The sequence below is a fragment of the Phascolarctos cinereus genome, unplaced genomic scaffold, assembly GCF_003287225.1.
Source record: "Phascolarctos cinereus isolate Bilbo 61053 unplaced genomic scaffold, phaCin_HiC Scaffold_3;HRSCAF=262, whole genome shotgun sequence".
NCBI lineage: Eukaryota > Metazoa > Chordata > Mammalia > Diprotodontia > Phascolarctidae > Phascolarctos > Phascolarctos cinereus.
The window spans coordinates 156,944,492-157,088,670 of record NW_027555736.1 but is presented as its reverse complement, the minus strand read 5'-3'; the positions used below and the strand labels follow the sequence as shown (position 1 = coordinate 157,088,670).

Below are 144,179 nucleotides of genomic sequence, written 5' to 3'. Positions count from 1 at the left end.
ATGGGCCTTCTAGCTTCAAAGTTTCTGGAGGTTATTGGACTCCTCATCTTCCTGTTTCCTAAAAAGCATCCTTGGATCAACTGCATCAGTGTCTATATCATTAAGAGGCAAGCTGGGGGAGAGAGGGATGGAGGGAATTGCCAGTTTTCTTGATCTATGTCTTGTCACTGGACTCTGATGACTCTGGAGGAGAGAGTGAGGTTAATGACTTTGCACAGCTCTGCCTCACTTAAACCCAATTAACTTGCAAGTCAAGATGTCACCCTCCTCATGTCATTAGTCCTCTTCCAGAATGAAGAATGAACAATAAGAGGCAAGGACATATTGGGCTCTTTGTTTCTAAAAGGAGCCCACGCCTAAGGGGAACTTCTTGGGCACCCCAAGAATTGGAGAAAAGGACGGCTAGTAACAAGGAGCTATGAGTTACCCCGATGCCACTTATAGTTTCTAAGTTTGATCCTCCTTTCCCCTGGACTTTGTATGCATTTCTGTGAGAGTGGGCCACAGATCTGTGTAGGATGTTTTGTGCTAATTGCTTATATTTTACCACCTTAGTAAATATCTCTTTCTAAAAGCTGAGTACCCAACTGATAATCTTGGAAGAAAATACATGGATGGGGACTTGAGCTGATGGCAGAGAAAATCAACTCCAACCCCTCAGGGAGAAATCTGAAGGAGAGATACAGCTATGGAAACTCTCAGAGTAGAAGTGAGTAGGGTTACAGAAATGTAACACTAAGAGGAGGAGTTGGGTTGAAGATGCCTCAGAGCTTAGAAGGGCTGTACTGCCAGAAATCCTTCATAAAAGGTCAACCCAATGTGCTAGGGACCTTGCTTTAGGTCTCTTGACATTGTGTGGATACCAATGCAGTATGTAGGCTGTCTCTTAATTATACTTCATTCTTGGCTGGGGCACACACATGAAGGCACACAAACATGTGAAACTCCTATGGCCAAGAACATGTATATGGGGCACATAACATGAGGAACACGTGTCTGTGGCATATAGAGAGGCAATTAACATATCTGATGCTCTGGGGCCAACAGTGTCTTTTGGTGAGATCAGTGGGCTTCTTCATCTTATCTTGCTTCCTTGTTGCTGCATGACATATAGTCTCTGTTGGAAGCAGTCTCAGATTGGCATATAGTTCCTGTAAGGCATTTGCCCCTTGCTGGTCTCACATGTCCACTGCTTCTGTTAGTCTGTGGTCACTGCTGGTCACTACCAGGTGGGGTTCTACTGGGCACAGGGTTAGGCTGTTAATTTTTCTTTGCTTCTAGCTTCTGGCTTTAACTGGAATCTTCTACCTGGATGTACTACCTCTTTCTCAGAGGAGGCTCTTTCGTCTTCTACCATAAAAAGGCCAGAGCCTTTCTGCTACAGCTCTATTATTAGTGAAGTGATCATGAGATGGGAAATCCATTGGGGCTTTCTCCCATAGAGGGTCTCTCCATGTTTTTGAGCCCTGACTAGCTGGAATGAGTGTTTCCTTTCCAGAAGGAGATTCCTCTCTACAGATGCTAAGCTCTTTGGAACACAGAGGCACCCCACTTAGCTAGTGCTCTCAGGCTTTTTTTAAAGTTGCATTTCCAAGTCATTAAGGGCTGAGTCTCTGTCTGAAATTTCATTCAAACTTAGGGCTCCTTGTTTAATTTCTGATGGTTAAATTATACCTAGTTAGTATTCATTCAGAGACTTCTCTTTTAGTAAACTACAAAGGACTCTTAAGGTTGGGGGACTAGGACCCTCTAATTTCTCATTTCTAAAATTCCTTCAGGTTTTTTTTTCCTTCCTGTTGGCCAATAAATGTAAATTTTACTCTCTGGGTTCCAGGGGACCAGTGGGTACATGATCTCCTAAGCAAGCCTAGGATGGGGTCAATTCCTGTTTGTCTTTTTTCTCCTTGTTTTAGGGACATTGGTGAGTTCTCTGGAAGCAGAGTCTAGGAAAATATCAGTTTAGATCCTAGTAGCCAACTCACAATTCCTTCAGCAGGTAAGCTACATTTGAAAGTGAACTTGGTAGGGTGAATGCTTTGTAGTAACTATTTTAAAGATTAGCCCAGTCTCCCTAGTAAGTGAGATGGTATGGTAGAGAATGTGGGGGGACTTTTTTTGCACTTTGGTTTTGGCTAAATGTTTTAACTAAATATCTCTTTGTAAAAGCTTAAAAAAACAAACACCTTTCCTTTGGTCTCCCGTGCAAATCAATGAGAATAGTAAAGGCACAAGAACAACACTATACTGAGGGGAGATCAGTATTTTTCCCCTGCCTAACTGCATTCCTGGCTTGCACATATATGTGGGATCAGAAAATCTTTCTAGATTTTGATCCCATTCTGTGGAGTCTATGTTTGTTTGCCAAGGATAAACCCATTAAGGGTAGAAAGACTTAACATAAATTGATAGACAGCTTTTGAATTTTTCCAGCCATATTGCCTCATGAAGACTTGTTTACTAAGACATGGAAGGGATGTGATTGGTTGAAATAGAAATCTCATTGTTGAAATCCTAGGTCTTTGAAGTAGTAGAATTTGCTAAGGTACTTTGAAAAGGTTTAATGTGGTGTAAGCACAGAATATCACTACAGTACTGAGTCCCAGCTGATCTGTGTATTTTACCCTGGAATCTTTCTGGCTCACTCAGAAGCTATTCTTTGCTTAGAGCTTTGTTTTGCTTCCTGGTGTCTGTTTTATTTTTATTTGAAATGGGAATATTGACATACAAAAAGAGAGAATCCTGTGGGAGAGGGAAGAGAATCAACACCTGGTATCAGAATTTAATGAGCCCATTTTATTTCACCATCACTGGGAGATGAATTAAATAGTGATAGATTCAGAATGGTATAAGTTTCATGAAAATAAAAATGTAGAATTTTCATCTTTCTCTGCTCTTCATGCTGGGGCTGGAATCCAATCTTTGAAAGGCAAGGAAACAGGATTGCACAACTACTGAACGTCATGTGCACTGTGGCTGCTAAGTTAGGTCGCTCTGTACCCTGGGTATTGATTGTTTGCAAACCTGTCTGTGGAAAGTCTCCAAGAACAGCATTAGTAAGGCACTTGTCCAAAGCTGACCCCTTGCCCAACTTCAAGTGCTAGAGGTGGCAGGTCATTCATTGGCTTTTTGCTCTCTTTCTGGCTTTGTTTATTTGTTCAGGGCACAGGGCTGAGTATCTTAGCTCTCCTGTGGGCCTTTCTACTTGAGAATCACTCATTCTAAACCATGTTTTAATAATGCTTTGGATTTGTTATAAGTTTATATGCCTGCAAATTCAAAGCATCGTTAAAACTACTTGGAATAGAGACAGCTGAGCACGAGAAGAGCTATTAACTGAGGAAGTTGAGCCATCGAGACTCTTAATTAAAGGTGGCAGGAGATGAAAAGGCAGGCAGTGAAAAGGGCTGACATAATGAGGAGGGATCAAAAGGAGACATAGACTCTGTCCTGGAGTCCCAGAGTGAAATTAATTCCAAAGTCAAGAATTAAGAGTAATGCACATCTTTCAAATGGCTCCTGACCCTTAGAAAAGATTCAGGCAAGTTTACTTCTTAGTTCTAAAGGGCAGCATTGTTTAATCAATCAATAGGTCATTAATAGTATTTATTTATTTATTTATTTAGCGAGTTTTGAATTTTTCTCCCCCTCCCTCCTGCCCCACCTCCCTCCCCCAAGATGGCGCACAATCTGATACAGGTTATACATATACATTCCTATTCAACATATTTTCACATTAGTGATATTGTAGGGAAGAACTGGAACTAATAGGAGGAACCACCAGAAAGAGGAAACAAAACACAACAGAAGAAAAAAAATAGCAAATAGTATGCTTTGATCTACATTCAAACTCCATAGTTCTTTCTTTGGATGTGGATAGCATTTTCTATCATGAGGCCTTTGGGCACGTCTTAGATTTTTATATTGCTGAGAAGGGTTAAGTTTATCAATATTAGTAATCGTACAATGTGGCTGTTATTGTGTACAATGTTCTCTTGGTACTTCTCACTTCACTCAGCATCAGACCATACAATTCTTTCCAGGTTTTTATGAAGTCTGCCTGTTCATCATTTCTTATAGCACAATAGTATTCCATTACATTCATATATCACATTCACAGTTATGATTACTATCTGTGTCTTTATCTCTATTCTTCCCCCCGCCCTGTTTATGCTTTTCTTTCTCCTTTCTCCTTTTCCCTCCTCACTAGTGTTTTGCTTTTGACCACTGCCTCCCTCAGTCCCATCTCCCTTCTATTAGCCCTTTCCCTTTTCTTCCCTTTTACTCTTACTACTTCTTCCCTCCCTTCTATCCTCCCTCCCTTTTCTTTCCCCTTTTCTCTCCTACTGCCTATAGGGCAAATTAGATTTCTATACCTGATTATGTTATTCCCTTCTTGAGCCAAACCTGAGAGTAAGGTTCAAACAATGCTCATCTCCCTGCTTCTTTCCCTCTGCTGTAATAGGTTTTTGTACCTTTTCTTGTTATGTAATTTACTCTTGTCTGTCCCCTCCTTTCCTTTTCTCTCAGTACATTTTCTTAGTTAGATCCATTTAACCCACTTGATTAGATTTTTTTTATCATTACATCAAAGTCAGTTTACACTCATCCCCTTTATGTATACCTTTAACATGGTGTAATAACAATACAGTTCTCAAGAGTTACAAATGTCATCTTCCCTTGTAGAGATGTAAACAGTTTGCCCTTATTAATTAACATGTTGTTTCTTTCTGTCCTGTTTACATTTTTATGTCTCTCTTAAGTATTATATTAGAAGATCAAATTTTCTGTTGAGCTCTGGTCTTTTTATCAGGAAGGTTTGGAAGTCCCCTATTTTCACTGGGTAGTTGATCCTTGGTTGTAATCCAAGCTCCTTTGCCTTATGGAATATCATATTCCATGCCCTATGGTCTTTTAATGTAGAAGCTGCAAGGTCCTGTGTAATCCTGACTGTGGTTCCATGATATTTAAATTGCTTCTTTCTGGCTACTTGCAGTATTTTCTCTGTGACCTGGTAATTTTGGAATTTGGGTATTAGATTCCTTGGAGTTTTCATCTCTTTCAAGTGAGCAGTGGATTCTTTCTGTGTCTATTTTACCCTCTGGTTCTAGGACCTCAGGGCAGTTTTCCTTTATGATTTCCTGAAAGATACTGTATTTATTAAGCAGCTACTGTGTGCCAAGGACTATGCTAGGAGCTGGGGATATAAGAACAAAGAATGAAATAATCTCTACTCCCAATGAGCTTACATTCAAATGATAGACACTAAGTACATGTAAAAGTAAATATATGTAAATGCATATATATATACATATGTGTATATATATATATACATACATATATACACATGTGCACACACATATATAAAACATAAATTGAATAAATACAAATAAATACAAGGGAATGTGGGAAGGAGGTTACTAGCAGTTGGAGGAGGGGTCAGGAAAGGCTTCATGCAGAAGATGGCATTTGATCTGTATCTTACAGACAGGGACTCCATCTCTGAGGCAGAGACAAGGAGAGAGTGCATTCCAGCCATGTGAGATGGTGAATGCAAAGGCAAAAAGAATGGAGATGGAATATTTTGTGTGAAGAAAAGAGAGAAGGCCACAAATAGCTGGATCACTGAGTTTAGAAGTGGGAATAATGTCCAATGAGTCTGAAAAGATAGGGTGAGGCCAGATGGTAAAAGGCATTAAAAGCTAAACAGAAAAATTTACATTTTTATCCTAAAGGTAGTAGGAAGCCATGGGAGTTGATTAATTAGGGGATTCACATGGTTAGATCTGGGCTTAAGGAAAATTACTTTGGGTAGGAGATACAAGAATGGTTAGAAAGACTTGAGCCAGGGAGATCAACTAAAGATATATTACAATGATATAAGCAAGAAGTGATGGGAACCAGAACTAAGGGGGTAGTTGTGTGAGTGAAGAGAAGAGAAAAGATTTGAGAGATGCTATGGAGGCTGAGATGCAAGATTTAGCCACAGATTGGCTTTGTAGGATGAAGGAGAGTGATGAGTCCAGGATGATGGCAAGGTTACAAATCTAGGAGACTAGATAGATGGTGGTGTCTTCAGCAGAAGCAAGGAAGTTTGGAAAAGAACAGGGTTTAGGGGAAAAGATAACTGAGTTCAGTTTTGAAGATGTGGAGTTGCAGATGTCTTGGGGACATCCGTTTTGCAATGTCCAGTAGACAATTTGTAATGCAGGACTGAAGCTTGGAGGAGAGACTGGGCCTAGATGTATAAAATTGGGAGACATCTGCATAGACATCCCATAGAGACCTCTGGGAGCTAGGGGGGCATGATATAGATGATGAGCCAGTAAAGGATACTGAGGAGTGGTCAGACAGGTGGAGGGAGAACCAGGATAGAGTTATGTCATTAAGACCAAGAGAGGACAGATTATCTAGAAAGAAAGGACGGTCAACAGTGTCACATGCAGCCAAGAGGTGGAGAAGGATAAGGACTGAGAAAAGAAGATCAGATTTGTCAATTAAGAGATCACTGGTGACTTTGGAGAGAGTGAATAGAGTGCTGTATTTGGGGTCAGCAAGACCTAAGGTCAAGTTTTTACTCAGAAACTTACTAGCTGTGTAATTTTGGGCAAGTCCTGTAACCTCCCTTTGAGTCAGTTTTCTCATCTGGAAAATGGGGAAAATCATATTTACTTCCTACGGTTGTTGTGAAGAGTAAATGAAATAATGTTGCAAACCTTAAAGTGCTATATAAATTTTAGTTATTATTGTTATGAATAGTGTGTGATGAGGTCAGAAGCCAAATTGCAGAGAATTAAGGAGCAGTCAAACGAGAGGAAATGGGGACAGTAAATGTAGGAAGCTTTTTTCAGAAAATTTAGCTGACAAAAAGAATATATATATATGTTTAGGAATAATAATTTGATGCAATGGTAGTGTCTAGAGAAGTTTTTTTTTTAAAGATGGGCATGTTTGAAGACAGTTGGAATGAACCGGTAGATAGGGGAGATTGGGATATTATTGTGCTATAAGAAATAATAAACAGGATGATTTCAGAAAAACCTAGAAAGACTTACATGAACTGATGCAAAGTGAAGTGAACTGAACCAGGAGTATGTCGTACATTGTAACAGCAAAATTGTATGATGAAGAATTGTGAATGACTTAGCTATTCTTAGCAATACATTGATCCAAGACAATCCCAAAAGACTAATAATGGAGCCTCCTACCCACCTTGAGAGAAAGAACTGATATTGTTTGAATATAGACTGAAGAATACTATTTTTCACTTTCTTTCATTCTTTATCTTTTATTTGAGTGTTCTTGTACAAAATGACTAATATGGAAATGTTTTACATGATTGCACATGTATAACATATCTGATTGCTTACTGTCTCCAGGGATAGGGAGGGGAGGGAGGGATAGAATTTGGAACTCAAAACTTAAAAAACCAACAACAACCAAATGTTAAAAATTGTTTTAATATGCAATTGGGAAAAACAAAATATATTAAGTAAATAGGGGAGATTGAAGATTCAAGAGAGAATAGGGATGATTGAGGAGACAATCTATTTGAGAAGAGAGGAAGGGATATGCTTAAGTGCAAATGTAGGGCGGCCAGATTTGGCAAAGAGAAGAGCCACCTCTTTGTTAGAGGCTGGAGAAAGGAGGAGAGAGTGGGAGAAGATGTCAAGGGACTTTGAGGTGAAGATCAAGTGGCCTCAGTCTTCTCAGTGAGGTAAGGGGTAAAGACCTTAGCTGAAAGAAAGTGAAGAGGGAAGGTGTAGAAGGCTCAAGGAGGGAATAAGTTTGGAAAAGCTTTTAGAGGTGAGATAAGGAATCAATTAAGGAGGAATAAAAAAAAAAACTGCCTTGCAGTGAGGGCCCAGTTAAAGTAGGTTAGCATGAATTTGTAATATTTCCAATCCTCACAGGTCATAATACCTCCTCCAACTACATTAAGTAGTTCCTGAGTAGGACAGGAAGAGGCAGATGTCAGAAGTAATTGAGGCCTAGGGTTTGGCAAGAGATAAGTATCATTAGGACAGAGGCATAAGGGATTTAAGAGCAGAGGACAATGTGGAGTTAAAAATGGCAAACTACTGGGTTGAAATTAGAGAGAGAGAAGAGTGAAATCAGGCTAGTGGTAACTGACCAAGATAGTACTAAGAGGGTGGGAAGTAGGTATGAGTAAAAATAACCCCAAACAATAGAAGTAATAAATAGCTATTGCTAGATAATAAGAGCTGGTTCCAAGAAAGGAGCCAGCAATAAAACCCATGTCCTCATATGTCTGCACATAAATGCAAAAAATATGACCAGCAGACAAAATAACTTTTAAAAATCGTAATTCAAGGAGGTAACTTGACCTTATAGCTATCACTGATACTTGGTGGGATGAGATGCATGAGATACATAAGTCTCTGGAAGAAAGCACCTTATTCAAAAAAAGTGAGATAGATTAAAGGTGTGGGGAGGGAAGGAAGATATCTTCTAGCTTTGTATATTAAGAAGATATGTTTATTGATTGATACTTACCTGAATATCTAGGGGCCAGTGGAGGGAAACAATGATGAAGAATATTTGGGTGAAGGTCAATGGTAGCTGAAACAAAAGGGATTTTGTCATCAGGGCAGAAGGAGGAAGTAGATGAGGCATTTGGTAAGGTATAATAAATAAATGATAGGGTGCTTCAATTATCCAGTTGTCTGCTCACCCATAAAAACAAATCAGCTAATAATTTTTTGACTTGACTTATTGATAATTTCATCCTTCAAAAGGTGGACGAACCAGCAAGACTAACTTATAAATCTGAGAGAGGAACTAGTTGCTTGGATGGAAATGATGGAAACCATGAGAGGATATGGGCATTCCACCTTAGAATTTGTGATGATGGAGAAGAAAGTCGAGCATAGTATGACACACACCCTACATTTCTGGAGATCAAATTTCAAAGGATTTTTCAAAAAGATATGTATAGGGGAAGGCTAGAGGGTTGGAGGACTGTCAAGTATGAAATTCTGAAGACACAAAGAAAAAGAATTCTGATGAAGAGAAAAAAAATAGGAGTTAGTTAAAGATACCAACATTGGTGCACAGGAAATTTATTAACTAACTTAGATTTTCAAAAGATAGGTACAGAAGACGGAAACAAGAATGACTATCATCTAATTCTATTCTGAGCTGAAGTCCGTGTCTCTGGCCTTAGCAACCACCAGCACATTGAACCCTGGATCATGAGAATAATAGGGATCAGGATTTATTCATAACTGTTCTGGCTCCCAGTAAAACTGAAGGCAAAGAGGATGCAGAAGATTACATGCTGAGCCTTCTAGCTGCTAGTGTAGATCTCAACTACCTCACTTCCTATTGATCTTCTCTCTCTAGCTCTGTCCCAGGGACAAAATCTGTTGGGTTTCTTCATAAAGAGGTATCTGCTGCCTACTATCAACAGCCTTTCAAGGATGAACAGTGTAAGGTGAGCCTGGTGAGTAAGCAGTTATGCAACGAATTAGGTCACCATTGCATCTCTCCTAACAATCTCTTTGAAAAGCCAAACAGGTGGGGGGGGTGGCTGGGTGGTGCAGTGGATAGAGCACCAGCCCTGAAGTCAGGAGGACCTGAGTTCAAATCCAGTCTCAGACCAAACACTTGACACTTACTAGCTGTGTGACCCTGTGCAAGTCACTTAACTCCAGTTGCCTAAAAATAAAAAAAAAAGAGAGAGGGATAATTACTTGTCCAAGGCCACATATCAACATGTTGTTGATGCCAGAATTTGAATCCCAGTTCTCTGATGCCGAATCCAGTAATCTTTCTATGATGTCTACTGAATGAACGGTGGATAGTAAAAACATCAGAATGCTAGTAATATCAACTAGTCAGAAATTGTTGGTATTTGAGAACATCACTTGCTAAATTATTTTCCGTTTAATTAACTTACAGTACTATAGATTGTTTCTCACTTTCAGACTTGTAACATAAGCAAAATCTTTTTTGTAGTCTCATGGTCTCTTTCCAGGAAGAGCTGCTAATTAGGCAGAAGTGCACCAAACAGTGATTTTATGATTGCTTCGCAGCACTAGCTCATTAGGATGGAGTTGATATGAGCTGGCATCTTTAGAATTAGAATATTCAGGATGGGAGCAAGGAATGAGCCTTGTCACCATTTCTAGGTTATCATAGGGTAAGTCCAACCTGCAAGCTTTGTCCATCAGTCCAAATACAAACCATTTATTCAGCCCTTTTTAGATTTGCTCTTGTTCTTAGGGAAATAAAAAATGACATAACGAGGGAGGTGGTGGACAGCTAATTATTTCTTTGGAATGACTGATTTACTAACTATAACAAGTGATTCTAATGAAATTGCTGAATCCCAAGTATGTATGAATTAGGTCATGCCTGTGGCCAGTGATGGATTCTAGGTAGAGTGTAATATAGATACAGTGAGTGCATTCAGGCCATAATTTTACTTTTATTAAAATGAATAGTCAGAGGGAGTGGCAGACTGAAGACCCTTAGGTCTAACTAGTGTACTGAAAATGTGATCAGACTTTGGATAAACACAGATAAGCTCAGGCCCAGGGCTGGCTATTCATAGACGTGGTTTAAAACAGGAATTCAACACAATTCTTTTAAGTTCAGCAAGGGTTTGGAAAGTGCCTACAATGTGCCATCCTCAAGGAATTTATATTCTCCTGGAAGAACACAGACAGCCTTTAGCCTAGGATCAAAGTCCAACCCCACCCACTCACTCCTCTTGCACTACAGTGTTTAAGTAGGGGCAGCTAGATGGCGCAGTGGATAAAGCTCCGGCCTTGGAGTCAGGAGGACCTGAGTTCAAATGTGACCTCAGACACTTGACACTTACTAGTTGTGTGACCCTGGGCAAGTCACCTAACCCAAATTCCCTCACAAAAAAAAAACAACAAACAAAAAAGATAAAGGTGTTTAAGTAATAGTCAAATACTTGGAGGTGGCTAGATATGGTGGTTAGAGTGTTGGACTTGAAGTTAGAAAGACTCTGAGTTTAAAGCTTGCCTCCAAAACTACTCTAGGCAACTCACTTAATGTTTCTCTGCCTCAGTTTCTTCATCTGTAAAATGGGGATGATAATAATACCATCTGGGCAGCTTGATGGCACAATGGATAGAGTGCTGGGCCTGAAGTCAAGAAAACTTATCTTCATAAGTTCAAATCCAGCCTCAGATACTTATTAGCTATGTGACCCTGGGCAAGTCTCCTAATCTTGTTTGCCTCAATTTCCTCATCTGTAAAATGAGCTGGAGAAGGAAATGGCAAAGCATTCCAGCAACTTCACCAAGAAACTCCAAATGGGGCCATGAAGAGTCAGTCATGATTGAAATGACTGAATAATAACAACAACTACAATAGCAAAATAGCATCTACCTGGCAAGGTTGTTACAAGGATCAAATGGAATGACACGTGTAAAGACTTTGCAAACATTCAAGTACTATAAAACTGGTAGTTATTATTATGATAATAGAGAAGCTATGGCACAGAGAAAACTTAAGACTGAAGACTGAAGAGACCTTGATAATTGGAGACCAATCAGAAATAAACCCTTTCTGCAATTATGGGGTCAGTAAGTGGGGAAACCATTTGATTTATATCAATCTGATTTATACACTGCATTTTAAGAATCACATTTATTGCCTAAAGTGATTCCATCTCTAATCCAAGGTACTTGGAAATACATTTATTTCTCAACCCTTTCTCTCTACAGACTATGAAAAAAGTTAATGAGTGCTACCAGCTAGTTATACAATCTTCAGCAAGTTTTCAGGAGGACTTAGATGTAAAAGAGGAAACTGATGATTGCTAAGGCCTCTGCCACTTCTAAAATTCCACGATGCTGCAATTATTTTAGGTAGCAACATCTACTGGGGAAAAGCTTTCCATACTTTTTGGGTACTGGTTGAATGCTTTTAGTCTTTTCTTTCCAATTCCAAGGATTTTTTGACTCCAAACTTTGAATTTTCCATAGCAGCCATTTCTTTAATGTCAACAATGCAATTGTGTTTTGTACTTGTTATGACACTTATATCTCTCTCCTCTTATACTCAAATTCCCATTCCTGCTGAATCTCAAACCTGTAGATTCTGAACCTGCCTCACCTGCCTTGATCTAGGACACTTGCTTAGCCTTCTCTACCTTATCTAACAGTCGTGGTTTTGACTTCTTTGCTTGCCTTGATGTGTAGTATCTTTTCTGCTTCCCCTCCTCCCATATCCAACTGGACTCCCACTTCACAGCTTCATAGAACTTAGAGATGGAAAGGATGTTGAAGATCATCGAATGCTAATCCAGTGGCCTAATTTTACCCAGGAGGAAGCTGAGACCCAAATAGAAGAAATGAATTGCCCAGCCTAACTCTCAGTTTGGAGCTCTTTTAATTATACAACACTGCCTTTCCTATTAAGGTCCATTCGATAACTTTTGGCATAACACTTCTTACCTCCCTACAGATACTTTTAAAAAAATTAATCTTTTAAAATTTTAAGCTATTTCTGTGAATCATCTAAGTTAGTAACTGAAATGATCCAATCAGGGAATTCTAGAAAAATACCAAGCCATGAAATCATCTCTTTCTCTCTGGCCTGCCCATTTGCATGTGTGATTTCTAGGCCTAAACCTTTTGGGTGATCAAAAGTCAATGAATATATAATTGGGCCACTGGATATAATTAGAAAATTTGACTTCTAGACCTGGAAAATTATAGCTTTCTCATTAGCATCATCAGAATCCATTGAATCAAACCGTTTTCCCTTTTTTACAGTTCTTTCATTATTATAGTTCAGCACTTAAATTTAAAAAAATTATAATGTGATAGGAAGACATATTTTTAGAAGGTAGCTTCCATCTAGAAAGTTATCTTGATATAAATTTCTATCTTTTATCCTATTTGAGTCATTCAACCATCCTCTATCCCTTTTGACAAAGAGTCCCAGTTCTGCCTTTGATTAGTTGAAAAGAAGGCAGTCTACTCTCCAAACCCTGGAGTCCCATTGGGAATATGGCCAAATCATAAATTGATGGATCTATGAAAAATAACCACCAAGAAAGCATTTGCAATATTTTAGTGGCAGCATAAACTTTATTATTTAAAATAGCTTCAGAAATAACAATAACATATTCTTGGGGGAAATTGTCAGTTACCCCCCAGATGTGCTCATTAACATTTTTAGTGATGTTCTCTAAAATTTCAGTCTGCTATGTTAGGACAGAATTGCTGCCACAACATGCTATATACAGACTTCAGAATATTCAAGTTCAGAATATAATTTTGGGGGCTTTGGGAAAGACTTAAATTCCGTTAGTACCTCTACATCTTGTACTTGACTATAAATAAGTGGTATCTTCCTTGAGCCTTGGTTTTCATCTGTAAAATTGGGGTCAGAAAACTTGTCTTATAATTACCTCACAGGGCTGTTGTGAGGAAACTGCTTTTGTAAATCTAAGTGCTATATAAATGTGAGCTATTATTATTATTAAACCTAAAGCAGGATTGGTATTATTACTGCTTGTTTTTGTGCAGCGTCAACATTATTAATAATAACCACAATGATGATATTAAATAGAGTGCATTTATTAATAATCATGCTTTTAGGCTGTATTTGTAATGGATAGAACTACAGATTACAGTGTTAGAAATAGAAGAGAAATAGTCAAGCTGACCTCTTCAGTCAGCTCTTTAATGTAACACTAAATGGAACCAATGAATACAGTTCACAGAAAGCAAACCTAAAGGATTTCAGTATTCCTAATTGTCTCGGTAATTAATTGATTCAGAAATAGTCAAAGCACGGAAGATGTAGAATTGTCCACTTTCCTAATGAAGGTACCACAAAGAGCTGAACAAGAATTATCTTTGAAGAATCAAGTGCCTAGTGAACCAGGAGAACAGTATATACAATGACTACCATAATGTGAATGAGAAAACAAAACTCTAAAAGGCCACTGAACTCACATTAAATGCAGTGTGGGCCCTCTGAGTCCTCGAGGATAGATGATGAAACACACTTTCCTCCTCTTGATAAACAGCTAAAGGACTATGGCTGTGCAGTGTTACTGGTACTGTCAGGTATCTTCCCTGTGGTGGCTGATATCTCCTAGTTGATTTTTCTTTGTTCCAAGGGATGGTTCTACTGTGGAAGGAAAGAGGTGGTTTATTGAGGAATTATTATAGAATAAACTGACTAAATGAATGAATGAACAAATGAATGAATGGGAGAGAAATAAGTAAATAAGGCAAGACCAAAAAAAAACCCCCCAAAACTAAAAAGAATCAAAGTTCAGGTCAGAGGTTGAATGATCATTTGTTGAGGATGTTGTAGACCAGTGGCGCCTATCTTTTTTTTTCTTCTTGAGCTCTTTTCAGCAACAGCAAAAAAGGTATTGTGAGCCTCCAGAGTAATTTAATATACTACTCACAATATGCTTTTAAATTTATTCGATGAGTGCTAACAGTAACTACAAACCTCTAATGCTTCAGACACATACAAGCTTATTGTCACAGAGGAAAAATAAAGTGTGTCCCTGAAGTCTACTGCGCTAAGACTTTTGGGATACTCTGTATATTTATAACATGAGTGGGTAGCTATTTATTGCATCAAGTGATACGTAAGGATTTTTAGCATGAAGCTCTTGGGCCATTATTGTACACCCCAAGGGGGTTCTTGAACCACTAAATGGAAACCACTGCTATAGAGAACATTTGTTTTCAAACACAGGATGGACTAGATGAGGTCCCTTCTGAGGTCCCTTTCAACTCAGATTCTGTGGTTCCTTGCTGACATAGGGTGACATGGCACAACAGATTCCCTCCTATTTGTGTTAGTTCTTCAGAGTACATGGAATATTTTAAAGCGCTGTTAGAATTATTAAAGCTGTTCAGACCCTCTTGCCTGTCTGTCCATCTACACAAAAAGAGTACCAGTCTATGCCTTCTTGTTCAAGTAGGGAGAATCAACTATGGACAGAGGGAACGGCTGCAAAATTGTACCTTTAGCTCACAGTGTTTGAACACACTTTCGGAGGCTCAGGATACACGTCAGGGAGCGGGTGCTGAGAATGAAGCTCAGGAAGGTGTTGCATTATGATGCTGGACCAAACGGTTGGTTTGTGGAAATGTGACCCTCTGTCTGTTGGCTTAGACTCTCTTCAGTCGGTGCCACTACCAGTTAGTTAGTAAAGGCTTTTCATAATGACTCAAGGCTGGTCCAGCTCTCCTTTGTGCCGCCCCAGGTGCCCTAGGAAATTTCGAGCCGGGGTTAAGACAGGTCCCCCCACCTTGAATCACAGAGCCTGGTAGAGTGTCTGAGAAGACAATCTGCCTCTCTCTATCTCAGAGTGGCAAAAGGATTCCCTAGCTTTTTAATGGCCCCAGAGGCATAGAAGGGAGCAGTCTGTAGTAAGCACAATAGCCGTTTTTAATGGGGGATAAACAAAATGGAAGAAAATATTCTGAAATGAGCAGCTCGTTATTTGTCACTAACAGATCATTGTTACTGGCAATAAAATGAACCTATGATGCCCATGAGCTTGGGCACTAAATTTCCTAATGCTATTGTCACATGCAATCACAGTGTAAACAGTCCCCCTCTGGGGCAAAATATTGCTGTGAATGGCATCCAGAAGACTGGCTTTGGGAAGCAAGCAGGGGAACTGAGGTGAAGGGAGGCAGGCTAGGGGTGGGGGGTGGGGAATCCTAGACTCCAATCTAAAGATCTGGAGACTTGTCCCTGACCTTCCTCCACAGCCTGCAGCCAGGCCCTGGCTTGTGATGAAATCCCGTCAGTGGAGTCAAGCTCAGTCTAAAAGTGCTTTTGATCAGATCATCCAGATGTAGATTTTTATTTTAGGATAGTTTTTAATGAGAACAGTTGATGTAGCTTACCTCAGATTTTCTTAGAACATTGAGATGACATGACTGGATCTTGCTCAATCAATCATCCATTATAATTATATAACATCAGACTTTGTTACTGACTTAATTTTTAACTTTTACATTTTCCCCCCCCCCACCTTTTTGGGTGGACAGAGCAAAGTTTAAATCAAGTCAACAAGCATTTATTAATCCTGATTCTGTGCCAGGAAAGCATTTGGGAAGGTAAATACAACAGGAAGTTAGTCCCTGATCTAAAGGGACTTGGCTTCCTAATGGGGAAGATAACATGCAAGTAACTATGTGCAAACAAGATATAAACAGGATAAACTGGAGATAATATCAGAGGGAAGGCTCTACCATTAAGAGAGACTGGGAAAGGCTTCTTGCACAATGTGAGATTTTAGTAGAGCCTTGAAGGAAGCTAGGAGATGGAGACAAGGAGGGAGAGAGTTCTAGGCATGGAAGACAGTTAGTGAACATACCCAGGATCAGACGATGGAGTGTTGTGTGAGAGAAAGAGCCAGGAGGCCAGTGTCACCAGCTTTCAGAGTATATGGATGGAAGGAAAGTGTAAGACTGGAAAGGTGGAGCCAGGAGGCCAGGTTATGAAGGGCTTTAAAAGCCGAACAGGATTTTATATTTGATTCTAGAGGTAATGAGGAGCTATTGGAATTTATTGAATGGGAAGAAGGGATGATGGCATGGTCAGACCTGTGCTTTAGGAAGATCAATTTGACAGTTAAATGAAGGTTGGACTGGAATGGCAAGAGATTTGAGACATGGAGATCAATCAAATGTTAATGGTCCAAGCTTGGGGTGACTTAGTAGTCCCCAAAGTAGAAAGATTAAAAAAAATACTGACTCTAATATATCTTATGTCTTCTTTCACCTTTCCAGATAAAGTCAGTATGAGAATTTTCATTCTTGAATGTCTTTTCCTTTGAATTCCATACGGATCAAATGATGTGCAGTTTGCCAGTACTTCACATGATTTTGATCCTTCCCTTTAAGCTTCAATATGTGTAGATTGATCTCTCAGAAATAACTAGGAGTGGAAGGAATAGGGGTCCTGGTGATGATGAACAGGGTTAGGGGTCAAAGAGCATGGGGGGATATTATGTAAGCCAAAGGAATATCAGAATTTGTGAAAATGGAAATGGAACCTTTGTGGGAGACAGCGAGATTAAGGTCATGATTATCTTCATGTGGAGCTGAAGAGGTGTGTAGGAGTACAGTCATGGAAATGGAGTAGACTGAAGAACTGGCATTGGTGCTCTTGTCAGAGACCAGGACTGAAGTGTCGTCAGCTCCCGGGGATGTTAATATCCAGAGCCCTAACAGTTCCAGGGCAGCTGCAAGCACCACCATACATGCCTAGGATAGGCAACATAAGAGGCAAACCAGATATAAAATGCCTTATAGCATTGGGATGGGGAGACACTGAATCTTAGGGCAAAAAAAATTTCCTCTATCCCAGGATACTTCATGGGGTAAAGGGAGATTCTACTAGGCTACTGCTAGGGGAGCTCTGCTCCCAGGGGAAGAAAATGGGTGGGTCAGTTGAGGGATTTTGGGGAGAGAATGATAAAACTTAATCTGGTAGTAGCTTCCTATTTTACTGAATTATTTACAAAGTACTTTACAACTTACAAAGTATTATTTTCCTTATGATAGTGTGTGTTCTTATTTCCATTTAACAGATGATGAAACTGAGTCTTAGGTTAAATGTTTTTCTGGTGTCATATGTAGTATAGTCCTATTAGTTTACTGCTGAATGGATCTGGAGAGAATCACAAAACTGTGTTGATTGAGGCCACTGCAAATTGATGTTACATAATATCAAGTGGGCCCTCACTGCTACAAGGTCATCCTACCTAATCATTTTGCTATCCTACTCTTCCCTTTCCAATTTGATTTTTTTTTTTAATTAAAGGAGCTATCCCTTGGCTCACTTCTTAAATAGCCCTAATCACAGAATGGGTGTTGCCTCAGTCAAAGTGAGAACCTGAAAAGACCTTAGCTTAAAAGGTCAAGGTCTCCCACTGCATCCTGGGCCATCTCCAGTTGTCCTGATCTATATCTGGCCATTGGACCCAGATAGCTCTGGAGGAGAAAGTGAGGCTGGTGACTTTGCACAGCCCTCCCTCACTGAAATCCAATTCATTTGCAATTTCCTGATGTCATGGTCCTCTTTGAGAATGAAGGACAAACCACAACCACACAGCCATCCTACTTACCCCAGCGGCTATTCCAATCCTTCTCATCTCTCCTCAAGTCTCTCATGGGTACCACCTCCACCTATGTCAACAAACATTTTATTGTTGTTGTTGTTCAGTCTTGTCCAACTCTTCGTGACCCCATTGGGGGTTTTCTGGACAAAGATACTGGAGTGGTTTGCCATTTCCTTCTCCAGCTCATTTTCCAGAAGAGGAAACTGAGGCAAACAGGGTAAAATGACTTGACCAGGGTCACACAGCTAGTAAGTGTCTGAGGCCACATTTGAACTCAATGAAAATAAGTCTTGCTTGACTCTAGGCCTGGCACTCTATCTACTGTACCGCCTAGCTGCCTGAGCACGTATTAAGCACTGATTATGTACCAGATACTGTGCTAAGTGCTGGGGATGCAATATAGGCAGAGAGACAGCCCTTGCTTTCAAGGAGCTTATATTCTAATGGGAGAAGACAGCACGTAAAGGGGAGCTGGGGAGGGTGGGGAGCTCTGATGGTGAAGTGCAGAGAGTCAGAGCATAGAAACCCAGAGCATGGAAACAAAACCCAACCCTCATTTGATTCTACCATTACCACTCAACTATCCTTCTATATCTCTTCTCCCCTTTGCAGCTAAATTCCCTAAGAAAGCTGTCTGCACATTGTATTGAGTAGATGTGAAGTATACGTGCTTGATTGTTCTCCCTCTGTCTCTCTTTGTCTCTCTCTCTCTCTCACCCTCTCTCACCTCCCACGCCAAATTTCATTCGGTGTATATGCTAATTTCATCATATTCACAGTACCTGAAATAAAATTAATTTGAAATCAAATATTGTAACATCTGTTAAAATTATTTGAACCAGGATAGAGTGGGGGGAAGGGAGGGGAGGTGGAAGGAGAAAGAGAGAGTGAGGGATGGATGGAGAGGGAGAGGGAGACTGAGAGAATGAGAATGAACTTTTTACAATCTGGCTTCTGAAACTTTTTTTGTCTCCTTTTCTGGATCTTCATCAAGGCACACATTTTAACTCTGGGTGTCCTCCAAACCTCTGACCCTGACCCTTTCTTCTTTTCACTCTAATTGCCAAATCCAATGGCCTTTTCTCAATCCTCATCCTTTTTTGACCTGTCTGCAATATTTGAAACTATTGATCACCTCCTCCTGGATGCTTTCTCCTCTGTGGGTTTTCCTGACACTGGTCTCTCCTGGTTCTTCTCCCTGTCTAACTACTCCTTTATTGTTTCCTTTGCTATATTTTTACCCAGTTTTATCTAGCTCAAGTTTCTCTCCTAAGGTATAATCATGCAACTCAAATGTTTCTTGGACATCTCAAACTGAATGTGAAATAGGCATCTCAAATACAACATGTCCAAAACAGAACTTATTATCTTCTTCTTCCCCCACCAAAAAAAACTCAAAAACAACAACAACAACAACAACAAAAACCCTGTCCCTTCTTCTAAACTTCTTTACTGAGAGTTCTACAACCCAGTTCCCAAGGCTTGCAGCCTCAATGTTACCATGACCTTCTTATTTTTATTCATCCCACAAATCCAATCCTGTTGACAAATCTTATAGTTTCTATCTCCAAAACAGCTTTCTTATAAGTCCCCCTTTTCCCACTCAAGTCAACCAGCTTTTATTGAGTGCTTATTATATGCCAGGCACTGTGTTAAGTGATGAGCATACCAAAAAAAAAGGCAAAAGCAGTGCCTGCTCACATTCTAATGGAGGAGACAACATGTAGACCATTATTTTAGCATAGAAGGTGGATAGATGATGAGTTGGAAGGGAAGGCATTAGCATTGAAGGGGACTGGGAAAGCCTTCTTATAAGAGGTAGGATTTTAGTTGAGACTTGAAAAAAGCCAAGGAAGCTGGAAGGAAGAGGTAAGGAGGGAGAGCATTCCAAGCCTAAGTGTTAGCCAATGAAAATACATGGAGTCTGGAGGTGGAGCGTCATGTGCAAGAAACAAAAGGAAGACCAGTGTCACCAAATTGTAGAGTATATGTTGTTTAGTCATTCAGTTGTGTCCCACACTTCGTGACCCTGTGGGCAGCATGCCAGTGCTGTCCATGGGGTTTTCTTGGCAAAGATACTGGAGTGGTTTGCCATTGCCTTCTCGAGTGTACTAAGGCAAATAGAGGTTGGTTAAGTGACTTGCCCAGGGTCATAAAGCTAGTAAGTGTCTGATATCTTTGAGTTTTTGAGTAATGCAAAATGGTACTACTGATCCACTCATACAGTCACCACCATACTCGAGGCCATCACCATTCCTCTCCTGGACTAAGCCATGAGCCTTCTAAATTGATCTCCCAGCACCAACTCTCTACACCAAATGCATCCTGCACTCAACTGCTAAATAGATTTTTTCTGAAGAGTAGGTCTGACCAAGTCATCCTCCCCAACCTCTCCATTACCTTCAGGATCAAATATTAAGTCCTCTGTTTGGCATTTAAAACTCTTCATAATTTAACCTCATCCTCCCTTTCCTATCATCTTACACTTTACTCCCTACCACATACCTTACACTCCAGCTACACCAGTGTGTTGCTGTGCCTTGCACATGGCATGGCATCTCCTGACTCTGTTTTTTTTATTAGCTGTTCTCCATTATGCCTGGAATAGGGAGCTAGGTGATACAATGGATAGAGTACAGGGCCTGGAATCAGGAAAACTCATCTTCCTGCATTCAAATCCAGCCTTAGACACATACTAGTTGTGTGACCCTGGGCAAGTGACTTAACCCTGTTTGCCTCAGTTTCCTCATCTGTAAAATGAATTGGAAAAGGAAACAGTGAACCCCCCCAGCATCTTTGCCAAAAGAACCCCAAAAGGGATCATGGACAGTAGGATATGACTGAAAAATGACTGAATATTCCTGGAATGCCCTCTTTCCTTAGGTTCAACTCTTAGCTTCCCTCCCCTCCTTATCTTTAAGAGTCAGCTCAAATCTCAACTTTCCCTCAACTTTCAGTCCTCCTTGGGCCTTCCATCTGAGATTACCTTCTGCCTGCTATGTATGTATCTTCAACACACCTGGTTATTTACACGTCTACCCCGTTCAAACGTGAGCTCCATTAGGACAGGAACTGTTTTTGCCTTTCTCTGTATCCCCAACACTTACTATAGTGCTTGGCACTTAAGTGTTTGATAAAAGCGCGTTGACTGACTAGATGACTAAAATGTAAGCATGAAAATATATTCCGAAGTTAGACATTAACAATTTGTGGAGTATATGCCATTTGGGGGGAAGGGTATGCATTTTTCTGTTAGTATAGGCAACAAACACACTGAATTGTATTTGGTTAGAATATTCTGATTTGTATACAAAGAGTCATTTGATTTTAGAACGTATGCTCTTGTTTTGCCTAAGTAAATACCATATAGATGCTATTCAGTACTTTGGAACTAAATGGGCAATTCCACAAAAAGTGAGAACTCAAGGTATCTGTCCTAGAAGGAAATGGCAAACCACCCCAGTATCTTTGCTAAGAAAACCCCAAATGGAGTTATGAAGTCAGACACGACTGGAACAAGTGAGCAGCAACAAAAAATGTCAGATTCTCTTTAAAGTCATTAGAAATTCAGAAAGCTCAAGAACTATCGACTTGGGTCCTAATCAGATAAAACCGCCTCATTTTTCTTTGGCACAAAAAATTACAGGTTTCTCTTTCTACGGGAAAAGTTAATTTATCAATGGAAAGTAAATGGCTTTTCAAAATCTAGTAATGCCATTAAAGGAAGGCTTATGAGAGACAAGTGGGTGGGTGTCAGGCACGACATGTTCAGGCGTTAAAGTTTTAGCAAAAAGAATTCATTTCCTTTTCAATCATGTGGTACAACTATAGCAGTTGTGGAGTGAATGCTAGTTTCCTTAGTGGATGTGGAATTAAACCTGACGAAATTGAAAAGCAAACACATTACACTGTAATTATCCATGTGGTTGTCATTTAAAGCCTTGTCATTTAAAGCTTCTCTGAAATAACCATTAGAATAGTAAATAAACCTCCACAAAACCAGTGCACTATTTTATGTGTGTGGATGCATTCGCTTTATTGTAGCTGGTGGGCACAAACAATTGGATGGAACTCCTGGAGGATGACACATTTCACAGTTAAATGTCTCCCACTCTTTGTTTCATCTGGTGTGTAGGAAAACCATTAGCAGCTTAATGTGGCCAGTTTAGGTCAATAAAAACTATGAATACAAAATTTAAAACTTAGCTTTTTAGAGTCCATGATGGCATCCAACAAAATTTAATGCCACGGCCATGTGCTAATCCTGTGGTTTCTATTTTTTTAAAGTCGAAGTCAGTGATCTTAATAGTGTAATAATACAGTACGGTTTTCTTCATTAAAAGAAATGTATGTAACAAATCCAAAATGAGATGCTTCAGTGAATAAAGTGCTTGACTTAGAGTTAGGAAGTCCTAGGTTCCAATTTTTACCTTGAAACTTACTACCTGTGTGACTGTGGGCAAGTCCTAATGTCTTTCAGCCTTAGTTTCTTTATCTGTAAAATGAAGGTTATCATATCTATGAAAATTAAGTAAGCTAATATATATGAAAATGATTTCCAAACATATGTGCTGTATAAAGGTAACATAGAGGTGGTAAGGTGTGATAAATGGAAAGCCAACCTCAAAACCAGAAAGACTTAGGTTAATATCTTACCCCTGTCACATACTAGCTATGTGACAGTCGGTAAGTCACTTACCCGCTCAATCTCTAGGCAATTCCCGAAGATTATAAATCACAGAGAAGGTGCTGACTTGCATTGGTACAGGGAGTTTCCCTTCACCCACAGAATTTCCTATACCAATGACATCACTGGCCTAGTCCCTATTCCCATTTAAAAGAGAGCTACCTATTCAATTCTTTTAAAAATAAATTTCTATATAATACATTAGAACTAACTCTGTTTCATCTTATGATCAATTCCCAGAGTATTTATGCGTTTCTTTTAGGTTCCTTTTTTGGAAAGAAACAGAAACAACTGGATTTGTATGTCAGAGAATGTGGATTCGAATTCTTATTCTTCCCATTAATAGTTGTGTGGCCTTGCAAAAGTCACCTGACCATTAGGCTTTGGTTTCCTCATCTGTGAAATTAAGGAGATTGGACTAAATAAAGTCTAAGGTCCTTCCCAATTTTAAATCTGCAGTCTTATGGTTCTTAATCTAAGTCAGTACTCAGAAAACAAATTAAGTTCCTTTTAGACAGAGGCAGGCATAACGGAAAATGAAGGAAAAAATTACCTAAGCAAGTGCTACATGAATCTAGGCTTAAGTAACTGACATTAGTTCAGCATCCTTTTTTTTGTAAAATATTCTTTTATGAAGTTAATTCAGAAGACACTTATAGCACTCAGAAGCAGTTAAGGAGAGGGTGGTACAGAAGAATTATTCTAAAAAATGAAAATATCATTCTTGTCAGTTAAGGGATTTCATTCCTTCCTATTAATTTTTATCTTTTCAATATATTGCTTAAAGGTTGGCAAATTCCTTTACGTATATAATCTCACCTGGGTCATCATGACTATCGTGTGAGGTAGGTGCCATTATTACTCCCATTTTACAGATGAGGAAACTGAGGCTGAGAGGTCAAGTAGCCTGAGGCAGGATTTGAACATAGGTCTTTCTTCTTGACTAAATAAATCCACTAAAGAACAGAAACAGCACTTTCCCTTTATGTGGCAAGCCATTTTTTACAATTCAATTCAATAGAAATTTATTAAGTGCTCTGTAAATAGGCATTTCGATGAGTACTGGCAATATAAAGACAGAAACAAAATAGGCCCTGCCCTCTAGAATAATATCAAGTGGAAAGAATATATTAAATATACTTAAACACTGAAATGGGATCTATGATCTTATCGTATGCCCTGGCCTCACTTCCCCAGGGTCAAGAAGGCTGCTTCTGCGCCTTGAGCTCTAGGGCACCCCGATAGGTTCCTTTTTTCTCTGATTGGCTTGAGCTTTTATGAGCTGTGTTCTCTCCACTGAGGTGGGAGTAGGGGAGGTAGGTGCAGCACAGTTTCATTTAGCTATTTAATACCAGGTAGCTTTTACAAAGGGATATTTACTTCACAGACATAGCATGTACAAATGTGCCAACATTTCCCCCAACATCTGGGGGGGCACAATCCTCCCCTGCTCCCATTCATTTTATATCCTACATAGCATCAGTCCCACCAAGGTCCCATCCAGAGGCCAAAGGGCATCACTGCTGGCTGGCTCCTGTACTCCCTTCAGACGATCATTCTTTGCTCCTTGCGGCCTTACTGCTGGTCTAGCTATAATGCCAAGCCTCCAGGATTCTTCTGGCTCCAACTCCCAGCCTTTGAAACCCTTGAGGTTGGATGAGCTACTGTTGTCACTTAGGAAGGAAAAGAGTGAGCCAAAAGGGACGTGAAAGCCAAAGGCCCAGGGCAGTTTATTATGGGGTCTCAGGAGGAGAAGCCCCCATTATCCCTTCCTCTTATAACATGGATCTAGAGTGAAGAAACCATCTCACTTGCAGCACAAAGATGGCCAGAGCTGACTCAGGCTCTTGGGAAGATGCTAGTGGTTCTGGCTTCACAGCCAAGGGTAAAAGACTTTTCCTAATTGTGTGGCAAGCCAACCAGAACCAGTTACAGAACATCCTCATGTGCTCTGCTCCTCATGATTCTCCTGGAAGCAGAGTGATAGGGTCTTAGCAAGCTGATGGGATGTGCACTTGTACCAGACTCCCAGTGCATCAACAATGCAGGTATTGCAACCAACAGTGCATGTTGCAAACTATCTACACCTGCCTATTTTATGTAATTCAGTGTCTTGTCCTCCCATAAATTCTCTACAAGGGGCCCACTCCACGATGGGGGCCTTGTTTGCTTGGTATCATAAGAATAGCAGTGCAGCGTGCGGGATGCCCATCTGTTAGCTCTCGCTCTCAACTCGTGGCCAGCCCATCTTCTTTCTTGGTCAGCCATTTCCCTGGTATCTTGCTAATTCCTAAGTTTGGATTTGTTGCAAGCTGGTCATGCCCATCATGCAGCTCTTCTTTGACTTTCTAGTGAGCCTCAGTTTCAGTTCTTTAAAGTATGTAAAGTGCTTTGCAAATCTTCAATCACTGAACACATGTCAAATATGAATATTATAATTGTTATTTACAGTCACATAACAAGGCAAAAAGAATATTGGTATTAAAAAAATTGAACTTCACTTCGGGCTAAGTCTTATCAATTCTCCTTTCACATCTCTTATATATGCTCCCTTCCCTCTTCTGACATTGCCACTGGCTCCCATTACTTCATACCTGGACTGTTGCAAAAGCCTTCTGGTTGGTCTTCCTGCTGCAAGTGTTTCCCCCCAACTCAAGCCTATCCTCTACTTAATTATCAAAGGGATCTTCCTTAAGTACAAGTCTGGCCATGCCAATCCCTTTTCAACAAACTCCTGCTTACCTTCAGAATCAAACACATAATTCTACGTTTGGCTTTTCTTTCCTCTTCTTTTCTTTTTTATTTTTTTTTAAAGTTTTATTGATATTTTCTGTTTACATTACAAACATTTATAGATTACTCCCACTTTATGAGAGGTCTCTTTTAACAAAATAAAACAATTAAGTAAAATTAATAATACAGTGACCTTATCTTGTTCATTGGTTGTTTGTACTTCATTCTTGAAAAGGACCATGATATCAAGAAGGTGATGTCATGACTTGCAAGTGAATGGATTTAAGGGAGGGCTCTGCAAAGCCACTAGCCTCACTCTCCTCCAGAGCCATCTGAGTCCAGTGGCAAGGTATAGATCAGAATGACTGAAGATGGATCCCAGTGACTTTGTCTGAAAGTGAATGACAAACATGCACAGTCCAGCAAAAACAATTTCTTTAATGGCTAAACACAAAGCAGATGTCTCATTCTGCATCCTAAGTCTATCACTTCTCTATTATGGACAGTATATTCCGTTACTGATCCTCTGGAATCATGACGTTCATAGTTCTTACAGCTTTCAAAGTTGTTTGTTTTTCCAGTCACACTCATCAGAGTGGTAAAGATGACAAAAAAGGAAAACGATAAATGTTAGAGGGGCTGTGGGAAAACAGGCACATTGATGCGTTATCAATGAACCTGTGAATAAGTACAACCATTCTGGAAAGCAATTTGGAATTGTACACAAAAAGTTACTAAATAGTATATGCCCTTTTACCCATGCTCTACCGCTGCTAGGCTTATACTCAAAAGGGATCAAAGAAAGAGGAAAAGGCCCTTTATGGTTTATGTTGATAGTAGCTCTTTTTGTGGTGGCAAAAAACACTAAGGGGAAGCTAAGAGGATGTACATCAATTGTGGAATGGCTGAATAAGTTGTGTCATGAATGTGGTAGGGTCCTAGTGTGATGTAAGAAGTGAGGAAATAGACGATGTTAAAGGCATGTGAACCGTGGCAGAGCGGAGTCACCAGAACTAGAACAATTGATACTATAACATCGATATTTTAAGAAATGAACAGTTCCGTAGACTTATAAACTGATGAAGAATGATATGAGCAGAATCGGGTTGGTTTTTAAAAGCCTTCATAGGCTGGCCTCTTCCGACATTTCTAGTCTTTTTACAGCAATTCTTGTACTTTATGATCCAGTAACACTGGCCTTCTTTCTGTTCCTTCCATAAGATCTTCCATCTCCCGACTGTGCATTTTCACTGGCTGTCCCCCATACCTAGAATTCTCTCCCTCCTTATCTCTATCTCACAACTTGCTTCAAGTTTCTGCCAAGATGACACCTTTTGCAAGAAGCCTTTCCAGGTTCATTTTAACATTAGTTCCTTCCTTCTGAGGTGATCTATAATGGATCCTGTTATATGTCTTATTTACATATAATTGCTTAAATATTGTATCCTCCCACACTCCCCCTGCCAATTAGATTGTGAGCTCTTTGAGAACAGAGATTGTGTTTTCCCATTCTTTGTATTCCCAGGGCTTAGTATAATACCTAGCACGTAGCAGGCACTTCATTAAGGAGGCTTCAGAAGCCCTCACTGTGTGCATACATTCTCAAATGCTTTACAGAAATGGGAATGTGGATATATGGGTCAATAGATTATTGATATTTTCTTGCTAACTGTTTTGAGCACTCATAAGGTCCAATTCCCCCCCCCCCATTCTTTAGTATCTTCTTTCAAATAATTTGGGAATCAATTTCTCAGAGTCCTCAAAGTTGTCGAGCAGCATGGACATGGACTTCCACTGTACTTTTGTGGTTGTTCAGCTGTTTTTCAATAGTGTCCGACTCTCCATAACCCCATTTGGGATTTTCTTGACAAATACACTGGAGTGGTTTGCCATTTCCTTCTCCAGCTCAGATACTTATCTGAGGCCACACTTGAACTCAAGAAGATGAGCCTTCCTGACTCCAGGACCAGCACTCTATCCACTGTGCCACCTAGCTGCCCTAAGGGGTGTTGTTTTTCAGTCATTTCCTACTCTTTGTGACTCCATTTGGGGTTTTCTTGGCAGAGATACTGGAGTGGTTTGCCATTTCCTTTTGCAACTCATTTTACAGTTGAGGAAATGGAAGCAAGCAGGGTTAAGTGACTTGCCCAGGGACACACAGCTAGTAAGTATATGAAGCCAGATTTGAACTCAGGAAGATCAATCTTCCAGACTTCAGGCCTGGCATTCTATCCACTGAGCCACCTAGCTGCCTTCTCCTCTGTACATAGTTGTTCTAATTTAATTGCTTTTCCCATCATTGTTTTCCTTAGGTCCATTTCCAATTCCTATATAAGCACATTCAAGACTGTGACATTAGTGTATAACTGTAGTACTTTACTAACTTTGACAGAGAAGATTGTTGTTAACATTCTTTGCATATCTTTTCCTTTTCTTACCTATTGTCTTCCTTCCAGTTTCATCATTACATGCTTTTAGGAAGACTGTTTAGTTGGAGTCTTTAACTAAGCTTTCCTTTTTTTTTTTCAAAATTTCAGGACTCAGATTTTTTAAAGATAGATTTTAAAAATTATTAATTTAAAAATTATAAATAATAGCAATTCAATATATGAAGAATAAAGAGGAGAATTTTATGTGAAACAGTTTACTTCTGATATACAATTTGTTTTAAAAAGCAACTTTAGCATGGTAGTAGTAATAAAATTGTTTTTTTTTTGTCTGTCTCCATCTGAACTATTTTTTGCTATCTTTTTTGTATTTTTTCTTTTAAAAAAATGTTATTTTCAGTTCCAAATTCTCTTTCTTCCTATACCTCTCACCTATCCATTGAGAAAGGAAGAAACATAATGCACATTATACATATAAAATCATGCAAAACAAAGTTTTACATTAGTAATTGCAAAACAAATAAAAATCCAAGGAAAATAAAGGGAAAAATATGTTTCAGTTTTCACTCAGTGTATCAGTTCTGTCTTTGGAGGACAAAATAATTTTTTATCCTAAGTCTCGGAATTGTCATGGATCATTGTATTGAACAAAGTAGCTAAGTCTTTCACAGTTGATCATCATTACCATATTGCTCTTATTGTGTATAGTTCTGCTCACTTTCCTTTGCATCAGTTCATATAATTTCCCCCTCAGGTTTTTCTGAGACCATCCCCTTCATTGTTTCTTATACCACAACAGTATTCCATTATAATCATGTACCACAACTTGTTCTGCTATTCCCCAATTGACTGGTATTCCCTCCCCTAAATGTCCAGTTCTTTGTTTTTTTTTTCACTTAATAGAATTTTATTTTTTTCCAGTTATGTGTAAGGATAGTTTTCAGCATTCATTTTACAAGATTTTGAGTTCCAAAATTTTCTCCCTTCCTCCCTTCTCTACCACCTCCCCAATACAGCAAGTAATTTGATGTAAACATATTTCCACATTAGTCATGTTGTGAAAGAAGAATAAGAACAAAAGGGAAAAAAAACATGAGAAAGGAAAAAAAACCATGAAAATTGTATGCTTTGGTCTGCATTCAGGCTTTGTAATTCTTTCTCTGGCTGTGTATAGCATTTTCCATCATGAGTCTTCTGGAGTTGTCTTGGATCATTGCATTCCTGAGAAGAGCAAAGTCTATCAGAGTTGATCATCGCACAATGTTGCAGTTAACTATGCACAATGTTCTCCTGGTTCTGCTAACTTCACTCAGCATCAGTTCATATAATTCTTCCAAGTTCTTTCTGAAATCTGCCTGCTCATCATTTTTTATAGAACAATAGTATTCCATTACATTCATAAAACATAATTTGTTCAGCTCTTCCCCAATTGATAGGCATCCCCTCAGTTTCCAATTCTTTGCCACCACAAAAAAAAGCTGCTATAAATATTTTGTATATGTGGTTCCTTTTCCCATTTTTATGATCCCTTTGGGTATAGTTCCAAATTGCTCTCCAGAATGCTTGGATCAGTTTACAACTCCACCAGCAATGCATTGGTGTTCCAATTTTCCCATGTCTTCTCCAACATTTTTCCTTTTCTGCCATATAAGCCAGTCTGATAGGTGTGATATGGTACCTCAGAGTTGTTTTAATTTTCATTTATCTAATGAATAGTGATTTAGAGCATTTTTTCATGACTATAGATACCTTTGATTTCTTTATCTGAAAATTGCCTGTTCATATCATTTGACCATTTATCAATTGGGGAATGACTTGTATTCTTATAAATTTAACTCAGTTCTCTATATATTTTAGAAATGAGGCCTTTATCAGAGACACTTGCTGTAAATATTGTTTACCAGCTTTCTGCTTTCCTTCTAATCTTGGTTGCATTGGTTTTGTTTCTACAAAATCTTTTTAATTTAATTGTAATAAAAATTATCCATTTTGCATTTCATAATGTTTTCTATCTCTTGTTTGGTCATAAATTCTTCCTTTCTCCATAGATCTGACAGGTAAACTATTCCTTGCTCTCCTAATTTGCTTATAGTATCACCCTTTGTGTCCAAATCATGTACCCGTTTCCACCTTATCTTGTTATAGGGTGTGAGATGTTGGTCTATGCCTAGCTTCTGCCTACTATTTTCCAGTTTTCCCAGCAGTTTTTGTCAAATAGTGAGTTCTTATCCCAGAAGCTGAAGTCTTTGCATTTCTCAAACAGTAGATTACTATAGTCATTTACTACTGTTTCTTGTGTACCTAACTTATTCCACTGATCCACCACTCTATTTCTTAGCTAGTACCAAATAGTTTTGATGATTGCCACTTTTTAATATAGCGTTAGATCTGCCATAGCTAGTCCACCTTCCTTTGCATTTTTTTTCATTAATTCCCTTGAGTGTTCTTGACCTTATGTTCTTCCAGATGAATTTTGTTATTATTTTTTTCTAGCTCTATAAGATACTTTTTTTGGTAGTTTGATTGGTATGGCACCAAATAAGTAAATTAACCTAGGTAGAATTGTCATTTTTAGTATATTAGCTCAGCCTACCCATGAGCAATTGATATTTTTCCAGTTGTTTAGATCTGACATTATTTGTGTAAAAAGTATTTTGTAATTGTGTTCATATAGTTCCTGGGTTTGTCTTGGCAGGTGGACTCCCATATATTTATATTTATATTGTCTACTATTATTTTAAATGGAATTTCTCTTTCTGTCTCTTGCTGTTGGGCTTTGTTAGTATTATATAGAAATGCTGATGATTTATGTGGGTTTATTTTATATTCTGCAACTTTGCTAAAGTTATAATTTATTTCAAGTACTTTTTTAGTTGATTCTCTAAGTATACCATCATATCATCTGCAAAGAGTGATAGTTTTTTTTCCTCATTGCCTATTCTAATTCGGTGAATTTCTTTTTCTCCTCTTATTGCTAAAGCTAACATTTCTAACACAATGTTGAATAATAGTGATGATAATGAGCGTCCTTGTTTTACCCCTAATCTTACTGGGGAAGCTTCTAGCTTATCCCCATTATATATAATACATGCTGATGGTTTTAGATAGATATCAAGACAACCTTCCTATTCACTCCTATTCTCTCTAGTGTTTTTAATAGGAACGGGTGCTGTATTTTGTCAAAAGCTTTTTCTGCATCTACTAAAATAATCATCTGATTTTGTTAGTTTTGTTATTGATATGGTCAACTATGCCAATAGTTTTCTTAATATTGAACCAGCCCTGCATTCCTGGTATAAAGCCCACCTGGTCATAGTATATTATCCTGGTGATAAGTTGCTTTAATTGCTTTGCTAATATTTTATTTAAAATTTTTGCATCAATATTCATTAGGGAAATTGGTCTATAATTTCCTTTCTCTGTTTTGGCTCTTCCTGGCTTAGGTATCAGAACCATATTTGTGTCATAAAAAGAATTTGGTACAACTCCTTCTTCACCTGTTTTTCCAAATAGTTTATATAGTATTAGAATTAATTGTTCTTTAAATATTTGATAGAATTCACTTGTAAATCCATCTGGCCCTGGGGATTTTTTCTTAGGTAGTTCATTGATGGCTTGTTCAATTTCTTTTTCTGAAATGGGGTTATTTAAATATTTTGTTTCTTCTTCTGTCAATCTGGCATTTTATTGTAAATATTCATCCATTTAACTTAGATTGTCAGATTTATTAGTTTACAGTTTGGCAAAATGGCTCCTAATTATTCCTTTAATTTTCTCTTCATTGATGGTGAATTTGCCTTTTTCATTTTTGATACTGGTAATTTGGTTTTCTTCTTTCTTTTTTTAAATCAAATTAACCAAAGGTTTATCTATTTTATTGTTTTCTTTTTCAAAAAATCAGTTTTTAATTTTATTTATTAGTTCCATAGTTTTCCTATTTTCAGTTTTATTAATCTCTCCATTGATTTTCAGATTTTTTAATTTAGTATTTAATTGGGGATTTTTAATCTGTTCTTTTTCTAGCTTTTTTACTTGCATGCCCAATTTACCAGTCTCCTCTTTATTTTATTTATGTAAGCATTTGGAGATATAAAATCTTCCCTAAGAACTGCTTTGGCTATATCCGATAAGTTTTGATATGTTGTCTCATTATTGTTATTGTCTTGGATGAAGTTATTTATTGTTTCTATGATTTGTTGTTTGACTCACTCATTCTTTAGGATTACATTAATTAGTTTACAATTAATTTTAGTCTATCTTTTCGTGACTATTACATGTAATTTTTATTGTGTCTTGATCTGAAAAGTATGCATTTAATATTTCTGCCTTTCTGCATTTGAATGTGGGGTTTTTATGACCTAATACATGGTCAGTTTTTGTGTAGGTGCCATGTACTGTTGAGAAAAAGATATATTCCTTTCTGTTCCCATTCAGTTTTCTCCAGAGGTCTATCATATCTAATTTTTCTAAAATTCTATTTACCTCTTTAATTTCTTTCTTGTTTATTTTGTGGTTAGATATATCTAATTCTGAGAGGGGGAGATTGAGGTCCCCACTAGTACAGCTTTCCTGTTTATTTCTTCCTGTAACTTACTTAACTTCTCCTCTAAGAATTTGGATGCTATACTACTTGGTGCATATATGTTTAGCATTAATATTACTTCATTGTCTATGGTATGTTTTAGCACAATGTAGTTTTCTTCCTTGTCTTTTAATTAGATCTATTTTTGCTTTTGCTTTGTCTGAGATCAGGATTGATACCCCTGCTTTTTTTTTTTAACTTCACCTGAAGCATAATATATTCTGCTCTAGCCTTTTACTTTTATTCTGTGTGTATCCCTCTGCTTCAAATGTATTTCTTGTAAACAACATAATGTAGGATTCTGGTTTTCAATCCACTCTGCTATTCTCTTCTGTTTTATGGGAGAGTTCATCCCATTCACATTCACAGTAATGATTGCTAACTGTGTATTTCCTTCCATCCTATTTTCATTCTTGCTTATACTTTTCTCTCTCCTTTTGCCCTGTCCCTCCTTACCAGTGTTTTGATTCTGACCACTGTCTCCCTCAATCTGCCCTCCCTTCTATCCACCCCTGTCCCTTTTCTTTCCCCTTTCTCCTCCTACGTCTCTACAGGGTAAGTTAAATTTCTATATCCAGTTGAGAGTGTATGTTAATCTGTCTTTGAACCAAGTCTGATAAGAGTAAGGTTCAAACAATGCTCACCTCCCTTCCTTCTTTCCCTTTATTGTAATAGGTCTTTTGTGCCTCTCCATGTCATGTAATTTACCCTATTCTACTTCCCCCTTTCCTCTTCTCCCAGTACAATCCTTTTTTTAACCCCTTAATCTTTTTTTATACCATCCCATCAAAATCCACTTATACCCACACCCTCTGTCTATGTATACTCCTTTTAACTGCCCTAATAGAGATACTGTTCTCAAGAGTTACAAGAATCATCTTCCTGCGTAGGGATATAAACAGTTTAACCTTACTGAATAACATGTTGTTTTTTTTCTTTCCTGTTTTCCTTTTTACGCTTCTCTTTAGTCTTATATTTGAAGATTGAATTTCCTGTTCAGTTCTGTTTTTTTTTTATCAGAAAAATTTGAAAGTCCTCTATTTCACTGAATATCCATTTTTCCCCCTGAAAGATATTATGCTGGGCAGTTGATTCTTGGTTATAATCCAAGCTCCTTTGCCTTCTGGAATATCACATTCCGAGCCCTCAGATCCTTTAATATAGAAGCTGCTAAATGCTATGTTATCCTGACTGTGGCTCCTTGATATTTGAATTGTTTCTTTCTGGATGCTTTTGCAGTATTTTCTCCTTGACCTGATAATTCTGGAATGTGGCTACAGTATTCCTTGGAGTTTTCATTTTGGGATCTCTTTCAGGATCAGTGTATCATTTCAATGACTATTTTACCTTGATTCTAGGATATCAAGTTTTCCTTGATAATTTCTTGAGAGATGCTACCCAGGCTCTTTTTTTGATCATGGCTTTCAGGCAGTCCAACATTCTTAACGCTCCAAAAATTCTTAAATTATCTCTCCAGGATCTGTTTTCCAGGTCAGTTGTCTTTCCAATATAGTATTTTACATTGTCTTCTATCTTTTTCATTCTTTTGATTTTGTTTGACTGATTCTTGATGTCTCACAGAGTCATTAGCTCCCGCTTGTTCAATTCTAATTTTTAAGGAATTATTTTCTTCAGTTAGCATTTGTACCCCCTTTTCCATTTGGCCAGTTCTGTTTTTTAAGGAGCTGTTTTCTTCAATGGATTTTTTTCCCCATTTAGCCTATTGTATTTTTAAAGGCACTGTTTTCTTCAGTCAATTTTTGTCCTTCCTTTACCAAGCTGTTGGCTTTTTTTTTTTGCATACTTCTTATTTCTTTTCCCAATTTTTCTTCTTCCTCTCTTATTTGACTTTTAAAATCCTTTTTGAGCTCTTCCAAGAAGGCTTTTGGGCTTGAGACCAATTCATATTGTCCTTGGAGGTTTCGCATGTAGTCATTTTGACAATGTTGTCCTCTTCTGAGTTTGTGTTTTGATCTTCCCTGTCACCATAGTAGCTTTCTATGGTCAAGACTCTTTTTTTATTTTGTGCTCATTTGGGGGCCTATTTTGTGGCTTTTCAAGTTGAGCTCTGCTCTTGGGGCACAGGGGTTGCTGTCCCAAGCTTCTTGTGCTGGGGGCCGGGGGCCTGGTCACTGGTTTTAAAAGCACTGGGGCCTCAGGTGCTAGAGGCTTGCTTACTGAGCTGGGGTGGCCTGGCCTAGTTGGGCCTGTTGTTGCCTGGGTTCTGGGGCTGGCAGTTTGCTTTCTGTGCTGGGGCTGGAGGCCTCACAGCTGGCCTGCTGTGCCACTGGCCTGCTGAGCCAGGACCAAGGGGCCTTGGTTGCTGATCTGTGCTGTGGCTAAGAGCCTTCCCCTGGCTTGCCCAGATACTGCTGCATTGGGCTGTGCGCCCCTTTTACCCAAGTGAGACAGACCTTTCCCGAAGTCCTTCTAAGTTATTTTAAGCTGGAAAATTGTTTCACTCTGTCTTTTTGCAGGTTCTGTCACTCCAGAATCTGCTTACAGGCTTGATTTAAAGTTGTTTCTGAGGGAAACTTTGGAGAACTCAGGCAACTTCCTGGCTTCTCTCTATCTTGGCTCCACCCTTAAAGCATTTTTTAATATGACTGTTGATGACTTTGATTTTTTCCTTTGAAAACTGCCTGTTCATAGCCTTTAGCTATTTATCAATCGAATATTGGGTCTTATTTTTAGAAATGTGTTTCCATTCCCCATGTATTTAAGAACTGAGACATGTAGCAGAGAAACTTGTGTAAATGCCTCCCTTCCCTCTACCCCACAGTCTCCTACTTTCCTTGTAATTTTGGCTACATTAAAAATTTTTTAATTCAATATAATAAAAATTTTCCATTTTACCTCCCATGCTCCTCTCTATTCCTTGTTTGATTATGAACTCCTCTCTTATCTACAGATCTGACAGGCAATTTTTTTCATGCTCTTTTAATTTAATTATGATATCTCCTTTATGTCTAAATCACGGACTCATTTTGAGCTTATCTTGGTATTCAGTGTGAGATGTTGGTCTATGTCTACTTTTTGCTAGAATGCTTTATAGTTTTCCCAGTAGTTTTTGTCAGCTAGTGAGTTTTTGTTCCAGTAGCTTGGATCTTTGAGTTTATCAAGCACTAGGTTACTGGGATCATTTACTTCTGTATATTATGTACCTAATCTATTCCATTGATTGATCAGTCTATCCAGTACCAGATTGTTTTGATGATTACTGCTCTGCAATATAGTTTGAGGTCTAGTATTCCTAGACTTCCTTATTTCACTTTTTTTTCATTGACTCTCTTAATGTTTTTGACCTTTTGTTCTTCCAGATGAATTTTGTTATACTTTTTTCCTAGTTCTATAAAATGATTCTTTGGTAGTTTCATTGGTTTGGCACTGAATAAGTAAATTAGTTTAGGGAGGATTTTCATTTTTATTATATTGGCTGGGCCTACTCATGAATAATTAATATTTTCCAAATTATTTAGGTCTGTCTTTATTTGTGTGAAAAGTGTTTTATAATGATATTCATATAGTTCCTAGGTTTATCTTGGCAGATAAAATTGCGAATCTTTTATGCAGTCTGCAGTTATTTTAAATGGAATTTCTATTTCTGTCTCTTCCTGCTGGGTTTTGTTGGTAATACATAGAAATGCTGATGATTTGTGTGGGTTTATTTTATAACCTGAAGCTTTGCTAAAGTTGTTAATTGTTGCAACTAGCTTTTTAGTTGATTCTCCCAGGGTTCTCTACTATACCATCATATCATCTGCAAAAAGTTATGGTTTTGTTTCCTTGTTGCCTATTCTTATTCTTTCATTTTTCCCCCTTATTGCTATTGCTAGAATTTCTAGTAAAATAACGAATAATAATGGCGATAATGGACATCCTTGCTTCATCCCTGGTCTTATTGGGAACGCTTCTAGTTTATCCCAATTAAGATAATGCTTGCTGTTGGTTTTAAGTAAATACTACTAATCATTTTAAGAAAAGCTTCATTTATTCCTATGCTGTCTAGTATACTTAATAGGAATGAGTGTTATATTTTGTCAAAAGCTTTTTCTGCATCTATTGATGTAATAATTGGAGTTTTTTGTTCTTGGTATTGAAATGGTTAATTAATTTTCCTAATATTTAATTAGCACTGCATAATGGTATAATAATAGCCCTGGTATAATTCCAGCTTTATCATAGTGATGATCTTTGTGATATATTGCTGTAGTCTTCTTGCTAGTATTTCATTTCACCTTTTACATCAATATTTATTAGGGATATTGGCCTGTAGTTTTCATTCTGTTTTTTTTTCCCTGGCTCAGGTATCAAAACCATTATCTGTGTCATAGAAGGAATTTGGTGGGACTTGTAATCTATTTTTTTTTTAGTAGTTTATATAATATTAGACTTACTTAAATGTTTGATGGAATTCACTCGTAAATCCATCTGGTCCTGGGAATTTTTTCATAGAGAGCTCATTTATGGCTTATTCAATTTCTTGTTCTAAGATAGAGTTATTCAAATATTCTATTTCCTCTTCTATTAATCTGGGCACTTTATATTTTTATAAACACTCATTTATTTCACTTAGATTGTCAGTTTTATTGGCATATAATTGGGCAAATAGCTCCTAATAATTGCTTTAATTTCATCTTCATTGGTTATGCATTGCTCTTTTCATTTTCAATACTGGCAATCTGGTTTTCTTTTTTAAAATTCAAATTAACCAATGATTTATCTATTCTATTATTTCCCCCACCCTCATAAAACAGCTCCTAGTTTTATTAGTTCATTGGCTTTTATATTTCAATTTCATTAATCTCCTTTTTTTTTAAATTTTTTTTAGGATTTCTATTTTGGTGTTTAATTTGGAATTTTAAGTTATTTAAAAATTGCACATCCAAAGCATTGATCTGCTCTTTCTCTCTTTTATTGATGTGATCCCTTGACTTATTTCTTTAAGAGGTCTATTCACTGAATGGGCATTACCTCACTCAAAGTGAGAACCAGAAAAGACCTTAGCTTAAAAGGGCCAGTGTCTTCCATTGATGTGAGTATTTAGACATACACAGTTTTCTCTAAGCGTTGCTTTGGCTGCATCCCACTAATTTTGTGTGTTTCCTCATTGTTGTCATTTTCTTTAATGAAATATTGTTTCTATCATTTGTTCTTTGACCCACTAATTCTTAATAGTTTCTGATTTTTAATCTGTGCTTCAAAGACCCTCTATTGAATGTAATTTTTATTGCATTATGATATGAAAAGGCTGCATTTAATAATTCTGCTTTTCTGAATTCATCTGTAAGGTTCTTATGTCTGGCCTAATACATGATTAACTTTTGTGAAGGTGCCATGTACAGCTGAGAGAAAGTATGATCCTTTCTATTGTCATTCAGTTTGCTCCAGAGGTCTATTATTTCTAGCTTTTCTAAAATTCTATTCATCTTCTTAACTTCTTTCTTCTTTATTATGTTTATCTAAGTCTGAAGGGGATAAATGGAAGTGTCCCCCACTAATACAGTTTTACTATTTCCTTTTGTAACTCATCTAACTTTTCCTTCCCTCAGGAATGTGGACGCTATGCCATTTGGTACATATATGTTTAATATTCATTGTCTCTGGTACCTTTCAGTAAAATGTAGTTTTCCTGCTTATCTCTTTTAATTAGGTCTATTTTTTGCTTTTGCTTTGTCTTAGATCATGATTGCTTTCCCTGCCTTTTTAAAATTCAGCTGAAGCATAATAAATTTGTGTCCTCTGTTTCAAGTGTGTCTTTGTACACAACATATTGTTGGATTCTGGGTTCTAATCCATTCTACTATGCACTTGTTTTATGGGTGAATTCATCCCATTACCATTCCCAGTTATGATTGGTAACTGTGTATTTCCCTCCATCCTATTCTCTTCTGTTTATCCTTTTTTTTTTTTTACCCTATTTCCTCCTCAAAAATCTGTTTTGCTTCTATTACTTCCTTTGGTCTGTCCTCTCTCTTATCTTCCCTTACTCCCACTTTCTTTTTCTTAGCCCCTTCTTCTACTTCCATGTTGGTTAAGATTAATTTCTATACCCAATTGTGTGTGTATATATTCTTGACTCTTTGAACCAGTACAGATGAGAGTGAGGTCCAAGGATTACCCACTCCCCCACCTGCACCCCCATTTCCCCCTCCATTGTAAAAACTGTTCATTGTGAGCTTCATTTATATAAGATAATTTCCCCTGTTCTTCTCCTTCCCCTTCTCCTAGTACATCCCTCTTTCTCACCCTTCCATTTTTCTTTTGAGATCATCCCAACATAACAGAATCACACCCATCTCCTTTTCCTAAGTAGACCACTTCTAACTGCTCCAATGATGATAAAGTTCTTAGGGGTTATATGTATCATCTTCTCATTTAGGAATGTAAACATTTGAACCTTATCAAGAAATCCTTATGATTTCTCCCTCATGTTTACCTTTCTGTACCTCTCTTGAATCTTGTGTTGAATGTCAAATTTTCTGTTCTCCTCTGGTCTTTTCATTAGGGATGTTAGAAATCCTCTGTTTCATCAAATATCCATTCCCCTCCCCCCATAGGATTATATTCAATTTCATAGGTTTTTCTTGGTTGTAATCCTAGCTTCTTTGCCTTCCTAAATACCATATTCCAAGCTATCTACTTCTTCATAGTGGCAGCTGCTAAATCTTGTGTGATCCTGAATGTGGCTTCATGGCATATGGATGGTTTCTTTCTGACTGCTTTAATTATTTTCTCCTTGACCTGAGAGCTCTGAAATTTGGCTATAATATTCCTGGGAGTTTTCATTTTGGGATATCTTTCAGGAGATGATTGATAAAGTCTTTTAATTTCTATTTTGCTCTCTGGTTCTATGATATCTGGACAGTTTTCCTTTGTAATATCTTGATATATGATGTCTAGGCTTTTTTTTTTTTGAGCATGGCTTTCAGGCAGTCTAATAATTCTTAAATTTCCTCTCCTCAATCTGTTTTCCAGGTCACTTGTTTTTCCTGTAAGAAATTTTATTATTTCTTCTTCTTTTACTTATTTTTCCTATGAGAAATTTCATTTTTTTTTCCTGTTTCTTCTTCTTTTCCTTTGACTTTGTTTTATTGTTTCTTGATGTCCCATGGAGTCATTAGCTTCCACTTGACAAATTCTAATTTTTAAGGAATTATTGGAAGGAGAATAGCTTAAAACAGAAGGTAGAAAACCTTATGTAAGTAATAGACTGCCCTTTTTTGAATAGTAGGTCACCATTTGTCTGCCTCCAGTCCAGATGCATTTCTGCTCTTTTCCATAATCTTTCAAATATCACTGACAGTGGCATAATAATCACATCTGCCAGTTAATTTTTTAGTACTCAAGGTGGTCTGGACCAGGTGACTTGGATTCATCAAGAGCAAATAGCTGCTCTATTATTATTCCCTCAATTACCTTGAAAACCAACCTCCATCAGCCATTTTTGTTCATTTTTAGGGCAAAGGGTCATTCTCCTTGGCAGAGAAAACAAAAGCAAAATAATTTCAGATAAAGGTTTCATCTTCTGGGCAGTCAGTGACATCCATGAGGTCATTTGTCTCCTTACCTTTAGTTCCTCTTGCTTGATGTGTAAACTTTGGGCATTTCGGTATAGACATCTGAGGTGAGGGATCTTGACTAATGGCTCCTTTCTTGGACTTTGCGTCCTTCAAACTCCTGTGTATCTTAATGATTAGTGTTATTTCTTAACTGCAGCCACTCTGTGGCATCTAGCTTGTAGATATATCTAGGCAGTTTTCTCTTTCCCTCATCTTTTTTTTAGTCTAAAGTCATTATCATTTAATTTGTTAGCCATAGCAAATATATATACATGTGCACACACGTATGTCTATGTGTGTGTATGTGTGTGTATATATATATATACATATATATGTATGTATGTATATACATATATATACACATATATATGTATGTGTATATATATATATATATAAAATTTTTTTTGCGAGGCAATTGGGGTTAAGTGACTTGCCCAGAGTCCCACAGCCATTGAGTGTTATGTGTCTGAGGCCAGATTTGAATTCAAGTCCTCCTGACTCCAGGGCCAGTGCTTTATCCACTAAGCCACCTAGCTGCCCCTTAGCAAATATATTTTTACCAGCCTTATTTACATCAGTGCACTCCATCCCAGTCCAGAAGGCCTTGCCTTCCATTTTAAGCTTTTGCACATTAGTCCATATCCTATTCTTTCAAAGCACTGTCTGAGCCAGATGTTTACTTCCCAAATCATTTTTTCTCTTTTTTGGACCTTGATTTCAATGAGCAGTAGTACTGAAAACCTATGTCCCTGTAGTCTTCAGTTTCTTGTCCAAGACTTCATAATCCTTGGCAATACTTCCAAAGTTCCTTCTGGACATGATCAACAAAATGGTAGACTGTCGACACTTTTTTCCAATCCTCATGACCTCTCAAACCTCTCCAAAATAGCAATTATGCATGAGATGAAGCAATTTCATCTGTCTCCATGGTCTAAAACACTAAGAACCCTAATGAGGTAACAATCCAATGAACTAGCTATCCATCATGTAAGTCCCTCTCTTACCAGCTACTATGCTCTGGCAGAGTTGCACAATCCCACCCACTAGTTTGCAACAGAACTCAACTTTGCTCCCTTCCCCTCCCTGAACTGTGGAAAATGAGAAGTCAGAAGCTTCTGCCTGGGACTGCAGCATGGTACATTACCAGTTCTAAAGGAAAGGGGACAGGCATCCAGCTGTGGCAGAGGCTGAGGACAGTACAAAGTAATTAATCAGCATGGGAGGAGGCTGAGACTGCTTTGAGATCCATTCCCACTGGAGAAACTGTCAATAAAAGAGAACAAATCAGAAAAAGACCTTGAGTATAAAGCAGCTAAGCCAACAGGTTAAGTAGAAATAAGAATTGTAAAAACAGAATTTATGGCCTGTCCAGCAGAAATAAGTTGGCTAACTTTACCAAAGAACAAAAGAGAGAACTGATTGGGAATGATTTGGGAATGATTGGGAAAATTTAAGCACCATCATGCAAGAAATACAAGCACTTCTGAACCCAGATTATATAGTACCAATTGAAAGAATCCACAGATTGCTTCTAAAGTTCCTTTTGGTACTATCACTTGCCCCTCTGTGAGTTACCAGAAACAGTAGTTATCTCACTTTATAATTTTTAGGAGAAGAAAATAGCTGGCTCAGTCTTCCCTAGAAGAAAATCACCAACCACCTCCACTTTTGGCTTCTTCCTCTAACTACACGATGTCTTGGTCCTCTTTGAGAACAAAGGACAAACAATAATCTGTGAGGAGTAGTAGTGCCCCACTGGGGACCCAACTGGCCAGTTCCAGTTGGGCAACACAACTCCATCCTTCCTTCCTTCCTTCCCTCCTCTTGCTCTGTCCATATAATTATACCTTTACCTGTAGGTGCTCTGCCCAAAGGAAAATAAATTTTGATTGCTGAAATCTCATGAGACGTCTTGGGATTTATGGGCTAGATTTCTTTTTTAAAGACCATGCTTTAAGCCCAAATCATCTGGCTCTCACTGATTGGCCAGCAGTAGGTCCCAGCCCAAGTCTCACTTGGTCATTGTTTGGGCTGTGATTGGTTTGGAGTGAGTATAAATAGCAGTTGTTTCTGTTTTGGCCAGAAACCCCAGGGTCTTCCTCTTCCAGATTGATTTTTTATTTTTTGGACTAGCTAAAAGAGGCCATTCTTTGCCTCATTTCTTACTTAGCCTTAATCACTGAATGGGCATTACCTGTGTCAAACTGAGACCTGGGAAAGACCTTAGCTTAAAAAGGCCAAGGTCTCTCACTGCATCTAGGGACATCTCCAGTCATCCAGATCTATATCTTGCCCCTGGACAAGATGGCTCTGGAGGAGAGAGGCTGGTGACTTTGCACAGCCCTCCCTTACTTAAATCCAATTCACTTGCAAGTCATGACATCACCCTCCTGATGTCATGGTTCTCTTCGACAGTAAAGGACAAACAATGAACGAGATGATGTCTCACTAGATATTGTCTCTGGCTCTACCAAATCGTTCCTTGGTAGAATATGGTATTTCAAATAGCAAAGCCAGTTTTGAATACAATTATATTATCCTATTTTTCATCAAAATAATAAGGCACAAAAAATTAGAACTCAAACAGAGCTGTAAAAATTTTTTAAAAATTGGTGACAAAGAACTACTGGCAAAGTGGAGACTAGCTGAACAAACCACAGTATAGAAATATAATTAAATATAACTGACCTGTAAAAATGACAGATATGAAGGTTTTCAGAGACACATGGGAAGACTGGTATATATGATGCAGTGATATGAGTAGAACAAGAAAAAACATTCACATGACTGTAGTAATAGAGATGAAAGAACCCACAACAAAAGAATCTAAAAAGCACAATTATAATAACCAATTTTTGCTCAAGGAGAGATGAAGAATTCTCCTTTTGTTAGAGAGATGAGAGACTACAAGTATGGAATGTTACATGCATTGCCAGATGCTACTGCTAATGTTGGGTGGTTTGCTTAACTGTCTTTGTCATAGGTAAGGCTTACCATTGGGGAGGGGAGGAAGAAATTTGAAAATAACTGTAATGCAAAAAAACAAAAGGCTGATCAATAAGACAATTTTTTAAAAGAATGGTAATAATGATAAACAACAAAAGAAAAATAAGCTAAACCAGTAGTTCTCTAACTGTGGCATGCAGATGCTTGATGGCACCTTAAGACACTTTCAAGGGGTCCAAAAGGTCAAAACAATTTTCATACCGATACTGAGACATTATTTTCCTATTACAATATTCCTCCCTCTTCCAACTACCTATCTCTGTGAGGCTGTATTTTCTTTACATCCTTCAACCATAACAACATATTACAGCAGACTGAATACAAAAGCAGATATGAGAATTAAGCTATACATTAGAGATATTTGCAAAAATATATAAAACACTGCACTTTCCCCTCTATTTTTGTTTTAGAAAAGTTATTTTCATAGAAAGTTATGTTCACATGTATTTGTTATTTTAAAATGAATGCATAAATATTGTAAATTTTTGTTTTAATTTCTAATACAGTAAATATTGACATAACCTATATAAACAAAAGCTCTCTGGAGTCCTCAATAATTTTTAAGTGTGAAAGGGGTTTGAGACCAAAAAGTTTGAGAATCTCTGAGCTAAGTAAAACCTTATATTCTTCTAAATGGACTTTACATGTATGATTAGACTTGTCTGGAAAAGCAAAACTTAGCACAAAGTAGCACCAAAGTAGGCCTGACATCTGCAACCTTAAGCATAATGACACCTAACCTAAAATGTTAAAAATGAAGATAAAGAATTGTGAAAGGGAAGCTGTCTTTTGAGTGCCAGCAAGGAAAAAAAGCTGAAATAAGCCAGAGACTTGAAGAATATTATCTGATGCACAGAACTGGATGGTTCAGAAAGCAAAAGAGGTGAGGGCAGGGAAGTCATTTAGTTCTTCATATTCTTCCAAGGGAGAGGAGAACAGAAGGGAGAACCAGCAGTTTCAGTGTTCCAAAGATACAAGAAGGCAGCCTCTAGTGTAAAATAGGTCAGTTATAATGAGGGCTGAAAAAAGGCCATTGGGTTTAGCAGTTAAGAGTTCATTGTTACCTTGGAAAAGCCATTGAAGTGTAATAGAGTCATAAACATCACAAGGGATTAAGAAGTGAGGGAGCTGAGGAAATAGCAGCATTTGCTAGTGATCAGCTCAGCTTGTGGATACTTTCTACTCTCCTGGTTTTTAAGACATTGCTGTCTCCTGGTTTTCTTCCTATGTGATCGTATGTCAGACCATATCCAATTCTGACATCTCTATTGAGATGCAGCCCAACTTGACCAACTGCCTGTTCAACATCTCAACCTGCATGTCCTAAAAGCACCTCTGACACTCAACACGTCCAAACTGGAACTCAGTATCTTCTCCCTTAAAAACAATCCCTTGTCCAAGCTTATTTCTGGAGGGAGTAATTTTTTCCAGACCATCTGGTTTACAACCGAGAGATCTAGCTCCCATGGATACAATTATAATCTCTATTTTATGATTTTCAGATCATCCATCCAATGCTAATCTGTCTCTTGATCTCCAGTCTCACGTCTCCAACTGCCTACTGGATACTTCGAACTTGACGTCCCATAAGCATCTTATATTCGTATCCAAGACTGAACTGATGACCTTTCCCACCCATATCCTTTCTTCTTAACTTTCTTAATACTGTCAAAGGCACATTCATTCTTCCAGTCATCCAGACTCTCTACTTAGGTGTCATCCGTGATCTTGCCGCCTCCCGCTTTCCTCCAATCCAGACAGTTGCCAAGTCGTCTATGCTTTCACATTTCTCACTTTCTCTCTGCCAGCCTTGTACCTTAACATGGGCCCTTATCACTTCCCACCTGGAGTACTGCAAGAACCTTCTGGTTAGTCTCCCTGCCTCAAATCTCCCTGTACTCTAGTCTATCCTCCATTTTGTCAAGTTGAGCTTCTTAAGATGCAGATCTGACCATATCACACTGCAGTTCAGTAAACTACAATGGCTCACTATTATCTGTAATACGAAATATACAGCCCTTTGTTTTTTAAAGCTCTTCCTAACCTGGCTCCTTACCTTTCTAGTTTTCTTACACATCATTGCCCTACAAAAACTTTATGATCCAGTGATGCTATTCTCCTTTTCGTTCCTCCCATAAGACATTTTATCTTCTAACATTTTCATTGACTGTCCCTGACACCTGGAACTCTCCCCAATTTTCCCCTCCTGGCTTCTTTCAAATCTCAGCTGAAATCCCACCTTCTTTTCTACTGCCCTTCTGAGATTATCTCCAATTTATCCTGCCTATATATTGTTTGAATGTTGTCTTTAAATTGAGTTCCTTGAACTGATTTATTTCTGCCTTTCTTTGTACTTAACACAGTGCCTGGAAAATAGTAAACATTTAATGCTTGTTGATCTGACTTCTTCAGTATCACCTGAATATATTATAATCAATCACCAAGTCTTGTCATTTTTACCTCCTCCTTCCCTCTTCTCTCCACTCATAGCACAAGCATCCTAGTTCAAACCCTTATCTTGAACAGATAGCAGCGAAACTGATACTGCTAAAGCACAAGTCTAACCGTGTCACTCACTACTTTGCACAAGAAGCCCTTCATAATCTGGCTGTAGCTTAACTTTTCACATTACACAACAATGCCCTTTAATTAAGGCACCTGGGCGGTGCAGTGAATAGAATGCTGGGTCTGGACTCTGGAAAACTGAAGTTCAAATCCAGCCTCACACACTAGCTATGAGACTCTGGACAAGTCACTTGTCTACCTCAGTTTCCCTAATTATAAAATGGGGATAATTGTCTCTACTTTTCATGACTGTCTCAAATGAAGTGATACTTGTAAATCAGTGGCTGGCACACCCTTCCTCCTTCATACATTCTGTACTCCCGTCCAACCTTCCTCTGTGCCTCTGCACAGGCTGTCCTTGTTTCAAGTGCTTTCTCCTCTCATCTGTCTCTTGGCCTCCCTTCAAAGGCAAGCTCATGTGACACTGCTTTCAGTGGCCTTGCCTACTCCCCCAGCTGCTAGTGACCATCCTCTCTGTGGATACCCCCCCACCCCCAGTGGGACTGTAAACTCCTGTCCTGTTGATGCATCTGTGTCCTCAGCAAGTAGGACTATTCCCAGCAAGTGCCTAAAAAAGGCATGTTGATTCATCAACATTATTTTATATCTGAAAAATGAAACAGATTCTTTTTATTTTCATCATGCCTTTTCAGTTGCTTTAGCAATTCTTTACTGTTACTAAAGGGGAAAACAAACCATTTTCTTTAGTAAAATTTAGAGAGTATAAGAAAGAGAAACACACAAATATAAACACAGTAGTTTTTAAAAACATAAAACCTAGGTCATGAATGTTATTTGTGGGCATTAATTCGCTGCTACTTAGTCATCATTACACACACACACACACACACACACACACACACACACCACACACACACACACACACGCTCAGACTCTCTCTCTCTCCCCCTGCACACAACCAGCAATTCTAAATCCTCAGTCTGTGGGGGAGTTTGGAAGAATACTAGAGGGGCAGCTAGGTGGCACAATAGAGCTCCAGCCTTGGAGCCAGGAGGACCTGAGTTCAAATCCTGCCTTAGACACATGACACTTTACTAGCTGTGTGACCCTGAGCAAGTCACTTAACCCTGATTGCCTCACCAAAAAAAAAAATACTAGAGATTATTCCCACTGCTTTGGGTCCCCATAACTCTCTGTAGATTGAGATCTCGGCTCTTACAACTCTTAATAAACCCTAAGCAGAGTCCATGTTTGCCCCAAAAGTATTATAGTTGGATAAAGACACTCCCAATGTTTAAAAGTAATAATAAGGGGCCTGTACAAGTCACTTGGAATGGCAAAATCTTTTTAGGTTGAAGTCTAAAGTAACATTTGGGGTTCCTAGGTGTGAAAATTATACTTTGGGGTCTTACACTTTTAATTACCTAAAATTACAAAGATGAGGACCCCTTTACAAATCCATGCTAAAAATAGGGCCTAAAAGTGCAGAACTTTCAGGTCTCAGGTTGCTACTACTGCTAATAATTGTGCTTGTATGGTCTGCAAAATGCTGCTTTCGCAACTATGCAAAATAATTATTACAAATACCATTATTCTTTTATTTTACAGATGAGTAAATTGAGGCTAAGAAAGGTTAAATGATTTGTCTACATTCACCTAAGTCTTAAGAGTTCAAGTCATTACCTGGACCCATGTGCCTCTGACCCTGAATCCAACACTCTTTCCACTAGGCCACACAAGATTCTTGGAGAGGTGCCAATGTTTATATTAACTAATCTTTACTCTATATGACACAAAAGATAAAAATGACCCCTGTATTTTAGGGATACATCTGAAATGGCAAGATAATTTACTTATTCAGCTTCTGAAAGTTGCTGAGAAAACCAAATGCCATAATATAATTTTCTCCTTAAGTGAGATGTGATAACTTCATGATAAGGTAAGGCAGTATTTCTCCTGTGAAGTAATAAGAGCATAATTTCTTACATACTACACTATAATTTAATATAATATTTTTATCACCAACAAAGAATAAAATACAGGATAAAAGAGCCACCAAACAATTCCATTCCTAAATATTCCAAAGTTAAAAACAACTGTTCAAGACTAAGCAATGGTACGAAAAATAAAATTACCCACAGACAACTTTTTGTTGCAAATATTTACTCAAAAACTAATATATACAGCAGTGTTTAATAGTTGTTTAAAACATTCAACATTCATTGAAACAAAATTTAAGAGTTCAAAACACATTCTAAAGGAGTAAAATTGCAGCATTTTTAATGAAGTTTGTCAGTATTTCAAAGCAAACTACTGTTAATCATATTATGCATTCCTACATCTATGAGTTCCTAAGACAGTAAAAACAAACAAAAAATCATTTTAGCAGCCATCTTATGGACATTAGGCTAAATTCCTGAAATTGATTTATACATTTCTGCTTTAGGTCCCCTTTAAGTCTTTATTTAACGTAAAGTAGTAGTTTTAAAATGGCTGAATACATGGCAGAACATGTTTCCAGTTCAACTGCTTTACAGTTTCTACATTAAACCGTACTTTGGCTTGACTTACAGACCATTTTTGGGTCTACTTACTCCTAACAAAAATCATTAAAACAACAGTAAAGGCAGTAATAGCTACAGTATTTCCAGTAATGAGTCCTACTTTATACAACTAATACGTCAGGGATTTATGCACAGCTTGCACACTGACAAATAACACAAATATATATATTTTAAGAATTTCACTTTCACTGAAAGTTTAATTAAGGTAAGCTTACAGCCTGGGATGCTAACACCTGTATGGAGGTGCATAGATTCATATAATTCTGTTTACATGCTTCTGACAGACAGGAATGTGACATTAAATCCAAAGGAGTTTTACATTTATCCAAACTGTCATTAGATTAATACATCACTGTAAGCATGCTCCACATTAGCATCATACTCCAAGTTAAACCCTTCTCTGACTCACCAATCAACCATCATTTTTAACCAATTACCTTAACAAAGGACTTTTCTAAACTTTTTAAAGAATGGTGGAAAAGAATGTGGCAGGTTTTCATTTTAGGGAATTCAAAGATTTTAATAATAATCAATATCCTTGTGTTTCCTTTCTTATGATTGCTTAACTTTACATAAGTAATCTTTATGATTACTTACTTTACAAGTCACCCCTTTTCTGGGAAAAAAAACTAATGAAATGAGACTTTTCCATTTCAAATTGAACCTTCATCAGAACACGCATACCCTTTTAGATACTCATGTTTAATTGTGCTATGATTGGCAAATTGACTACTTTAATAATAGGCTTAACACACACATACAATGCATGTATAACCTATCCTTACATTTTTCTATTTCCAAAAGTGTCACTGAGTACATCCAAGATGTTCTTTACCATTATTACTGTTATTAATTTTTTAACTAAAACTTAGAACGAATGGCTGATTTCATTTCAACTTGCTTCCTTTTCATCTGTCAGGTTAACAGTTGTCTCTGTTGTGCTAGGACTGTTTCCTCTAGAAATGTCATCTGTTTGCTCAGAAACTATTCCAGCTTCCTTGGCTGGAGGTTCCATGCTACCTTTCTGAAGAATCTCGGTGGCTTCGTGCTCAAGCACCTCAGATGGTGTCAAAGGTTCCAAATGAATACTGCCTTGCTCACTAACATCAGAACTAACAGCCTCAGGTTCATCTCTTTTTCTCAAAAACTGCTCAAAGCTAACATCATTTGATGTTAATTTCAAATTTTTAGTATTCCGTGAAGAAGGCTTAGCTTCACTGGAGCTGTTAGTTTGAGCATTTAAAATTACATTCTCTGAACTTTGGCACATCTTCAATTCAGTTTTCAATTCAGTTTTGCTATCAGTGTCTTTTTGTTGTTCTTCCATCACCTCTTCAACATCACTATTATCTGAAACAGAACTGAAGAAATTCCTTGAGCCCCTATTCTGGGCTGCTAGGTTGGGGTCATTTTTCATATTTAAAATTGTTGTACTTTCTTCATTCTTTATTGCTGATGAGCCTTTACATGGATTTACATCACATTCTTTTTTGGCTTCCTCTGAAGAAGCATTTTCTTGTTTGCTGTAAAACAAAGCCATTTATTATTTTTCTCTCCAGCAAAGTTTATTGGGGAAAAATGCTAAAAAGAGAAAAATGTACTAATTAGAAGGATCAAGGAACGCTTGCATCAAAATATATCCTAAGTTACATAAATAAAATTAAGATATTTGACACACATCAAGTTTATAGCTTAGAATGAGAACAATGTTTAAGGCAATAAAATCAGATGAACCAGTGATAAAGGTACATAAATAGAAAATATAAGTAATCTCACTTTAAATGAGGTGGAAGAGCATTGGGCCAGGAGACTGGGAACACATGCTCTAAGCCTGGTTCTTCTGTGTTATGAACTAGTCCTGTGACCTTGGACAAGTTGCTTAAGCCCTGTTGCCTCAGTTTCCTCATTTGAAAAATGAGGAAATTGGTTTGTTTAAAACCCCTTACAGCTTACAGTTATCTGGGAACCTTCTGCAATCTATACTGTTTATAACAAGGAGTAAAACATTCCATTCTTAGACTTGTTGAATAAATAAACCAGTACATCAACTCTCTGCTGGTTATAGCTTTAAGACAGTTCTGCTTAAAGCCTTGACTCTGTGAGTGGCTTTTCAATTAGAGTAAAACTTTTATGTTCTACAAAAAAATATTGCTAGCAATGCTATTAATGCCATTTGCTACTATATCCAAAAATGAGAGGAAATAAACTTTTGCCTTGTATTTCCTAACTTAAATGCCCCCTTTGTCTAAACATGGGCCATATTCTGCACTGCTTTATTCCAACTAGGTTATAAATAAAAGCCTAGTAAGGCCTATGTCCAGTGTTACTTCTCTGTACCCTTCCATGGGTTTTCTCTTCCCTTCCAAAGAAACAGCAAAATTTAGAGGCATTGCTCATATCTGAGTAAATGTCCATATTCAAGACCAGTACCATGCTACACTGGACATTCATCCTGTCTATTACAATTTCTATGTCAGTATACTGAGAACTTAATTTTTCACTCTAATAGGAATGTATGTAAGATCCCATTATAACAACTACCAGTATGGCAAAAATCTGTCTAAGAAGAAAAATGTTTTTCAGGTCCCTGTTAAGGGACTATTTCAAAGAATATTTCCAAAGAAAAATAATAAATTGTCCCTTGAAGTTAATAATAATGGGATTTAACCTTTAACAGTGATCATTTTGTCTAAATTTGGACACCTTGCTTTATTTCCCTCCTAGTGTCAAATGTCTTAAAAAGGTTTAATTAACATGAATTTAAAAGTAGAAATAAAAAATTTTGTCTATATTAACAATTAGCAGCAGAGAAAGGTCACTTTACCAGTGAAGTTTATTTGAAAAATGTGAAGTGTATTATTACAGAATTCATTTCTTAAAAAAAAAAAAATAATGTTCAAGGAACCTACTATAACATATAGTATAAAAGTAAAGGAGAAATAGAAACACTTTCTTTTAAAAAGGTAAAAAAAGATTCATCTTTGTTTAGTAATGAGTTCTATTAGGAATGTTATGATTCTAATTTGACAACAGGGTTTCGGAAATATTTCACATATTTGATGATTTATGCCCTCTTCTATTTTCCATTTGTGTGTGTGTGTATATATATATATATATATATATATATATAATATATATATATATATATATGTATATATATATATAAATATATATATATGTATATATATATATATATATATAACAGATGTCTGTATTTATTGAATATTAGAGTATTGAAGATTATTATTAAATTTCAAATATATACCTATGGCTTTAAAAACAAAGGATTGATTTCTAGAAAATATCCAAAATGCAATACTGTTTCAATGATGTGCATCAAACAGTGTTAAACTTGATCTTTTCCTTCATCTGGGGAAACTAAAAAATACTGAGGTTAACTATTAAGAAGAAAAAAAAGATTTTAAAATGATTTGGCAGAATGCATTAGCAGTCTTTGTCTTTCTAATTTTGAAACTTAATTATAAAATGTATAATAAATGTGCAAAACAAAACAATTTGAAGGTCAAGATTTTATTTCATTTCTTGTCGAGTAAACATTATTTTAAAATTATATTCTACAATAAAAAGCATCAGTACACAAATAATTTGTAAATATTCCCTGGCCAATTACCTGTGAAATAACACAGCCCAAGTGTTATTTTATGTACTTGAATTTCAAGAGATGCAGCTGTTCCTTATATTTACCTTTCAGAAGTTGATGTTTCTGTTTTTCCTTCAGACATATTAGGTCTTGAATTTTTCTGTAATGATTAATGATATTTTTCCTTATGTTCATGACTAAACTAGTAATTAATAATGTAACTCAGAATACAATCTATTTTTATTATGCCAAACCAGATACCAGGAACTTAGTGTGCAGCTTAAGACACTAAAAACTTAGGGAAAATTTTTAACACCAAATTTCCACTTAAGAAGTTGACTGACAATAGAGAGTTATATATCAGGCACTGGAAAGTTCTACAGAATTAAAAGTATGAATTTTTAATGTGGTCAAACAAATGGCTATCATAACTTCTAGGGATCAAAAAGGTTCTGGTAAAAGGCAGGGTGCAAATACATATTCAAGTTACCTCATTCACTGCCTGCTCTTTCTCAAACTATCCAAGAAACATGGACTGAAATGACAATTAACCAAACTATAGACTAACATAATGAAAACTGGATATGAATACTTGGTGAATTACTCAAGAAAGATATATCAAAAGTTAAACAAAACATTTCAGAAATAATTCAAAATTCAACATTCACAAGCCACTCAGTTAATGGTCTCTCTTGCTCCTCAAATTACCTTGTATTTTACCCACGTGTGTACATGGTGTGCCCCCTCCCCTGGAAAAGAGCAAGACAAGTTTCACTTTTGCCTTTATATCTCCAGTTTACAGCATAGATCTTACATAGATCTTATATGTTAAGTGCTAAATGTTTACTAAATTTAATTCCCTCCAGTGTATATACACACAATCTTGGAATAAATCAATGTCATCTCTGTGAAAAAGAACATAAAAATAATCTTTAATAAACCAAACCCCTCTATTACCCTGAGACAAGTCTTTTAAGAGCCCTCAAATACATCTGAAATAGGAACCCTCTCCCACATAAAACAGACTTTGGCAACAAAAAAGCAATTCTCAGCAAGTAATAACAATAAAAATTGTTAGGGGGAAAAAAAGACCTAAAGATCACACAAAAATATTGGGATTGGGAAATCAACAAAGCTCACCAAATAGAAGTAAAAGAACACTAGTGTATGGCAATGTTTGTACAATTCCAACCTTTTTATGTGAGAGGTGAAAATCTGTAAGAAGTTACTAGAGATAGCAGAAGAAATAGATTTAATTCAATTAAACAAGCATCTATTATGCTCAAAAGATGTTTATTAAGATAACTGCCTTTATGGAGCTTACAGCCTAATAAAGCAAAAAAAAAAAAAGTTATGAAGTAGAAATCAGGGTGATGAATAAGAAAGTGGTTTGGGGGGACCTTGTCTATTTTAGCACAGAAATTACTAAGGTTACTAAAAGTTACTCCTCTAGATAAGTCTCCTTTTCTCCTGCCTTTCATCCCCCACTGTTCCAACCTCTCCTTTAAGAAATGATTTTCTGTACCTGGACTCTTCTATGTCAGAAATTTCCTATTTCCTAGCCAACTGAGCAAGAACATGACTATCCCTATAAACCCATCAACTCCCTGCATAGTGCCTAGTACACACCAGTTGCTTACTACATGTTTGCTGATTGATCATGCCCTGATGTATGGCAAGGCTGAGGGACCCAGGTGTCCCAATTCATTGACCTCAGAAGATGTAGCAAGAACTCGATATAACAATGTGATGAGCTGTCTCCAGAGGGCAACTTCTCACACGAGTATCCAAGATTTCCTCGTCATAGAAAGATGATCATACCTGAGGTTCTGGAAAACATCTCTGGTTGCATTTCTTTCCTATCATTCCCCATCCTGCTTTGGAGATAAGTCTTTTTGGTTTTTATTGTCCCTCTCTCCCACTAAATGTTTCCATGCTGAGGCTACTCTGTAAGCCACAGAAGTCTTCCCTTCTGAGAGTTATAATGTATCAAATAAAGGCTGATTGCTGCATTCAGCACAGAATGTCTAATTGTTTTGTGAAGTTCTGGTTAAGAATATAATCTACTGTGGTATAATGGAAAAGAGGGGCTTTTTAGGAGAAGATCAAACTGATATGAGATTCTGGGTTCAATAATGGAACTGGGTAGTAAAAGCCCTGAAAGAGCTAGAAGAGAAGTTTCATGGACAATCAAAGGTAAGGCATCAAATTTTTCCTCCCCTTTTCCATATTTGGAGCATGGGTCTTAGGAATAGGGATAATGCCAACCATCAATGATTGTGCTAGGTTTCAAACAGAACTCTAGAAAGAAACTGCTCTCTAATGACTAACTTAGCTTAAGTACAGATTAACTCATCATCAGTAGGTTGGCCAGTGAGTGCTGAATCTTTGATCACAGCAATCCACAAAATAATGAAAAAGACGAAATGCCACTTAGTTTCAATAATGACTATGACAGAGTGAAAAAAATGGGGCAAGGAAGGTGTTATCACAGTTTTAAGGCAACCTGCGAATATTCATTTAGCTGACTGTGCTCTACATGTAGAACCTTTGGTGAATGACTGGACATACTATTAGAAAATTTGAATCAAAAGAAACTACAGAAGACAAAATAAAGTTGCAGTTAAATAGAAGGATGGCTCACAGGCTCAACTTCAGGAAGCAAATGAAAAGGCTGGGGTAATATAATTTTTTGGGATACTTGGTTATCTGCAGTGTCCATGTTACCCAGTTGCAAAAAGGCCAGCATAAAGATATTAGTTTATGTAAAATCTATTACAGAGGATGAGGAAGAAGAAAGCTTAGTATCTAGGAAAAACCTGTATTGGCTGGGGCTGCAAAATCAACCAATGAAGACACATTTATTAAGGGCCTACTTGTACACGAGTGATACAAAGAGAAATAATTCCTAAGTACATAAACACATGTATACAGAAGAAATATGGAAAAAAGATACATAGAAATAAAAAGTTATATACAAGTTATTTTGTGATCCTTCCAAAAGCAGTTAGAAGGATCAGGAAAAGATTACATGTAGAAAATGGCACTTCAGCTTCATCTTGAAGGAAGAGAGGAATTGTATAAGACAGAGGTCAGAAGAGAAGTACATTACAGGCATGGGGCACTACAAAGGAATGGAATGTTGTATGTGAGGAACAAAGGCAATGGCAATTATGGGGGATAATGTCCAGTCAGGCTTGAAATACAGGTTTGGGCCAGGTTGTGAAGGACTTTGAGAGCTAAATATAGGGGGTTTGCATTTAAGACTAGAGGAAAGACTGGAATCAATTCACATGAAGAATGAAATGATCAGATATATGCTTAAGGAAAATCACTTTGACAAGCACTGTAGAAGTTAAGACTAGAATTGGGGATAGAATTGAAGCAGGAAGCCCAATTAGGAGGTTGATGCAATAATCTAGGCAAGAATTAATGAATACATGAAATAAGAGGATAGATATCTTAGTGAAGAGAAAGTATCAAATGTGAGAGATCTTATAAAGATAGAAATAAAGAAACCGATTGGGTAAGTGGTGGTGAGGTGGAATAAGGATTCTAGAATAACACCAATTTCACATACTTGGGACACCAGAAGAATGTTGATCTTGTTGACAGAAATAGGAAACTGTAGAAGAAGGCAGGGTTTGATAAGAAAGACAAGAATTCAGTTTTGGACATGCTGGGTTTGTGATGCTGCCAGGCCGTGATCCAGCTTAAAATGTCCAATAGGCAACTGGTAATATGGGACTGAAGCTCAGAAGAGAGATTGGCCAGCCATCTAATCTAACTCATAGCTGAACAATTCTTTATACCTTCTACATCCTGTATCCTATCTTTGATTTTAAGTGAGGTGTAGAATGTGGCAACCAATGTCATGTCAGGTGCTTTCCTCATTTGTGTAATTAATTTACATGAAATTAAAAATGTAATTAATTACAATGGTTATAATTGGGGGCTAATGGGTGGTGAGGAATACTTGAGAAAATGACTATGGTATAAAAAAAAAGGAATCAGACTTAAAAAATAAATTTAGTGTCAGGGTGGCAAATATATTCAATTTTTTTCTCCGGAGGAACTTGATATCCTACTAGAAAAATAATTTCTCAGAAAGCTTTTAAGATTCAATATTTTAAAAACAGCAAAAGAAATGGTTTTAGAGAAACCTTAGAAGACTTGTATTAAGGAGAACAATGTATACAATAACATCTCCCTAAAGGCAATTTTAAAAGATTCAAAAACTCTGTTCAATTCAATAACCAATCACAAGCGCACAGATGAAGCAGGCTACCCACCTCCTGAAACAAAGAAGTTAAAAGGGGGTCACAGTTACAACTGAAGGCCTCAATATTCTAAGTAAAGCAACAGCTGAATAAATATAAATTCAGAGTGAGGAGAGCAGGGAAGGAATTGGAGACTTGAGGGAAGCAGAAAATGTCTGGAACAAGCAGTGATGGCAGAACATATACTAAAAGTCATTAAAAGGGATGCTGGCAAAATGTTAAAAAATGTTTAAAAATGCTGACAGATGAGACTGTATACCTTCAAACAGTATAGACAACTGGTTTTTTTTTTATCTTTTTCCAGCAATACTCTGCATGCTAAGAGGAGCTGGGGAAAAAAGAAAAGGCCCCTTTGGACTCAGTAGTTCCTGTAAAGTACTGGAATGCCCTAATGAATTAATGTATGTCAATTTAACAATTCCTTGAACGCTTCCCCAGATGGCTTGCTATATTGACAAACTAAGTCATAAAATGTAGTACATGAATAAGTAAATCTATTCTAAGATCTAACTGAATTGTAGAAGCCATTCATTCTACAATCTAGATCCTAACCTCTTTGCAAAGGCAAAGTGGCAAAGGAAGAAGCATAAAAAAGTTATGCTAAATTTAAGAAAGAAAAAATAGAGATTTTCTGAAAATGGCAAGCACAGGAAAATGTTGCAGCAGCACATTTTTTTTAAACCTATGTGGTATGTCATCAATACTAAGAATCAACTTGAGCTGTTGAGTCATGTAGTACCATGGAAACCACTAACTTTGAATACCCAAACTACATTTAGTAGTGATTCAGTGACAAAATTAATGCCACTATATTTGGTCAACTATTAATTTAAAAAGGCAAAATGTTTCTCTGTTGACTAAGTAACATGAATTTGTGGCTTTCGTGTTCTAAATACCAACAGGATTTAAAATTTTGATTTAGCTGGTGAAAAACAGTCAACATTGACAAATCTCAAGAGAATGTAGCTTTTTCTAGAAAATTATTTTTTGAGAACAATGTAGCCCCATGGCCAGCTTTATAACACTAAAGTAAAAACTTCATTTTTGTCTCTGCAAATTTTTAGGAGTACATGAACTAGAATGGTGCAGGATAGATAGGCATAGAAGGATTATAATCTGCATCACTGGAGGAAACTAAATCTAAATCAGTGAGATCACAAATCCATCTAACTGTGCCAGGGTTTATCCACCCTGGCAAGTACTAGTAATTTAATTGCCTCAAGGTCTTAAGACTATGAAGGACAGTAACTGTTCTTATATATGTGAATGCTGCAGGCTGTCAAATAAATAATACTTTTAGTAATCAGAAAGTTTCATTATTCTAGCGCTAATATATAGACAAAGAAACATCTTGACTGGTTGTAGCATCCTTTAAAAAAACAATAAACCTTCAGTAAAGGTTCATTTAAGAATCATTACCTTACTGGAGTGTAGCAAAGGCTTCCTTATTTTAAGACAATTATAATCTGTCCTGAGGCTACAGGGTTATTGTCTGGGAATATTTTACCATCTTCTACCTGCTAATGTTAACTACTCAATGATCCAAATGATAAACTATTATGTGTTACAGAATAGGAAATCTAACTTCAGAAGAGATTTCACAAGAAAACTGATCCATCATGCAGACATCACACCAAATGTCCAATCCTGTTATGATATTAAAGATGGTACAGATCCTGGGAATTTTGGCTATGGAGAAAACTGCAGACTAATATGTACTATTTGCAGAAGTTTTATTGTCTTCTGATTTATAAGTCTGAACAAGCCACTATCCCCAACATTGAATTTTTGAAATACTATGGAACACTCCTGATTTACACCTCAACAAATGGGGGAAAAAAGCACAGGCAAAAGCTGACAATATACCTGTGGGTCACGAGTGTTAGTAATATAGAAATAATAGATGTTTTAGATGCTCCTAGACAAGTCAAAGGACACTGATCTTAATAATGAAGATAGTGATGATTTTTCTGAAGTGAAGAACTTAAAAGAAATCTACTTTAGCCTCTGATCCAATTATTGGCAAAAAAGCAGCTTTCTTACACTGATCTACACATTCTTCATGGTACTTTTATAAGAAGCAAATGATTTAAAACCAAGTCATTATGAGGTACTATTCAAAAAGGCCAGTTCCACAGCAGAGTAGTAATCAAGGTTCCTTCTACCCCATAAGGCTATGCCACCTGCACCTGCAGTTAGAGCTACAGCTACATGTGCAAGACAGTTGTTCATAATGAGTACTCTGGTTAAGATGAAAAGTTTTAAGTTATTATTCAGTTGCTGTTTAGAAAGATGATAATAGTTTGCATTTATATAGTGCCTCTTCAAGTCACTTACAAAACAATTTGTATTTAAGCTATATAAATAGGTAGGTGTTAGAATTATCCCCATTTTACAGATGAGGAAACTGAGGCTTGGAGAGGTTAAGTGACTTGCCCAGGGTCACACAGCTAGTAACAGGATCTGAACCCAGGTATCCCTGACTCCAAGTCCTACATATAGTCCTCTATACCATGCTGCCTCTCAAGATAAGATTCTATTTTTAAAGAAAGATTTATTTTAAAATAGTTAAAATGTGAAGGCACCTGGCAAGTTAAGATTGGGCAGAAAATAAATTCATTCAAAGGGGCTTCTTCTTGTTCTATAGATTTTCAAGAATATAAAATTTACCACCACTATTTACTCAGTCGACTAAATAGTGGCAATGTGAAATACATAAAGACTTTGTAAAAATTATACATTGTTAAACCTCATTGACATGTAAACTGAAAACCTTACTTTCTTATTTTAAAGTAAAACCAAGTTCTATTAATAGAAAAAATGTTACCATTTTTATGGTAAATGTTACTACTAAAATGAAAACATTTTTACATTAAAAATACTAAGTATATTTTTAATAACCTCTAAGGTGAAAAATAAAATATTACCTCAGGTTTAGCTTCTTTTTCCATACTGATTATTTCATTCTTTAACCTAATGGAAGTAAAACAGGTATTCGAGATTTTACTTGTCTTTTAAGCAATAAAATACCTAATTCCTATTTTTTCATGTTTAAAAGAAAATTATAATGTAAATATACAGATTCATGCACAAATTTTGTATATATTTTCAGTAAATATTTTAAAGTAGAAATAGAATATAAAGACTTGATCATATGCAGATTTATATATAAAACATGCTCCTTTAATTTTTTCCAAATGACAAGAAACTTTACCCAGGAATTTCTAGTCATATAAGCACTTAGAAACTTTGTTTTAAGTAGTCAGTAAGCATGCTAGATAATAAATCTGTTATTTCATAACAGTCAAATGCTATACAAATGATAACTCAAACTGTTTCCTGAAGGAGCTGTTAACATTTAAAATTTCTGTTGCTAGACTTTTAAAAAATTATTTTCACTTAGGTTTAAAAGCAAGTTTTTTTAAAAGAGATAAATAAATACTTTAATGAGCTAAAAGGTTAAAATATAATTGCTAGTAAAAACTTTAGATGCAATCTGTTCTTTGAACCATCCAAAATAATGCTAGGTCAGATTATTATAAATAGGCTATTCCAAATGCCATAAAATCATAGGAGAACTAACTCCTATTCTATTACCATCATTGATTTCCTGTGTTTATTATATAAGAAAATGCTTATGTAGAGATGGTGGGAAGTCTGTTTCCTCTGAAATATTATAAGTCATCAGTTTCAACACAAAATTTAACTTTTTCAAAAGACCTGTTTTAGAAATCTCAGACGATACTGCATAAAGTTTAATTTCAACCTGTTTAAGTTGGAAGCTATGTTTAGCATATCTGATATGAAATGTAATTAATCAAGAATTAAGTGATTCATAACCTCATGAAGCTTAATGACTATGCATATATGGAACAATATTTTAAAAATAAGACATAATTATATTAACTTCAATTTTATAGGGAAAACCATAATATTTGAAATACTATTCATCTGAAACTGAAATACTATCTATCCTAACTTAAATAATAACTGACTAGTCAATGAAAAGTGATGTTGACAAAGAAAGACTTCTTCAATAACGATTATGTGGTGTCTATGGATACAGTTCAAAAATTACTTTTATTAATGGTTATTTTTACTGGATATTAATAATGACTTTGTTAGTGCTACATAAACCATTTGCATTTATTTTAATTATTTTAAAATATGTAAACAATTTTTCTTTTAAAGTATCAGTATATATTGCATTATGACAACTTACAATTAACTGTGAGAAAACATTAACTAGAATAAAACAAATGCCAACACTGAATAGAAAAATAGTTCTTAATCAATTTTGGAAAGTCAGGAATTTGTAAACCATGTAATTGTTTTATCAGTAAAACACAAAGTAACATCTCAAGCAGAAACTATCGCCTTATCATTTAAAATAAAATATTATGACCAAACAGGGTTTTAAATATTTTGTATTATTTAAAATAATAATTGGTATGGTTAAGGAAATATATTTTTAAACAGTCTTAGGAACCAAAATTTGTGTTATCTTTGATTATATAGTAAAAGCTTAGTAAGTACCTTTGATTACAATGAAACGTAGCTCCTTTCATAGAAACAATTTACTTTGCACTTTAAAAAAATCCTTTTTTTTTTTACTATAATTGTATAAAAATGTACTTCTACAACTTTTCTATGCCAAGCCTTATCTACTTTAAGCTAATTATAACTGGTATCTAAACAATGCATACGTTACTGAGTTGGATTGAGTTTAAGTGACTGCCCAGTGTCATACAGCTATTAAGTGTTAAAGGCTAAATTTGAACTCTAGGTCCAAATGCTCTATCCAGTGAACCACTTAGGTTGTCTATTCCATTTTGGCCATAGGTGTGAGTCTAATAAAATTATAAATAGCCAAACCTAATGCATAACAAAGAGTTTTACTTTAACTCAACATCTTAGCTTATATTTCTAGGGAAGTAATTAGATATTATATTATCTTTTTTAAAAAAATCAATAATCTATATACTAACCAGTTGGAATATTACAAAACAAATGGACCACAAAGTTGTTTTTCAAAAGTTGTGTATTAAAAACTTAACTTTATTCTTTTTAAATACTTCATCAAATTATACAGTTACCAAGTGTTTTTATTACCCTCACTTAGAGATAGGGCATAAAGAAGCTAGGTGTTGTAGAAAGAATATTGAACTGGTAAAGTAAGATCTGGTTTCAAGTCATGGCTAAGATTTATTGCTTGTGGTAATCTCAGTTTTCTCATCTATAAAACGGTGAGAATACTAGTACTATCTACCTTGAAGAGTTGTGACAATCAAATGAGAAAAAAAAACATTTAACACTTCATAATTATAAAGTGTTGTGATTTTATTAGTCAAGAAATTGAGATATTAAATGAAAGACTTGTACTAGGTAACTTTATGAGTTGCATGACAGAGGCTTCCAGGCCCATTTCTGGTCCCACTTTCAAAGTTAATAAAGCACTTAATAATAATGATGATGATGGTTCAGATTTAGAAGGGCCATACAAGAGTTTTAATTGGGATATATAATCACAGAATATATAGTTAATATTATTCATCATAAATTCATACTTAAATTACATCTTAAAAATTTTAGGGTAGTGTGGCAGAGTAAGGAGAGCTGGTTTTAAGACCTCTGATATATATTAACTGTCATAAACTACACGGTTTTGTGTTTTTTAGATTTTTAAAAAATGCTTACATAGTAAACACTATTTTTAACACTTAAACATACTGTTCCTAAGTAAAAGAAAATCAGTAAATATCTACTTATTATGTCTGGATTTAATATTAGCAAAAGTAAACACACTAAACTAACTTTCAACCTTGTCCCTGCACCAAAACCCAAAACATACAATAACTGGGGATAATGGAGATATATAATATCAGAGTCCATTAAGTATATATAATCTTATGTAACCTTTGAATCTGACAGCATTTCCTAAAGAATTTAAGTTATTGGCTAAGTAGACATCACACACCTGGAATTCAGGAAGGTTTTTTCTTTTTTAAGGAAAAACATTTTCTTTAGAAAGCAAGTTTTATGTTTAGAAATTTAATTTAAAATTTTTATTCTAAGTAGTTTCTAAGTTTAATTAAAAAAAATTATTCCAACTAGTTTTAAATAGTGGTTTCATTTGTTAACAAGTTTTTAAAGTTAATCATTCTTTATAAGTACCCAGGGTCTTCATTCTGACCACTGTTAAATTATCATTAGTCATGATTAGCATTATTTATCTAGGTGATATGAGATGCGTAGAATTTTTCAAAATGCTTTACGGCCTCACATAACAGTTTGGACAATACTGAGATTTAAGAGTTGTGAAACAAGCAGCTGTATGAAACTTGGTGACAATTTTAAATATAAGAAATTCTATAAAATGAAGCAAAAAGCTATGAGAGAAAAACAAAGAAATATGAACACAAACAAACATGGAGGAAAACAACATAAATTTCACCTAATCAATGAATGGAAGGTTTAAAAATTAGTGCTGCTAAAAAAAATTGTAGGAGTGACAATGAATAGCAAATTATAAATGAGAGTAAAAATAGTGCTGGTCCGGAATGCAACTGCTGTGACATGATGGTCATGGGCAAGAAAACTGCAGCTTGTCTACACCCTGAACTTGAACTAAGTTTTGGAAGTCTGAGCTTTCCATTTGGAAAATAAATGAAAGAATGTAATTTAAAAGACTGCAGCCAAAATGAATAAGCTTCAAACTTCAAACTACATCAGGACTAAGATGCTGAAGCAATGGGCTGATGGGCTTACTGGCTAGAACCGGACCAAAGATTAAAAAGAAGAGCCACAGCCCCCAGTGGGAACTATGCTCAACTTGGTGTGCCTTGTGGCCTTCTAGGCCACATCAGCATCAGACTTACGGGAGGCCAGCCATGTAGGAAGGCACTCTCCCCAAGATCTGATTGCTTGAGGCGACAACCTGGAGCAGGTTCCACAGTCAGACTATTCACGATCCTTGGTAAGGGAGAACAGGCACCAGTTGTGTCCATCGGAGGGGGACACTGTCCAGATATACCCTGGACATTTTTTGAAATCTCTGGGCTGCTTCTGCATCTGAAAAATAAGAAAAATAGCAAAATAACAGACAAAGAATGGAAAAAAAGGAGAGTTAACTGATCTCAAACTCAGACTTACAAATAAGAAATCAATTAAGAACAAGACAGGACAGATCAAAAAGACAAACACCTATATTACTTAATGTAAAACAAACTGATGTCGACATATTAGATACTGTAAAAGAAAAGACATAAATTAAGCAAGCTCTGAAAGGACTATAATAGCAAAAGTTATTTCAGAATAAAGCCAACAAGAAGAAAAATAGATGTTAAAAACCTGACAGAAAGATCAGGCAAAATAAGTATCTAATACCATTTGTGGGCTGAATAATGTTGGCCACTGGTCAAGGAATGTTAATGAATGAAAACACCTAGGCCTGTGAATTTAGGAAATTTCATTTTGTCTCATACCAGGTCATAAGCCCCACACAGAGCAGGAACCACTTACAACAAGTACCTTAAACAAACAAAAAAACAAGTGCACACATACAAACACATACACACCTACACTCTTCAATAATTTTTTGGTTCTGACAATGGCATTTGAAAAATCCAGCAGTGCTAACAGCCACCGGTACATAAAGTACTCTGGAAAAAAAAAATCACTTACTCTGGAAGTTGTTCAGAACTTGAGACGGAAACAGGCACTGAAATAAGAAGAAAAGTTTTACCTTTAAGAGCAAGAAATGACAACTGGGCCAATGTTGTAGTTAACTAAAATGTTTTATTAAAAGTAATACAATACATAAATACTTACTATTTTCTTTAATAACTTGGCATGTGTGAGTGTCACTTTCACTTAAATGTGTGGCCATATTATCTACACCAGAAACATCAGTTAGGAAGTCACAATTAAGGCACACTACAGTAATGCCCCTAGAAGAGAAAACAAATATATATTGAAGTGTTTCACCTTTTAAGTTCATACAAAATTTCATTGATTATTTTCCTTATAATAATAATGTTCACTATCCTAATGACTATTTCTAACATTTTTCTAGAAAACTCTACTATGACAAATAATTGTTAAGGAAAAAAAAATTAGTGTGTGTGAAGCAAACAAGTTCAAATGAATGCTTTCGCTAAGCCCTTCTACTACTTGAAATATTTCCATACATATTTCTTGTAAAAGTTAGGCATGTGGAAATGGAGGTTCTTGTAGCCTAATCTACTAATGACTAGATCATGTAACTTCGGGAAAGTCACAATTTTTCTGTGCCATTGACCATTCACAAAACAAGAATATAATATTTGTCAAATGTATTTCAGTGTTATCGTGGGGATAAAATTAGAGAAAAGATGGCTGACTTAGAAAGTAAAGACACATACTCCTCATAATCATTTCTTTGCCACCAATCAATTACCACAGAGTCTCAACGGATACACACTTGAAGTTCAATCCACTGATATGTTTAATACTACTCTTAAATAACCAATAATGTCACAGGTCTTTTTTTAGGAAGTTATTTGAAAATATTAATATAAACACGAGTTGTTATTATTTATTATTATTATTAAGTGTGGATACATAAAAAATGCAAATGGAATCTGTCACTTCATCCACCAATCCAGCCTCTCCCCCAACTTCACTATGTCTACTAAATTTACCACTATATTAGCTAAGCTTCAAATAGTCATTTGATAACTTTGTATTCTGCATCTTCCTTACATTTACCCCACTTCCTCCCAATTCCTAGAGTCATTAAATCATACTGATTTTTCCCCACAAAGTGCATCCTGAAACTATCTTTTTATTCCTTCTAACACCATCTTATTTCAGCTTACACGTGGTAATTTAACAAGTCTTCCTACTTGGAGGTTCTCTCTCTCTCTCCAATCCATTCTGAACTTCACTGTCTACTTAATTATCTTACAATACTTTAAAGTCCTTATTATCCACCATCTAAATTCAATTTTCTTGCATTCAAAATTTCACAATATAGCACAACCTTATTTCCCACTAGTCCTTCTATAAGCAGCATACCACTGGTGGGGAACCTGTGGCCTTAAGGTCAAGTGCGGCCTTCTGACCTAATCCAAACTTCAAAGAACAAATCCCCTTAATAAAAGGATTTGTTGTATAAAACTTGGACTCAGTCAAAAGGCCACTCCTAAGGACCTAGAGGGCCACCTATGGCCTCGAAACTGAAGGTTCTCCACTCCTGTATGTAGCCAGGCATTCCCTGCATACAAGCTACACTTTCCAACTTTCATTATCTTTCTTCATGTCACTACTTCCACTTAGACTGTCTGTCTCACCTTTACCCACTTAAGTCCTACCAATTTTTAAATTCCCTATCAAATTCTACCTTTTTTCCCTGACTGCTAGTCAGGTATGATATCTGCAACCTTCACCCCTCCCCCGCCCTTTTTGCCTGAAATACTCTTAGGACACTTAATTAAATATGTGATACATACATATATTTTCCCCTAATTAAAATGTCTTGGTAAATTTCTTTTCATCAAAGAGAGTATCATGTACATCTTGCCATTTGTGACAAAAATCTAAAACAATGCACAGCTGGGAAATCAATACACATGTGATAAAGGGAAGTCACATCTTCATTCTAATCCCAGGATTTACAATGACTTCAAAGAAAATTCCTTTGCATGATAAAAATATATGCAATGAAAGATAAATACTGGTTGTAAGGGGGTAAGAGAGGAATAATTTTTCAATTTCAATATTTATGTTACTGCCTAATGTTAATTTAACATAAAGTCAAAATAACCAGCTAACTAGTGTAAGTAAATATACATTAAAGCTCATATATAGAAATTGGCCTATTTTTAATTAGGCCAGTCCATTGGAAAACTCACATATCATACCCACATGAATACAGACCAAAGGTTTTTTTTTAAATGTATTGGACCATGCTATCAAGAATAATTAGCTTAAAGATTCAATGTTTTTTGGAATAATGTAATTTTAAAAATTCATTATTATTTTAAAGCCCACTGCTAATAAATAAATGTAGTACCTAAAAAATTAACAATCATTTAAAACTTTTTTCTAATTTATTCATTGTTATTTTTATAGAAATTTTATTTTTTAAGCATAAAATCAAAATTGTCTCTGCATTTAGACTTTATCCTAGCTGCAAGGGCTCCACCATTTGATATGTAATATCTTGTTAAAAAGTTTCTCTATTTTATATGTATGTATATAGGTATGGATAGATGCATATATATATATGTACATATATAAATGCTAAAATCAAAGGTTATGGATGGGAAGTCCCTTAAACTTATCAAAGCTACACTTTTTCACCACTGAAAGTTTCTGAACTGTATGTACTGGTTAACTTGGTACCTATGTCTCAGGGTTGTCTTAAAATGAATGTTTCAAATAGTAATGTATTTAAGCAACTATTTCAACAAAGGTAGCTAAAGGAAGAACAAGAAAAGGAAGATTAAGAGGAAAGGGGAACTCAATATTAATAGCTCTGGTCACATATTCTTGTTTTCTTTAGATGTGGGCATTAGAGAAGTAATCTTAATCACTGACATTTGAAATGCTCACGTAGAGGTCATTTTTGCATGAATAAATATTTTGCCTACTATTTATGAAAGTCTGATTTTGAAATAAAAGGTAGAATTCTGAAAGCTTTTATAGTATAAGACTTATTTAGAAAATATTTCAGAAACTGAAGTGTAAGTCAATTAACAGAACTATCTTGAAGGACCTTTGACAACCAAAATTGGTAGAATGTTTTTCTTCAGTAAGAACAGGGTTGCCTGATTCTGTAAGGGCATGATAGGCCTTGAACCTTTAGTATAAGACTGTATTAAATGCAAAATGACAAAACGCTAGTATTAACATTTAAATTGCTCAAATGTTATCATTTGTATAAAATTAAATCTGTACCTCAAGTCTTCTGAATGCTTCTTAAAAATGCAAAACCTTTTACTTGCACGGGCGCTGTGAAAGCTAAGGGAAAAAGTGGATTTAAAAATAAGATTATAAGTTGTGTTATATAATGAACATTTATTCACCAACATCTCTGAAAGCTAAGTAAATTACAAGATTTCTAGTTCTGATGAAAAGTTGATATAGTAAAACTACTATTATTGTTGTTTGAATGATGTTTTTGTATTTTATACTCATTTCATTGCTGTCAGAATTCTAAACTGGGAGATATCACCTTGGGAATATTATGGCATATTTGTAGATTACCTGGTACCTCAACATTACAAAAACAATTCATGAAATACTTGTCCTACATTGTATATGGAAAGTGTACAATAGTTATTGCTGTGTGCTTAAAGGCCTAAAATGTAATGTGACCAGCAAAGCCCAGCAGCAAGAAAGATAAATTCCACTTAAAAACAACCATAGCAGGTATCAATACTTGGGAGTCTTTTATTAAAACACATATAAGAACTATATTAATACCACTTCTAAGAATATGAATAAAACTACAAAGTATACTTTATGGAAACAAAGACAGGACTAAATAATCAGAGAAATATTAATTGCTCATGGGTAGGCTGAGCCAATATAACAAAAAATGACAATGCTACCTAAATTGATTTACATATTCAATGCTATACCCAAACTACCAAAGGATTACTTGCTATAACTAGAAAAAAAAATAACAGAAGTAGAGGTCAAGAATCTCAAGGGAAACAATGAAATAGGTGGGGAAGGAAGATGGTCTAGCAGTGCCACATCTCAAACTATACCACAAAGAGTAAATCATCAAAACCAAAGCAATATAAAAGATGATCAGTGGAATGGAATAGGTATATAAAATATGGAAGAAAACAAATACAGCAGCTCAAGAACCACAGCTATTGAAGAAGTCAGGTAGAAATTAGGTAGGGGCCAATATCTCACACTTTATACCTCCAAATGGACACGACTCAGATATAAAGGTAGACATCATAAAAAAATCAGAGGTGCAAGGAAGAAATTACCTTTCAGATCTACAGATGGGGAAGACTTCATGATCAAATAGGAATAATTTTATCACAGCAATTCAAATTAGATAATTCTGATTACATAAATTTTTTTTTTGCACAAACAAAACCAATGCAGCTAAAATTAGAAGGGAAACAAGGAAAAAAATCTTTGCAAAGTTTCTTGGATAATGGTTTTATTTCCAAAGTATATAAAGAACTGATGCAAATTTATAACAAGAGCCACTGGCCAACTGATAAACAGTTAATGGATATGATCATATAATTTTTAAGGGAAGAAATCCAAAGTCCCTACAGCATTATGAAAAAATGCTCCAAATGCCCAATAATTAGGGAAATGCAAATAAACACAACACTGCAGTTCTATTTCATTCCTATTAGACTGAAAAAAATGGACAAGATAAGAAAATGACAAATGTTGGAACAGTAATGGAAAAACACATAATTATGTGTTGTTAGTGGAGCTGCGAACTGGTCTAGCCATTTCAGAAAACAATTTGAAACTATGCCCCAAATGTTATTAAGCTGTTCGTATCATTTCACCCAAAAATATTACTAGTAGGCCTCTAACACAAAGAAGTTAAAAAAAGACAAGAACTCATATTTTTTTTTAAAAATTGCTGTTTTATGGTAGCAAAGAACTAAAAACTAAAGAGGTGCCCATGAATTGGGGAACAGTTTAATAAATTACAATATGGGAATGTGATGGAATACTATCATGTCACAAGAAATGACTAAAGGGCCAGTTTCAGGTAAACATGGGAAAACTTGTATGAACTAATACTGAGGAAAATTAGCAAAACCAGGAGAACAATTTATATAATTAAAAACATTATAAAGACAAACTTTGAAAGACTTAATTCTGATCTACCCAATGACCAATCATGGTTTCAGAGGACTGATGATGAAGCACGCTACCCATTTCCTGACAGAATAGTGATAGACTCAAAGTACAGAAAGAGATATTTATTTTTGGACATGGCCAATGCAAAAATTTGTTTTACTTGAATGTGTATATTTGTGACAAGGATTTTTTTTTCCTTTTTCTTTAATTGGGTGGGGTGGGGGATAAGGAGGCAACAAAAAAACATTAATTTAAAAAAATTAAGCAAAAATAAAATCTCACACATGTAACTTTAGGCATGGATGAAATAAGATGAGGAATTTTTTTTTACACATGAAATGTATTGAGCTTGCCTAAGATCACAGTTTTGCACAGTCAAACTAAACTAGCTGCTGAAGCAAAGAATTGAGATTCCCCTTTTAAGGCAACAATTAAATGATTATAAATTGAAGTGAAAATTTTAATATAGAGATGCTTAAAATGATTTCCTTGTATTCCCTTTCTGATGTATGTATGTTTATATGTATATATTTTGGCACAAACTTGTGGCTTCAGCAATACAGAAAACTTCCTCCACACAAATGGAAACCAGGGATTTGTAGCTGCAGAGATTTGCTTGGAGACAATGAGAGGTCAGATGATCTGTCCAGTCATATAATTAGTATATGTCAGAAAAAAGTCTTGAATCAAGTCTCCCTGACACCTAGGCCAGTCATACTAGTCACACTGCTTGCTTCCAGTGAAATATTTTATTTTTTAGAAAATACAGATGCAGAATATTTACAGAAAAGTCGACGGCTTTAAGTAATTACTTAATATTTTGAGGACATTTTTAGTAATCTTAAATTTTTGTATTGATATACTTATCTATCTGCTTTCTGGTTTATTTGGTTTCAAATTCAATATTCAGCAACTTTGTATCTGGCACATTCTCAAAAATACATTAAAATGGTTAAAACCACAAAGCTATTTTAAAATAATAACGACTGCTCCATTTCTGAAATAATTCAAGTGATTTGAAAACATTCATTAACACAGCAAAATTAATCTAATACAAGAAAAAGAATAAAACCACCAGAATACATCAATGAGTAAATATGGTCCTTAAAGTTCATTAGGACACAATAAATAGGAAAGAACAACTACAAAACAATGAAAAGTGAATGAAGCAAAATTACAAAGAATGAGTGTGGACCCAAAAAATAAATATAGGAAGTCACTCCCACCCCACTTCTTTGCAGAGATGTGAAGTCCACCAGTTTGAAACACTGCATATATTTTCCAGGCTTTTTTGATGTACAGCTCAATTTTGCTATTTCTTTTCCTCTTTTTCTTTAAAATAATAATTTTCTATGTGAGGCATTAGGAGGAAAAGGGGAAGGGAGATATTGGGAGAAATTTTGACAAAGTAAAACACAAGATATCAATAAAAATGTAGTTTTAAAAAGACAGAAAATTCCTTTAAGGACCTCAATTACACTTAAAATTAGTGCTACCCTCACAGTTATCAGTACTGTTACCAATTCCAGAAAATAATATATTTCTTTCAGATTTACTTACCATTGTTAATCCAAGAACATTTTATCAACTAACACAAGTGGAAATATTTACAAAAACATTTGTTATAAGTTATTTGGTTATGATATCAAAGGGATGTTTTCTATTAATTTCTGATTTGAATATAGAAATGGAGGTGAGAATAGAAGCATCTAATTACCAAAAGAGAACTACTTCAATAAAATACTGGGTCTGCCATTTAGAGTCACTTAGATAACACACACACACACACACACACACACACACACACACACACACAACACACACTCTCTCTCTCTCTCATATATATAAAATTGAATAAGAACAATGTATTAGGAAGCAGCTTTTTTTTCCTAAAAGAAATTAAGAGCCTAAGAATTTTTAGATGAAAATTTAGTTTAATAGTAAAATTAAAACTGCTGTTAATATAAACATCTTCCCCTTTAAAACCAAAAAGTTAAAAGAACACCTTTTATATGGCAGATTGATTCTCATTCTTTAGCCACTGGCAAGAGTACTTTTCCTACACTTAAAACCAAGGCATACAAGCTCCTTATGGAGAAACAGGATTTGTCTAGTATTCACTGATAATTCCAGGATTTCTCTAGATCCCAGTTCAGTTACATTTGGGAACATCAGATCGAAAGGCAAAGATATGTTACAGTATTATTTGAATGCACAATGCAATAAGGATTTAAAAAAGTAATAACAGAACAAAACCCACAAAGAATAAAAAAGTACCATTTACAAAGTATACATGCATTGTTACATCCACCAAAGTGCATTTCCCACAATACTTATTTTGTTTAAAACAGTATTCTGAATTGCTCAAATTCCTCAATATTTTAAGTTACTTTTATACTTGTTTTGTAAAATTTTCATAGAAGCAGTTATGTGTTCCTGATGAAGAGTTTGTATGTGGAAAGGCAGGGAGAATAAAGTTTTTTATATCTTCTAGGTAGCTTCAGTCACTTCTATGGTTTACCTTTTTAAAAAAAGTTGGCTAACTGAGGTTTTAGATTTAGGAAACTCTGAATCTCTTACTTCCTATTTATAAAGTGTTTAAAATAAAAATTCAATAGTTTTACTTATGTGGATATTTGGAACAGGAAAAGAGCATAATTTGTGACAAAGTGAAAGCATTAAATTAATCTCTTCCTGGTTAAAGCCAATGAGCAATGCAGGAAATTTTCTGAATTTAGAAGCAAAAGGATCATAATTCTATTCATGATGAGGGCAAAATCTCCTGAAGATTTAGGGAAAGAAATGCTGAAGGAAAAAAAGTCTCATTTTCTTAAAAGCAACCTTGACTTGATTAATAATTTTACTGATTAAAGAAAATAAAAATGAGAGTTTTTTGGGTATAATTTTAACAAACAAGTTTATTCCCAGAGAGATGTAAGAAAATGTATCTCCTCATTTTACTGAGGACTTGTTAGAATTAATTTTTTCAACTTTTTATATTTAAACAAATTTTTTTTACAAGAGAAATCTTGGGAAATAAAGGAATGGAGATGGGAAAAATGTAATGTAGACATCAAAGGCATCTATAAAACTTAAAGGGAAGGATTTACTCTTTCTATCCAGCATTCATATTACTCTGTTTCCTACCATTATTGGGGTCCACCATTTAACAAGCAGCAAATTCGTATAAAAAGCATAAAGGCAATTTAAGCAAATCAGTCAACATGTGCTTTCTCTGTGGCAAGAACTAGGTTAAATGCTAAGGAACCAAAGATATGGCTTCTGCCTTCAGGAGCACATAATCCAAATTTCTTGGAGATTTTTTTGATTATTGGATTATAAGGCAGGTTTTGTAGGCTTCACACACACACACACACACACACACACACACACACACACACACACGAAGGAAAGCTTCTGACAGGAAAAAAGAATTAGCAGCTGCTGGGGATGGAAAGGATGACACTAGAAAATGCCTCCTACAGATGGTACAAGTTGAACTGTGCCTTGAAGGAAGCCAAGGAAAACAAGCAAGTGTGGGGGAGAAAGCATTGTAGGCATGGGGGGGGGGGGGACAGCCAGTGCAAAAGTACAAGGTCAGGAGATGATGATTTATGAAACTGCAAGTTGGCTAGTGTCCCTGGAGTGTGTGGAGGCAAGTAATGTATAAATGTATAATGTATAAAAAGACTGCTAAGGTAGACAGTGGCCAGGTTATAAAGAACTTTAAATGTCAGGTGTTTCTACTTGAATCTGTAATTGATAGGGAGCGCTGAAGCACAATGAGTTGGGGTTGGTGATAAGGGAGTGAGTCAAGATCAGACCTAAGCTTTAGAAAAATTACCTTGACAGCTGAGTGGAGGATAGACTGAAGTGAGGAGAAACCTGAGGGAGACCAATCATCAGGCTACTGTAATAGTCTAGATGGTAAGTCATGAGGGCCTAAATTAGGGTTGTGGCAGTGTCAATATAAAGAAGGGGACATATACAAGAGACATAAGAAAGACAGAAACGGTAAGATTGCTTAACATTTCTAAGTTTTTCTTACCATTTCAACCTAGGACAGGAGGGGTGAATGACAGTGAAGGGACAGTTGAAGATGCCAGTGAGATTGCAAGCCTGGGTGCCATTCTTAGTAATAAGTTAAGAAAAGATAACTTAGGGGGAAAGGATAATGGTATTTATTTTGCACATCTGGAATATGTGATTCCCACAGCATATCCCATTTGAGATGTTCAAGGGGTAGTAGTTGATAGAGGACTATTATCCCCATCTCCCAAAGCAGCAAACAGCTTGTTTTTAACCCTTACATACATATATATGTAGAGAGAGAGAGAGCGCATAATAAACAGTTCCTTAAGCGCACTAATTCAAAAGAAATGGCCTAGTACCTAGTAGAGTTTCCATTTCTTACAGCCACTTGGTCAAAAATCTCCCTTAACTCATGATTCTCCAGTTAACCTTCACTTCCCTTGCTCTCTACCTAAGAGCTTTATGTAAATGAAAAAAAGCCCAATCATTGAATAATTATGCTATTAAATCAAGTATTAAATCAACAATGAATATTGAAATAATTTATATGCTCAGTCACAAGAAGAGTCTATATGTTTATTTCAATAATAGTTCAACTGTTCAGATAATTCTTTGGAGCTATTTTCTTGATTACTGGATTATAAGCTAGGACATGTAAGCTTAAAAACCTAAAATTACACCTGTGTACCCTGGGGCAAGATATTTAACACTACTGGGTCTCAATTTTCTCAACATTAAAAGGATAAAGGGGGGCAGATAGGTGGTGCAGTGATTAGAGCACCGGCCCTGGATTCAGGAGGAGCTGAGTTCAAATCCGGCCTCAGACACATAACACTTACTAGCTGTGTAACCCTGGGCAAGTCACTTAACCCCACTGCCTAGCAAAAACAAAAAAAAAAGGATAAAGGAAGGTTGGATCAATAGCTATTTTCTAAAGTCCACTTATGCTATGTGATTTTTTTTAAAGGTACTAGGTTCTAGAATCACATATTTAGAGTAGGAAATTATCACTGAGATACTTGCACTAGTGCAAGAGTTCTTTGCCTGGGGTCCACATATCCAAAGGGGTTGACAGTTTTCAGGAATAAAATTACATTTTTTTTCACTAACTGAATGGCATGCTTTTCAACTATTTAAAAAAATACTTCTGAGAAGGGGTTCATAGGTTTCACCTGCTAAAGGTAACACAAAAGATTAAGAGCCCCTGATCTAGTCTAATTTTTAAAAAATACATGAACAAACAGATCTAGAGAGGTTAATTGACTTGCCTACTGTTGCTCAGGTGGCAGTTCATACAAAAGCCAGACAAGGCTCACAAAATTTTTTGCATGATATATAGCTCAAGTCAGGAGACCTCAATTCAAATCCACCTCTGATACTTATATATCACCTCCCTAGGCCTCTCTTCAGGGAAGAGAATGAATAACTAGAAAAAAGTACAATGACTATAAAAGTTTGGTGCTTGAGACTTCTTAACAAGATAGTCACTTGAACAGGAGACAGGCTATCCCTCAAAACCCTGAAGTCTGCACCAAACCAAATAATGCTCAGGAATCTAAGAAGAAACTACAGTTAAGTGACTTCTCCTTGTTAACCAGGAATCATTCCATGAAATATACACTGAAAGTGGATTTATTATAAGAGAAATGTATATGCATTTGTAACTCCTATACCAAGTACAAATAAAACTCACAATCCAGGCAGAAGCTTGCATTTTTGTGAGTTGCAACAAGTGGGAAGGAGTGGAGGGCAACTCAAATAGACAAGTTAAATTGGTTTCAGGGTTACATACTCTATAACTGTACAAAAAGTCAGACAGACACCTAAAGTCAATGAAAAGGGCAAGAACTGAGTAAATCAAGTACCAACACAACCAGTGATGAGAAATCTGTAGTTTGAAGTGTTCTGTATCCTGAGGCAACAAATGTGAAGGGGTCCCCTGAGAAAGGTGAACCTCAAATGAAAGTCCCAGGAATGTCATATTCAAAATTCAGAGCTCCCATATCAAAGAAAAAAAAATACTGCAATCCATCCATAAGGAAGCAGTTCAAGTACCAAAGAACTACAGGAAAGATCACAGAACATTTGGCAGCTTCTACTAAAAACAGAGGTGAACTTGGAATGAAATATTCCATAAAGTGAAAGATGTAGGCTTACAACCAAGAATAACTTACCCTGAGAAGTTAAACATAATCTTACAGAGGGAAAAAAATACACTGTCATGGAACAAAGAACTGTTAAACATTTCTGATGAAAAGATCAAATTTAAATAAGAATTTTGAAATACAAACACAATAGCCAAAAGAAACTGAGAAAAGTTAAAATTTGAGCAAATCGAAAAAGCTACATGCCAACGTAGTTGCTAAACACACACACACACACACACACACACACACACACTTCTCTCTCTCTGGTATAGAAATATATCAAACTCAACAGAAAAATGAGAGGATGGGGGGGTATGGTTAACAGAGGGTAATATCTCTGAGGGGAAATCACAAGCAAAACAAACTTCCTGATCTGAAACAGAGATGTAAAGGGAATAAAGGGCAAAGAAAGGAGCTAGAATCTAAAAGGGTGATGCTTTAGAATGCCTCTTAAATGACTGGAGAATGGCAGAACAAATTGTGGTATGTGAACATAATATTGTGCTCTACGTAATGACAAGAGACAATTTCAGAGAGTCCTGAGGAGTAACAATTGGCACAGGGTGAAGTGAGCAGAACCATGAAAACTGTTTATGTAAGGATAACAACATGGTAAAGAAAAACTACTTTGGTAAATTAGAATGCTAATCAAGCAATGAATAACCATGTCACCAGAGGACATGAAATGAAGCCTGATACCCACCCTCCTGACAGGTGATGGACAAAGGGTAGAGGCATACATTTTTGGATGTGCCCACTGTGTGTATTTTGCCTGGCAATGCTTATCTGTTACAAGATTCCCCTTCCCCCCATTTTCTCTCAGTTGGAGGAGAGGAGAAGAAAGGGGCTTAGCAATACTGATGCCAAAAATGGGGCCACTGAAATATTTTTAAGAATGTACACAAAAGAACAAAATTCATTCAGAAGGAAGCACAGACAAGTTTTGAAAAGTAGAATTTATTTAAAAAAAAAACACAAGTGGTGTGACATGGACATTCATGGCTTTCACTTAAAATCCATTTTTTGGTCTTGTTTTAGATATGGAATACTTTTTTTGGTGTTCAAAATTTAAAAAACAGTTAAATGAAAAACATAAACATAAGGTTAGTATTCAATTAATCCACACTCAAAAGACACTGGAACAAAGTCACTACTCACTAAAGAATGCTGAGAAAACTGGATAGTAAATATTTAAAAGCGGGCAAGCCATAGGGGCTGAATCTACGCTTCATGTCATACACTGCCATCAACTATCAGGTAACAGTATTAAAAAAAATTTTTTACTGTCCCCCTCTGCTCCCCCCATCCAACCCATTGAAAGAAAGGAATACTCTGTTTCAGAGACCTCTACCCTCACAATACTGCACTGGCTGTCTGCCATACCCAGACTGTTCTCACCTCCACTTCTCAGGATCCCTTTCATCCTTCAACACTCTGTTTGAGGGCAAATTTCTGATTAAGAACCCTGCTAATGTTCTCTCCAGTGAAAATATTTACCTGTCTTTATTTTGTATATACTTTATGTACTTATCTCCTCCAACAGCGTGTTAGCACCTTGAGGAGAGGAACTGTTTCATTTCTGTCTTTGTATGCCAATGCCTAACACAGTGCCTGACACACAGTAGGATCTTGATGGACTGATGATTCACCTATGAAGATGAGAGATCTTTTTCACTAACAAGCAGTCATGCATTTAAGTGCCTACTAGATAAGGTATTACACAAAGCACTGGAGATACAAAGACAAAAGCAATCAATCAACACTTACTAGGCAAAATAAAGGAAAACAACCCCTGCCTTAAGAAGATCACATTTCAATGGTGCAAGCATCATGGGAGGCAATGTGGCAGTGAAAAATGTACAAGATTTGGAGAGAGGAGACCTGGGTTTAAATCTCAGATCTGCCATTTACTAGTTGTGTGACTTACCTTGGACAAGTCTTAACTTCTGTGATCCTCAGTTTCCTTATCTGCAAAATGAGGGGCCTTTACGGGCACTTCCACTTCTAAATCTAATTCTGTGCATATATTTAAGTATGTACAAAACTCACCTAAAGCAAATAAAGTTGGAGGAGAAAGCACTGACAGCTGGGAAGGACCAGGAAAGGCTTTACACAGAAGATGCTTGAAGGAAATCAGGGATTCAAAAAGCAAAGGTGAGGATGGTGAGAGATAGAAGATGACTGGGGCTGAGATGAAAAGCAATTCAGGCATTTGATATTTAGGAAATACTGCAAAAGGCAATACGGAATCACTGACAATTTTGAAACATAGGAACTATAGGACCAGAATGATACTTAAAGATTACCTGGTGTGCAGTAGGGAGAATTGCTTAAAAGACACCAAAATCAAGGAAGTCAGTTAGCAAAGTTTTACACTAATACAAGAAGAAAGTAATGAGGATTCAACTAATGTACTGGCAGCAGAAAAAGAAATGAAAAGATGAATGCAAATAGCTGAGGAAGAATAAGACCTTACTGACATGAAGATTAAGGAACAAGGAAAAACCAAAATGCAATTCCAAGTTTCAAAAGCCTGAATGAGTGATAGATTGGCATTAATGTATGAAGAAAACACTAAGTAGTAGAAGGTGAGGGAAATACTGAACTCAATTTTAGACAGAGTTGAATTTGAGGTGTGCGGGGGACATAAAGTAGGAAAATATCCAGTGATATAAAAGACAAGCAAGTCTGGAGGTCAGAAGAAGGACCAAGGCCAGAAGTATAAATCTGAAACTCATATAACTTGAGGCTACACAGTCAGCAGAATCTAAAAATAAAAGTTCCTAACCTCCTACTTAAAATGTAAGAAATATTGTAGAGATACAGAAATGGTTGTATTCTTCTCATCTCAACACTGCATGAGAAAAATAAGTAAAATAAATATATAACCTCATTTACTCATCCTCCAAAGCAGCAGCTGGATACTACAGCTGGTATCCAACCCTTCTAGTAAAATCTAGTTAACCTTACAATTTTTGAGGGGACAGTTCCTTAAAAGTTTTTCTTTCTGGCCATCCCCCCACACACACACCTTTCTTCCTCCCTAAATGATTTCAAATGTTTCCAAGCACATACAACTGGTTGGGTAAGAAACATAACTAAAACTTAAATCCCTTTACTCCCAAGGCCAGTACTCTTTCCACGCCATACTACGTAGTCCACACTTTAAGACAGGAAGTTCAAGGAGCCAACAATAGTAACTAAGATTAGTTAATCACCAACTGTATGTAATGTATAAACCTGGAAGAATTAAATAAGAACAAAACTGCTTCAATTACAGATGCATTAGAATGACATAGTATCCACAAAGATGAAACACAATGGACATTGTTCAATTGCCTCAAAACAATCCTTTATTGACAGGAAGAATGAGAGGAATATGTCAAAGAGTTTTCCTTACAACTTAGTGCTGGCTTTTGGTAGGCTGATGATTTTCTTCTGATCGTTTTTAATAATCTGTTAAGTAAACCCCTGCCTATCCTTTAATAACCTTCATAACATAACGCATTAAATGTATTCAAATTTGTCCTGATTAATCCTGCATACTTACTGCCCTAGTCAGTATGTCACCTCAATGTCCCACAGCTATTTCATGAATATGCCAATGAGCCACGAATTGGCTTAAGTTGTTCTTCCCATCTGGACCATTCTCCACATTTCCATTCACTTATCTAATGTTTACTCATCCTTCCATGTCTGGCTCATGTCCTACCTTGTGTTTTAGTAGAAAGAGCACTGTTGGCATCAGGAGACCTGAGTTTGCTGTCCTAGATCTGACACTTTCTGGCTATATGTAACTTTGGATAACCTTTGTTTCCTCATCTGTAAATTGAGGATAATAATACTTATACCTCCCTCAGAGGATTATTGTGAGGATAAAAAAGAGATAACGAAGAGATAATATATGTACACTCTAGCTATTACCTCTTCCACAAAATCTTTTCCAAACATTCCAACTGCCAAACTGTTCTATTCCTTTTTTGAAACATGTGACCTTCATAATCACAATTACATGATTTGGTACTTAATTGTTCCAGACATTAGTTTTGTCCAAACCAAAATGTAACCTTTTTGAGGGCAAATACTATCTTTCGTGTCTCAATTATGAGTCCCCTGGGAACAGAGAGGCAGCTGCATGATTCAGTGGGCAGTGCAGGATTTGGAGTCAGGAAGATCTGAGTTAGAATCCTTCCTTGAGACACTTATGGGCTGTGTAAACATAGGCAAGTCATTTAACCTCTCTGTGTCTCAGTTTTCTCATCAGAAAAACAGGGATAATAATAGCACTTACCTTGCAGGGCTATTATAAAGATCAAATGAAATATTTATTGTAAAAAAAAACCTGTTTCACACAGTGCTTAGAACATATTAGGTGCTAAATAAATGCTTATTCCAGCCCCCTCCCCTTTCCCCTAGGACTCCCAGCTAAGGATCACAGATTTAGAACTGGAAAGGACTTTACAGGTTATCTAGTTAGACTAGATAGTCAAACACTGTAAGTTGTACAGCTGAGAAAACCGTGAAGGACAGAGAAGGACTTGTTCAGGGTCCTATAGGTAGCAGTGGCAGGGCCAGGATTGGAACCTCGGACCACTGGCCCCAAATCTAGTACACTTTCCACTGTACCATGATGCATGAATTGAATCAAATGAATAAAGCCAGTAAGACGGCTATTATAAAATATGTGACTTTTTCTAGAAATTTTCAGCAAGTCATACACAGGAATGGAGAAAAGACACAGCAGATTTTGCCTTTGCCCTAGTATTAGAAAGGGACACAGTGGGCATGACATTCAAGAAGACAAAAGATAGATTCTTAAATGGTAGGGTGACACTACTGATAAAACTCAGTCCAAGGTAGTCGAACTACAAGTAAAACTTCAAAGATGTCTGATGAACAAGGAGAAAAAAGAAGACAGTGTAGTGTGAGGTTGGGTAAGAAAAAGTTCAGAGTTTAAGTTCTTTTGAATGTGACACCACTCAACATGACAAAGGTCTAAGGTAAAAACCTGAAGGGTAGGTGGAATCTAGATAAAAGTCAATAAAAGTAGATGTCAAATAATTTTCAAAGGCAGAGCTGTTTGACTGGTCAACAATACCGATGTGCTGGAAGTCCTAAAGGTGACGGCAAAGAACAGACAGACAGAAGATCTGCAGGTAGATGCTTGTCAGTCAGGAGGGTGAAACAGTATCTTGGATTCCAGTAAGTAATGACAATAAAAGGGAGGAGCTGGTATCAAGGCAAGCTCATGAGCCACTGGAAAATGCATTGTTATTCATTTTTTGTCAAAAACAGTATTATCCAAAGCTGACAACTCGACTGTATCAATGGACTTGAATTAATTCTAGATGTTCCCCCAAAACCAAATCTACCTTCAAAGGATGAAATAGCCCACTGACAACGCTGAGAAGAATGAAGTAAAGGATCCAAAAGCAATTCCAAACCTGGATCCAAAAGCAATTCCAAAAATATTTTAAGTGAATGTAGCACTGTTTGCGTAACTGACTTGCCTTCAAAAATGATGGGAGATGTTTGACTTTATTCAAAACAGAGAAGTCAACATTATCACATTACAGTCACTACCATGAGTCCTAAGTCAATTTTCTTCCAACCAAATCCAAGAAGAACAAAAAATAACAATATTTTGGCTCTATACTAGCCTCCTCTAATCTGACTGCTCTTAACAGTCGATTCTCATTTGAATGGTTACTAGACTGAAGATTATATTGGGGGACACTATGGCTTTTATAAGTTTCTCGATCAACAGGTAACATGACTTTTACCACAGAAGGAATAATAAACATAATTGTTTTCAGAAAATAAACCTACTCAAGTTCAGTGTTAACTAACAATTTACAAATATCAACTCATCTTACCTCATCATGTGATTTACATAGGCTTTACTACAGCTAGTGTTGTATCTGCATAAACTACAGTGGACATATGTAGGAAAATGGTTTGCAAAATCTTTTATTTCCGAATAACACTCAATGCACTTGTGAACTCCCCGACGATACCTTATGGGAACATAAAACAACAACAACAACAACAAAATGAAAATAACATTTTAAAACTAAAACAGTAGGGGGCTCATATTAATATTTTAATTCTTTAAGCCAAAATACTCAAATGAACATTTTTATACAGAGACCAGAGACTTCTGTTTTAGTGATATGCTTTGGAATAAGGATCCAGTAAAACTACAAAAATCTAACAGGTATAAAATTGAAAAGTATGAGTGACCATATCACCTGGACTTGCAATATCAGTTAATGCTTCTTATATGAATAAGCAGGGAGGCAATAAGATTAACCAGTTGAGAATCAAGCAGGGTAAGATAAGTTTAGTACTAAAATATGGAAATTATAGATTAAACAGAACAATTCCAGTAGTGCACAGCAGTGAAAGGAGCACCTTTTTATTATCTGCTTGTTCTTCATGCCAAATAAAGCGGTCAGGCAGTGTCCTAGAGAGGTCTATCAAAACAGGGTGAATTTGAAAAAGAAACACAGAATTAAATCTTCATATGCAAGATCAAAACATTTTTGGAGATGACTTAATAAAAGATGTTACCTTAAATTCCGCAATGCTGTATTGACTTTATTTCTTTTTGTGCCCCCAGGGCCTGGCTTCTTTTGCACATGATACGTTTTTGATTTGGATTTGGATTTCGTTGCAGTAGTTCTTGTAGTATTCTTTGCAGTGGTACTTTTTGCAGTGGTGTTTTTTGCAGCTGTACTTTTTGCGGTTGTATTTTTAGTCCTTGGAGGAGACAGCTGAAGGGTAGAAGTGCTTGCACTAATAGAAGGTGCAGTCGATGCTCCTGCCTGAAGAGGTCCAACTGAAGCTCTGATAGTGACCTAGAAACATAAAGGCTACTGATGTGTTTCAAAATTTTTAAGTATTGTTATCAACATTAACACAATCATTCTTAAAATATCAAAGCAAATGAATATCCAGCACATTGAAAGTATCAAATCCAATAAGTGAAAAACAGAAAATAGACCTTTCACTTGTACTATACAAATCCATACTCTTTCAATATCAATTTTACCTTAGTGTTCAAAATCATGAATAAATACTAATATTAGTTTAGAAGCAGAAACATAAAAAGGATGAGGAAAGAAACCACATATCTTTATATTAAGGATCATAGAGTCTGAACAAAGTAACCTTTGGTTTTACATTTTTTAAGGAATTTTGTATAATTTTGATAAGAACATGGAAGAAACCTTGTTGCAGAAAGGCCTTTAAAATGGTGTTTTGCTCTCCTGAATATATCAGCAAACAATGAGACGTTTCTTTATATCTTCCAGAAATTATAAGAAAGTTGTAGTCCACTATGTAACGTCATTTGTGAAAGCTTGCCTATTCCCTTACAATACTTTCATCAAGAACACTCCTAATGCTTGTGTAGATTTGAATAAATCTGTGACTTCATTCACGTAAGAAATTTCTGGTAAGAAAACTCTACCAATACTGAAATGTATGTATCTTCTCTGCATCTGAGCCTTGGAGAATTTACTGTGGCACTAAGAGATTAAAGAACCCTTTGTAGGGTCACACAGCCAGTATATGTGTCAATAGTGGGCTGTGTACCTAGGATTTCCTGAATTTCTGAGCTTTTAACTCACTATGCCATACTACCTTTCATGATATATTAATTTCATAAAAACCATAGAAGTATGCATGATACAAAGACAAAAATCAAACAATTCCATGTTCTCAAGGAGCTCACATCCAATTGCAAAAGCTTGTATTTTATTTAAAACTTACTTTTGTTCCAGGAGGCAATCCTTCCAATTGTTTAGGTTTCTTAAATGTTCGATGTTGAGTCTTATGATCCATTTTCTCTTTGCAAGTCAAAAATTGTAGTCGGCACTTTGTACAACGATATATTCCTTTTTTCTATTTTTTTAAAGGGTAAGAAATAAAAAATCTCTAATCAGGACTCTCATGACTGGAAAATGCCCTAAATGACTTAATTTCAAAGTAATCTGAATGGAATTCTTAAATCTTATATAGTTTGTAAATGTTCTTTTTTTATAAGTCCTTACAAATAGCATCAATGAACTGTAGAGATTTGACAACCTAAACTTAGTACTCATTTAAAATACTTTCATATGGATTAAAGACACTGAAGGCATACATTAAATTTTTGTGAGAAAAAATTATGAAAGTGAAACTGATGCTTATCTATAACTAAACAGGCTTTTTTGATATGTAACGTGCACTAGGAGGGATGGCACATTTTTACTGCAAAAAACTAAATTATGTTCACAATTTTATCCAATCTAATTTTATATATCAATAAAATAAATTTTAAAAGGCATTAACAACAGTGAAATTTATGTATTTATGGGAACTACCTTAACAAAATAGAGCTTTAGAGGGTGATACATTCATACAAATTCCAAATTTTCAAAAGCTATAACTCAGTATTCTTAATTTCACTCATTAATTCTCTTATTAAAGTACATCTGAACCAAACTAATTTTGTTTCTTGTCTGACTTTCCCAATTGCCTTTTACTCTTGCTTCTTTACTTCCACATTCAATTATTTGTTAAGACCTATAAAGCTCTTACTGACACTGTACCATGGCTATGATGTTTTCATCATAAGCATTTGATTTAGATCCAGAAGATCTAAGTTTCAATTCCTACTGCAACTTCTTAGCTCTATCATTCTGGAAAAGAAATCACTTCAACCTCTCTGTGCCTCCTTTCCATCTGTAAAATGAGAATGTTGTACCAGACCATCTTACCTCCCAGAAGCTCCTTCAATCTTATACCTGTGATCCCATAAACATTTTATTCCACTCTGAATTTGAATTTACACCTGAGTGGGATACTAAAATAGCCTCTTAACAAATCTTATTGCCTCCACCTGTATTTCTCCTTCTCATTGCTGCCAAATTAATCATCCTTACACACAGATTAATTATGCCATCCTTATGTGGGAAAACTGTTCAAAGATTCCCTACCGTAAACTCCAAACTTCTTAACCTGTCATTTGAAGACCTTTAAAATCTTGCCCCAATCTTTCTTTCCAGCCTTGTTTCACACTAATCTCAACCTCTAAACCAGCTGTTTTTAATCGTGTGTGTGTGTGTGTGTGTGTGTGTGTGTGTGTGTGTGTGTGTGTGTGTGTGTGTGTGTGTGTGTGTGTGTGTGTGTGTGTGTGTGTGTGTGTGTGTGTGTGTGTGTGTGTGTGTGTGTGTGTGTGTGTGTGTGTGTGTGTGTGTGTGTGTGTGTGTGTGTGTGTGTGTGTGTGTGTGTGTGTGTGTGTGTGTGTGTGTGACACCCAGAACCCTTGGGCACTCTGTTGAAGCCTACAGACTCCTCAGAATATGTTTTTAGCAAAACATGAAACACATAGGTTCATAAAGGAAACCAATTATATTGAGGTAGTATGAAAATGTAACAAAATAAACAAGTAAACAAAAATAAGCTCAAAGAACCCTAGGTTGAGAACTCTTGGGTTTAAAAGCTAAATTCAAATCATAATATATCACTGATCTTAAAATAGATTATGAACATGATCTGTTTTCTCACCTGTTTTCATGCACTACATTCCCTAACCAAGGAATGCCTTCCCTCTTACCACACACACACACACACACACACACACACACTCACCCTGTTGAAATCCTATACATCCTTTGAATTCAAAATGGTGTAAATATTCAAAAACTAAGAGATTCATTAAAAGTAGTTAACAAATGTTTAGATTTAATAGAACATAATTAAGGTGGCATTTCCTATTTTGTGACTAGAAGCTAGGTCCTTTGATGCTAAATCCAGTACTCTCTCCCCTGGGCCACACTGCCACTAATTTAAGAGGAGTTTTCCCACCACTGATACTTCTCGTTCACTAGGAATAAAGGGTCCTTTCTCCTTGATACCAAGTACATGAATTACAAACTGCTTCTGTTCTGATGAACCACCTCTACACCTCTAGCTGATTTCCTTCACTCCAACAACTGGATGGACTCCCCACACAAGGGTAACACCTACTAGGGAGAACATGGTGACCAGCTATTGCCTATGAAACCTATTAGACTAATGGTAAAAATTCTTTTTTCAGTGATATCACACAGTATTCTCAAGCTTATCAGTCTCCCTAAATCCCAATATCTACATCTGATAGTGACAGATCAATGTTGGAGGAAGGCTTAATCTGAATAAACCTAAACTGCTGTTTTCTACCCACTCTTCCCTTCAAAACAAGAGCCCCAAAACTGAAAAGCTGGGAGAATGGGTGGAGAAAGGAAGAAGTGGGTAGGTCTTGAGAAACCATTCCCAAAGATTTAGACAGAAATTCTGTTGGACTCAGCAGGAAAGGGGATGAGGAGGGAGAGATACTGTGCTGTGACTGATTCAGTCCAAACTCCAAAGGAAGGTAGGATTTTGGCCTCTGGCCATTAACTTCAGGAAAAAATGTTCCAGGCTAGTAGTGCCACAACATTCTTAGGGGGAGGAGAGGAGGCGAGGAGGAGGAGAGGATGAGAGATTGGAAAGGGGAGAACGGGTATGCTGTTGTATGAAGTTTGTCTCTCCTACCTCTTCCTTGAGTCAATTATCAGCTCCCTTCCTCTACCTCCTATACTCCTGCCTCCCTTCTCCCAAATATCCAGTATACATAAAGACCATGTCTGGGGACCCATCCTTCCATTCAACCCTAGAAAACTTTTCCATTTAATAGCATAACTAGAGGGTAGGATTGCATGGTAGTTGGATGTTAACTACTCATATTAACTGGGAATTTTACCTACATGTAACTCATTATTTAGACAAAGCTTCAATTTTGACCACTGTCCTGAGCTTTATTTTAGTCAAGATGAGATTAATAAAAAAGAATGTTTACTAGCTTACCTGATGTTTCATATAATGGTGCATGTATGGTGTTGCAAGTTTAATAACTTTGAGGCAAAATGGACAAAGCAAGTTCTTAGTATTTTCATGAGAAGTTCTAAAATGTGTTTCTACATCAGAAAATGATGATGATCTATAATTACACACCTAGAAATACAAAGAATACTCAATTAACTTGAACATTTATATCTCACATATAGCTAAAAATCAAATTATCAAAAATGGGTAACCAGCTTACGATAATAAAATAACATTAAACTGAGACTCACTATTCAACAAAACCCTATTTTCCATTTTTGAGAGCGATGCCAAGGGGCATTGTGAGTTGTTAAAAAAAAAAAAGGTTAGGAATACTATAGCACAAAACTCTAGCTTCCCTTTAGTACTTGTTATATATGGATCATCCACAAATTCATCAAAACTGTTCTTTTCCTATTTTCAGTCTTCTTGACTTCATATAAGCAATGCTATAATTTCACTATTATTTATTTTCTCTATTTGAAAGCTACATTCTAGGCATTTGACGAAGCAACTTCTCTTTACCTAGTATCACTTTGTCCTACAAAAAAAACTTTTAAGTTTTGAGGTGATATTGACATTTGGTTTAGATATCCTATGACAATGCCATTTCCTATCTCTAAATTAACAAGTTTTATTAAGAATCTACTATGCACAAGATGCTATGCTAGTGATATCACCTTTTCAACACCTTATCTCTCTACCGAGATAAGCCCAACCATTAACAGATAATTGAATATTTTCCTAAAGCAGTGAAAATTATGTTAACTAAGAAATACATAAATTTGTAACAGAATTTTCATGTACCTGACAAAAATATGGCATTTCACCAGGTTTATGATTGTCCTTCATATGTTGTAAAAGAACTTGCTCTGTTTCAAATGATAACTCACAGATTTTACAAATAGCTAAAAGAGAAAAAAAATATTGAAGATATAATACATTTTTAAAAATATTCTACATATAACATATTAATCCTCTAAAAGGTACAAATGACATTTTTTTTTTAGGCAATCGGGGTTAAGTGACTTGCCCAGGGTCACACAGCTAGTAAGTATCAAATGTCTGAGGCTGGATTTGAACTCATGTCTTCCTGACTCCAAGGCCAGAGCTCTATCCACTGCACCATCTAGCTGCCCCCAGATGACTTTTTTTTTAAATTCACCTAAAATATCTGTAAGTTGTGAGACCTGGATTTTCTTATTTAGCTGGCCTCAATGCTAATTGTTCAGGCTCACACACAAACACAGATAAAGACACACATGCTAGCTCTGGTAAGGGAACTTCCACTTCCTGGAATTTACTAAAATAGGACTCCCTTTCTTATAGATAATTCATAACAAAAAGCTGCCAAGTCAATTACGCCTTGAAATTCAATTCTGTTATATATTCTAATTTTTCTAAAATGACACTTGCTTCGTTTTGCCTCCCCGTTTCAGAATATCAAACCAAATGACATACAGTGCTTAAATGAAAATGTAACTTACTAGAAAACTCATGGGGGGTATGTGTACTTTCAATGTGACATTGCAGCTGGAAAGGTGTGGGAAATTGACGATAGCAATGTTGGCAAGTCGTGTGGTTTTCCCAGCTTTCGCTGCTCTGTTTCTCAAGTTCCAAATGGTGTTTCATGTGGTTCATAAACCTATAAGTGATTTTCAATAGGTGCAAGATTGTAGTTTAAAAAAAAAACACTCCTCACAAATTAATGTATTAATGTGTAAGGCTATTTCCTGAAAATGTGTTTGCATTATTATTTAAATTTCAGTCTGCTAAAAAAAATTAAAGTGATATTGATTTTATATCTTATTATTTAATGGTTTCAATCATTTTCATAAGCACCAGTTTATTTTTTTCCCTGTTAATTTTTTTTAATCTACAAATTTGTTTATTATTTGGCTAATTTGGTTTTTAAAATACTACCTACAAGTTTTACTCAATATTTTTAAGTTATGCTTTTAAAAAATCTTTAATGTATTATACTGAAGGTGAAGAGGATAAAAAACTGAGAAAACAGTAGCCTTTTTTAGTACAAATAAAATACTGTTTACAATTTAAAAAATAAAATATTGAAAGGAAAGAAACCCTACCCACCACTAGCAGTTATAAAGCCATTAAGAACAAACATTCTGAACGTCCTGACAGTATGCAATATATATCAGCTACTTAAATGACAAAGTACTAGCATTTTTACTTATGTCTTTGTTTCTAAGGACATGTAAAGGCAATTTTAATGTCTGCAATTAAAAGAACCTTTTGTTTTATTTAATGACACTGGTTTAATGTTAGCACAGAATCTTCATTTTAACTTGCAGACTGTACCCTTTGTAAGCATCACTCATTTTTCAGTTTTACATTTTGCTATATCAGCTCCCCTAAAAGTCATCTTAGGAAAAAGAACTATGACCTTCACAGCCAGACAGACTAGATACAAATGGGAATACCTAATAAAACAGCTTACTGAAGCTTTTTTCCCCTCTACACTTGAAACTAAGACTATTCAATCAAAACAACAATTCTTGGGTTATGTAAACTATCAACAATTATTCCTGTGAATCCCTGAAGGGAGCTGTTCTGAAACTATGTGATAATGCTATCAATCTGGATGATAAACAGCAGTGAAAGCAGTAACATTCTGCTCTTTTTGCACCTCAGTGGCAAAACCCCTTTTTAGAGTGTTGGGAGTATAGCGTTCACTAAATCTGAGGCTTACATTTCGTAATTAATGCCTAAAGTCCTTTGCAAATATAAGTGCTATTTTAAACCAGATGTTTGTGTATAATATAAAACAATTTTATTTAGAGAAATTAGCTAGTAAACAAATTGCCAATTCTTCCTTTTAAGAAAGTAAGAAAAACATATCCGTATAAAATAATTTCTTACCTATTGGCTGTCTCCAAGTTGTCATGACAGTTGACATCAGTGGATTTAACTCCTCCTACCAGTAGGAGACAGGAAAAAGCAAAGCTCCTGCGACACTGCTCTCCCAGGGAGGGGAATGGGTATCTGAGCTTTCTTAATTAAAGCTGAATAAGATAGCCCTGACTGTTTTTGGTGGCTACTCAAATGGTAGGCACGAAACCTTGGACTAAAGTCATGTCTGGAGAGAAAAAGCAGGCCTCATAGTGTCATTTTTTCAAACTATACAACTGAATTTCTAATGCACCAGCCTACACAAGTAACCATCAAGAGAAGTCTAAAACAGGTAACCAAACAGAAGAGGAACTTACTAAGTAAATTTTAAAAAAAGTTCACAGGATCATCTGTGTACAGCTGGGCGGGCATTGGAGATTATAGAGTCAAATCTCCTTATCTGATTAATGAGGAAAATGAGGTCTAATGAAGAAAAGAGACTTGTCCAAGATCATAAAGGTAACAAGTGGTGGAGTTGAAACTTAAGCCCAGATAATTTCAAAGCCAGCACACTTTTCATTAAGGCTAACAGGCCTGTGTTCACTTTTGGGATTTATGAAATAAAACTTGACTTACTAGCCAAAATGCCACTTTCCCCTCAAAATCCAACTAAATCAGCAATCTGTAAGTGAAGCTTTCCTGATCCCCTCAACTAGAGGCGCCTTGTCTCTTAAATTTAAATACTCTGGGTTTGTTTGTATTTATTCTCTGTATGTTTATTATTTGTGCACTTACATTGTTTTCTGCCCTGCTAGGATATCAGCTCCTTGCAACTAGCAGTTCTTCATTTACTATACTTAGATTGCCAGTACTGAATAAATGTCTGTTATACCTCTCCCCACCCTTCCGTCTAGCCACTTCTAAAGAGGTAGGAGGATCCATGGATGAAGAACATTTCATATATTGTTCTTTTATCTTTTTTTTTTAATGTAGTGATTGGGTTTGCTGAGTTTTTTCTTTTTTAAAAAAATTCTTTATTCATAAGGGATGGCACTCTGAGAGGGGATAAAAGAAGAAATACAATGAATATTTTTTAAAAACTTCTGAATTTTTGTAAAAAGGAATTGTTCTCATTTTCTGTGGTCTATTAAACACTAAATAGGCTAATCTTTCTATGTTAAAGGGAATGGACAAAGATGGAAAGGATTTTTTAAAAATAATTGTTATCAAAAGGAAAATGTACAAGCGGTTAGACTATCTCTAACTTCTAAAACAAGCTAGGCCTATATTAGAAATCAAATTAGTCACAGTTTTTCTGTTGATTTGATACATTTGCTTTTCCTTTTTTTTACTAAGGTATGTTAGTAATAAAATGGAAAAGTGGGGGCAAATTGAAAAAATAGGATCAAGTCATATTACAAAAAGTTTCTGTGCTATGGCTCAAAAGAAAGCTCCAGCTATGGTTATCAGCAATCAAAGAAATACGACTCTGATGGCCTGATAAAAACAGTTAACAGGTGTGGATATCAAATGGCATAATGTATGTGCAAATGATGTGAAAAATATAAGATCCAATACAAATAAGTGGTAGAATTACCAACGTCCCTGGGAAATTTTATCCCTGAATTTATTTCTACATCAAACAGGGTTTTATTAAAGTGTGGAGGGGAGAAGGAAGAAGAGGTATAGTACAGGATAAATAATGTCCCAGAGGTATTCTTCAGGCAGTGAAGAATGCTAATTACTATTAGTAATCAAGTAGTATATATGTATCCTTAGATAAATATTAAATTATCTCCAAAAACTGTGTTGGAAAGCTAATCAAGTTATCAAATGACAGTGATAACAAATGATTTTCTATTATACCCTAAAGCTTAGATAAATAGTGAGGATAATTTACCTCAGACTTACATAAAAACTCTCTCAGTATTTTTGAAAAACATTTTAATTTTTACAGAAAAAAAAATAATTTCACGAAATTCACTTGGGCACACCAAAATATTAAACTGACTTTCTCTGCTTACCTGAGACTCAGAAGTTTTCCAAATCTACTTCATGTGTATGGTTTTCAAAAAATACACCGGCTGGCAAATAGTGGCCTATCACACAATAACATTCTGAAATATGTTATATATTACATAGTCTTAGATTTTAGATAGTCTGTCCAGTTAGGTCAAATGTACCACATGTGAGAGTTTAGTACTGCAAAATTTTGAAGGGAACAACTGCCTGTATTGTTAGAATGCAAGATCCTTGAGAAGGTGGGATTACTCCATTCTTTGTATTTTTTATCTTCAATATCTAACATAGCCTAGCATAAAGTAGGTACTTAATAAAAGTGCAAAATGAAGTATTCATAAGGATTTTCACAGCTAAAATTTGATTATCTTAAGTATTTTACATTGGTTTACAACCATGCTACTTTTCTGAATTAAAAAGAAAAAACCATACACAACCCTTCCCCCCCATGTTCTAGGACTAGCTTTGCCACCTCCTAGCCACACAACCTTGAGCAAGCCACTTACTTCTGGGAACCTCTGTTTCTTCATGTGAGAAAAAGGAATATTAATAGTAACAGCCAGGTTCTAATAATATTAGAAAGGCAGTATGGTATAAGTGGCTAGAGCCAGCCTGGAAACCAGGAAGATCAATCTGGGTTCTAGGCCTGACTGTAAGACTTCCTGGCAAAATATTCCAATGTTTAACTTCTCCATAATCTAGGCAACTCTCTAAAACCTTCTGCAGAGAACGTGCTGCATTGGTAGTAAATTTCTTCACCAGTGAAATTATAGATCCAGTCCTTATTAATTCCTGCCTACTTTGCAGAATTAGAGAGAAAAACAAATTGAGACATTAGATATGTAAGTGCTTTAGGAAATTATTAAGTGGAATTCAGGGGGTGGAAGTCAGGAATTTCTGTTCATTGGCATAGTGAGCTCTCTGTGATGAAACCCTCTCTCAATACAGATAAGCAACTCTTCTTCAATTTATACTCCTAGACAGTTGTATGGGGTAACTAATGACTTCCACAGGGTCATGAAGCCAGTAGGTCTAAGAGGCTATGGCTATACTTAAACCAAAGTCTTTCTGACTGGCCCTCTAGCCACTAAGTAATGATGCCTCTCTAATGTTTGGTAGAAATATAAAATATTATTTTAAGAACCTACAGTCTGATAAATTTTAAGTCATATGTCCTGCTTTTTGTTCTAGATTAAAAAAAATTCTATCAGTTAATTCTGACTCCATTTTAACTTATGAATTTGATAATATAAATGTAGGTTTAATTAGGCAAATTAAGGCTTTAGTGGGTCCTTCTTTCTTCCATATCCACACTGTACTAAATACATACTTTTCATTTTGTTTTTCTATGACTAAGCAAAATATTATTTCAACATCCTATTTATAACTAATTTCTAAAATAAGAACACAAGTAAATATTTAGGAAAGCCATTCTAATTATGCTTTGACACTAGAATTTAATCAACAATTTAAATGTCTACTTTGTGCAAGATATCATGCTGGGGACACTGGGAATATATAATAATAAAAATTATAATATCTGATATCAAATAACTATCATATAGTAACAATCTACATAACTCATCATTCTTCCAGTTAGCATCACAAGTCATTACCCTTAATATGACTATCCATGTCCAGATGAAGAAATAAGGCTATTAAGTTAAGAAACCTTGTTAAGTTTCCCCATCTATTTGAAAAGTAGTGTGTTTTTCCCCCCAGTGGAATAGAGTCTGAAAAACAAAGCAACCTGGCTAAAGTTCTATAAGAAGCAAAAGAAAACCTTATTCTTTTTACAAATAAATTTATAGCAGACTAGTAAGAAGGATGAACTAAATATGATATTTATCTTAAAATCTCTCACAGAAAGAGAAACTGCTCTGGATGACAAAAGCTCTACAAAATTCTGAGGGTAAAAAGAAGATCAAAGACTTCTGCGGGAAAATCGAAGAGACAGTCTACATGAAATTAAGGAAAATAAGTTCCAAAGACAGCTACAAAAAAGCTTTGTGAAAGTTACTAGAAAAAACTGATTGATAGACAACACTGGAAAAGGAATTATGTTTTCCCTAAATTAAAGCAGATTTTGCCTTTCATGATGTGTCTAAGGAAAAAGAGTGGAGTGGACTGGTTCAGTTATCCAAGTTCCTGAACTACAGGAACATGAAAACGAAAGGGTTTTGGGGCAAAAGTTGCTGTTTTTATTACCTAGTAGGAAGTGTTAAACCCACTTGTCTAGAATGGCACGAGACAATGCTGGTAAAAGAGACTTCAATTAGAAATGTCTTACAGTCATGTAGTAGTATATTACTATTTTTCTAATGGTTATACAAGTGTTCACATACCTGATGTTATTTTTAAGTATTTTCAGGCAACTGAAGCATTTAAAGGTTGTATGAGTCTTCTGTTCTTGTAGGTTATCACCTTCATGTTTCCCATAATAAAAGTCATTAACTAACATAATCAATTTTCCTTTATCAGCATCAGCAATCTTATTTTTACTTGCTGCACTTGAAAATTCAGTTTTATTAGATCCCCAAAAGAAGTTATTTACCCTTTCTGGACAACAATACTAAAAGAAAAACACAAAAGTCTTAATTACTTTTGAAAAATTAATCACCAAGAGACAATAATTCACCTAAACCTGAGTCTAGAACTATCCTTATATGACACAAAGCATAGTTTGGGCGTTTTAACTCTTTAGATGAAGGCAATATTTCTGTGCCATAAAAAACAATGAGATATATATTTGCATGGCATTATACAATTTAGAAAAGGAATGTAGTTTTGAATATTCTACTATGTAAATCAGATTTCAAAAATATCTCATGTATTTAAATAAATCCTTCATTTCTAATCCTCATTATTAGCATTCTAATAATGCTTTCATATCAAAAAGATATTTATCATTCCTAGTCACAGTCACTTCAACACATCATTCTCAATGATATAAATATTAAACACAAATTTTTTTTGAGTTATGGTATCAATTAGCATTAAAGTGTTCTAAAAATATTTCTGAAGACATGAAAGAAAAGAGGTGGTGGGGTCAATCATATAAATGAGAGTGAAAGCCAGCAGTGGCAATGGGACCTTTAAGGTATTGAAACAATAAGAGTAAAGCTTTTGTTATATTGGGGAGATCCTCTAGAGAGGGTTTATGTTAAAAATATGCACAAGAACTATCCAAGATAAGAAGCCAAAGAAGGGTTTCAATCTGTATCTGCATCAGTAGAGTGAATACTACATCAACAGAATCACAGATCTAAGAAATCATCCACAAAAACACCAAACAAATGCAGTTTTCCATCATAGAGTGAAATGTTCAATTTAATTAAATATGCTGATCAATAACAGAGAATTTCCATAAATGCCACTCATATCATGGAAAATTAAAATACTGGAACACATACAACATTCATTTAGGATGTAGAATCATTTAGAACAATGACACTGCATTTCTTTGATGAGTCCAATGCCTTATCATCATGATTACAAATATCTATTATCATGTACCATAAATGATCAGAATAGTCAACTAGGTTATTTATAGTTGATGTGGATAAAACTAATTATCATACATAACAATATACATAACAAAAATTCAGAGATTTGAAGATCATTTCAAAATTACTGTCCCATAAAAAGTTTACCTTCATGTGATTTTTTAAAGGATCCAACAGATTAAAATGAATGTTACACTTTGGACAAGCTCTTGGGAAAGGTGGTCCATTTTTAGTAGAAGTAATTGTACCTAAAATGTATTAAATATATTTAGTCTACAAATTTATCATTTTTATGTCTCAAAAATCTAATATGAAAACATCAAAAATATATTTAAAGTTGCCATACAGTTTAAAAAATACATAATTTAGCCATCCTTTTTACTTCTTTAAAATTTCTATTTTTTCCTACTATTTTAATAGCAATCATAGCTCATTCCACTTTACCTTTTGAAAGTGAAGTCTGTGATGGTGACTTTATTGAAGAGAATGGGGATGAGGGGTGGGTTCCAGCAATACCTTCATTGGACTTGGGCTTCTTTGAAGTAACACTGTTTACTTCAGAAGTAGAAAGACGTTTCGTTACAAAGGAACTTTCATTCAGACCTATGATGATTTCAATGTTAAAAAAATATAAATATGTTGGTATGATACACTAACATACATAAATATACATATGCACATGCCAATATGTAATATACTAATCATTACTAAAAAACTTCTTTAGAATGTTTATAACTAAAAAATATTTTCTAGCCAAAATAAAAGTTAGACAATTTTAAAATTTGAATAGATGACTCTATCAAAAATCAATGAGACACAACTCTAGAGGAAAACAGAATGGCTCTTTGAAAATACTCATTTTCTAATAATTCATGAAATAATGCTGTTTCCACCAGAAAACTCTTACCTGATTTTACCTAGGGAGGGGAGCACATCAGAGCACATTATTTGCAAATCAAAGAGAAAAAGCAAAAGCTTTGAAAAAATATAACATGCTCAGGGGCCAAGTTTTCACCAGTGCATTTGCAAAGCTCAGGAAGCAAGTGCCCTGCTTTGTACTTAATGCAATTAGTTTAATTTGTTCCTAAAATTTTAAAGGGTCTTTAAAATGTGTTAAAGCTCACCTTCATAAACCTAAAAAAGTCATATGATAAGGCAATTTCAGGCAAATTCCTTTACAATGGATAACTGCACAGCAAATGAGGCAGAAGCAACATTCCAAGGTATATTCTACTGTATATTAAAAATTTTCAATTTATTTCTTTGCACAAACAAAAAACTGTCATTGCTCAAGTATAGAAAGCATTATAAAATCAGAGTTGGAAGGGGTCTTAAAAGTTATCTATTCAAAAGAGTTTACAAGCTGTCCAAGCTATAAGGGACCCTGGGGCTGAGCTAGCCAAACTCTCTCATTTTTAAAGAAGAGGAAAACAAGACATAAGAAATTAAACGCCTTGCCCAAGGTCAGATGGAAGTTTAGAGAGCAGAGCCTGGTTAAGAATTGATTTCCTTGCTCCCAGTTCGGTGCTCTTTCCAATAAAATGCACTGCCCTCAATGGAAGGAATATTATGAGATACCACCCAACTATGTGAAAATGGTTTTCATCCAAGTTTTTGAAAGCAGATTGAGGTATCTATAAAAGCCATAAAATGAAGCGAATTGGGGATACCAAGGCTCTAACCATAGCATACCACTGGAATGTGTATGACCTTAGAAAATTCATTTCTGTTCCATAGCAGTATAGGAAAATAAATACTATTGTCCTATACTAAATAATTATAATTGCTTTATATACTCCTTTGGGTATTTTGTGACAAATTAACATGAAATAATATACTAAATATAAAAATGAACTCACTTGCTGCCCATTTAAAAATCTTAACTGCATATCCTTATGCATTCTAATAATTCAAACATGAATAAATTTTTTCAATATCTTAGCTTTCTTGAATAAAATTAAAATAGCAGATTTGCCTGTCAACTTTCCCCATACAGGTTATATGTGCAATTATGGCAGGAAAAATAACATCATTATGCTGCTTCTCTCTTTAGTCAAAATCTGTGTTTGTCAATTGATGATTTTTTTTTCTTTTTTCTTTCTTTAAAAAACACGAAGACTGATACTGGAACTGATACATGCACATGGGCTGATAGCTGAGGTATCTGTGCATTTTTAAGCAATGGCTTTTGTGCGATCACTACATTAACATTCTTCTGAACTGAAGTTACTTGACCAAAAAACTTATGAGCACAAGTAGGTGCTGTTCTTGTAACTGCAGCAACTGTATGTATTTGTGCAACTGGCTGGACAGGTTGGACAGACTGAGTAGAATCTCCTCTTTTAATACAGAAATTTTAAAAGTGGCTAAAAAAACCTCCAAAGGAACATACATGAAATTCACTATTAATTTAATTCAGTCCCTTAAGCCTTTGTGTCTCCCTAACGGTAAACATACTATCCCCTTTACCTTTATACATACTATTTCCCACACTACTATCCCTACGTATAAAAATTCTACCCAACTTTGAGAGAACAACTCAAATCCAACCTCCTCCACATAGCCTTCTTTGGTCAACCTAGGCAGAAGTTGTTTCCTGGGAACTTCTGTAACAATTATTGTGTACAACTTACTTAACAATTGTAACATAATTATCAATTTACAGTTTATTTCAGCAGATTTTAACTTCCTTCAAAGTAGGTACTATTTTTTGTGCTTTCTACAGATCCTATAGAGCCTTGTACGTAGTAGGTGCTCAATGAATGAACAGAAAAGAATTTCAAAATTAAGATGTTATTTTAACAAGAAACAGTGAATGACATCCTAAGTACAAATTAATAACTTTGAGAGGGAAATTATTTCAGGCCACTATTACAACTTTTTGGTCGATGAATGCCCTAAAGCACGAAAAGCAGAAACCCCTAATTATCCATGTTGCAGTTTTCTTGGGAAAAGTCCAGGTTTGGTACCATCCAGATGATTGAGGGTATTCACTGCTTTCTCTGCATCACAGAAACCTGTTATAAAGTATGGGTGCCAAAGCACTCATACCACAAAATATTTAAGTATCTGGAAACAGTCACACTTACTAATATAAAATTCCTTACTATTTCAGAAGACAGTCACTCCAACTTCTACTTGAAGTAAAATCCTTTCTACAACATACCTGTCAATTGGTCATCCATCTTTTGCTTGAAGACTTCCTGTGAGTGTCAACTCCCTAGTTCCTATGGTAGCCAATTTTTTTAGATAATCTCAACTATAAGGATTTTTCTTTTCCTGTACAAACTTCAATTTGCCTCCTGGCAATTACCTAGCTGCTAGACTTTTTGTGATGAAAAGAACTACGGTACATAGGAATACTGTGACTAGCATTCCCTTTGACTTAGATATAGCTTCTAGCCTACAGCTGTTTGCTACCAAGAGGGATTTAGCTTATTTTAGGTAGGACCATTTGGCATGGCTCCCAGATACTACCTTCTGTCTCACTTATCTTTGCTACTTCCTTTTAACTGGCCCAAGTCTCTTGCTTTAGCCAAAAAAGTCCACTGTTTGGGCAATTTAGAGCTAAGAGGTCTCAATTACCCCTTTTATCATCTTTTTAAATAAGAAACTATTATAGTTATAAATTATTATAACTAACTTTCTCCTATCATCCCTCATTCTCCATTCTCCCTAGCTACTGACACAGGTTTAATAAATAAATTTTCTATATGGTTGGAGTTGGGAGATACATACATAGTGACATCAAGATCTTGATACAGACTGTAGCCTGATTTTTGATTCCCTGTAAGTTTTCCTCTCTACTTGCAGGAATCATTTTATTCAACAGATATTTATTAATTCCCTATCCGATTCATTGAGGTTGGTTTAAAAAAAAAAAAGCTCAATTCAAACACTTATTACATATGCTAGGCACCAGTTATATAATAAAATGCCAAGAAGGAATAACAGTGCCTACCGAAAAGAATTCACATTTAATGGATAAAACATAAATAAATATAATACAATTTGAAAAGGAAGAGAATGTTACCTAGGGGGAATAGGTAAAGCTCCTTAGAGGAATCTTGAAGAAAGCTAATGATTCTGAGGGACAGAAATGAGAATTCTAAGCACGTCGGAGAGCTTATGCAAAGCTCATACTGGGATAGGAGGACTGCCAAGTCTGAGGAATAGCAAGGTGGCCAGTTTTGCTAGAGAGTTTATAAAGGTGGGTAACATGAAATGTCTGGAAAAAAGTGGCTAGGGCAAGACTGTGGAGGGCTTTAAACACCAAGCAGAGGAATGTGTAATACACCCTGGAGGCAATAGGAAGCCACTGAAAATTCTTGAACAGGAGAGCAACATGATCAGCCAAGTGCTTTAGGAAGATTGCTTTGACAACCACTGAGGAAGTGCTGAAAGAAGTGCTGGAAGAGGGTGCCCTGGAAGGAGGTTAGATGAAGTAAGAGGCTACTGGAATAGTGAGGGCTGGTCAATGCCAGAACCATAAAGGTGGCCATATGAGGACAAAGAAGGGGACAAATGGGAGAGAGAGTTTACAAATTAGTGGGGATAATTAGAAAACAGTTCATTATTTAATGGGAAGAAAATGTAAGCTGTTTTATTATTGTAAATTATTTTTGACCCTTTAATGTACTTCCCATTCTTGGCCTGATGAGGCAATTTCTCTAATTATCCAGGTGCTCGAAATAGCTAGTTTTAGTAGTTACTTTGGAGTTATTTATTTATTCTTTAAAATTTAGCTCAACTTATCCTACTTTGTTAAACCAACAGATGATAAAAATTAGTAGGATTTCTTTAGGTAAAAATTCAGCCTGGGAAGACTAATATGAACTGATACATTTAAGTGAGCAGAAATAGGAGAACGATTTATATAACAATACTATAAAAACAAACAACTTTAAAAGACTTAAAGATATGTGATGAATGAAATTACCAAATATAATTCAAGAGGACTAATTATGACCTAGGTACCCACCTCCTTGATGAACTCAAGAAGCAGAATGAGAAAAAAACTTTTGGACATAGTCAATGTGGGAATTTGCTGTGCTTAATGACATATATTTGTTATGAGGGTTTTTTTTCTTTTAAAAGGGTGGGGAAATGTTGGTTCTTAACTGAAAAAGAAAATTTAAGAAGAAAAAGAACAGAAACTAGAAGATTCTTTTTCTACTCCCTTTAGTCTACCCTGAATATAAACACCAAATCAGGGCTAAGACTTGCTGCTTCAAAATAAAAGTATATTTGAAATCCTACTAAATTTTCATTCTTTCACTCAGACCAATATGATAAATCATAATAATGATAAATAATAATATATAAACTGATGCAGAGTGAAACAAGCAGAGCCAAGAAAATTTGTATGACCATAACAATGTAAATGAAAAGTTCAGCAACCACCAAAAAAAAAAATCCTAAGTGCATGCTGCAAAATCTTTCAAACTGAAAGAGAACTTGTAGTCAGGAGACCTGGCTTCGAATTACTGTGCTTACTAGCTATGTGACCCAGGACAAGTTACATACTTTCTAATCCTGAACATCTTTACCTGCAAAATGGAGATAAAAATATCTATCAGATATTTTTTTGTTTGTTTTGTTTGTTGTCAACAAAGTTGTTCGTAAACCATCAGGCAGTATAATGTGAATTATAATGACCATCATTTCTAACTGAATAAAAAAGGTGAATTTGGAGGGATTTTGAAAGTATTTCATTCACTTTGAAGTAACAAGTCACATCTCTGATTTTATTTTTTGTCCTTGGTTCCCATTTTGCTTTTCTTCATCATCATATACATACATTTTACAGATAAAGACACTGTTTACTAACAGTGTCCAAATGTGCTTTAATTTTTATTCTCACTAGGCTTTCTAATGAAGTCAGGCTGGAGGCAAAGAAAAGGCCAGAAGATGTAGAAGGTCAGATGATAAATAGGAAATCCCTTTAGAAAGCACTCTAAGTAAAAACATTTAAAGCTGAAACTCCTATTCCAAAATGAAATGCCCATTTTATTCAACATAATCCTTCAAAGAGAAAGCTAAATTAAACTATTTCCCCAATGCACATTTCTAGTCGATATACTTGACTGTACTTCAATATTTCTTTAAATTCTCATACTTTTCCCTATTATAGTGACTAATTTTTAAAATCTTCATAAAGATACAGAGTAAGTAGTATGTCTTCCTGAACTGACTTGGTGATATACCAAAATATTTATAGCCAAACTTTTTGTGGGACCAAGGAATTTGAAACAAAGCCTACTGATCAGGGTTAAACAGACTGTGGTACATCAATGTCATGGGCTATTAACGTACCATAAGAAAGTGTATTGTATTCAATCATGAACATAGTAAAATGTGTAAAGACTTAAATGAACTGATGCAGAGTAAGGTAAGCAGAGTCAAGAAAATATACATGACTACAACAATGTAAATGAAAAGAACAGCAACTAACAAAAAAATCACAAGTGCATGCTGCAAAATTACAAAGAACAGGACCCCAAAGAAACTATGAGATAACACCCTTCTCCCTCCTCCATCCCCATAAGCAACTGAGACATTTTTCAGGTCTTGCATTTGAGTTTTATAGTTTCTTCCTATTTCCTCTCTTAACTTTCTGATGTCATTTCTTGCAATTATCCCTACTTCTGACTCTAAGAGCAGCACCTGTCCTTTCTAAACTATGAGGATGTAATCAAGTTCCCAGTCCTTGGAGGTTTCAAATAGAAGCTGAGTGTTGGAGAGGGGATTCACGTTATGAGTAGAATGGAATAACCTCTAAGATTCCTTCTAGTTCTAAGATTTCATGGTCTATTGTTCCACTCTGAGCATCACCACTGAGTTAACTAAATACCAAATTGTGTGTCCCGCTTCTTATTTCATTAAGTACTTAAGCAGATTTAACACACTTCAACTTGTTAGAAGATAAATTCTAACTACAGGAGAATGAAGATCACTTTTGGCAGGTGATGTAAAAAATAATTCAGTTCTAGGTCTGCTTCAGATACTATCTATCTGGGCTTCAGTTTCCTCATCGATAGAATCAAGGATTGGAAGAAATGGTCTGAGGTCTACTTCAGATTTATCTTTGAATTTAAGATCTCATCATCCTAAAGGAATATGCTTATGTCCACCTTCTCCCCTCTGCTCTCACTTCTGCCTATGCAAATCTTCCAAGAGAGTCATGGTCATTTAAGAATTTCTGAGCAGGGAGATGACTCAATAAAAGTCTTTTGGTCCAGTACCCAAATAAAAGATGTTTTGGAGGAACAGACAAGGAGATAAGGAAAGAAAAATTTAGGAGATACTTCTATATATACTTATCCTTAGAAGAGAAAATTAGGAAAACTTAGAGATTAAGTTACCAGAATAATGTTTAGGTCTACTGAGAGGAGAGAGAGAAATATTCCATAACCAAAATAGAAAAAATTTGTGATAATCTTTCTATTTCAATTTCCTGATGTGTTATAAAAGTAAATTTAATCATAGTAAGATCTCTATTAATGAAGATGACGGATTCTAATAAGCAGTTTGAGTTTAGAATCTTCATTAGAAGATTCAAAAATAATAAACAGAATGTGCAACAGTATTTCAAGACATCAGAAGAAAAAGATAGATATGACATGTAATAAAACACTAACTAAAATAGCAAATGTCAAAAATCATCTCTAAAATCCTGTCAAAGGTGACAAAAGAGGGATGTGGTCAAAATACTCCAGGAAAATTTGAAAAGGGAGAGATCACTTCCAGTTCAAGACACAAAAGAAAGCATGAGTTGGTACCTAAGGTGGCCCTTAAAGAGAAAACTTTTAATAGGTACAGAACAGAAGAAAAGAAAGGAGGGGATATGGAGATGACCAAAGGCAATTAAATGCCTGGAGGTGGAGGAATACATTATGTAACCAATAAATGATGGTAGTACAGTTTGGCTGGAAGATGTGTGAAGAAGAGTAATGTGAAAAAAAGCTGGAAAATTAAATGCTAGGCTAAGAAGTATTTATTATATTCTACAGAGAACAGGACGGCACTGAAAGTTTTGAGCAGGAAGGGCATGGTCAGATCTGTGCATTAATCATAAATAATATATCTGAATGCATGGTCACAAATTTTATGACAGATTCTAATCAGACTACAAAACAATTCAATGTCCTTATTTATGAGTTTCTTATAATCTTACTTTTAAAACTGTTTATGACAGAATCACAAATATAGCAATTGCCTTCAAATGGAAAATGTTTCATTAATAAATGAAAATTACCAAATGAAATCATGGACCCAAGAAATGCTGTCGTCCACAAATGACAATTTTATGGAAAACTCAAAAAAAATCCCTTGAAAACATCATTTAACAAACAAATTAGTTAATATGGCATCAAGTCTGTCTATGTACATGACATGGCCAAAGTATAGTTCTAAGAACTATAGCTTTTGAGCAAACCAATTAGTGAGGTTGACTTACATGTTGATAAAACTGGAGGGAATTTTATGAGTCTTTGATAATTGTACTAGTGGATACAATGACTGGCTTGATTTTTACAAAAGTCCATGTAGTTCTCAGTATAGTTTTTCCACTACATACATAAAGACTGTTCTTTTTTATGTCACATTTACAAAATTGAAGCCCTTTATCTAAATAAACTGAAATAAATTTTAGGACCTGTAAAAAAAAGTTAAGTAATTCTGCAATGCCATTTTTTCTTCACATCCATCTGATTTGTCTACAAAAAAACCCCCCACAAAAAACACTATACTTCTGAATCAATGAAGCAAGAAAAACTAGATTATTCCACTGTTTGTGGAAGTGAGCTTTGGCAAGGATTCACATTCACCTTTATTGATATTAGCCAAGTAAAAGATTACTTAGCTTGAAAGCCTCTGCTTTCACAAAAAACATCTTTAGTAGGAATGAGAAAAACTTCAAGCAAAAGTTTTACCAAAAATACATTAAATACTTTAGATTAGAAATAACTTATATTTAACAAGGTTTTTAAAAAGTCCAGTCAACAAAAATGTACTGTAGTCACAGTAACTGGGTTCAAGTCACTCATTCTAGTCCCAAATCTGGCACTAATTAGCTATCTAAGTGGTTTAAACTCTCTGGACCTTAAGTTTCCTCATTTGTTTAAAAAAATTAGCTTTTGGGTAGAAGACTTATAAGGTCCCTTCCAGCACTAAAATTCTACGATTCTAATGTTATTTGCCTAGAAATGTAAGCGCAAATGGTGACCTATTTAAAAATAAAAAAGAAATCAAAACACAAAACTTTCCTTGATAGTTACTATCATTAAAACTGGAAGTCAAATCCCCATTCATAGGCATTTTAACCATTTGTCTCTATAGTTTTAACTAACCAATTCTTAAACAAACCTGTTAAAGAGCGCGCTGTTCCTCCCTGGTACTGAGGTATTCCTGTGTTTTGTCTCAAGTCAAACAGTAACCCTGAAGAATTATTAGGTACAACTTGTGGTGAGCTCATTATGTAACCCTGATAAAACATTTTAAAAGGAGAATATTTACTTTAATTGAATCATTTTGTTTTTATCATCTTTAAAGGTAAGTATAATTACATATTAACCACATAAACATATGGGTGACATAAGTTTTGACAATATATAAATTAAGCAATTCCTGATTTTAAAAAATCTACTGAAATTAAAAACAAGCTCCAAATCATATGATCCTATCATTCAGATTTAGCTTATTCCTATAAAATAAAAGTAAATATTTACATAATATGATGTAGCTTACCTAGGTTAAAAGAATCCTTTAGGATCATACAAAATAAAATGAAATTTCCATATACACTTAAGAGAACTAGGGTAAAGTCAGTAAGTTACTTCAAAATTGGTATTAAAAAATAAACACAATAGAAGGTACTAAAGAAAAAAATCAGACTTTAAAAGGAAGGCACAAAGAGGTAACAACGTTTACCTTCACAAGTGAGCTCAACTATAACTAATAATAATACTAATATTTTTCAATAGTCCTATATGGGTCAAACCTCTGCAGGGTCTATTGGGCATATTTCCATATATGGGCCCTGGCATACTTTTTACATTGAACCAAAGAAACAGTTATTAAATTTTAATTTTAAACAATTTTGTTGTTTGATTTTTCAATAAATCTTACATGCAATTTTATGTACTGATGTTTTTTCTCAAATGACTGAACAAATGATGATTTCTCACAAGCTTACTGCAATTTCTCAAAAGCAATAACTTGAGTTAAAATGGAACTATATTAAAATGAACTTTTAATATTTCATGCCTAGGTAATATTTATTAATAAATCCTTTTGCTCCATAAAACAAGAATTCAAACTGCCCAACCAAACACTTCTCCAATAACAAAGGCTTGCTTGCTTTACCAGATATTTAGCCTGTGATTATGCTAATTATACTTTATAGTTAAGTAAAATTAGAACCTCAATATTCAATGTCATTCCTATTTAAATTAGGCACTCTACCTAATCTATTATAAGTTGTGCAATTACTATAGCCACTGGTATGAGTATCGATTTGACTATCATATGGAGGGGTACTATTTCTTGAAAACAGTTATGGTTATTACTAGGACTCTGCTAGTGCTGATAAACAAAAGGTCTCTGAAATGACTGAACTTCCAGAAATACTTACAGGTTTGGATAATGGCTGAGCAACAGAACTAGCGGTAGATCTTGATATAGATTGAAAAACTGGTGAAGCTGCCACAGTATTTGATGTTGGAGTCATGTAGTGTTGACTGGTTGGCTTGAATGAAGCAACAGCACCTATATAATTTATAATATAGTGAAGCATTTTCATAACTGAATTACTTCTCTTACACTTTGTGCAAAAATTATGACAGCATAACAAAAAAATACCTCTATTGGTGGCGCCATTCTGTATTCCTCTTGATGATGAGCTGGGGTTGACTCTGTTCAAAATATCTATTAAGATTACAATAATTATAACCAATGTTTAATAGTTTCCTGTTTTGGGAAAATACTAGCTCTTAGAACTAAGATGACAAATTTTGTAAGATACTCAATAACATGAACATATCTTGCATCTGATAAATAATTCTTAAACATTTATTAACTTCATAATCTAGTATATAACAAGAAATCTGACATTTCTAGCTTTAATATCTTCTTACACAAATGTTAATACTTACAAGCTTCAAATTCATAACACTTCATAGATGACATTCTATTTGGTTCAGGTTTTCAGACCAGCCTATACAAGTCTACTTAACTTACAATGAACTTTAAGTACAGTACTGCACTATAGAATTTAACCACTATGAGACAATGAATGTTGTGTTGGGAAAATATATTTGAGGCTCCAATTCTGAACACCAAGAATAAATTTCCCCTGACCATTACAGTGGATGATGGAAGATGAAAGGAAGCTGAGGAATGGGACCATGGAACAAGGAACTGTAAAGGCAAAATATCCTGAAGATATTTAACCTCTTTATTTTTTCTAAAACTTTCAAAGACTGGTTCAAGTATACAGTCAGTTGCTTCCCTTTCTACTGCTAACTGTTGCTTCCAAGAAAGATTCCTCTTCATTATATAATTGTTTTATAATTTCTTTTCTACACTCTGGTCTCTAAAAGTACTAGTCAGGTTCTTTCAATGTCTTGTAAAGGACAATACTATGATGAATAATGGGAAAAAGGAAAAAAATGAAAAAATTTCCCCTTCTTTCACATAGATCTTCTAAGGACAGTTATCAATGGAATCTTTTGGGTATTCAATGGATGGCAATAAAATTCATTTACCCTTTAAAGTAAAATCAAACTTAGGCCAGGTAGGCATTTCATCCCAGTAGCCAGATTGAGTTCTGGGTAAAGGGTAAAGGTAAAGAGATGGACCAAGGGCTAAGAAGGGCTGTGGTTGGGGCAGAAGAGGGGGAAAAAAAGAGGAATAGCTTTATTCCTCTCTTCCCTTGCTAGCACCATTCCTGCAACCTCAGACTCCATGGTATATTGATCCTAAGTGGAAGTGGGAAGAGAGGCAGATCAAGGCTGTAGAGGGTTGAAAAAGGGAAGAAAAGTAAATTTCAACAATGGGTGATCTAGATAGAAAACCTACAACAGCTAAATTTAGGGTCTGCCTGTATAGGTCTATACCTTGAAATGGTATTTATTTAATTACTACGGAAAAAGATTTCTCCACACACTAAAAACATAACTTTAAAAATTAGATCCCTAGGGTAAGGTTTCATCATCCTACAAAAGTTTTCATTATCAATTTAAAACTTCCAGGGAAATGAGCAACATATAAAAAAAAATTTTAGTTATAAGCCCTAAAAACTAGAATAGTAACTGTGATTTATAAATTCATCTATAACATACATTATACAATATTGTATCTCATAGTCAGAAATGCTGGTGTGTATTGCATTGCTGTTTGTATGCAACTCACATAACTTACATATTCTAGAAATGAAGCTCATTTATAATGCTCACCAAATACAACCCTGTGAGGTAAGTATCACTATTATCCCTATTTTATAGCTGAGGAAGGTGTACCTGAAGTTAAATGACTTGCCCAGGGTCACAAAACTTTTAAGTGTCTGAGGCTGATTCAAACTACGATTTCTGTCTCCAAATCTGATCTACTATATTTGCTATACAAGGTTTACATATAAATCATAAAGATCTTTTTTTATCTTGAATAAGAAGTTCAGAAAAAGCAACTTCACTAGGTAGGACATGTCAATTCTCACTTTGGTAGAATTAAACAAATCTTCCAGGTCCATACTGCTATCAACTATAAGCTATAATAATAGGATTTTAAAAGGAACATGCGGAAATTTTAATTTCAATTGCTATAACTGTAGTCCTGAAGTATAAAAAGATGACAAACTGATGATGAAATATTAAAGGATATTCTTCCCAAATTACTTTATTAACTAACATTATGTCACCGAATATCTCTTTATAATCTAAGAAGCATTTTTTGGTCAACAAATCTAAGATGCTATAGTAAAATAGTGATGAATGCTTTCGCTGTAGTTTTAAATCAGAACAAGACAAAACTACACCAGTGTGTCCAGAAGCAAAATTAGTCTCCTGTCGCTGTCTAAGCACTGGCATAGAAACAGACATTCTTGCCGAGTTCTACCAATTTGAAATGATCTTGTACATTAAATAGCTAAGAAATTGTTTATTTCTTCTTTTTATTAAAAAATTCTGTATATATCATTTTTCTGTGTTGTTATATGGACAATTTTAACCATTGGGTCATATTTTTAACATGATCTTGGGTAACTTGTATGAAAAGTTTCATCAATAAATTAAATGATCCATAGTAATTTAAAGTTACAAGAACATTAAAATCTTCCATAAACCAACAATGAGGAACTACTCTGCTCCTTACCCATAGATTTCCTTCTACCTTTCCTAGGCTTGCATGCATTTTAGTGAGAATACTCTAAAAATCCTATTATCAACATTTGTAATCAAGTTGATAGGTCTATTAATACAGCAACATGCTATTTATCAAGTGTTTTTAGAAATTAGTTCATAAAAATGAATCCTCCAAATTAAACAAACTCGAAAGAAATCTTTTTAGCATGATTATACACTACCTTGCTGTCTTAAATAAGAGTATTCCAAACATACTTTAAGCTTTTCTTGAAGAATCAGAATCATTATAAACGCCAATAATCAAATTTCAATTATCAATAATTCAAAATATCTCAACTTTATCAGTGGGCACTCCTACTGATATAGATGCTAACTTCCTGATTGATACCTTAGTAAGAGATATTATGGCCAAGAAAATTTCTGGTAGCCAATTTCACCAAGTCCAGTAAATCTAAGAGACAATCTTTTGCTAGGCTTTCTCCTCTTTATTCTTGGTGGACAATAAAACAGCATTCTTTCCTTTCTTTCTTCTAGTTGGAAGAGAAATGATTAATAGTGTGGACCTGAAGTCAGGAAGTCTAGAGTCCAAATCTGGCCTCAGTCAACTTACTAGCTGTGTGACCCTAGACAACTCACTTACCCTCTGTATGCCTCAGTTGTCTCATCTGTGAAATGAGGATAATAATGGCACTTACTTACCAGGGTTGTTGTGAGGACCAAATGAGATTATATTTGTAAAGTGCTTTGCAATCCTTAAAGTACTATGGAAATGCTAACTATTTTATTCTATTCTTTTTTTTTTTGCTAGTGGTTTTGGAAATTCTCTTAGCTTTGTGTCAAAACAGGCCTAACTGGGTCCAGGAAAGGTAAACCACTGTCATCCTTCTTTCAAAATTAACTGTGTACTTCTCATCTTTATGGTTACTGTTAAGGATTGTTTTTTCTCCTTAAAGAAAGTGTCCCTTATTTCAGTAACTATAGGTTTTTTTGGAAATTGAGAATCCTTCAACTTAAAATTTTGTTTTTGTTCTAACATTAACAAGCACTGATACTAGTCATGATTCTCAGGAAAGTGGTTTTGTGTCCTAGAACTTCTTGTTCTAGAGGTGATCCACTGCTGGGTCAAATTCCTATCAGGTTCCTAAAATCATGGTCATAATATACAGTATAGAAAAGTGAATCAAATGTGTAACTCAGAATTATAAACAAATGAAGTTGTTTAATTTCAGTGGGCACCAACTAAAACGATAGCTTTGGGTTCAGTTTTATCTTTAATAATCATGAAATAAAAGATAATGAGTACACTGTCAAAAAAAAAAGTATCTACATCATATGAGCATTGGCCCATAACATATTTCAAAAGTGGTAGTCATTAATAGTGCTAACTCCAATTTCTATAACACTTCTAATCTTACTGAGTACTATAAAATTAGATAATCAAGTTCCTAAGAATTGCGCACACAACAATAATCAGGATTTGAGTGAGGCTCTTAAGACTTGTTTTATCAATCAAGTGCATGGGCTAACAACTATTTCAGATGCTTGGATGTTTTTCATTAATTTTTGGTGTTTACAAGTAATAAACTAAGAATGGTTTTACATTTTAAAATAAAGTTTTATTGTATTTAAAAAATCTAAAAACTTTCCTAGCTCACAGGCCATCCATAAAAGAGCAGCCAAAAATAGGCAGTGGACATAATTTGCCTAGTTTGCCGACCCCTGATGTGAAAGCCTTAGGCTGCTGAATGTTTTACATATGAAGAAGTGCACTGTTATTTCAATTTTACAATCCTTGAACTATCAAAAGATATTATTTTATCTATTAAATAGGATCTCCAATGACTATCATGTTATCCCACTTCCCTTTCCCATATTTCCTTGTTTAAAAATTAAAATGAAGTTTGAAAACTATTTTTCCAGACCCACTGGAAATCTCTGATGTAGACTTAAAATCTATATTAATGTTTTCTAGCTATCATGGTGACAATAAACCATACACTATTACATTAGAAAAAGCTGAGGAAATGGCTTAATTTAATGCATAAAAAAGAGTGAGCCAAACACGAATTCTTAGTTTCCAGACTTATAACCAAACAGTGCCTTACTATAGGCACTGCTATGATTTCTTTCTATAAGCAATACTTTGCAAAATTTAACTTTTTGAAAGTGAATTCTTACTTGAAATGGCTGGTTTTGAACTTGCAATCTCCCCAACAAAGATTGGCTCATCATCATCATCATCATCATCATCATCATCCTCAACTTCTTTTACTTTCTTCTGCCATGGTTCTAGCTCTTCTTCTTCACACTCCATAAATAGTTCAGCCATTTTAAAATTATCTAATAAAACAGGTAAAGATTTTGAAAGCATATTTCTTTTCAAAAAATGAAAGGCTATGTAAATGTAAAAAGATATTATATGTTTAGAAACAATAATTTTAAGAGGACATGCAAAGAAGAAGACCTGAAAATGCCATTTAAATTAAAAATGCAAAAAACTTCATCATATGCAAAAGTCAAGATATAATGGTAGTATCCTGGGCAAATGCCATGTTTATATGATTTATCATTATGCCTTCCATCTATTGGAAGGACTCCCACTTAATCAGTATCAGATATTTTCTCTTCTAAATTATGTTACTTCATTCTTCAAAAAATCCAAATGTCTAAAACATATTTTAGTTTATGTTGGACTATTAACATCCTATATACTTCTGTTTATTTTATGCTTTATGTTCATGCTGCTTCCCTCATCTGGAAAACTCTCCTCCTTTCCTTCTGCCTACTCAAATACTATTCAAGATTCAGGTCTGGTCTTGTATCACCCATGAAAAGCCTTTTCTGACTACTTTAGCCAACAAATGATTTTTCCTTCTGACCATTACTGCACTCATGGTTTGTACTACTCAACTCAAAACTTAATTACATAAAATTATATACTGTTTGCTAATTACTTTGATTGTATAAGTTTTATCTCCCCAAACAGACTGTAAGCTTCCTTTGTTAGTACTTATTGCCATAGGCTGGAACCTAGCTCAATACTAGGTATACAACAGATACTCAGTAATACTGCATCTGACTAATTATGTAGATAATTAGGCAAAATCAAAGTCTTAGCCAATGCCCTATCTAGAAATTACCCCATCAACCTAATTAAAGACTACCAACAGCAAAGCAGTAGCAACTACAACACCACTTACCTTTTGGGTGGAGAGGGTTGTCACCCATCAAGTTCCAGGGCTAACTTTCTGTAAAATGTCACCCAAATGACAAACATCAGTATGTACTGTATGTCATTTGATTCATGCCAATTAGAACATGGAACTGGGAATTCAGAAGTCCTCAGGTCTAACTCTCAACTCCATGAAACTCACTGTAGGATGTCAGACAAGTCAATAAATCTTGGTTTTTCTGTCTGTAAAAGAGATAAAGCCATTAAAATGGATTTGATTTAAATAAAATTCTAGTCCCTAAGGTTCACTTTAATAGAAGCTTTATCTATATTGTTTGTTTTATATATATGTGTATATATATGTGTGTGTACACACACACATATACATATATGTATGTATATACTCCATTTACTGAAATGAGTTCCTGATAATCATCTCATATACATGAAATATTTTAGTGTGGTGAAAAACTTCTTATTTAAATAAAGCCTAAGATGTTTCCTTATGCAAATTAAGGTAACCTTGAGCAAAGAATAAAAACCTGATTTATCTATTTGATAAATTCATTCCGCTTTCATTCTTCATCCCTCCTACCCTCCAGACTCCCACCAGAAGAAATGGGTGAAAATGACACTTTCCAAAGGTTGCCACTATTGTTGTAACCCATCTATCAATACACAGAAAAGCCAAATTTGGAAGGCAAGATTAGTAATGGAATGTGAATTATGTTGATAGCTCACTAAATTAACTTTCTAGATTTTCCCTATGCTAAAAAGAAAAATTCAATAAAATTTAACAAGTAGCTATGGTATACATGGCACTACACTATGTGTGAACTTTAAGGATAGCATAGGGAAGGATGGGGACAGCCAATTAGTCACTACCTCATAGAAGTTAGAAAATTCCATTATCTCTCTGCCAATGAAATTCGTATGTGCCCTTTTCCTCCAGTATCAATTATTCCATAAGTGATTTTCGGAGAGGGGACATCAATTGTCTAATTTCCCTGCCCATTCTTAAAAGTGCTTTCCTTTTCTCAAATTAAATTGAAATAAAATTTGGTTTTAGAATTCTGTAACACTGTCTGAGTTAGATGGCAACACAAATACGACAAAACCCAGGTAATTACTCCCTGTGAATGATACTATAATAATTGGTTTATATTAAACTTTAGTTTACATATTTAATTGACTATAAATCAATATCAACAGCTTTCTTTCTGGAACTAGATGAATAATGAAGTATATGAAAAATAAGTGGGTCAGAATATCTTATCAGGGTTCCCTCAGACTTGAAAATGTATTGTAAATCACTTATTCCCCTAAACTATCTGGTACTGGGCATAAAAAGAGAGAGAGAAGTAGATGAGCAGAACAGATAGAGAACATATATCAGTTATTCAACCAAATGTACACAAAAGTACAAATAGAAAATAAGACCCAGGAAAATGGTTTACTATTTAACAAAGGCACTTTGGGGAATTGGGCAATAATTTGATGGTAAATAAACTGAGACCCACTCATTATATTACAGTGTACATCAAAATGAGTTTCTGCTGGATGACAGACTTAAATTTAGAAAAAGAAACTATAAAAAGGATGAAATAAAATGAAAAATGGTATGGTCAGAGAAAGAACTATGGAGTCTGAATGCAGACTGAAGCATATTATTTGCTCTTTTTTTCTTTTCTGTTTTGTTTTGTTTCTTCTTTCTTATGGTTCCTCCTATTGTTCTAATTCTTAGTTTCCTCAACTGGAAAAAAAAAAAGATAGGAGATGGACTCTCAAGTCCCTTCCAGCCCTAACTCTATGATCCAGCAAAAGAAAATGAAGTGGAAACAGACAGGTTATGAGAACACAGAAAAACAATGTCACAAAAATCCAAAGGAGAGAGTATCCAAGAAAAGAGGGTGTCCAAAATTAAGAAAAGACCATAGGATTTTTAAAGACACCACAGGTATATTTAGAGAGAAAGCTTTCAGAAGAATGACAAGGTCAGAAGCCAAACTACACATCTATCTAAATGCCACTGTAAATATACTTCTAAGTAATATCAGGCAAAAAAAAAAATCTCATGGTAAGAAATTAAAAATTCTTTAGAACTAATATTTTGATGAATAAGAAGATTTTAGTTATGTTGTTTCTGGTGATAAACAGATCTCAGATTCTATCTGTTGAGACATTTCCATTTAACCTGTCATGTTTTTAGATTCTTTATAGCAAAGAGCTACAGAAAGAATAACCTTGAAAAGCTAATGAAACAAAATCCCACAAAAGACATAAGCCAAGTAAATCATATGGCTGTAATTCAATAACACTGTCAAGTTCTGAACTGCTAAAATGACAAAGAACAAAACAAATAACCAATTTAAAAACTTCAATGTATAGCAACTAAATTCTGGGATAACTTGGCATCTCCTACAATTTCCAACATGGAAACAAAAGCTATAGTTCACGATACGTAAAATATTTCTTTTTTCTCCTAATACTAGGAGTTGTAAATATTAAATAAGTAGTTCACTGAATGGGCCCCAGGCTTCCCAGATAAGAGGAATAGATAGGGCAAGTTTGAGTAATCTGGTATCTGGCCTATTTCCCAATTTCTCAATACCCTGTAAAGATAAGGCATTAATAAGCATAGTTCAGAAATAAAATAAACAAATGAATGGCAAAACAAAAATACCTAACCCTGAATATGAAATGGTCTCAAGTAACTCTTAATATGACACTGCCATGTATCAAACTGCTATATCTAGTTTTTCTTTCTCACAACAGTTGTAATGGGGATAGGTGGGGGGGGGGGAAGGACCCAACTTCTCACAATCCTTTAAATTCAAATGGATACATGACCTAGATATAAAGAGAGGTATTACAAGAAAATCTGAAAAACACAGAACATATTACCTATCAGGCTTATGGATAGGCAAACAATTTATGAATAAACTAGAGATAGAGAGCAGAGGGAAGTGTAAAATGGATTATTAAATTAAATCAAAAAGATTTTGTACAAATTAAACAAATGTAGCCAAGATCAAAAGGAAAAGCAGATAACTGGGGAAAATTTTTTTTAACAGATTCTCAGATGAAGGTCTCATATCTCAAATACATACATAAAGAACTTTGTCAAACCCATAAAATGGTCAAGGGATGTGAACAGGCAGTTTTCCAATGAAGAAATCAAAACAATTTATAGTCATATGAAAAAATTCTCCAAATCACTACTGATTAGAGAAATAAAAATTAAAACAACTTTGAGATATCATTTTACACCTATCAGAATGGCTAAAATGATTGGAGGGGAGAATGACAAATGTTGGAGGGGATGTAGGAGAACTGGGACACTAATTCAATGTTGGTGGAACTGATCCAGCCATTTTGTAGAGCAATCTAGAATTATGCCCAAAGAATTATTAAACTGCCCATACCTTTAGACCCAGCAATACTACTACTAGGTCTGTTCCCCAAAATGATTACAGAAAAAGGAAAAGAACCAATATGTTTTAAAATATTTATAGCAGCTCTCTTTGTGGTGGCAAAGAACTGGAAATTGTGGGGATGCCCATCAACTGGGGAATAGCTGAACAAGTCGTGGTATATGATCATGATGGAATACTACTGTGTTATAAGAAATGATGAGCTCAATGATCTTAGATAAATAAGGACAGACTTGCACAAAATAACGAAGAGTGAAATAAGAAGAATCAAGAGAATGTTGTAGGGTAACAGCGACATTGTTTTTAAATACAACTTTGAATGACTAAGTCATTTTGACTATTATAAATACCCAAATTAACTACAATGAATATATGAAGGAAGATGCTATTTGCATCCCAAGAAAGAACTGATAGAAATATGTATAGAATGGTTTTACATAGATATACATATCTGTGTCTCATGGTAGCCATGGGGGGGGTAAGGGTGGAAGAATAAAAAGGAAAAAAGTTACGACATCTTTATTATATATTTAAAAGGAATAGAAAGTTGTACATAATAAATTCACAGTTCCATGTACAATCAATTTTTTTTTCTATTCTATGTTATGGAAATGTTTGTTTTATTTCTTAAGTTAAGAATAAAATAAATAAAATTTTAAAGATAGAAAAGAAAATTAAATAAATTCAAGTCACCTTCTCTCCCTATAAATATCATTCAAAACTGAGATTCAACCCACTGAATACTTGATTCTAATTAATTCCCATAAGCCAAACTAAAGCAAACTATCTCTAGCAGCTAGGTAAACACTAGTCTTTTCAAGCCTTGATGATGAACATAAGGTATAATAAAAAGGCTATCCTTAGTAAGTAAAGCTACATTTTTTTAAAAAGTGGAATTCTATAGAAAAAGCACATAATTTAGAAGCATGGCAGGATTTAGATGAACAGATACAAAGTGAAACAGAACCAGGAAAATAACATATATGATGACAATGGAAATGGAAATGGAAAGAAAAGCCTAAAACCAACAAAAAAACCTCCAACCGAAGAAAAAAATAAACACCATCAAAACTTAACCCTACATAGTAGAAACACTACATGTAACATTAGATTTTTAAATATGTTGGTTTTGTTGCATTTCCCCCCCTCATTTTTATTCTTTAAGAGATGGTGCTCTAAGAGAGAAAGGGAAGGAAGAGAGGAAGGAAAAACTAGTTAATGTCTACTATTTGCCAAGGCAGTGCTAAGTATTTTATAAATACTGCTCATTTGATACTCACAAAAACCCTTTTTGCTGTTATTATAATGACTATCTTGACCCCAGGATGAGGTGAGAAAACATATCTCTTTCTTGGCAGAGGTAAAGGATACTATCAGACCTGGATGATAGAGTAGTTTTTCTGAACTGCCTCCCCTCCTCCCCTTCCCCTTTGTTACTAGGGTTGGTTCTGACTAGAGACTACAGGAAGGATATTTTGGAAAACGAAACAAAAGATATCAATAAAAGAATTTAAAGTTAGTAGCTTGCACTTAAAAAAGAAAAAAAACCCACCTGATTTAGTAACTCCCTACATAGTATCATATGCAGTTAGGACTGTTCTAACAATTTAATATATCCTTTTTTGGATATAAATGTCAATCATAAATTTTTTCTTAGCTGATCATAGGCAGTCCAGGATTGTCCTCACAAAGTATTCAAACTATGCCATTAGTTAAGTCATATTTCCCAAAGGAACATTATAATTAGGGATTGTGTTCCCAAGCAAAGGTTCAACATCAAATCAATCAAATGACGAACTATATGTCACAGGTCATGTATTTAAAGTGCCATTTTTTTTAAAAAGGAAAAATTGAGCAATTATAAACCTACTTTCATTATTAAGGCTCTTTAAAACTAAAACTAACATGATTCATTTCACAATATATTATTTATGGCTTCTATGACCCTTCTTATGATGTGCCCAAGAATATATTGCTTTTTAGAAGCTGTAACTGTAAATGCAATCCTTCCTCTGAGGAAAACAAAGAAATTGATATTGCATGCTAAAAAAAGACCAACCACAGACATTTATACACAGCTACATTGATAATGGAGGCTTTTTCCCCCTCCATGTTAGGATCATTTGCACTGCAAGTTAATTCCTTCCTCAGAGAATCTGAGTTAGCATTCATGTGTAGAATTACATGTAAAGGATAAAGCTATAAGCATCTCTACCTTGAGGGCCTTTGATCCTCACTTGAGAGAACCACCCAAGATCATCCTCCTGATAACGGCAAGGCAATTTATTGACAGAACTCCCTGGGAAGATGTGTGCTCATATTAATTGGCTACCATCTTGCATACCTATGTAGTTTTAATTACTTTTCATTCTCTATTACTTGTATCCTTAAAAAACCAGCTGAGGTCTCCCCAATTAAAATTCCATATATATGTGTCCATCTGGGCCCAAATAGTCCCATAGCACCTGGCATATTATCCTACACATCCCCCTTGTTAGCTGACCTCTCCATTGGAGAACACTGAAATGCTATGATTCTTATCCCACTCAACAAATTACAGTAGTCAAAGATCTGGAAGCAGAAGAACTAATACTTTGTTTTTCCTTTATTCACCACCTAAAACTCCCTCCAAAAAAAGGAAAGGTGTATTGCTAATACATTTCAGATTCCTGTACAAAAGGGGAAAGATGGGAAATCATCTTCGGAGTGTCATAACACTACCTCAACCTGGAGATGGATTTTGGAAGACCACAGCACCCAACCTTATACTATAACCCAACTCTTAACGAAGCATGTCAGCTATACAGAATAGCCTTAATAAATCTCTACTAGGTCCCTGAGTCATGTGTGTGCATGTGTATTTTCACCTTTCCCCTTCTCTAAGATAGATGCTTCATTTCTGTAGTCACTCATTTGGAGATAATTGTGCCATGTGGAAGAATTCAAAGTGAGTGGGAGGACAATTTTACAGGAGGTTAGTGGTTGAAGAACAATACATATATTATGAGAATTTTTTCAATGTTCTGTTGATATCCAGTTTTGTTGATGCTTTTTTCCTTAAAAATATTGCTATATTATTTACATTGTTACATGTTACAACAGCTAGATGGCACAGTGAATACAACACCAGGAAAGGAGTCAGTAAACTCAAATTCAAATCAAATCAAATGGCTGTGTGATCCTGAACAAAGCACTTAATTTCTGTTGGCTTTAGTTCCCTCACCTGAAAAATGGGAATAACAACAGCACTTATCTCAAAAAGTTGTTGTGAGGATGGAATGAGATAATAATTCAAAAGTGCTTGGCACAGTGCTTGGCACACAGTAGGCACTAAATAAATGTCAACTATTATTATATGGAATGGCTCTCTAGGAAGAATGAGGCAGATGATACAGGAGAAAATTTAGGAGATGTAAAAATAAAAGGTGTAAAAAAATTATTAAAAGGACAATGGGTGGCAGGAACTGATCAAGTCCCCTCATTTGAAAACCAGGTCCCATTCAAACTGCTATAATAAGTGACCCTAAATCACCTAAAATGATCATTAAGTATACCTTAGACCAGGCGTGGGGAACCGTCAGCCTCAAGGCCACAGGTTCCCCATACCTGGCTTAGACATTAACTATGCGAGGGATCCCAGAGTGAAAGAAGTGAACTTCACTGCGCTTTTTATTTGGGAATTGCCAAACAGTTCTTATTTTTATTACAAGCAATTAATTGCAAGGAGGGCCATTACCTAAAGAGACTGCCTACCAAGGAGTTCTTATGAGAACTGCATCTAGTATATATGATATAAAATCAAGAAGTAAAAGCAAAGGCAGTTAGGTTAGATTCAAGCTATCATGATATAAGGGGAAAAATCATCCAGATAAGGAGTGATGTGGGCATGGTGTTCTAAGATCTTACAATACTGTCCTTCAAAGTGAGAATACACATTGGGAAAAGAACATATTACAATTGCTTTCATCAGTGGTTTGGATTCATAGGTGGCTCAACACATGTCTTCAAATCATATTCTTTCTTTTGTTTTTGCATGGGTCACATTGCTAGCAAGTATCAGGTGTCTGAGGCCAAATTTGAACTCAGATCCTCCTGAATTCAGGATCAGTGCTCTATCTACTGCACCACCTAGCTACCCCTCAATCATATTCTTATAAACAGTGACTTCGAGCTTCAATTATTTAATTATGGTATCCCCTGGGTCTTAAGGCTTTTAAGACAATATACTGCAAAGTTAACTTCTGTATATTAGTTTCAGAAAGTTAATATACTAATAATAATAGATTGCCATTAGAAGGTATTTTCTGAAGTGTCAGGTCTCACGTGTTTCAAAAACTGTTTAGAAAATCCAGCCTCAGACCACTTGACAGTTATTAGCTGTGTGACCCTGGGCAAGTCACTTAATCCCAATTGCCTAAACAAAAAAAAACACCAACAAACAACCCCCCCCCAAAAAAAACCTGTTTAGAGAAGTCTGAACTGTTACTTCCTTTCTTGTCTCATTAAATTTCCCCCTAGCAAGCCTTAATGCTGTGCTTTTAACATCTGAGCCTGTCTTCTCATTTGCAAAGTATGAATACCAGTACTATCACTATCTACCCTCAAAGAGCAGTTATGTGAAAAAAATTTTACGAACCCTTTATAAAAATAAAATTAAAAAAACCCTGTAGTTCAATTACTTTGCCAACAGGTGGCATGCTCATATACAGGTAAAACCATTGAATGAGAAAGAACAGGCAGCAAAAAATAAAATGGAAGTTCAGTTCTACTGAATGAAGTATAACAAAGTAGGAAAAGATGGAAATGACATTTATATTTCCCTTCCTTAAACTTAAATCTAATTCTGATTGTGAATGACATATTCCAAAGTTATTACAAAATTCTCAAAAAGTATTTTTAAAAATTGCACTATCTCAAAAACAGGATCTTGACATGCTTTTTTTTAAAATTGAGAACTATTTTCAATATAATTGGCTTCCTCTGAAAACCCATGTATTTCATACATTTAAAAACTCCAGAAGGTGAGAGAATTCAGGACTCAAACGTTTTAAAATAAATTAATATACCAATCCAACTATTATCACTTAGGTTTGTTAATCCACTGGAAGTCTTCAAACAATGGCTGGATGGCTGTTTGTCAAAGATATTCATACTTTTGGTGTGGGGTGGAGACCTCAGAGGTTTGAAACCTCTTCTAATTCACTAACTCCATGAGAGGCAGAAGAGGTATGAGGTATCCCTTTCCCCAAATGACTCCTCATCTGGATTCACATAAACTAGATACATTCCTGGTATATCATGACTCCAAAGACAGAGAAATCAGACTGGCTTTTAAAAAATTCTCTAGCTTAGGATGTCCCCTTTCCCAGAATTTCAGGGAAAAAAGAAAACAAAAATGAACAAACAAGAATTTTAAAAAAAACACAAAAAACTAAAAAACAAAAAACAAAAAAAAAACCCAAATCGTTCTCAGAAAGCATCTAAAGGATTCACCAAAATGCCAAAGGGATCCACAACATAAAAAAGTTAAGAACTCATGATGATTTAACAAAGAAGAGTATTTAGGATATTTTTAAAATAAACACTGGTTGTACCTTGCTATGTGGTAATTCATTCAGTCATGTCAAGATTCCAAAAGTAAAGACAGTTATAGCTGAAGCAACAAGAGGGAACGGGGGTGAGAGGAGGTGTCGAGCCACAAAGGGGAAATAGGGAGAAAGGAGGCCAAAGGTCATACTCTTCTCTAAAAACAAAAAACTGGAGGTATTATGCTTTATGGAAAATATGCACATAGGGACTTACAACCAAGATTTTATAATCTTATTTCATAAAAAAGGTTTGAACATCACTCTAAAAATTATGCCTCTAGATATTTTTAATGAAAAATTTAAAATTTAATGAAAATTAACCCTTTCATGTTATATAAGACAATGAAATACTAACAGTTTTGAGAAAATCTCAGGATCAGCAAGTAAAAGCTTGAAGTTAACCTTTACATAAGGGCCTGTTGTTCATCAGAGCAGGTGTCTGATAAGACCTGTTGAATAGGCAGAGTTCCTCCCTTGAAACATCAAACCCAATCTGGCAAGATAAATTTTAACTGTCTCTCTACAACTCTAGAGTGCTTGGGGTCCTCAAGATCTCTTGGTGACTGAACTGGTGGAAGGCTATGGAGTTCTAACATTGCTATTCTGAGATTTTACAGGCCCAGCCTTCTACTGAACAAAGTCCCAATTTCAATGTACTAACAATGTACCTGGTGGAATATTGGTAAATTCTGCATAGAATAAGTCATCTTGTATACGGTTCTGTCAATACAATTTAAATACAGTTAATGACACATTCTTCACTTTGGTAGAGAGAAGGGAAAACTAGAGATACATAACATTCCATACATACTCTTCCAGACATAGTCGATTTGTCAGTTAGCCTTGCTTAATTCTAATTCTTTTTAAAGGACAGCACATTGAGGGTGGTGAGTATATTGAAAAAATTACAGTGATGTAAAAAACAACATGATTATCAATAAAAACGTTTTAAAAGGTCTGATTGACGAGCACCAGCTCATTCTCACACCTCAACATATATGGCTATTCTATATCCTTGGTATTGGTAAATTGAGAAGTTGGCATTTTCTATTCAAAAAGGATCACCAAAAGCCTCCTAGGACTCCTGGATAAACTCTGACCAATAGCTTTCTCCCCCCCGCCCCCTTTTTATGGTGAGGCAAGTGGGGTTAAGTAACTTGCCCAGGGTCACACAGTAAGTAAGTGTCAAGTGTCTGAGGCCAAATTTGAACTGAGGTCATACTGACTCCAAGACCTGAGCTCAATCCACTGGGCCACCAAGCTGACCCTGACCAGTAGCTTTGTATATGTAATGAGGTCACCAATTTTCAGCAACCAGGAAGCTAGGAAGGTTACTCTGGCTCAGTCTGATTAGAATTCTTGGAAGGGGCATACCTTCCACTGATGCAGTGAAGAATATATTCATAAATTCTTATTCTGATCAATCCTTAATGTCCTCCCACAAACCATCAAAAGAGAATCCAACCAACATGACAAATTAAGGCTTTCTTGCAGGTCTCTTTACATTTTGTGGGCAATAAGTTGGTCTACCCATCTATTACCCCTCAATCTCCCCCTTAGCACTCACTCAAAAAAGAAATCAATTTCAATAATGTAATATTCTCACAATAAACCAAAAATATAACTTTGAACTATCAAAACTAAGAGATTTTACTAATTTCACAATTTTCCTTAACTTTGTTGTAGTCACACTTTTATCAATGAAGAATTTATTTCAATTATGCCCTTACTTCAAGGTTAGAAACTTCACCACCAGCAGATTATAAGAGGCAATGATGATTAAGCCCTTAGAGATAACTAATTCAAACCTTTACTCCAAGTATCCTCTTAACAACATCTCTGACAGGTGATCATCAATCAGACATGTTTGTGTCTATCACAGGTTAAGCAATGCGCTAGGTGCTGGGGACACCAAGAAAAAAAATGAAATACTCCCTGCCCTCAAGGGATTTACATTATGTTGGGAGAGACACCATGTACACTTAGAAGTGTTTACAAAATACAAAAATCTAGACTTTATCATATCACTAAGATACCTCACCATGTCTGGATAGCTCTAAATGGTAGCTATTCCTTATTTGAGGAAAAATCTGCCTCTCTGTAACATCTACAATGGGTTCATGACATATGAAAAACAAGAATTATGATACAAAAGCATCATTATTCAAATAATGACAAATGGGCATAAAGTATTAAAGAATATATCTGATACTCTTGGTGGCAATGATTGCTTTCCAATTAATGATATAACAAAGATTCTTGTCAGAAAAATCAGAAGGTATAGAGTTAAGAACGAAATAATTAACAAATGCTACAGAGGTCAGGAAACATAAAGTGCAAGAAAACGCCATAAAATTTGCTAGTTAATAAATCACTGGTAACCTTGGAGAAAATGGGTTCAACTGAGTGGTTGGGTTGTAAGGCAGGTAACTGAGTAGTAGATGGTTATGTGGAGAAAATGAATCTAAATAGTTTCCCCAGAAATTCTGTGGTTAAAGAGAAGGGATATAACACATTACTTTGAGAGGATGATGGGATCAAGTGAAGAGTTTTTAAATGAAAACAAAGATCTGAACATATCTGTGAATAGTAATGAAGGAGTCAATTCATAAGGAAAAACAGAAAATTATGAAGAAAATCAGTGCAGGGCCTATGGGTATGAAACGCAGCACATCCTGCCAGACTCAAATGATGTGCTGTACTGAACAGTAATCCTCATCCCTTTTCTTTTTCACTGTACTACAAAAATTAGTTTCCTGGTAGTGCAGTGAGTTAGAATATATTTGGAAATGGTGATATAAAGGATAGCAACTGAATTACTTTAAAAATAGGGAGAGAAAGGGGATGATATAAAGGGTAAACTCCTGAAGGAGACTGAAGGGGATAGCAAAAAGAAACACAAATCTATTTATCTTACTCTAGAGCAAAGGAGGAGGAAGCAAGGGAGGATTATGTTGAAATGATGTAGAGTGCAGAGATGCAGGTGAAATTGTGAAGGGCAGCTTTCATTTCTGGATAAAGTTATTTGGTAAGGCCCTTTGCACAGAAGGGCTGGCAAGAGAGGTGGTCTAGGTGGCTTGAAGAGAGAAGTCTGGAACAGATGCTGAGGAGACTAGGATAGTCAATAGGAAATAATAAAAGGATTAGCAAGAACTGGTATGCAGTAACAAAGGCCCAGATGAGTTTACATAACAAATCTGTACAGGAAGTCAGGGCACATATAGCAGCACATGTTTAAGAGCAGAAGACAGATGGTAGAATAATCCAGGGTTGGTGTTTGGACAAGAAGACAGGGGACTGAAGGGCAGAAGACAGTGTGAAGCTGAAATTAACTATCAGGTCAAGATTTTGAAGGATGGAAAGTGAAGCCAAGTGATAGCTTAGGAAAGCAGGGAGGAGTAGAATGATTTGAAGTTTCAGTGAGGAAAGTAAATAGGTTTAGGAGGAATTAGCCACGTGAAGTCACGTTGGTTGAGGATGTTAATGAATTGGGAATCAAGTATATTTGAAGGGACATCAACTTCTAAACTGAAGTCTCCCAAGTAAAAGGCAGGTGTTGGAGAAAAGATAAACTGTGTGCCAGGTGCTAAACTCCTAGAAAGGAAGAGTGAGCTGGCAGCCAAGATAGTAATCATCAGGATACAGATAAAATTAATATGGTGAACAGCAATTGTTTCAAAAGCTGCACAACTGGCAACAGCCATTTGCCCCCAGGTGAATAATCTAGGGCATAGGCCCAGGAAGACTTACTCACTATGTACTTTCTTACTTCAGTAAAAGCAATCTCTTGATTTGAATACTATGCCTCTGAGCAGACCTTTTGCTTAAGATCAGACTGAAACTCTGCCCAGAACAAATTGATTTAGCCCACAGGATCTAGTACAGTTATCTCAGGGATCAGAAAAAGCAGCAATGCAGGTGGCTTTGGGCAGCAATTATAATTAAGCTTGTTGGAGGGCCTTAAGGATGAATGGATGAGGGATACCTGGGGTCAGCACCTACCCTTGGTGAGAATGGGGATGAAGAGGCAAGAATTACTGTGACTAGTGACTCTGACTACCCAAGTCACTGAGGCCAAGGAATGGGGATGGGGGTAAGATTGTAGTAGGCAGCAAGTGATTTGAATATTGTACAACTGGCTACTCACTCCCAGGTGAATGTTCTGGGCCCCTTACCCTCATGTGGGTAGTGATCTGGAGGGAAAGGGCCTCCCTCTCCAGACAGCCTAAAGGGTTGTCCAGAGCGGCAGATGTGACCAGTTATTAAAAAGGGAAAAACAGGATTACTACACACCTTTTCTTTTTAAGCCTCAGTAAAAATAACTACCTAATTCAAATACCCTGGCTCTAAGTGTTCCATTTCCACCAGATCAGAAAGATTGGAAAGAATGAAGCTCAAAAGAGATGTTACTAAGTGACAGTGATAGGGGGAGAGTTGGGAAGTGAGGAGCAAGAAGCATTCCTACTCCTCCTCATGGCCCAATGTGTTAGGGTAGCATGAGTGAAGGTACATCCAGCACTAGAGAAGGTGGCTAAGGATTCAGTGTCGTCTAGTGGGGAGACAGGTTTCTGTGATTATAAGGAGACTGAAGCAAAATGAAAAGAACAGGTCTAATATGATGGGCAGTCTTTTTATCAACAGAACCAAAAACTGCATTCAAATCTGACAGTTCTAACTATATGACCTAGATAAAATCAAATGTTTGAAGGTGTATAATCACCAATTACAAGTACAAAGGAGAGTAAAGTGCAAGACACGCTAATAAAACAGGAAAAATCTTGTCAACAATTCATGTTTTGGATCCTAGATTCAAAGACATGTTAAGTGATAACACTGTATGATTACAAAACAAGCAGCATTTATAGGAATATATGTTAGAATGGCATTTTTTAAATGTTGCAAAATCTACAAGATTTTGGGTGTTTGGTTCAGAAATGCAATTTGAGATGGCACTAATCATATGCTTCCTGAAACATACTGGCAAGACTTCCTTACCTGCTTTGATTTCTTGTACCTTCCTCAAATATCAAAAAACCTGGTTTAGGCTTAGAAATACTGACAAAGACAAAGCCTTAGAAGCAGCAAAAATTGCTAATAGTAATAGCTGAAAAAGAGAAATTTAGGCTAATTTAATGTTGTAGCTAAGTTGCAGTCAATGAATTTGGGGTTTTATTTCCCCTCTATTTTTCCGTTCCTTTTCTAAAAATGAGGGCTTTCTGGATCAATTTAACTCTGTCCAGGGCAAGTCCAAAGAGTATCTTAATTTTCATTTAACATAATAGGGCTAGTGCTCTGTCAAGTTTTCGTCTTTATCATTTGCAAAATGTAGAGAATTCTGGATTCATAGCACAATGCTCTGTACTCAGTAGCCATTTAACAGATGTCTGATTCTAACTAAATTCTAGTTTAGAGAAAAGGAAAAATTAAGGGAGAAAATGGGAAAAGGAATTGATAGCTCCTTTACTTTTTGTGGTAGCAAAAAACTGGAAACAAAGTAGGTATCCATCAACTGCAGAATCAGTAAAGCATTATTAGTGTGAAGAATTCAAAGAATGCCAAGACTTATCAGAACTAATACATAACTGGGGCAGGTAGGTGGCACAGAGGAAAGAGCACTAGCCCTGGATTCAGGAGGACCTCAGTTCAAATCCGGCCTCAGACACTTGGCACATACCAGCTGTGTGACCCTGGGCAAGTCACTTAACCCCACTGCCTAGCCAAAAAAAAGAAAAAAAGAGAAAAAAAGAACTAATACATAATGAAGTAAACAGAACCCAGAACACAGTATACACAATAAAAGAATATAAGTTCCTTGAGGGCAGAGATAGTTTTTCTTTACTCTTTGTACTCACAGTTCCACAAGGCTAAGCTTTATTGTAAGGTGATTAATAAATGCATGCTGACTGACTGAATGACAATGCAAATTGGAAGTATAAAAAAATGAAACTGAATGGCAGCTTAATAATCGTGACCAAGGTTGACCCCAGAGAAGAATTGAGAAAAAAGCATCTTGCTCTCATTGCAAAATGGGGCCTCTGGGTATAGAATACTGCATACATTGTCATATTCTGTTGCTATTTGTTGATTTGCTGACCCACTTTTTTCCCCTCTTTAAAAAAAATCTGTCAAAAGGGTTGGCTTCCTGGGCAAAAGAAAATAAAGGGATCTATTTGGAAATGAATTATGTAAAAACAAAAGGGATCAATAAAAATAAAATTTTAAAATAAAATACATGATACCTTCTACCAATCCTTTCCTAACTGGATTTAAAGTATTTCTTTTCCATTACCAATTACTTATAGAGAGGCTGGATGTTAATTGTTTCATTGTCAGGCCTAAAGAATGAGACAGGATTTCTCAGGATATATCCCTTTAAATAAAATTCCCTTGCAACAAATAATTTAGTTTCTGCTAATTAGATTATAGTAAGACATTATCTATATTACTATACCTTTATTCTAAAATACATGTAAAGCATTTAAGGGAGGAGAGGTAAAGAAGACCACGAGATTAAAAATAATATAATTACTCCTGACTTGGTCCACCAAGTCCAATGTTTATAATTAGTCTCTTATTCATGCTTTTCCTCAAAGTTCTTTACGATCATTATTTTTATAGTATCTTCAGTAAATATCATTATTCTCATTTTACATGAATAAATTTTCTTAGAAAAAAATAAATAAAAATAAATTTTCTTAGAAAGGGAACCATTTACCCAAGGTCATACCAGAAGACAGCAAGTACTAGCAAGATAGTACCTCATTTAGATATTTTACATCAACTTTCCTCTATTATAAAACTGTGACACACAAAATATACTTAGGCAAATAAGTAAAAATTTTCTGTAAATTAAAAATAAAATGACTATTAATTTTATACTAAAAGATTAAGATAACATATACAAATCCAATTAATTTCAATTAATGTTTATGAAATGAGTACTATATTTAAGGCATTATGATGGGTGTTGAGAATACAAAGATAAAAAAGGAAATAAGCCAGCTCTCAAAGAGTACAAGAATGTAACCCAAGCAAGGAGGTTCCACTACCAGCCAAGAGAGTCAAGCATACACCAAGCAATGTCCAGAAGCCAATAGGGAACTTTGGAGAGGCAAGTACTCACTGTAAAAGGAATATTCTATGAGGGATACAGAAAGTATAATCTATTCCTTTGTTAGTAAAGAAATATTAAATGTGATTAATTCTATTATACTATGGCACAAAAATGGACTCAGGTTTTTTTAAGGTTTTCTTAAAGGCTGAAATATAAGTTTTTTGCTTAACGCGTTAACCAAAAAACTGAAACATCCCTTCCCCAAGCATTCCAATTAATAAAGGTTTTACCTTCAAAAAAATTGTTGGAGGTGAAGCATAGAGATAAACCCAAGGAGAGAATATTTCTAGCAGAATACTCCAAAAGTCTTGAGAAATAGTTTTTTGAGGACAACTTCTACTGATTGGAGATCTAATGAGGATGGTATGGTAAGAGAAAAAACAATGACAATTGGCTATAAGAGATGCTGTTTTGGGATATATGAATATAATTTCTGAGTAAGACAGCCTTGAAAACAAACCTTGTAATAAAAAGCCTGATTACCCAAATAAAATGAGAAACATTTCTTTTTTAGGAGAGCTACTTTGAATAGAATTAATCTAACATGTTTGAACATGCATTCTGTCTAAAACAGTCTTCCAGAGTAATGACAAAAATATTTGATTTCAATTAAAAATATAAAATCTCTTTAAATGCCCCTGTGAAATTACCAAAGAGCCTATAGAAAAAAAAATAGTAATAGACCACAGGGAACACATACATACAATATGTTCATGACAACATTTTTGATGTCTAAAAAAAAAGCTTTTTTCCCTTACAATTAAAATAAAACTTCTAATATCTATAATATTTTTTTAAATTTCCAAAATAGATTACATATTACTTTCAGTTTACAGCCTCTGACCCTCAAATCTAATCTCTCCACTTAATGTGTGAGGAAAGAAATTCGATGAGTTGGGGAGAGGGAGGATTCCCCCTTTACAAAAGAAATCTTGTAATACTGAAATGGGGGGGGGGGAGGAAGGAGCTAGACTTAAAATGGACTAGAACCAAGGTTAGCCCCTTAGCCTAAAACCTTTCCAAAGTGGTCTTAGACATCAACAACCTATGGGAGTAATTATCAGTGACAGCAAAAGAGTACCAGGCAAAACTTCAAATAAAAATGTTTTTGTCTTGGTTGATTTTTCTACTCTTTTTCACCCCTCTCATTCCCGCTAGATCATTCAAAACTCCAATCCTTATAGAGTTGTAATCTCAGCTTCGTGGTACACATTTATCTAATTAATTCATACTAAAGTGTGACAGACTGAAGTTTGCCCCCCAGAGGTTCTTTACTTTTAAAAGGTCAACTAAAATACCCAAAAGAGAAATATTCAGGCCTATTACTATCCAGCATCTACCACCTCTGCACCCCCAACAAAATGCTGTTCATATTTGACCCCTCCTCAGCCTAATAAAACAAAGAGATGTTTCTTAGGGAGAAAGCTTGGGTTGACACATAAAATCCCCTACATATGAAAACAGTCATTCTAATAAAAATCTAAGCCCTTCCATGGTGGTGGTGGCGCGAAGAGGTGAAGGGTATCAGATTCTTAGGAGCCTACACACCCAAACTTCAAATTGGAAACCTAATTTAAAAGTTCCTTTTTTTTTTAAATGGCACCAACCTTTGGGTTCTGCCTACACAAGGGCTAGGAAGGCTACTGCTGCACAGCACGATCTTCCCTCCTACCTTTTCTTAAAAGCATTAATCGACATAATTTGGGAGACACTCTTTCCATCTCTAGGTACTAGGAGGATGCTCTCAGGAGGAGGTAGCGTCCTTCTCGCAGCTCACACTGCCAGAAGACTGTGTGCCTAGCTCCACGTTTCTCAACAGGGTATTCTTCCTGAAGACAATAATGGGATGGAGAATGAATCCAACTGCAAGAGAGCCGTGAGAAGGGGAGGGGGAGATCTCTTCCGCGGGCGTGGGGGGCTGGGAGCGTGTTTTCATTCGTGACATGGGAGGAGGGAAGGGATGGGGGAGGGCCGAGGAGAGGAGTCTGGCAGACGAGGCGCTGCTGCTGCAGTCTAGCCTCTGGTCCTCTTTTCTCTTCTCATTACAGACAGGTGGTGGTGGCAGAGGTGGCGGCGGCGGCCGAGGGAAAAGGGGAGGGGAATTTCCTTACACCGCCACCATCCGTACAAAAGGCGTAGGGAGCTCCCCCAGGAGAGGGAGAGAGCGAGCGGAGCGCGCAAGCAAAACCTCCCTCGTAGCCCAGGGGATGGACCCACCCGCACGCGCGCGGGCGAAATGAAGGCGGAGGAGGCGGAGGCGCCGCTGCGGCGCCTCCATCATCACCGTCTCCGCAGCAGGCCTGCGCGGGCCCCACAGGCCTCTCCGAGCCTCAGTGAGTCCGCTGCGCAACGGCGGAGATCCCACCCCCGCGCCGCTCCGACCCAAGATGGCGGCCGGCGGCCACCGCCGCGCCGCGCCACCCCATCATCCTCCCCTCCCCTTCCTCCCCCCCCGGGGGGCTCCACGCGCCCGCCGGACGCCCCCGCTGGGCCCTCAGCCCCGCTCCCGCCCCCCCGGAACCAGGCGGCTCGGGGACGCGAGGCTGGAGGCCGCGCCGGCGGCACGGCTGAAGGGGAGAGAGGGGGCGCTTACCGTGTGTGATGCGGGAGTGGCCTTACTGGGGCACTGAGGAGGAGGAGAAAGAGGAGGAGGAAAAGGAGGAGCAGGAAAACACCGCGGCAACTGGGACGACGGCGGCTCCCATAGCGGAGCAGGCGCCTAGGCTGCGGGGAGGGAGGAAGGGAGAGAAGAAGGGAGGGGGGCGGGGGCTCGCGAACCCGCCGCGTTGCCTCATGGGTAGATTCCAGGTCAGCCCCAGCCAGCCCGGCTCCTTTCTTTCCTGTTAGGGGAGGGCGGAAGAGGGGAGGGAAAGGGGGAGTGGGGGAAGGGCGCCACAGCATGTGCCTTGCTCACCCCTGTTCGAGGCGTCCGTTTCCCTGGGGCCACTGGGAGGCCATGCGCTGTCTGCCGGGGGGGGGGGTTCTAGATCTCCTAGGTAAGATGGAGGTTTTCCCTGATGGGTGCCTCCTTCAGGGTTGTGGGTTCATCCAACCCAGAATGAGGGCTGCTGGTGCAATCTCAAAACATAGAAATCTGGGTACTGGAGCCTCCTTAGGAATGGATCTGGACAGGCCTGGGGAGTGGAAAGATCAAGGCCATTGTGGAAAAGTCATGCCTGAAAGGAAAACAAAATCCTGGAGAAATGAGAGCAGCAAGGCCAGTTAAAAATGAACAAGTAAAGATAACTTGAGAGTTTATGTTGAATCTGGAAAGATGGTGGTGTGTTTCTTTAAATGAAGGAAGAATGGAGTGGCCAACCAGCCCTTCCAAACTTTGCCACCACCATGGACCTTAAATCCTATTTCTTTAGAGAAAGGAATCTAAATACTTGTAGAGAATATACTTTAAGATTTAAAATATAATCAAAAGCAATCTCTCAGCTAATATAAGTGTGAACACCTGCAAAAATAAAAGGAATTATCCTCTCCTTCCAGATTTTCCTATTGCAATCAATGGTACTGCCTTGGATTTGAAGTCAGATCCTACTTTGCTGTCTCAGTTCTGTCACTTTTTACCTGTGGGGCTTTAGATATGTCACTTCACCTAGCCAGGCATCAGCTTCTATATCTAAAAAAAACAGGACTAAGTGATTTTTGAGACCCATTCAGTTTAATTCAAAATTAAAGGTCTATTGTAAGTCAGGTATTGTTCCATGTCCTGTGAAGTTTTTCTAATCATCTTAAGGCTCAAAACTCTGACTCTCTTCATTTATAGAACCCTAGAGGTAGAAGAAATCTCAGAGGACCTCTATCTGAACCCATCATACCTGAAGCATGAATTAGTCCCCTCAATTCTAAGACATTTATCAGAGAAGTAGAAGATAAGCTTTTTGAGGGCAGGGAGTGTTTTTGTTTTTGCCCTTGCATTTTTAGTGCTTAGCACTAAAGTGCTTGGCAACTTTAGGAATTTTGTCTGAACTGTTAAGTATACTTGACCTCTAATGATATGGAATTATACGTGACCTTGGGCAAATCACTTTAACCTCTATTGCAGATTGAACCAAAATCTGCTTATCTGCCACCCCTCTCTATTGGTCTTAATTATGCTCTTTAGAGCCAAGCAAAACAAGTCTAATCAATCTAAACAAGTCTGTCACATGACAGACCTTCAAATATTTGAAAACAAATATCATATTTCCTGTAAGCTAATCTTTTCAGTTGATCTCATGGCATAATTTTGAGTTCTTTGCCTCCCCTAATCATCCTTCCCTATAGCTACTTCAGTCTATCATTATCCTAAAATATAATTCCCAAAACTGAATGCAACTTTCCAGATATGGTCTACCCAGAGTAGAGTAGAACTATAATCTCTGGTTCTGAACATCAAACTTGTATTAGTACATTAATTTTTCTGGCTGCTGCATCCCACTTGGTTCTTATTTAAACAGAAAAACCATAAAGGAAATGCTATCTAACTATTCTCCCCCATCCTGGATTAGTTTATGTTTTGACCCCAAGTGGAGAACTTTTATATTTATCTCCATTAAGTGTAATTTTATTAGATCCAGTCCATTGTTCCAATCTGTTAAGATGTTTCTGGTTCACAGTTTTGTCATCCAGCCAGTTAGCGTCCTTCTCCAGCTTTATACAGAAATTTGATAAGCATACCATCTGTGCCAGCATACAAGTCGCTTATTAAAAATATTGTACTAAAAGGGACAAGGCAAATCTTTGTTGTCTGCCATAGACATCTCTTTAAGTTGATAATCAGTCTGTTAACCAACACTCACTGGATCTGATTGTTCAACCAGCCCTAATTCTGCCCAGTTACATTGTCATTTAACTTTCATTCAGAGCTATAACTAGTCTTGGGGTGATCAGGGATTTGCTTCAAGACAGCATTCTTATCACAGTGACAGTTATCTCCGAGCATTGTGGTTCCTTGGTGGGCTACACTGCCATAAGGGGAAATTACCTCTAAGAGAATATCCCTTGAGGTGTATGGAGTATTCAAGGAGGACTAGTACCTCCTGTGTGAGGACTTGCTGGGCCCTTTTCAGGGCTGCTCACCCACCTTTGATGTCCACCTGTCATCTAACTCTCTCCATGGCTTCAAAAAGCTGTAGCATGTGAAGCAGCCACACTCTGAACTGTCTAGGCAGATGAGCCAAACCAGGTTGAGCATTGCCATCAGACCTCAGACCTGTCAGTGAGTTAGGGGGATGCCTACCCAAGCAGGTGAAGACTTTACCTAGTAGAATGGGTGGATTAGACCAGTTTTGTTGCAGTGGCCATGAAGGTGTTTGGAATAGGCACTGTGGAGCACTCGGAGCTTGGTCAGACGTAGAAGACACCAGGGTCATCCACTGTATCCCAGGCTGTTGCCAGTCATTTTTATTTCAATCTTGCTACTGAATACTTAGGACTCTGGAAAAGAGAGTGAGGCTGCACAATTCTGCCTTACTTAAATCCAAATCACATGTCATGACACCCATTATTCATTACATTAACCATCTTGAAGTCCTATGGTGAAGGGCACGGGTGAGTGACAAACCAGCAGGTGTAGATACACTGGGAGCTGTGGCCACAGCCCTGCACATAGATGGCCCAGGGCATTGGGCCATCTTCTCATTGGAAATGGGACTATTTGTACCCAATCTGTGGTAGTGTCTTCCAAACTCATATTGAACTGATCAACCACAGCCAAACATGCCATAACCGTTTTGTCATTGGTCTTCTTAGAAAACAAAGGACAAACAACAACAACAAAATCTATAATACCTCTCTCTTTGGGCCATTTTCGTCTTCCTAGCCCTCAGGAACAAAGGCTAGACTGTCAAAAGTTGAGCTGTACCCTGCCAGTGCAACAGCAGTTACACTCAAAACTTTCCTCTGTACCCTTGACCACCGTTCAGCCCAGCAGCTCAGCTATTTTCGGCTTCAGGTGTAAACATTCCTAGTTATGGTTTTGCCTACGTCTAAAATTTGATTTTTCCAACAGTCTATTCAGCTGTATAATTCATACTTTATCTTTCTGTTGGATTTATCTAGTTCTGAAAGAGGAATATTAAAGTCTCCTATAAATATTGTGTTATCAATGCCTTTTTGCAATTTACCTAACTTTTAAAAAAGAAGATCTTTGATGCTATGCCATTTCTGTGCATATATTTTAATGATATTATAGTTTATTGCATCTTTAGGTATAATGTTTGTTTCCAGAGATGATCAGTATATTATTGCTTATTATCTGAAATAATGATTACTAACCACATTTTTTGTTTTCAGTCTTGCAGTCTGGCTTCCAATGTGATTATTCAACTGAAACTGCTTTCATGAAAATTACTAATAATTTCTTGGTTGTAAATTCTGATGGCTTTTCTAAATCTTTGTTCTCTATAGGATCTCTACAGTTTTTGACTCTGCTGTTGACCCTTTTCTATTCGGTACTCCTTCCTCTTTGGGATTTCATGACACCATTGTCTCTTGATTCATCCTCCTATCTGTCAAACTGCTTGTTCTCAGTCTCTTTTGCTGGATCATCATCTACATCATATCTCCTAGCTGTGGTGATACACCAAGGCTCTGTCCTCAGCCTGTTCTCTGTCTACACTCTCACTAACTTAATGAGCATCTGTGAATTTATCATCCTCTCTATGCAGATGACTTCCAGATCTATATTTAGTTTCAGTCTTTCTCCTGAGATCCAGGCCCATTTTTAACTGAATTAACGTTCAGTTCACATAGGCAGGTCACATTCAACGTGTCCAAAGCAGAAAATCATTACTTTTCCTCTAAAACCCACTCTCTCACTAATTTGCCTGTATCATGAATACTGCCACCCTTCTAGACACCTGGATTTGCAATCATAGTATCATCTTCAGCTGTTCATTCTTTTCTGATCAACATATCCAGTCAGTTACTACATCTTACTGCTTTTACCACTACAAAAAGCTCCATTTTATGTATGAAGCCCTTCTCAGTCTCCAGAGGTACTTATGCTTTCCCCCCAAGAAAAAACTACCTTGCATTTTGTGTATAAATTTTTTTTTGTATAGATGTCTATATACATACATGTCTCCTCCATTAGAATATGAACTCCTCAAGGGCAGTGATTGTTTCACTTGTGTCTCTGTATCCACAATGACTGACACATAGTAGTTACTTACTAAATGCATGATTGATTGAAGGATATCTTGAGAGCTTTTGTCAAATACTTTGCTGAAATCCAAGATTACAAATGTCTGTGACATTACTCAACCCTATTTAAGAAAATGAGGCCCACTATTGATTCTGTCCTTTCTCCTAGTCACAAAAGAAGAGAAATTGTTATTCTTTCCAAAGAACAATCCCTCCATCTAGGCCTTTGATTCCATCCCATCTCTATGACTACTGCTTCAGTTGTAATTCTTTATTAAGTTTATTCAGTCTCTCCAATAGCACCCTCATCACTGCCTACAAATATGCTCATATCTCTGAAACCCTGTAAAAGGGTACTCTTGACACTTGATCCCATCCAGCTACCTTCCCATCTCTCTTTTAACATTCACTGTTAAATTTGTTGGAAAGAGTAGTCTTTTTTTTTTTCAGATGCCACTTGTCCTATCTTCTCTTTTCAACCTCACCATGACCATTTGTATTGAAATCATTCTCTCAAAAGGTCCTTTTTACCACACCAATGATCTCTTGATGGTCAAAGTTAATTGCCTTTTCTCTCAGTCTTTATTCTCCTTGACCTCCCTGAAGCTTTCTACAAAATTTGTCATGCTTCCCTCCCTTGACTTTGCTATTTCCTTAACTTCTTCTCTTGCTGCTTTGTTTACTTTTTAATCTTCCTAATCTTAATCTGTTGTTGTGGATGTTCCCTGTTCAAGGACGTTGCCTTGGATCTTCCTCCCTTCCCCCAAGCTTTTTTTTTTGTTTATTAATACTAATTTTTTTTTAAAAATTGAGTTCCAAATTCTCCCCCTTCCTCCTGCCCTTCCCTCACCCATTGAGAAGGCAAGCAATATGACACCCATTATATGTGGAAAGTCATGCAAAAGATATTTCCATATTAGGCATGTTGCAAAAGAAAACACACAGACACAGAAAAATAAAGTTTAAAAAGTATGCTCCAATCAACACTCAAGAGTTCATTAGTTCTCTCTCTGAAGGTGGATAGCTTTTTTTTTTCTTAATCATAAATCCCTTGGAATTGCGGACCAACTGAACTCCTCATTTTTGAAATGGGACTTAATGAAAATGCATTTATTAAATGCTTACTATGTGCCAGGCACTATACTAAGAGTTGGGTTTACAAAGAAAAAGTGAAGATAATGGATGCCCTCAAGGAGCTTACATGCTAATAGGAAGAGGGAGACAATATAATAAATCATAACATATAAATTAAATGCAGAATATGAAATTTAACCTTTAAAAGAGATGCCACTAGTAGTTGGGGGGAGGTGGGAGCAGGAAAGGTCTTGAGCTGAGTCTTAAAGGAATCCAGGGATTCTGAGTCAGAGGCTGAGAGGAAGAACATTCCAGGCATAGGAAACAGCTAGTACAAAGGCAGGGAAATGAGAGGTAGAGTGTCTTGTAGGAGAGAGTGAATAGTCTGGTATGGCTGGATGGTAGCATGCATCAAGGAGTGTAGAATGTAAAAAAATTGGAAAGGTAGGAGCAAAGGAGTTCATGTTTTATCCTAGAGACAATAGGAAGAAGCCACTGGAATTGGTTGAGTAGGTAGTCACGTGGTTACATTTGTGTTTTAAGAGATGTATGCTAGGGAATGAAATTACAAGATTTGGCAACAGGTTGAACATGTGGAGTTAGTGAGAGAAGAGCAAAGAATAATAAGAAATTGGGAAGCTGGGTGGAGAAGGACAGTAGGACCCTTGAAAGAAATAGGAAAGTTCAGAATAAGGAATGATTTGAAGAAAAGATAATGAGTTCAAGTTTGGACATGTTGAGTTTGAGATGTCTACGGGACAACCAGTTTGAAATATCTAGCCTGCAGCTGGTGATATGGGAATGAAGCTTGGAAGAGACTAGGGCTTGATAAATAGATCTGGCCATCATCTGGATAATTGAACCCTTGGGAGCTGATGACATTAACAAGTAAAATAGTATATAGAGAGAAGGTCACCCAGGACAAAACCTTGGGGAATATTCACAATTAGTTGCTGTTACATGAATGAAATCCAGCGAAAGAGACTGAGGAATGGGCAGGCTGATAGAAGGAAAACCAAGAGAAAGCACAGTCATGAAAACAGAGGAGAGAGTAGTGAAGGTAGTCAACAGTGTCAGGTGTTGCAGAGGGGTCAAGAAGGTTGAGAATTGAGAAGACATCATTTGTCATGATAAACCCCAAAACCCCAGTTACTGGGGTAAGTACTTGCTATTCAATAAAAACTGCTAGGAAAACCGGAAAACATTCTGACTGAGATACTAGGTATAGACCCACATCTCACAACGTATACCAACATAAAGACCAAATGGATAAATGACTTAGACATAAAGGGTAACATCATGAAGAAATTAGAAAAATGAAGAAGAAATTACCTTTCATATCTATATATTTTTGGGAAGAGTTAATTACCAAATAATGGACAAATTTCACTGTGTGAAATTTAGTTTTCCACAAACAAAATCAATGCAGGTAAAATTAAAAGAGAAAGTTAACTGAAAAAAAATTTTGCAGTATTTCTCTAATAAAGGTGTCATTTCCAAAACATAGGAGAAATGGATATAAATTTATAAGAGCAAAAGCAATTCCCCATTTGATAAATCATCAAAGGACATGAAAAGACAGGTTTTTTTTTAACATTCATCTTTTTATTTTTAGTTCCAAGTTATATCCCTCCTTCAAGCCCCTCCCGACTCATTGAGAAGGCAAACAGTATGATACCTGAAATGTATTACTTATGTTATATGAAGTCGTGTTTCCACACATCCATCCATATAGTAAACAACAAGAAAAATGAAAGTTAAAAAAAAAAAAACGTTTCAATCTGCACTTAGAGTTCATCAGTTCTCTAAGCATTTTTTTTTATCATGAGACCCTTGGAATTGTTGTGGATCATTGTATTGAATTAGAGTAGCTGTCTTTCCATCTCCAAAGGCCTCATGATGGAAAATGCTATTCACATCCAAAGAGAGAACTATGGAATTTGAAAGCAGATCAAAGCGTACTATTTGCTATTTTTTTTCTTCTGTTGTGTTTTGTTTCCTCTTTCTGGTGATTCCTCCTATTGGTTCCAATTCTTACCTACAATATCACTAACGTGAAAATATGTTTAATAGGAATGTCTATATCAGATTTTGAGCCATCTTGGGGAGGGGAGTGGGGAGGGGGAGAAAAATTTGAAACTCAAAAGCTTATGGAAGTGATTGTTGATAATTCAAAATAAATTAATTAAAAATTGTAAAAAATGGAAAAATAGAGTAGCTGTCTTTCACAGTTGCTTATTGTTATAATATTGCTGTTACTGAGTACAATATTCTCCTGATTCTGCTTCCTTCATGTTGTAACAGTTCATATAAGTATTCCCAGGTTTTTCTGAAACCATCCTGCTTGTCATTTCTTGTGGTACAAATAGTATTCCATCACAATCATGTATCACAATTTGTTCAGCTGTTCCCCAATTGATGGGTATTCCCCCTCCTCCTCCAATTTCTTTGCAACCACAAAAAGAACTGTTATAAATAATTTTGTCCATATGGGCACTTTCCGTTTGTCTTTGATCTCTATGGGATACAGACCTAGTAATGGTGAAAGGATATGCACAGTTTTATAACCATATGGCTATAGTTCCAAATTACTCTCCAGAATAGTTGGATCAGTTCACAACTCCACCAACAGTGCTGTAGTGTCCCAGTTTTCCCACATCCCTCCCAACATTTGTCATTTTCCTTTTGCCAATTTAATAGCTGTGAGGTGGTGCCTCAGAGCTGTTTTAATTTGTATTTCTCTAATTATTACTATTTAGAGTGTTTTTAATATGACTATTAATAGCTAGGATTTCTTCTGAAAACAAACTGGCAGTTTTCAAAGGAAGAAATCCAAGCTATCAATAGCCATATTTTTTAAAAAATGCTTCACATAACTAATAAAAAAAGAGAATCTGACAAATATTAAAAGGTCTGTGGGAAAATAGAAACATTTATGCAATGTTGGAGTTATAAATTTGTCCAGCTATTCTGGAAAGCAGTTTGGAACTATGCCCCCAAATTTACTAAACTGTGCATACCTTTTTACCCAGTGATACCACCACTGGAACTATACTCAAAAAATTGAGAGGAAAAGAATTCTTTTGTAAAATGCTTATAGCAGTGATCAGCTCTTTTTGTGGTGGCAAAGAACTGGAAACTGAAGGGATGTTTATCAGTTGGTGAATGGCTGAACAAATTATGCTTTGTGGAATACTATTGTGCTATAAGAAATTGTGAAAGGGATATTCCCAGAGAAACCTGAGAAGACATGTATGAACTGATTCAGAGTGAATCAAGAGAACAATTTATATTATAACAACACCATTGAAAGGACAAACAATTTTGAAAGACTTAAGAATTTATCAATGCAATGACCAAACACAATACCAGATGACAAATGATGAAGCATGCTGCTCGCCTCCTGAGAGAGAAGTGAAGAACTCAAGATGCAGGATGAAATATATTTTTGGGCTTGGCCAATGTGGTGATTTGTTTTGCTTGGACTAGGGATATTTACTACAAGGGTTTTGCCTTTTTCTTTTTCTTTTCTTTTCAATGGTGGTAAGATGGTAGAGAGAGAAAATAAATATTTATTTAAAAATTGTAAATTATTTTTCAAGGAATTTAACTAAGAAGGGTAGAAGACATACAGAATGCTTGTGGACATGGTAGGATCTAGCAAGGTTGTTTTTTTTTTTTAATAAGACAGTTGAGAAGGAATCACTAGATAGGAGTTTGGAGATTAGAAGGACAGTAGGGATGATGGTGGGAGCAATCTGCTAGAGAAAATAGGAGGGGATGGCGTCAAGAATCCGTGTGGAGCAGTTTGCCTTGGCAAGCAGAAGGGCTATACTGTACTATCACCAGAGACTAGAGTAAAGGAATAGATAGTTGGGACTGGAAGGGGAGCAATGCCAGAGTTTTGTGGTATGAGGAGGAAGGGAGAAGAAAGAGTCTTGGCAAATGATCCCTTTTTGGGGGTGTGTGTGAAATTTGAAATGGGGTCCTCAGCAGAGAGGGTTGGAAGAGGGAGTGGTGTGGGAAGTTTGAAGAAAGAAGAAAAGGTGGTAAGATAGGAAATCATTGAGGGAGGAGTAAGAGGATTGCTTTGATGTAATGAGAATGAAGTTACTTAGTAAAAATTTATAGTAAACCCAGTCAGCGTGAATAAAAAGAAGCAGCATTTACCTTATAGAGCTATTGTAAAGGTCAAATGAGATAATGTGTGTAAAATACTTAGCATTTTGCTATATAGCTATATAAATTGCTATGTAAATGCCAGCTTTCATTATTATTTCATTAAAATGGTATGAGTGGAAGTCAGTCTGAAAGGGTGATGACTGCGAAATGAGCAAGTTTAGGCACTTGGTATAAATAACTTTTTCAAGCAATTTAGCAGTAAGAAAGAAAAGAGAGAGAGAACAGTCCTTTCCATTGGATCTACTTACTTGGCCTCCAGATTGGAACTGTGTTGAGTAACATCTATAGGAAATTTCAGAAGAGATTTTATCTTCTAGGGAGGATTCAATGCTGGACTGGGTTTGGACATGGGGATGGAAGGTTTACCCAAAAATTACTGTGTTAAGAAAACAGAAGACTTCAATAAAACTTACACCAAATAAAAAAGAATGGGTTTTATGCCCATTAACTATAGGGATCTAAATCATGTTTGATCTTTTAAAAACCAAAAATTATAATTCTTAGCTTATCCTGGAATTGTTGGAATGGTTGATTGTCGCGCAGATATTTATGAAACTTAGTGTGTTGGCACAATACCACCTATCAAGAATTATGATAGGGGCTAAGTAGAAAAATGGCTTTTTTACATATGGTACGGCCATTTCAAATATTAGGTAATGCCATTCATAACAACCCAAATATATTTCAGTATTTTGGTAACAATGTAGGGATAGGACTTCTTATATTCATTTGTAGTCTATGTTTTAATGCCATTTTAATCCTGCAGTGTTTTCTTGAATATCTCCTTTTTGCCAAATTGGAGAAATGCTCATTCAACAAAGAGGTTCAAAGGTGGGGAACCTGTGGCCTCAAGGCTACATTTGGCCTTCTAGGTCATTGGGTGTTACCTTTTGACTGAGTCCAAGTTTTACAGAACAAATCCTTTTATTAAGGCGATTTTGTTCTGTGGAGTTTGGATTCAGTCAAAAGGCCTCACTTGAGGACCTAGAGGGCCACATGTGGCCTTGAGGCCACAGGTTCCTGACTCCTGCAGGCTAGATCCTCTACCATAGGGCATTTCAGATGATCTCCCTTTGCTCTCTCCCTCCAGTCTCCAACACATACACATACATATAAGTAATGGCTAGATAATGGCTGTCACTTGCTAAATACACTTCACAGAAGTCTGGACTTGTTTAACTTTTCTAAAAGTTCATAAAGAAGCCTTTCTTGCTCTTTGGCACCCGTCTTAAGACTCCCCCAAAAGATGATCCTGGAAGCTGAGGTCTGATTTGAGCAACTGCATGACATCATCTCCAGATATGATACAGCCTAACCTGTTCTAGCCCTTTCTGATCAAGATTGAGGCCCTCAGCACTTCTAGGTCACATGAACAATAAGAGGGCTGACTAGACATTTTATCCGATCCCCACAACCTCTCAAACTCAACAAAACAAATTATGGGCCCAAAATAAAGCAACTTCAGCTGTCTCCATGATTTAGGATACCCAGAATCCAAAAAAACAAACCTCAACACCATGAACTGATGCTCACTGATTCTGAGCTCGTTCAGCATTCCTCCCCCGCCTCCCATGCCACTGGCAGCAAGCCGCACTAGCTAATGCAGGGACGTGACACAGGCTTACATCAAAGCCTGCCTCTGTACCTTGGTCCCCTGCTGTCTTTCCGGTGCTGTGGAGACTCTAGTTCCAAACTATAGAAGCTTGCTTGTACCTTGACAGCCAGGTCAACCATAGCCCTTCAGGAGCAAAAGCTTACTGTGTGATGCATCCTGGAAGCACCATTGCTGCAAAGCTCTGAACCGTTAGTGCTGTGGGGTAAATAGCTGATGCCAGGCCAGAGAACTGAGGAGCAGAGGGAGAAGGACAAGTTACCAGGACTGGACCTCATTTGTGTATTTGTGCATATGTTGTGGGGGTGGGGATGGAGGGAGAAGAAGGATGTGTAGCACTCCACTAGGCCTCAGGGAAAGAGCATAACATGTGGCCAGTTCTGAAGACCCAAAAGTCAGTTGTGGCAGGGACCTAGGTTAGGAAACTGTGAATTGCCCAATGTAGGAGGAAGCTGAGACTTTTTGAGATTAAGGCCTTCAGTCAAGGACCTTGGCCAACTAGTTTCAGCACTAGTGGCCAAATCATACCCACAAACCTTTGATTTACATCAATATTTTGAATATTTAAGAATAACTAGCAGAAAAATTTTGATATTAAGAACCAACATCTTTTAGTCATCAAAGTGAATGATAGTCTCAAATCTAGAACTGGAAGAGATCTCAGAGGACATACAGCTCAGCACCCTTGTTTTACAAATGAAGAAACTGAGTCCCGGAGAGGGTAAACTTGCCAAGGTCACTCAGGTAGTAAGCACCAGCGGTGGGATTTGAACTCAGATCCTCTGACTCCAGAGAAGTTATTCTTTCTACTATACCATAATGACTCTGGGGTTTAACAAATGGCAATTCTTAAAGGGGCATAGCACCTTTTTCAGATGCTTACTGGTCATAACCTAATATTTTTTGTGTAATATGATACTCAACACCGTTACCAACCACGTTATTTAATACAGCTTTTTCTCATTTGTCAACTGAGGCCAAATCAACAAAGCAGATGAATGTATCGCAACAGCAACATACTATCAGTATCTTAGAATTGGCCCCAAGGCTAACCTCAAAATTTACTAGATGGATCTTATCTTCTGAATCAAACTTGATAGGGGACTCTTCCATATTACATACCTGATGAGTCCCTAGGGATCATACAGATGACCATGTAGCCTTTAGGTCCAGCTCAGGTATTTTTTCTACCAAAGAAAAGTATGTGGATTCCAATGTCACTTCTAGTCCTTACTACTTTTGTAATCTTGGGAAAGTCACTTAACCTCCTTTGGCTGCAGTCTCTCATCTGTAAAACAAGGGAGTCGGATTACATGGTCTGTGAGATCCCTTCCATCTCTAGATTTATAACCCTATGAAATATGTTCCAAATGTCCCTTAAAGCAAAAGTTGCAGGAATGATAAACTCTCAGAGCACGTCTCTGGACTTCTGAAAAATTCAAGGTATTTGACTTACCCATCACTAATCCCCATCAAATGGACACAGGGTGATCCTAGTGCTTGTGTGCAATCTGATGAAAATGAGCCATTTTGTTTTTACCAAGAGGCTATTTAATGTAGGCCAAACTGTCTGGAGGTCATAAATCACATTTTCTTTCAGGTTCAGTGTACCACAAAGCATACTTTCTGATGGGGTCCAAATTACTTCATGATTCTAGAAGTTCAAGAACCTGTTAAACATTCACCTTTCTCTTTCAAATAATCAAATGGCCAAACCAAACAAATGCCTCACATATTTCCTAACTTATTATCAAGTGACAATTGGTTTCAGCCCTTCCTTTTGGCATGTACAGTAATGCTTCATGGCATTCATTTAACAAAGCCAGTTTAGAGGCAACTGTGGACTTAGCTTAGGTGCCCTTCTTTTGTTTCCGGATCTATAACTATTCCCTACAGATGGTAATCAGCTGGCCCAATTCATTGCTCATCTGCTAGCTGTCCAGATTATATGTAGTGGTGGAATAACTCATTTGGCTGTGCATCCAGCTTTGTATCATATACTAGGCAATAGGTATCCTTGATTCACTTGTTTTTCCTGTACAGTTTGTTAGTTGTACAAACTAACAGTTGCTTACATTCTTTTGAGTATTTATGGATCTTGTTGAAAGGACTCTAGTTTTCTGGTGCTGGAGGCAGTCTTCACATCTCAAGCCTCAACAGTTGGAGGTCTTCACCACATATGGAAGATCATCCTTTTGTTTCGGTTCTGGGCTGGACTCCTCCACGAAAGTGGTAACCAGCATTCACAAGTATAAGTCTTGGGACTTTTGAGTCATGCGACCAACAAGATGGAAGAATAGACATTTTCTTCAATTCTGATGAACTTTCAAAACTCCTAACAGAAGAATTATGCACAAGAGGTAAAGTGCATGCAGCTGTCTTCAAAAGGACAATCCACCATGTAGTCTAATGAGATAGCAATTATTATAGCAGAAAAGGGAAATCTCTAATAGCTAAGGTGTTCACTTAACATTCCCTCCCCTATTATCCTCTATGCTCTGGCATGGCAGTATAACCTGACCCCACAGGCTTGTGCTCTGAGAGCCATTCAGTAATTTCCTTGTTGCTGATGCAGTCTCTGCTGATATACCCTGTCCTTGCTCTTATCCCACTATTTTGTGATAATGAGCAGCAATCTCAATCTGGCCCCATCCAGTTGTGGAGGAGATGATGGTATAGGAGAGCTGAATGCGCTCTGCCTAGGGCAACCCTGTGATTCACTATGGCAGCACTCAGCCAAAGGACTGAAAAACGATGAACTGTGGAAGTACAGGTGACTGAAGGAAAGGTGACTGAAATCTAGCTGGGGCCGGTTTTGTCTCCCCAAAACTCATGTGGGGCAGATGAAAAGAGAATTCTGCAATGTGGGAAGGGGTTGAAACAGCTTTGACCTTTTACTTTCCTGTCCATTAAAATACAGCAAATTTCATTTTTTGTAACGTTCAGCGCTCATCATGTCCGTTGCCTTCCAGCTGTTTTCTTGAAGAAAGTAATCATGATACGCGAGGCAAAGGTTTCTGAGTAGTCTGCAAACATTTGACTTCTTTTGCTTTATAATCCAGAACCACTTTTTTCTGCCCTTCCCATGCTCATCTTTATGTTGAAATCACTGTATATCATCAATGAATATATTGATATGGTTTGAAATATCTTGTCAAAATTTTTGTGCAAT

At 36.2% G+C, this 144,179-nt stretch overlaps 1 protein-coding gene across 11 annotated transcripts; it reads right to left on the bottom strand.

The window, feature by feature from the left end:
- Positions 1-47,747: 47,747 nt before the first annotated feature.
- ZNF280D (zinc finger protein 280D) lies at positions 47,748-129,686 on the bottom strand. Of its 11 annotated transcripts, none has more exons than XM_020981497.2 (23): positions 129,596-129,683; positions 128,675-128,831; positions 127,233-127,353; positions 110,895-111,109; positions 109,873-110,034; positions 105,197-105,262; positions 104,970-105,103; positions 103,703-103,820; positions 94,781-94,939; positions 94,484-94,584; positions 93,176-93,402; positions 87,446-87,603; positions 86,766-86,866; positions 85,941-86,087; positions 82,842-82,973; positions 81,639-81,925; positions 80,942-81,082; positions 66,988-67,050; positions 63,877-63,995; positions 63,730-63,766; positions 58,974-59,019; positions 51,871-51,926; positions 47,748-49,688 (listed from the first exon to the last, which is right to left on the bottom strand). In XM_020981497.2, the coding sequence occupies exons 4-23, from the start codon at positions 110,920-110,922 to the stop codon at positions 49,058-49,060; spliced, it is 2,913 nt and encodes a 970-aa protein (XP_020837156.1). In that variant the 5' UTR covers positions 110,923-111,109; positions 127,233-127,353; positions 128,675-128,831; positions 129,596-129,683; the 3' UTR covers positions 47,748-49,057. The 11 variants fall into 11 exon arrangements, 9 of the variants coding, with proteins under 9 accessions (XP_020837156.1, XP_020837171.1, XP_020837193.1 ...); XM_020981512.2 differs by lacking the exon at positions 129,596-129,683 and adding an exon at positions 129,220-129,325; XM_020981534.2 differs by lacking the exon at positions 127,233-127,353.
- Positions 129,687-144,179: the final 14,493 nt, after the last annotated feature.

What these genes read in the sequence shown, in the direction of transcription:
- ZNF280D (XM_020981504.2), bottom strand. Translation starts at nt 110,922, where the DNA reads ATGGGTGACAACCCTCTCCACCCAAAAG. An exon ending in TATGTAAATCACATGATGAG is followed by an intron (nt 67,051 to 80,941) that starts GTAAGATGAGTT and finishes TTTTTCCCTTAG; the next exon opens with CTTTCACAGCGCCCGTGCAA. An exon ending in AAGCATTCAGAAGACTTGAG is followed by an intron (nt 63,996 to 66,987) that starts GTACAGATTTAA and finishes TTTCTCTTCTAG; the next exon opens with GGGCATTACTGTAGTGTGCC.